This window comes from Mustelus asterias, chromosome 4, assembly GCF_964213995.1.
Source record: "Mustelus asterias chromosome 4, sMusAst1.hap1.1, whole genome shotgun sequence".
In the NCBI taxonomy this organism is placed as follows: domain Eukaryota; kingdom Metazoa; phylum Chordata; class Chondrichthyes; order Carcharhiniformes; family Triakidae; genus Mustelus; species Mustelus asterias.
Genome location: NC_135804.1, coordinates 3,902,597 through 4,021,667, shown reverse-complemented (window position 1 = coordinate 4,021,667; position 119,071 = coordinate 3,902,597). Strand labels below are relative to the sequence as shown.

General features: G+C 48.0%; 3 protein-coding genes across 3 annotated transcripts; 2 read left to right on the top strand and 1 right to left on the bottom strand.

Moving 5' to 3' along the window:
* Positions 1-4,933: 4,933 nt before the first annotated feature.
* On the top strand, positions 4,934-14,319 carry LOC144492462 (CKLF-like MARVEL transmembrane domain-containing protein 3). Its single transcript, XM_078210513.1, has 4 exons — positions 4,934-5,158; positions 7,254-7,409; positions 9,276-9,371; positions 12,938-14,319. Exons 1-4 carry the CDS (start codon positions 5,099-5,101, stop codon positions 13,031-13,033), a joined length of 408 nt encoding a protein of 135 aa, XP_078066639.1. The 5' UTR covers positions 4,934-5,098; the 3' UTR covers positions 13,034-14,319.
* An 8,916-nt stretch (positions 14,320-23,235) lies between these two features.
* LOC144492477 (CKLF-like MARVEL transmembrane domain-containing protein 3) lies at positions 23,236-33,865 on the top strand. Its single transcript, XM_078210539.1, has 5 exons — positions 23,236-23,426; positions 25,062-25,217; positions 26,942-27,034; positions 27,129-27,252; positions 32,147-33,865. Exons 1-5 carry the CDS (start codon positions 23,310-23,312, stop codon positions 32,179-32,181), a joined length of 525 nt encoding a protein of 174 aa, XP_078066665.1. The 5' UTR covers positions 23,236-23,309; the 3' UTR covers positions 32,182-33,865.
* A 6,263-nt stretch (positions 33,866-40,128) lies between these two features.
* cmtm4 (CKLF-like MARVEL transmembrane domain containing 4) lies at positions 40,129-117,556 on the bottom strand. Its single transcript, XM_078210538.1, has 4 exons — positions 117,077-117,556; positions 69,909-70,085; positions 46,425-46,523; positions 40,129-43,516 (listed from the first exon to the last, which is right to left on the bottom strand). Exons 1-4 carry the CDS (start codon positions 117,257-117,259, stop codon positions 43,340-43,342), a joined length of 636 nt encoding a protein of 211 aa, XP_078066664.1. The 5' UTR covers positions 117,260-117,556; the 3' UTR covers positions 40,129-43,339.
* Positions 117,557-119,071: the final 1,515 nt, after the last annotated feature.

The window sequence follows — 119,071 nt, the reverse complement described above, 5'->3', positions numbered from 1 at the left end:
AGGGTGGAGCATTTCAAATCAGGAATGGGCAAGAGGCCAGAATCGGAGGAGAACAAAGATCAGAAAGGGAAGAGGTTACAAAGATAAAGAGGGGTGAGAATGTGTGAGGATTTGAAATCAAAAAAGAGAAGTTTTAACTGTTTAAAATTCTGATAGGATGAGACAGGATAGAGAGAAGGAGGTGGTTTCCCGTAGTTCTGAAGCTATAGAACCTACAGCACAGGATGAGGCCATTCAGCCTATTGTGTTTATGCTAGCTCTCTGAAAGAATTATCCAATTCATCCCATTCCCTTCTTCTCCCAATGCCCTGGCCATTTTATTCCCTTTTTCAAATATTTATCCGGTTCTGTTTCAGAAGTTCCTGTCGAATTGGTTTCCATTGCCTCTTCAGGCAGTGCCTTGTATAAATCAGTATTTGTTCCTTTAGTAATAAAGTCTTTGTGTTCTGAAGCCTCATCGAGTCGTCCCAGATTTATTACACTGGCAATGAGGAAAGTCTTTTCAAGTTCCTTGGGGATCGCAGTGTGCAGCTAGTGGGGGAAGAGATTGGAACAGGAAAGATAAGAAAAAGCAAGGTATAGGCACAGTTTTAAAATGCTTTTAGTGGGGAAATTAGAACAGTTCCACCCCAAAGTAGAAAAGCAGGGCCAGTGTATTAAGAGACTACATTTTTTATATAATGAATGAAACAACTGAAGAAAAGTGGAAGGTTATTCTGTTTACAGTTTGTGATCCACAGACTTACAGTTTAATCAGTTTAACATTGACTTAACTCCAGATACCCAATCTTTTGACCAAATTTTGATTTGATTTGATTTGATTTATTATTGTCACATGTATTGGTATACAGTGAAAATTATTGTTTCTTGTGTGCTATACAGACAAAACATACCGTTCATAGAGAAGTAAATGAGAGAGTACAGAATGTAGTGTTACAGTCAGAGCTAGCGTGTCGAGAAAGATCAGCCTAATGCGAGGTAAGTCCATTCAAAAGTCTGACGGCAGCAGGGAAGAAGCTGTTCTTGAGTCGGTTGGTACGTGACCTCAGACTTTTGTATCTTTTTCCCGAAGGAAGAAGGTGGAAGAGAGAATGTCCGGGGTGCATGAGGTCCTTGATTATGCTGAGCTGAGCTGGTTAAGAATCATTTCAACCCCCGACCTTCAAATCATTATGTTGAGGTACAAATTTCACTCAGCAGTCCGGAGGGACAGTCTTCGGGGCCAGGTTGGGGGGGGCTGTTAGAGCATTGCCAATTGGCCCAGGTTTAGGAGAAATGTTGAGGGACTGTTTGGTCTGTGGCACAAACAGCCTGATTATAGAAAAGAAGTTGTTGGCAGAGACAAAAATCTCTCTGGAAAAAGCTGTGGAACTGGCCCAAAGGTGCAGAAGAGGGTGCAAGCGAATTGCAAGATGTGTCAAACGAGGTAAATGGCTTGTGTTGAGAAATAGCTGTTGCGTAGGCCAACGCGGATGCAAGGACTGAAGATTCCAATAAAGGGAATACAGCATCGAGAGCAGAAGCTTGTTATTGGTGCGGAGGAGATTACTCCCAAGAAACCTACCGATGTGTGTTTCTGATGCATTAAAAGGGTCAATTATAAGCTTGGTGCGATGTGAGACTGGCAGGACAGAATGTGCAAAAAAACCACAATGGCTAGTTTAACTCCTGTGAAAATACTGGCTGAGGGGCCCGACAAGAGTTTGCCATTTGTTTCACCCTGACCTGATTTTTTCATTCCCAGGCGGACCTGGTTTGGAGTTAGGCCGTTCTACAAGAGTTCGGAAGTCACTCAATCATTAAACTTACAAAACGTTGTCATGGTGTTTTTTCTTTGAAATTTGTTATTTATGTTAACGATATTTTTTCAGGAGTTGTGGTTGCGGGGGGGGGGGGGGGGGGAGGAGTATGGTGGCATGGCCCCTTTAAGGGGGCATTCCCCGAGGGCTACTTAGCCAAGCTCTATGGAATGTCAATGTTGAAAGCTGAGCCAATCAAGTGGGATGGCTCATATCTCGGGTCGAGAAGGATCAGCAGTTGGAGACAGGGAGGAGTAATGTACAGTCGCATAGTTATTCTGTTGGACCCTATCTTTATATATCATTATTCACTGATTTAGCAATGAAGCTTTTGTGTTCTGAAGCCTGATCGCATCGCCATTGATTTATTACAACCCCACGTTTCTTTTACAAGTTATCTTAATCCTCCTGCCAATGCAAACCATTTTTTTCTTCCTTACTCTCTCTCTACTCTTCACTATTTTGAACACCACCCCCTCTTAACCTTCTCTGCTCTAAACAGAAGAATCACAACTTAGAGTCATAGAGTCAGAGAGGTTTACAGCATGGAAACAGGCCCTTCGGCCCAACTTGTCCATGCCGCCCCTTTTTTTAAACCCCTAAGCTAATCCCAATTGCCTGCGTATGGCCCACATCCCTCTGTACCCATCTTACTCATGTAACTGTCTGAATGCTTTTTAAAAGACCACCCTCCTAACTGCTGACCACCCAACTACCCTCCACCCTCTGACCAATGGACTAAATCCCCATCCCCAACTGCCATCCACATCCCAGCCATCTGACTGAACCCCCCAACTACTCAACTATCTCCAAACCCCTGACCACCTGACTAGCCAATCCCCCCAACCCCCTGACTACAACTCAACCACCTCAAGCCCACTCGACCCCCCCCCCCCCCTCTTCCCCCCCGACACCAACACACCCTCCCAACCACCCAATTACCCACCCTTCTGGGGACTCAGGTTCCAATCCCGCCACGGCAGATGGTGAAATTTGAATTCAATAAAAAATATCTGGAATTAAGAATCTACTGATGACCATGAAACCATTGTCGATTGTCGGAAAAACCCATCTGGTTCACAAATGTCCTTTAGGGAAGGAAATCTGCCGTCCTTACCCAGTCTGGCCTACATGTGACTCCAGAGCCACAGCAATGTGGTTGACTCTCAACTGTCCTTGGGCAACTAGGGATGGATAATAAATGCTGGACAGCCAGCGACGCCCATGTCCCATGAATGAATTTTAAAAAAGAATAAAACAAAGATGAGACACAGTTTAATTCATCATCCAAAAGACAGCACCCACAACAATGCAGTGCACCCTTAGTACTACATGGAAGGGAGTTTGAGCTATAGTTTTCATGGCACAGATTTGACAATGAACAAGGGGAGTTTCCCCAGTTTCCTGGCTGATATTTACCCCTCATCCAACCTCATTAAAATAGAAACATAGAAACTAGAAGCAGGAGTAGGCCATTCGGCCCTTCAAGCCTGCTCCACCATTCATTTTGATAATGGTTGATCATTGAATTCAATATCCTGATCCTCCCCTTCCCGCCATATCCCTTGATCCCTTTAGCCCCAAGAGCTATATCTAATTTCTTCTTGAAATCAGACAATGTTTTGGTCTCAACTACATTCTGTGGTAGTGAATTCCACACATTCACCACCCTCTGGGTGAAGAAATTTCTCCTCACCTCAGTTCTAAAAGGTTTACCCCTTATCCTCAAACTATGACCCCTAGTTTTGGACTCCCCCACCATCGGGAACATTCTTTCTGAATCCACCCCATCTAACCCTGTTAGAATTTTATAAGTTTCTATGAGATCCCCTCTCACTCTTCTAAACTCCAGTCAATATAATCCTAACCGACTTAGTCTCTCTTCATATGACGGACCTGCCACCCCAGGAATCAGCCTGGTACTCCCTCTATAGCAAGGACATCGTCACTGTACTCCCTCTATAGCAAGGACATCGTTCCTCAGATAAGGACACCGCAACGGCACACAATACTCCAGATGTGGCCTCACCAATGCCCTATACAATTGCAGCAAAACATCCCTATCCCTGTACTCAATTCCTCTTGCAATGAATGCCAACATACCATTTGCCTTCTTTACTGCCTGCTGTACCTGTGCGCTTACTTTCAGCGACTGATGCACGAGGACTCCAAGGTCTCGTTGAGTACCCACTTCTCTCAATTTACACCCATTCAAGTAATAATCTGTCTTCCTATTAAATCTGTTCATTTGAATGTTTGCTGTTGTGGGATCTTGCAGTGCACAAATTGATTGTTAATTTTTCGTCAAAAAAAATTTCATTGGCCAACAAAAACGCTATTGGGGCAACCGTGATGGGCACAATGGGCGGCACGGTGGCACAGTGGTTAGCACTGCTGCCTCACAGCGCCAGGGACCCAGGTTCGATTCCCGGCTTGGGTCACTGTCTGTGCGGAGTCCGCACATTCTCCCCGTGTCTGCGTGGGTTTCTTCCGGGTGCTCCAGTTTCCTCCCACGGTCCGAAAGATGTGCAGTTTAGGTACATTGACCATGATAAATTCTCCCTCAGTGTACCCGAACCGGTGCTGGAATGTGGCGACTAGGGGATTTTCACAGTAACTTCATTGCAGTGTTAATGTAAGCCTACTTGTGACAATAATAAATAAACTTTAAACTTTAAACCATGAGGTCATAAAAGGCACGATATAAAAATATGAGTTCCTCCTTTTCTGCGGCCGGGGATAGATGTATTCAGAGATCAGAGGTATGGGGGGTTTGTGGGGTGAGGGGGTGTGGGGGGGGGGGGGGGGAGGGGCTAGGAGGGCTGATTGTAAACTCCTCAAAAATAAGGATGGGGATTCCCAGATCCCAGTGAAGTTTGTTGCTGGAATCTCAGTCACGACACGTTACCCAAAATTGCTGTCCAAAGAGGGAAGAGAGTGTGTCTTATATATGTCTGCGTGTTATAATCAGAGAAATGCGGTAATTTATCGCTCTGTTTGTTTCTGATGTATGTTTCTGGTGTGATAAATTGAATTTAACATTTAGCGAGGAGTTCTAAAATATTTTCCCAGGTTTCTCCCCATTGATTAAGCCGGTTCTGTTAGTTATCAGCAGACTCCATACTTTGGTCAGAGAGAGAGAGAGTGGTGTCCACACAGACTGCAGCAAGCCAGGCAGAATAAGGAAGTTTCATACCAGGAAGTAGCCCAGCCGTGTAGTTACCGAACAGCAGAGAGAGAGCTGCACTGGGCCGACCCAGGATACAGGAAACGTTATCTGTGCGAGAAAAAAACTAGACATGGAGATTAATTTCTTGTTCCTGAAATCCAAACGGGGCATCCTGAAGATTGCAGAGATGGTGAGTGTATCCAAACGGAGTGTTTAAAATGGGCACTGTCTTCCTGAGGACTGTGTGTGTCTGGCTGTACACTCCAGCTCTTGGCTCAATGTCAGATGGTGCAGTTACTGGATTGAAGGATGTCGGTGCCTGGGTTTGAGTGCTGATCATTCCCTGCAGATGTGCAGAGTAATTCACAATTATTCACTTGTGGGATGTGTGTGTCGTTGGCAAGGCCAACGTTTACTGCCTGTCCCTCATTAGTTTTACTTTCGAATAGCTTCACCACTGCTTCTTCTGTAACTACCTCAGCTGCCTCCACAGCTGTTTCTGACCGGGGCTCTCCATTTCCACGGGTATTTCCAGCTGTCAGACCTTTGAAGCAGTCTTTGGCTTCTCTCTTTTCATCTGTTGCTTCTATTTAATGATCCCAACCAATCCTGGCAATGACCTCAGCCACTGAACACTCTAAAACACCTAGTGAAGAGGAACCTTGTATCAGTCCCATCTCATTAATGCCATCTGAGGGTTCTCCACGGTGGCACAGTGGTTAGCACTGCTGCCTCACAGCGCCAGAGGCCCGGGTTCGATTCCCGTCTTGGGTGACTGTGTGGAGTTTGCACATTCTCCTCATGTCTGCGTGGGTTTCCTGCGGGTGCTCTGGTTTCCTCCCATTGTCCAAAGATGTGTGGGTTAGGTTGATTGGCCATGCTAAATTGACCCTAGTGTCAGGGAGATTAACAGGGGAAATGTGTGGTGTTACAGGAGTAGGGGCTGGGTGGGATTGTGGTCGGTGCAGACTTGATGGGCCAAATGGCCTCCTTTTGCATTGTAGGGATTCTATGAATATTTATGAATACTTCTGGACATTTGCTTACTCGAAGTACAGGTCTGTCTGAGTGTGCTGGCCTCCTGTGTTTGAGCCTGTGTGTGACCCTTCCTAACAGCACTGTTACCTCATGGACTGCTGCGGTACAAGAAGGTTCAGCCCCCCCTTCCTAAGGGCAATTGATTAAAAATGGGCAATAAATGCTGGCCAAGCCAGCGATGATCCACATTCTCTGAAAGAACTTCAAACATTGTCTTTGAGAAAGGGATGGTGAACCAACTTGTTCTGTAGGGACACCCACACTGCTGTGAGGGAGGGAGTTGATTTGAGTTGTTGTCTCCCCTTGAGTGTTGTTGGAGTTGCACTCATCCAGGCAAAGAGACAATTTTCCATCAAACTCCTGACTTGTGTCTTGCAGATATTGGACAGACCATAAGACATAGGAGTAGAATTAGGCCACTCGGCCCATCGAGTCTGCTCCGCCATTCAATCATGGCTGATATTTTTCTCATCCCCATTCTCCTGCCTTTTCCCCATAACCCCTGATCCCCTTATTAATCAAGAACCTATCTATCTCTGTCTTAAAGACACTCAATGACCTGGCCTCCACAGCCTTCTGCGGCAAAGAGTTCCACAGATTCACCACTCTCTGGCTGAAGAAATTCCTCCTCATCTCTGTTTTAAAAGATCGTCCCTTTAGCCTGAGGTTGTGCCTCTGGTTCTAGTTTTTCCTACTAGTGGAAACATCCTCTCCACATCCACTCTATCCAGGCCTCGCAGTATCCTGTAAGTTTCAGTAAGATCCCCCCTCATCCTTCTAAACTCCAACGAGTACAGACCCAGCGTCCTCAACAGTTCAGGCTTTGGGGGGGTCAGGAGGTGAATTAGTTGCTGTAGAATTCCTAGCCTTTGATCTGCTCTTGTAGCGACAGTATTTATGTGGCTTGTCCAGTTCAGTTTCAGGTCAATGGTAACCCCCAGGATGTTCATATCGGGGGATTCAGTGACAGTAATGCTACTGAACATCAAAAGGAGGTGATTATATTTCTCTTGGAGATGGTCATTGCCTGGCACTTGTCTGGCGTGAATGTTATTTTCCACTTGTCAGCCCAAGCCTAGACATTGTCCAGGTCTCACTGCAATTGGACTTCGACTGCTTCAGTATCTGAGGAATAATAGCTGACCTGTTCAGGAGTAAATTGAACATAAAGTACTAACAAGTTCTACAAACACAACATTGAATTCTTGATTCTGAGTGAATGAGGTCTGTTTTTTACCCATTTGCAGGTTGTGTCTTTTGTGGCTTTTGTTTCCTTTGCTGCTTCCGCCTCAGGAGTATTCATAGCTGTTCCGCTCATGGAGATACTCATCACGCTGGCCTTCTACCTCTTGTATCTGCTCAAACTCGACTCCAAAATGACCTTATTGTTCTGGCCACTGATGGTAAGTAAAATCAAGTGAATATTATGGGCTGGGACATTGAACAATTTATCACAGGGGTACCCAGTGTAATGGCAGTGAATCCCTGCAGTGCAGAAGGAGCCATTCAGCCCATCGGGTCTGCACCAACTCTCCAATAGAGCATCCCACCCAAGCCCTATCCCCACAGCCCCATGTATTTACCCCACTAATCCCCCTAACTTACACATTTTGGGACACTCAGGGGAAATTTAGCATGGCCATTCCATCTAACCTGCACATCTTTGGACTGTGGGAGGAAACCGGAGCACCCGGAGGAAACCCACGCAGACACGGGGAGAATGTGCAAAGTCCACACAGACAGTCACCCAAGCCAGGAATCGAACCGGGGTCCCTGGTGCTGTGAGACAGCAGTGTTGACCCTCTCCTCACCCACTCCTCCTCCCTTATTGTTTTGAATGTATTCACTAAGCGTTGGGGCGGCACGGTGGCACAGTGGTGAGCACTGTTGCCTTACAACGCCAGGATCCAGATGGGTTTGATTCCCAGCTTGTCTGGAGTTTGCACATTCTCCCTGTGCCTGCGTGGGTTTCCTCCGGGTACTCCGGTTTCCTCCCACGGTCCAAAAGATGTGCGGGTTAGGTTGATTGGCCATGCCAAATTGACCCTAGTATCAGGGGGATTAGCAGGGTAAATATATGGGGTTACAGGGATAGGGCCTCGATGGGATTGTGGTCAATGCAGACTCGATGGGCCGAATGGCCTTCCTCTGCACTGTAGCGATTCTATGATTCTACCAAGAGAGTGCTGCACAGTCAGAGATGCCATCTTTCAGAGGAGATGTTAAACCGAGGCCCCAAATGCACTCCTCATGGGGTAAAAGATCCCACGGACACTATTTTGAAGAGCTGCAGGGGAGTTCTTCCTGGTGTCCTGCCTTATATTTATCCCTCAGTCAACAGAGCCCTGCAAATCTTTTCTGCGAATGATCCAATCCCCTTCTGCAAGGCAAGGTTGAACTTGCCTCTACCGGCCTCCCAGGAACCGCACTCCAGATCCTAACCACTTGCTCCTAACAAGTGGGTAAAATCTTGTCACCATTGTTTCTGATATCGGTGCCCTCTGCTTCCCGATCCTTTCACCAATGGGGAGAATTTCTCCCAGTCTACCTCTTGTGGTTTATCTGAGCTGTATTTTCTCTGGAACAGTGTAGAGGGAGCTTTACTCTGTATCTAATCCCGTGCTGTACCTGTCCTGGGAGTGTTTGATGGGGGCAGTGTAGAGGGAACTTTACTCTGTATCTAACCCCGTGCTGTACCTGTCCTGGGAGTGTTTGATGGGGACAGTGTAGAGGGAGCTTTACTCTGTATCTAACCCCGTGCTGTACCTGTCCTGGGAGTGTTTGATGGGGACAGTGAAGAGGGAGCTTTACTCTGTATCTAACCCCGTGCTGTACCTATCCTGGGAGTGTTTGATGGGGGACAGTGTAGAGGGAGCTTTACTCTGTATCTAACCCCGTGCTGTACCTGTCCTGGGAGTGTTTGATGGGGACAGTGAAGAGGGAGCTTTACTCTGTATCTAACCCCGTGCTGTACCTGTCCAGGGAGTGTTTGATGGGGACAGTGTAGAGGGAGCTTTACTCTGTATCTAACCCCGTGCTGTACCTGTCCTTGGAGTGTTTGATGGGGACAGTGAAGAGGGAGCTTTACTCTGTATCTAACCCCGTGCTGTACCTGTCCAGGGAGTGTTTGATGGGGACAGTGTAGAGGGAACTTTACTCTGTATCTAACCCCATGCTGTACCTGTCCTGGAAGTGTTTGATGGGGACAGTATGGAGACAGTGTATTTTGTTGGTGAAGTAATTTTAATTGAAATGTTATTGTGTTCCAGGATGGTGTAAATTCTGTGTTTGCTGCGTTAATATTGCTGATTGTCTGCATCGCTGCTGTCGTGAGCAGGATCACTTCTGGTGTCATAACAGGATCGGTAAGTGATGGTCAGATAACCTCAGTAAATGGTGTGAGACTGGACCTGGGCCCTGCTATATGGCCCTACTGTAACCAGACCCTGCATCCACTATAACTGGAGCCGGCTGGATCCAGCTGTAACTGGACCCTTACCACAATACAGGAAGGGTGTGATTGCATTGGAAAGGGTGCAGAGGAGATTCTCTGAATCACAGAATCCCACCACCCCCATCGTCCCACCGCACCCCACCCCATCCCCTGGCAGGGAGTCTCTGTAGCGGAGTAAACCCCTGTGAATTACTCCCATTCTCATTCCCAATTGTCCTGCACACTAACATCACCTCGCTCCGGTCATCCCACTCTCGGGTATCAGATACTACTGGGCTCCAATCATTTCCCACTCTGGGATGCGAAGACCTCAGTTTCCAGTGACACTCCAGTCAATGCCCAGGGAGTGTTTATCTTTTATTCATTTTCCGGGATGTGGATGTCGCTGACTAGGCCAGCAGGTGGGCCCCTTTCTCCAGTCCATGAGGTGTAGGTACACCGACAGTGCTGTTAGGGAGGGAGTTCCAGGATTTTTGACCCTGCGACAGTGAAGGATGTTTCCTAGTCAGGGTGGTGAGTGGCTTGGAGGGGAACCTTCAGGTGGTGGTGTTCCCAGGTATCTGCTGCACTTGTCCTTCTAGATGGAAGTGGTCGTGGGTTTGGAAGGTGCTGCCTAAGCAGCCTTGATGAGTTGCTGCAGTGCATCTTGTAGATGGTACACACGGCTGCCACTGTGTGTTGGTGGTGGAGGGAGGGGATGTTTTAGGTGGTGGATAAGGTGTCAATCAAGCCAGGCTGTTCCTCTGAATTGAGGACATTGAGGCTGATTATAACAGCGAACATTCGTTCGCCCATCATAGAATCATAGAAACCATACAATCCCAACAGTGCAGAAGGAGGCCATTTGGCCCATCGAGTGCACCAACTTCAATCCCACCAGGCCCTATCTCTGTAAACCCACATATTTGCCCCACTAATCCCTCTAACCTACGCATCCCGGGACACTAAGGATCAATTTAGCACGGCCAATGCATCTAACCTGCACACCTTTGGACTGTGGGTGGAGCACCCGGAGGAAACCCACGCAGACACAGGGAGAATGTGCAAACTCCTCACAGATAGTGACCCGAGGCCGGAATCGAACCAGGGTCCCTGGCGCTGTGAAGCAGCAGTGCTAACCGCTGTGCCGCCTCTATCAATCTGTGGGCGTGCGTGTGGCCCTAATGCTGACCTCAAGCCAGGGTCAATATTCACACCAGTCAGTGAGAGTCGGAACCCAACACATGCTGGTGTACAAAATCCCTGGAGCACACTGCAACTCACCAGGTGTTTATGGGTGAGATTAGACGGGATATTCAACCATGAGAAAGCATCGCGACCCATCCTGATTCACTCAAATTCACTTCCCAGTAAGTGTAAAAACTTGCCCGACTATCCCTCTCCCTAAAGCAAAGGGATTAAGGTGAATTATAGCTGCTCTGCTGAGAGTAGGTACCCACAGCATGTGGAGCAGGTTTGGATCGCTGCTGGTGTGTGTAGCTGAATATTGCACAGGTTACCCAGTGCAATAACGCACTGAGCCATCAAGGGGGAAATGGAGGGGTCACCTGTGGATCTCCATGGGATCAGCACCCCAGGGGCAGGAAGTCCCACCAGTCGAGAGCTGCTGGCCTCAGGGAGACGGAGGCTGCTGACAGAGCAACACTAACTTGGAGGCCCCGGATCGCAGACTGGCCTAGGCCAGAGATAAGTGACAGCAGGAGGGGTTTCTCGGGGGTGGGGGAGCAGCAGCAAGGGGAGGGTGGGGTGGCTCTCCCCCCCAACTTCCTGATGCTGCTCAGGCACTGAGTGCCTTTGAACAAGGTACCCTCACCACGGGACACCACAAGCAACCTGAACCATTTGCACGGCATGTCCGTCTGGGCGGCAGACACATCGGGTGCTGGGTTAATTGCCCCGGTGGCTAGAAGACTACTTCAAAGAAGGCATTGGTTGGCCTGTAAGGTCCTCAATTGGTGGCAGGGCAGGAAGGCTGTTCATGGGTCTTTTAACCTCGAGTATGATTGGGTTGGAGGTAATGGCCGAGTGGTATTATCGCGAGACTATTAATCCAGAAACACAGCTAATGTTCTGAGGACCCGGGTTCGAATCCCGCAACGGCAGATTTGAATTCAATAAAAAAATAATTGGAATTAAGAATCTAACGATGACCATGAGACCATTGTCGGGAAAACCCATCTGGTTCACTAATGTCCTTTTGGGAAGGAAATCTGCTGTCCTTACCCAGTCTGGCCGACATGCGACTCCAGTGCCACAGCAATGTGGTTGACTCTCAACTGCCCTCCAAGGGCAACTAGGGATGGGCAATAAATGCTGGCCAGCCAGTGACATCCTTGTCCCACGAATGAATAAAAAAGATGGTGAAATTCCCATCACACCCCAACCACCCCCCCCGCCCCCACTTCCATCCTGCCCTCTCCATCTCCAAACACATCACAGGAAAGATCTCCCCACCACCTAGAAACAGACCATTCAGTCGAATCACTTCATGTTGATGTTTATCCTCTCGGGAGTAAATAATTGCAGTAAGCCACCCTGTTTCCCAGATTCCTTTCACTCATTTCCTTTCTCCACCTCTCCAGTCTAATCTCGAAAGTTGATCAGAGTTTCTGCATCACCCATTAACCCTGGAATTGATTCTCACAGTCTCTTAACTCACTGGGTGAAGCATCTTCCCCCACCCGCTCCCGTCTCATCCTCTGTCCACAGACACTTTTTTTTTGGCAGAAGGAGGCCATTCAACACATCATGTCTACACTGACTATCCGAAAGAGCATCTTACCCAGGCCCAAACCCCTCACCCTGTCCCCTTAACCCCACGCATTTATCCTGGCCAATCCACCTAACCCACACATCTTTCAGACTGTGGGAGGAAACCGGAGCACCCGGAGGAAACCCACGCAGACATGGGGAGAACGTGCAGACTCCATACAGACAGTGACCCAAGCCAGGAATTGAACCCGGATCCCTGGCGCTGTGAGGCAGCAGTGCTAACCACTGGGCCACCTTTGCTTTGACCCTTCACCTACTGGGTAATTTTTAAATTCATTCATCACGTCACCTCACAACCTGCATTCTCCCCATTAACTTCCAAGGGGTGGGCACGGTGGCACAGTGGTTAGCACTGCTTCCTCACAGCACCAGGGACCCGGGTTCGATTCCCGGCTTGGGTGACTGCCTGTGCGGAGTCTGCACATTCTTCCTGTGTCTGCGTGGGTTTCCTTCGGGTGCTCCGGTTTCCTCCCACAGTCTGAAAGACGTGCTGGTTAGGGTGCATTGGCCATGCTAAATTCTCCCTCGGTGTACCCGAACAGGTGCCGGAGTGTGGCGACTAGGGGATTTTCACAGTAACTTCATTGCAGTGTTAATGTAAGCCTACTTGTGACACTAATAAGTAAACTTAACTAAGAAAATATTTTCCCAGAGTTGAGTGTGTAATTAAGGATGGATACTAACTCTTCCCTGTCTAACCTCCAGGTCTTTGGTTTTGGAGCTGCCGCTCTTTATATCACTGATGCTTACGTCATGTGTAGTCTCATAACACTGAATCAACGCAAAGTTCCCAGCAAGTAACGCCATGGAAACCAGTCTCTGTGACTGGATTGGGCCCTCAGGATGTCAGTCTGACCCAGCCCACAATGGATTCACAGCTTCAGTTCTGGCCCTCTCGGCCTATCAGCATCTTGCACTCCTAGAGCCACTCGTGCTGTTCACTCAGACCCATCCGCACCTCACACCAAGCTGCCAGGACTCGGGGTAGCGGAGGATAGCCGTGCCGATTCAGGGATTTTACTGTAACGCTGTTCACCTTCTCACCACTCACTGGGGAAATCCCTTCCTCCTGAATTCTCTTCTACATCCATTAGTGGCTCACTTTAATTTGTGAGCACCCCTAATATTGGACTCCCCCCACCCCATCCCCCATCCGCCCCCCCCCCGACCCATAACAGGCGTGACACAGTGGTTAGCACTGCGCCAAGGATCTGGGTTCGAGTCCCGGCTTGGGTCACTGTCTGTGTGGAGGTTGCACGTTCTCCCCGTGTCTGCATGGATTTCCTCCGGGTGCTCCGGTTTCCTCCCACACTCCAAAGATGTGCTGATTAGGGTGCATTGGCCGTGCTAAATTCTGCCTCAGTGTTACCCGAACAGGCGCCGGAGTGTGGCGACTAGGGCATTTTCACAGTAACTTCATTGCAGTGTTAATGTAAGCCTACCTGTGACAATAATAAAATAAAACTTAAACTTAAAAAGACATTTTCTTCACATCGACCCAGTTTCAAGATGTTGTCTTCATGATTCTGCCAGAGATAATTAGCAGAGGAAACCCTCTGAAACATGTTAATGTCACATTGCCTCACATAGCGAATGAAAGGAATTCTTCGCCCAGCCATGTTGGTAATCGCCTTCCAGATGCTGCCAGACTTGCTGAACTTTTGCACCGCCCCCGTTCTGGTTTCAGATTCCAGCATCCGCAGTATTTTGCTTATTTTTATGCTGGTTGCGTGGATATTTGTTGAAGTTATTCAAAGTACGGTCCCTTTACAGAATGCACAGATTAAGCATCTTAATGTGATGTGGAGATGCCGGCGTTGGACTGGAGTGGGCACAGTAAGAAGTCTCACAACACCAGGTTAAAGTCCAACAGGTTTATTTGGTAGCACGAGCTTTCGGAGCACTGCCCCTTCATCAGGTGAGCGGCGAGTTTAACCTGGTGTTGTGAGACTTCTTTCTGTAATGCGCAAACTGGTTAACAATCGTTGCCGTCGCTTCCACGAGGAACTGTGATGGATTTTCTGATGTGTTTCTGAATGTTTTGGACGTCCGCCATGTTTCTCCTTTAATTAAAAAAAAGAACTTCGAAAGAAAAGCTTTTGTTATTTTATTCTGTATTTGAAGAAAGAAGGATTTGCATTTCTATAGCACCTGTCAAAGCCTCCGGTTCTCAAAGCACTTCACAATCAGTGAAATGCTTTCGCAGCATTGCCGCTGCTACATTGACGAAAACAGAGCCGCCGATTGCATGCACAGCAAGATCCCACAAATCAATGTGAAAATGAGCGGATCGGTGGGCGGGATCTTCTGTGCCCCACCCCCGTGGCGGTGGAGGAGGCCCGCCATTGGCCAGCAGTGGGATCTTCCAGTCCCGCCACTGTCAATGGGGTTTCCCATTGTTCACACCCTCTGCCACTGGGGAACCACAATGGGGGGGCGGGGGGGGTTTGCAGTCAGTGGCACCAGAAGGTCCGTCAGCGGGAATGCCCAGAAAACCCACCTGTTTGCGTGATGCTGGCTGAGGGGTGAATAGTGTCCAGAATGTGGCAGAGGCCATCCCTGCTCATCTGCAAAATAGTGACCACGGGATCCTTTCTGTCCGCCCACGGGAGTTTAACATCTCACCTGAAAGCTGCCCACTCGCACAGTTCAACATTCTCCCAGCAACACAGCGGAAGTGTTGGCCTGGATTGCGTGCCCAGGTCTCGGGAGCCGGGCACGAGACCCCCACAGCCACCTGGGTGTTACCCACTGAGGCCCGTCTGACACCTTATTAAAATATTCCCTTAATTTTTACCCTCATTTGACTGCAATCCCTCTCTATTCGCCATGGAGTGCACATGTGCAGGTCTCTGATGCTGCACATGCACATTAGCAGTAACAGGGGCCTGACAGACAAGGAGAGAGCTGTCAGGCCCCTGCTCGTGCAGGCAGCTTGAAGCAGTTCCCCCCGCAGTCACGAGGACGCATAGCCCAACATGCAGCCCCCGCTGACCTCCCCCCACCCCCCACCCCCCTCCCCCGCCGGCCAGACCAATCGCCGACCCCCTCCCTCCCCAATCGATCACAGCGCTACTGCCCTCCCCCCATGATCACTGCAGAGTGGCAGCGAGCCCCCTCTCCCTTCCCCCCCCCCCCCCCCCCCCCCCACCCACTGATCGCTGCAGAGTGGCAGCGAGCCCCCTCCCTCCATTAGCCTCATCCCCACTGGCCCCTTCCCCATTGGCCCTGCCCCCTGGCACTGCCCAGAGGGCATTGCCCAGGTGCCAGTCTGGCACTGCCCAAGGGACATCCTCCTCGCTGGGGGCCTCGGTGGCCTCCGGTTCCACCGGCGAGGCCAAGGTGATTGCTTCCCATTCATGGGGGGGCATGTCTGTTCCTTGCTGGTGAGAACCTTTCCCAGCGAGGTCATAAAGGGGGGTGAGCCCGGACAACTGAGCGCCGGGATTGATAATGACACTGAAATGCTTATATCAATAAATTTGAATAAATTAACTTGCCTCTCGCCCATTTCCAGTGAGAGGCTGACTGCGCTGGAATTCCTATCTTCATAAAATGGCGCCGGTCGCGAAACCCATCGCCAATCACGCTAATCGCTCTATGTTCTACTTTATGACCACATCGCGCCCGAAAATTGGCATCACGCGATGGCCACGGTTTGAAGATTCTGCCCTCTTTCTCATGTCATTTCACTCTTCTTAGGCAGTCTCTCAGGATTCAGGATGATTTGCCTCCGCTCTGAAATGGCCGATGTGTCCAGTGTGTGAGGTGTAGACTCTGTCACACACTGGGCAGCTACTGCTTTAAGGCTGCAGTAGATGAGGTATTTGGAGGTTCCTGCACTCCCTCCAACACCCCGACTTCTCCTCCACATATTCCCAGAGAAGTATCACTACCTTCCCGAATGAACCTTCTCCATTTGGGTTGATCGCAAGCCAGGTCCTTGGGATGTTTGACCTCTTCAGGGTTGCTTTGAGGACATCTCCAAAGTGTTTCCAGGGTCCTCCTGGGAGTCTCCTGTGTGACTGAGTTCTGAATAGAGCAGGGGAATGGCGTCAGGCAGATGAACAACATGTCCTGTCCAGTGAAGCTGGTTTTGAGTGGTTAGCGGTTCAATGCTGGGCTTGTTGGCCTGGGAGAGGACACTGTTATTGGACCGCTTTTCTTGCCATCGGATTTGGAGGCCCCACTGATGGTATTACAGTGCTTTGAAGTGTTTTGACATTCCTGCTGGAGGTTGTCCAAGTTTCCAAAACATATAGGAGAACAGTAGTCCCTGCTGCCTAGTGTACTGTGTCGGGTTTGAGATCCTGGTCTTTAAATTTCAGTAAGCGAAGGTTAACAGATCACAGAATCACAGATCACAGAATCACACATTACTTCAGTGCAGAAGAGGCCCTTCGGCCCATAGAGTCTGCACTGATGCACGAAACGCCCTGATCTGTCCACCTAATCCACTTGCCAGCACTTGGCCCATAGCCTTGAATGTTCATAGAGAAATCATAGAAACCCTACAGTGCAGAAGGAGGCCATTCAGCCCATCGAGTCTGCACCGACCACAATCCCACCCAGGCCCTACCCCCACATATTTACCCACTAATCCCTCTAACCTACGCATCTCAGGACTCTAAGGAGCAATTTTTAACCTGGCCAATCAACCTAACCCGCACATCTTTGGACTGTGGGAGGAAACCGGAGCACCCGGAGGAAACCCACGCAGACACGGGGAGAATGTGCAAACTCCACACAGACAGTGACCCGAGCCGGGAATCGAACCCGGGACCCTGGAGCTGTGAAGCAGCAGTGCTAACCACTGTGCTACCGTGCCATGCCAAGTACTCATCCAGGTACATCTTAAAGGATGTGAGGCATCCCGCCTCCACCACCCTCCCAGGCAGCGCATTCCAACTGAGTAAAAATGTTTTTCCTCAAATCCCCCCTAAATCTCCCACCCCTCACTTTTAACTTGTATCCCCTCGTAACTGATCATTAATATATTTCAGGAGAAACAAGGGTCCCAATATTGACCCCTAGGAAACACCACTACAAGCCTTCCTCCAGCCCAAAAAATATCCATTGACCTTTACTCTCTGCTTCCTATTATTCAGTTAGTTTTGTATCCATTTTGCTATCTGTATCATTTATTCTATGAGCTATAACTTTTGTCACAAGTCTGTTGTGTGGCATTGTATCAAATGCCTTCTGAAAGTCCAAGTACACCACATCAACAGCATTACCCTCATTAACCCTCTCAGTTACCTCCTCAAAAATCTCCACATTTATGCCAAAATAGAAAAATTATTGATATCATTGAAATGAGTTGTAGCGATTGGGGTTCAGCTACATTGATGGTACCAAAACCAGGTGATATGCAACGGTTATGTGAGGATTATAGAAAAGTCAATGTGGTTACAAAGGCAGATTCATATCCTATTCCTTGGTTGAAAGACAGTATTGAAAAGGTGGGACAAGGAAATTTCATTACCACATTTGACTTACTTACAGGATATCGGCAAGTACCTTTATCAGAAAGGGCAAAGGAAGTTTTGGCTATTGTGACACCAAACAGTCTGTATCAGTTTTTTGCCATTTGCAATGCAAAGTGCATCAGCAACATTCCAAAGACGAATCAACAATGTCATTTCTGGAGTAAATAATTGTGCAGTGTACCTGAAAAATCAGGTGGTTTTCAGTCAGATGTGGAAGGGATATTTGGAACATTTAAAGGGATTGCTTGTTCGATTACAGGAGCCGGGCTTGGTGGTAAACTTGGCTTCAAGTGAATTTGCGAAAGCACGAGTCACGTTCTTAGGCCACAGGACTGGACATAGACACGGAATGTGAAAGTGAAAGTTATTGGGGAGTTCCCCATACCGCCAACAAGAAGAGAAATGCTGAGATTCCTGAGCATGAGTGGTTTCTACAGGAAATTTGTGCCAAATTTTAGCAGCGTGGTTGCTCCACTGACCGAACTGCTGAAAAAGCACAGGAAATTTCAGTGAACACCAGGAGGTGTTTGACAATCTGAAAACTGTGTTAATCACCGCACCAGTTTTGGCGACACTGGATTATGCAAAGCAATTCAAGGTGGCCACTTATGCGAGTGGTGTGGACGTTGGTGCGATACTGTTACAAGAAACGATGAAAGGATAGAAAGACCAGTTGGTTATTTTTCCAGAAAACTAATTAGTCATCAAAATAAATAATCGACCATTGAGGAGGAGATATTGAGTTTGGTATTGGCATTGCAACATTTTAACATTTATCTTGCCAGCAATTTATCAGAGACAATTGTTTACACTGAGCATAATCCATTGAAGTTTCTTGTGAAGTTTTAAGATAAAAATGCAAGACTGTTCAGATGGGGCTTATTGTTACAGCCGCTTAATTTGAACATCATACATGTGGCACAAAGAGAGAACGTGACTGTAGATACTTTATCATGATTATGACATGTAAAAGGATGGAATGTTCAATGTTGGAAAAGAAAGACTGAATTGAATTAGACTACTAGTTAAATTTACATGCTTAAATGTAATACAATTTATACTTTATAGAGTACTAATAGTGTGAAAAAAAACTAGAGACTTTAGAAAAATAAAGCCATCTTTTCCCATTGTTGGTTAGTTTCTTAAGGGGGAGGTGTGATGATAGCGCTGCAATTGATATGGAAATATATATTTTCATGATTGAGGGAATTTCTGAATTCAGCTTTATGCTACAGGAATATAGGTCGGACTCTGGGAGAGCAGTAGAATTACTCATTTTAGCCTTGCAAGTGGTTATGTTAAGTAGAGCTGCTGGACTTTTGTTTACTTACGTTATCCTGTGATTTTGGACTAAAATGATTGACGGGTCATATAATGATGTGGTTAATGTGCAGGGAGTAACTGCTTTTGCAGAAGGCAGTTTAGTTTGCAGCTGAAGCCTGGTTAAAGTTAGAAGGATTTTGCAGGCTTCTCAAACTCTATATCACCCTGAGAAACTTCAAGACTGTCTACACTCATTATAGCAAGTATATTCATGGCTGCTAACTATTTTTAAGTGGCTTTTAAGTCAATAAGAGGAATGTTGCTAATTTGGAACTGAAACAGAAGTTAGAAATTAAAGTTGCTTCCTTTCATTTTTAAATATCGGTCAACTGTTAAGAGTTAAGCTGCTTCATTGGTTAGCATTATAGATAAACTGTGTTGTTAAATAAAATTAGTTTTACTATAAAAGATCCCTAATTTGTCAGTGGAATTATTCCTCATGGAAATATCCTATCCTCACATTTATGCCAAAATAGAAAAATTGTTGGTGTCTAGTCTGACGTTCTAATGTAATTTGGGGTCTGGCCCAGCACCCTAACACCACCCAGAAAAGAGATCTACTGCAAACCAAAATCTTTGGGGATACAACATGGAAATCAGCTCCATACTGTTACATCCCGGGAGAGAGCCAAACAATGTGGAATCACCACATCAAAATCAGTCAAAGGACTATCCATCGTATATCTCAATGATCATTTATTTTCTTCATGAACTGTAAAAAAACCTTTAACTCTATCCTTGTATCCTATCATCTGTACTAGTGTGTGTGTGGAAGAGAGGAGGACAGGGATTGAATGTGATATATGAATGTGGGTTACAACTCATCTAATGTTCTTAAATGGAAGTAGGGTCAATAAACCTACCTCGTAGTTTGGTTTAAGCTCAGAAACCCTGTCTGATGAATTCTTTATAATCTGAAAGTGTAAATAGTGTATTGACAAATCACATTGCCTTGAAATTCACAAAATACCCTGTTCGTGAATCACAGAATCCTACAGTGCAGAAGAGGCCATTCAGCCCATCGAGGCTGCACCGATGCATGAAAGGCCCTGACCTGCCCACCTAATCCCACTCGCCAGCACTTGGCCCATAGCCTTGAATGTTATGGTGTGCCAGGTACTCATCCAGGTACTTTTTAAAGGATGTGAGGCATCCCGCCCCCACCACCCTCCCAGGCAGCGCATTCCAGACCGTCACTACCCTCCGGGTGAAAATGTTTTTCCTCACATCACCCCTAAACTCCCACCCCTCACTTTTAACTTGTGCCTCTTTGTAACTGACCCTTCAACTAAGGGGAACAGCTGCTCCCTATCCACCCTGTCCATGCCCCTCATAATCTTGAACACCTCAATCAGGTCGCCCCTCAGTCTTCTCTGCTCCAGAGAAAACAACCCAAGCCTATCCAATCTCTCTTTATAACTTAAATGCTCCGTCCCCGGCAGCGTCCTGGTGAATTTCCTCTGCACCCCCTCCAGTGCGTTCACGTCCTTCCTATAATGTGGTGACCAGAACTGCACACAGTGCTCCAGCTGTGGCCTCACCAAAGTTCTATACAACTCCATCGTGACCTCTCTGCTTTTGTAATCGATTGATAAAGGCGAGTGTGCCAAATGTCTTTTTCACCACCCTATTTACCTGCCTTTCCGCCTTCCGAGATCAATGGACAAACACACAAAGATCCCTTTGTTCTTCGGAACTTCCCAGTATCAGACCTTCCATAGTATACTTCCCTGTCAAATTACTCCTCCCAAAGTGCATCACCTCACACTTTTCAGGGTTAAATTCCATCTGCCACTTATCCGCCCATTTGACCATCTTGTCTATATCTTCCTGTAGCCCAAGACACTCAACCTCACTGTTAACCATCAGGCCAATCCTTGTGTCATCTCTGTATCTGCTGCAGTCAGACCTGGAGTGATAAATTGGGGGAGACAATTCTTATCCCTCATCGCATGGTTGTAACAACAGATACTGGCTTATCTTAGAAGGAGAGAGTGAAGAGGTTGGGTCTATCCACATGTAGGGTTCAGAAGAATGAGAGGTGATCATACTGAAACATATACAATCGGGTGGATACTGGGAAGATATTTCACCTTGTGGGAGAGACCAGAACCAGGACACATGGTTGAAGAATAAGAAGTCTACCTTTTAAGACCGACAGGAAAAACAATTTCTCTGAGCGTGGTTAGTCTGTGGAATTCTCTTCCGCAGAAAGTACTGGACGCTGGGTCACTGGATTGATTCAAGGCAGTGTTAGATAGACCATAGAATCCTACAATGCAGAAGGAGGCCATTCGGCCCATCGAGTCTGCACCGACCACAATCCCACCTAGTCCCTATTCCCGTAACCCCACATATTTACCCTTTAATCCCCTGACATTAGGGTCAATTTAGCATGGCCAATCAACCTAACCCGCACATCTTTGGAGTGTGGGAGGAAACCGGAGCACCCGGAGGAAACCCATGCAGACACGGGGAGAATGTGCAAACTCCACACAGTGACCACTATGCCATCATGCCACCCTTTGATAGACAAGTGAGTCGAGGATTATGGGGGGCAGGCAGGAAGGCTGAAATCAGAACCGAATCAGCCATGATCTTACTAAATGATGGACTGGCTCCCAGGGCTGAATGGCCTCCTCCAACGCCATTGTCACCTATGGGTGGGGTTTCCCGGCCGTGCTCGCTCCAAGACCGGAAATTCCCACCCAAGGTCAAAGGACCTCTGCACGGTACTGTCCTGCCCACTACAATTCCCATGGCAGACGGGACAGGAAACTTTGCCCCTAATGTTTATTCCCCTTCCAAACACACTTTAAGGGGAAGCAGATTTAGGACTGAGTTGAGGAGGAATTTCTTCACCCAAAGGTTTGTGAATCTGTGGAATTCCCTGCCCAGTGAAGCAGTTGAGGCTACCCCATTGAATGTTTTTAAGGCAAGGATAGATGTACAGTAAAGGAATTAAGGGTTATGGTGAGCGGGCGGGTAAATGGAGCTGAATCCATAAAAAGGTCGGCCATGATCTTATTGATGTAGAGTTGCCGGCGTTGGACTGGGGTAAGCACAGTAAGTAGTCTCACAACACCAGGTTAAAGTCCAACAGGTTTATTTGGTAGCACGAGCTTTCGGAGCGTCGCACTCACCTGATGAAGGGGTGACACTCCGAAAGCTCACGCCACCAAATAAACCTCTTGGACTTTAACCTGGTGTTGTGAGACTACTTACCATGATCTTATTGAGGGGCCAGATGGCCTGCTCCTGCTCCTAGTTCTTATGTTCTTAAGGGCAGAAGGTTGCAAAGTCAAATTTCTCCCCAGAGACCTGAGCACACAATCCAGGTTTACAACCCCGGTGCAGTCCTAAGGGAGTGCCGCACTGGCGCAGGTGCCAACTTTCCATATCAGAAGATCTCTGGCACTGCGCCTTGTTCAATAACTCGCTCTTGTTGCAGGATCTGATAGCAGATTGTTAAAACACTGCAGCGTGTGACAGGAAACGGCAGAGTTTACAGCTCCGAGAGCAATGGGCTCGCAGCTACAGACTCGCAGCAACTCCGAGCCTAGCACCGAGAGAGAGCCTGCACTGAACTGAACCCACATTGCATCCTCCCCCCCCCCCAAATCACCAAAGTTACTGAAAAGTTTGAGTAAAGATCGAGAGTCTGCAACTCGGAACAGTTTTTTTTCAAACATAAAACACAGCTTCCCCCCCTTTTGCAGCCGATTTAAATTTGGAAATTGAACTTGGCAAAGTTCTTTTTTTTGCAGAAAGTTATTTGTAAAGTTCGTCACGAGTAACATTTTCAAAACGACTTTTGCAAAATGTTACAGGCTAGCTTCTCTCCTCTGCAATTCTCTCCAGAGATTGCTGGGGGAAAAAGTTGTTCATAACTTTTTAACTTATTTGCAAAACTCTTTGCAAAGTTGTTTTTGTGCAAAATACTTGTTTGCAAAGTTTTCGGAAGTTTTCTGCTGCATCTTTTTGGGTGCAGTTGAAATTGAGTTGTCTGAATGTTGAGAATCTCTGTGCTGCTATTATTTGATTTCCTGTCTTGTCCAGCAGAATTTTCTCTCTCTCCAATCCCCCCATTGTCTCAGATTGGAGGATTCCAAGTTTCCGCAAACTTACGATTTCCGTTTCCCGCTGAAGCTGCCCCTTTTTAAAGAAAAAGTGATTTAAATTCCCTAAAAAACAAAAAAAAAGCCCCGTTTTTTTAAATTTCCTCTGCCTCCTCCCCCAGTCCCTCCCCTCTATCTGTCGCTGCCATGGGAGAGACAGAGGTGCCCGAAGCTGCTCCCTCCTCTCCACCGGGACTGGCTGCCCTCATCCCCGACAAAACTTTCCTAACTTCTCGCAAAGGGCTGCTGTTGGCAGCGGAGTTGGTGAGTCCGCCTCTGCAATCGCTCAGATCTGCCCCATTCTCCTCACCCCCATCATCTCCTGTCGCGCTGAATTTGCACTGAAACACCAGAGGCTGGCAGGGCACTGCTTATCAGGCAGTTTATTTGCTTATTTTGGCAGGAGAGAGTGCAGAGATTCATCTGATAGCAAATGGGGGAACTGCCAGTGAAAGAGGGGCAAGTGTTGGCATTTGTCAGGGCTGGTTCCAGGGTTACTGTCCTATTTGTCCACCCCTGCAGTACCAAAAATACCCCTTGCCCCTCCTCACGCTTGAGCAGCATGGGTGGGTCGTTCTTGTCGGGCTGTTGGACCACAGAGGGCATCGCAAGATGGAGAGGCATGGGCAGAGTGGATAAGGAGCAGCTGTTCCTCTTAGTGCAGGTTTCCTCCTGCCAAAATAAGCTGTTCCTGCCAAATAAACGGGGGTTCCTCTTAGTTGAAGGGTCAGTCACGAGGAAACATAGGTTCAAGGTGAGGGGCAGGAGGTTTAGGGGGGTGTGAGGAAAAGCTTTTTTACCCAGAGGGTGGTGAGGGTCTGGAATGCGCTGCCTGGGAGGGTGGTGGAGGTGGGATGCCTCACATCCTTTAAAAAGTACCTGGATGAGTGCTTGACACGACATAACATTCAGGGCAAGTGCTGGCAGGTGGGAGTGCAGATTCGATGTGCCGAAGGGCCTGTTCTGCACTGTGTGATTCTAAGCTGTGATCCCAACCCTGATGTGGAGATGCCGGCGTTGGACTGGGGTAAGCACAGTAAGAATTCTCACAACACCAGGTTAAAGTCCAACAGGTTTATTTGGTAGCAAATACCATAAGCTTTCGGAGCGCTGCTCCTTCGTCAGATGGAGTGGATATCTGTTCTCAAACAGGGCACAGAGACACAGAAATCAAATTACAGAATACTGATTAGAATGCAATCCCAACCCTGGGCAGAAATGCACACGGATCGCTCCCTTCCACCCCCCCCCCCCCCTCACACACACACACACACACACACACCCCCCGGGAACAGAGACAATTGGCTGGCTCCCTTCCGCCCCCTCCCCACAAAAACCGCTGCCCCTCCCCCACAAAACCACTGCCCCTCAGTTCAGATCAGCCAGAGCAAGCAATACAGAGATAGCAATCACTCCATTGTACAGATCAAGAACATTTACATAGAGGGATGAGCGACTGGAGCTTTTCGTTTCACACTCATCTGGACAAACACAAGAATGCCAAATTTCGAACAATCGCAGCAATTTATACTCGGGGTGGCGGGGGGGGGGGGGTGGTGGGGGGGGGGGGGGAGGTGTCAGTGCGATCCCAGGTATACAGATCATACACCCTTGTGATTGGCCAATTGACTCAAACAGCATTTCCCTTTGGTTTTTGGTAGTACAAACCAAGGTTCTAATTGGGTGATTCTTTCAAAGAGCCAGCACAAATACAATGGGCTGAATGGACTCTTTTTATGCCGTAAACTCCTACAAATAATCAGATGGTGTGTGAGGGATGGGGAGGGGGGGGATTTTGGTTGGCAGACTGGAAGGACAGTGCTCAGTGACTGATTTTGCTCGCCTGCTAGCTATGCAGCCTCTGCTGGTTCACATTCCTCTCTCTCTCTCTCGCCTCAGGTTCTATCCTTCATCATTTTCATTTGTTATTTGACATCATCCATGGCAGCTTTCATGGCCGCTCCACTCATCGAGTTCCTGCTAGCCGTTTGCGCCTATTACGTTTACGTGACAAAGTACATCGACTATTTCCCAGGCTTTCACGGCCCCTTGATGGTAAGTAACACCTCTGTCTATCCCGAGAATGCAGCATTGCCCGGTGACAGCCTCTGCTCTGAAGCCTCTACTCTGGGACAAGTTGTTCCGGACACTTTGGCTCAGCCAGGATCACTCTCACCTCAGAGTAAGTGTAAACCCTCACTTCCCAGCACAGTAGAGGGCTAGGGGGAGGCCATTCAGCCTTTCAACCCTATTTGATTTGATTTATTATTGTCACATGTATTAACATACAGTGAAATGTATTGTTTCTCGCTCGCGATACAGACAAAGCATACCGTTCATAGAGAAGGAAACGAGAGGGTGCAGAATGTAGTGTTAGCGTCATAGCTAGGATGTAGAGAAAGATCAACTTAATGCAAGGTAAGTCCATTCAAAAGTCTGACAGCAGCAGGGAAGAAGCTATTCTTGAGTCTGTTGGTACATAACTTCAGACTTTTGTATCTTTTTCCCAACGGAAGAAGGTGGAAAAGAGCATGTCCGGGGTGCGCGGGGTCCTTGATTACGCTGGCTGCTTTGCCGAGGCAGCGGGAAGTGTAGACAGAGTGAATGGATGGGAGGCTGGTTTGCGTGATGGACTGGGCTTCATTCACAACCCTTTGTAGTTCCTTGCGGTCTTGGGCAGAGCAGGAGCCATACCAAGCTGTGATACAACCAGAAAGAATGCTTTCTATGGTGCATCTGTAGAAGTTGGTGAGAGTCGTTGCGACATGCCAAATTTCTTTAGCCTCCTGAGAAAGTAAAGTATTCTGTCAGTCAGTGAGATTGTGAATAATATGCCTCTTAACTCCATTTACCCACCTTGGTTCCATAACTCAGCTAACAGACATGTGAGTGGCTCAGATTTCAAACTTCCAATTGCGCCCCAGCCCCAATGGCTTTTTGCGGGGAGAGAGTTCCAGATTTACACTCCCCCCTTCGTGTGAGGAAGTCCTGACATTCCCCCCCGAGTGGCCTGGCTCTCATTTCAAGATTCTGCCCCTTTGTTCTGGACTCCCCTCCCCCACCAGAGGAAATATAGTTTCTCTCTACCGATCCTATCGAATCTTTGGATCATCTTAAACACCCCGGTTAATCTCTGCGAATTTTGCAAAGCTATATCTGGAACTGTTATTTTCCTTACGCTAGCTAAAACTCTTTCTGCTGCACATTGCAACAATTCCAGCAGCAACTTACTTCCCCCCAGCCCAGCCTGCTCAATGGTCTCAGTTCCAAATCCAGAGATTTGTGCACATGATTCAGACTGACACTCCCCGTGCAGTACTGAGGGAGTGCAGCACTGTTAAAGGTACTGTCCTTTGGAGAAATATGTAAACCAAAGGCCAGTTTGGAACTGCAGGGGAGTTGACTCTGGTGTCCTGGCCAATATTTATCCCTTTCCCACAGTTATAAATACATTATCTGGCCATGATCACATCGCTGTTTGTGGGAGCTTGCTGTGCACAAATTAGCTTTTGCATTTCCTACATTACGACAGGGACCACACGTCAAAAAGTACTTCATTGGCTGTGAAGTTCTCTGAAACACCCTGAGGTTGTGAAGGTACAGTTTATGATGACAGGCCCTTCATATCCACTGCATTACCTTTATGCGCACTGCCTGGGACTCCCAGTTCACTTCCTGTCACTAATCATCGCATTCGGTTCATTTGACAGATCTTGCTAACTCTGTGCAATTTCCTTTAACATGTTTCAATTATTGTGTTTTGAAAAAAAACCCTCCAGGATTTCCTGCGGTGTATAACCGCTGCCGTTATTTTCTTCGCAATCTCGATTTACGCCATTACAAAGAGCTCAGCGTCTTGGAAAACAGCCGGAGTGAGTAACTTCACACCTGGAGTTAGCTTTGAGTCAGATTCCCCGCTCTCGTTTCGAATCAGTAATTTTATTGTGTTCCTCTTTTTAAAAAAAGGTCTTTGGCTTCGTGGCAACTGTTGTGTTCGCTTTCGATTTCTACTACCTCTGCAACCACCTGATCAGCCTCATCAATCCCCAGGAACTCCCCACCCACACTGCGACCATCAAAAAATCCACAGGTACCTCCTCATCATGAGCACTCACAGTGCAACTCCGTAACCTCTATATCTAACAAACATCTCCAGCTACTTCACAGGAGTGATTATCTAACAAACATTGGAGTTTGCAGTTTGAAAGCCTGGTCTAAGAGGTGGGTTTTTAAGAAGCAGTTTAGAGGACAGAAGCCAAGTAGAGGAGTTTGAGGAAGGAGTTCCAGAGTTCAGGACTGAGCCAGCCTGTTGTGAAGCTATGAGTCCATCCGGGAAGCCAGGATTGGAGGAATATGCAACTATCTCAGAGGATTGTGGGCCTTCAAGAAGTCAGAGAGATATTGAGGGTTTGAGGCCATGGAGAGATTGGGAAGTGAGTATTTTAAAATAGAGAGAGGTCAGACCGGTAGCCGGTGTGGCACAGCACGCACAGGGGGTAATGGGTGAAGAAGACTTTATGTGAATTCAGTGCTGCCCTCCAGTAACAGTCACTACTGGACAGTTGTATGGAAGAGGCGGATGGTACATCTACACAATGAACATTCATGGCCTATTAAGACCATAAGACATAAGAGCAGAATTAGGCCATTCGGCCCATCGGGTCTGCTGCACCATTCAATCATGGCTGATATTTTTCTCATCCCCATTCTCCTGCCTTTTCCCCATAACCCCTGATCCCCTTATTAATCAAGAACCTATCTATCTCTGTCTTAAAGACACTCAATGACCTGGCCTCCACAGCCTTCTGCGGCAAAGAGTTCCACAGATTCACCACTCTCTGGCTGAAGAAATTCCTCCTCATCTCTGTTTTAAAGGATCGTCCCTTTAACCTGGGGTTGCACCCTCTGGTTCTCATTTTTCCTACTAGTGGAAACATCCTCTCCACATCCACTCTACCCAGGCCTCGCAGTATCCTGTAAGTTTCAATAAGATCCCCCCTCATCCTTCTAAATTCCAACGAGTACAGACCCAGAGTCCTCAACCCTTCCTCATTGAACAAGCTCTTCATCCCAGGGATCATTCTTTGTGAACCTCCTCTGGACCCTTTCCAAGGTCAGCACATCCTTCCTTAGATACGGGGCCCAAAATTGCTCACAGTACTCCAAATGGGGTGAACCACCGGTCTCCATCTTATCCTGATACTGTTCATGTGCACTGGTCAGTGATCACAAGAACACAAGAAACAGAAGCAGGAATAGGCCACCAGGCCCTTCCAGCCTCCCCCGCCATTCAATACCATCCTGGCTGATCTCTGCCGGCCTCAACTCCTTATCTGTGCCATTTCCTCATAGCCCTCTGTTCCTCGATCTACCAAATATTTATCCACCTCCACTTTAAATACTTCTAATGATCCAGCCTCCACCACCCTTTGGGGCAGAGAATTCCAGAGACTCACCACCCTCTGCAAGAAGAAATTTTTCCCACCTCAGTTTTAAATGACCAGCCCTTTATCTTGTAGCTGTGTCCCCTTGTTCGAGATTCTTCCACTAGTGAAAACATCTCACCATCTACCCTGTCAAACCCTCTCAGGATCTTATGTTTGAATAAGGTCACCCCTCACTCTTCTAAACTCCGAGGAATACAGAGCCAGACCATTCAGTCTCTCTTGATAGGACAATCCTCTCATCCCAGGAATTAGCCTGGTGAATCTCCTTTGGACTGTCTCCAATGTTTCTAAGGTAAGGGGATCAAAACTGTACGCAGTGTTCCAGGTGAGGCCTCACCAACACCCTGTACAATTGCAATAAACATCCCTATTTTTAAATCCAACCCTTTGCAATAAAGGCCAAAATGCCATTTGCCTTCTTTACTTGTTGGACCTGCCTGCAAGCTTTTTGCGATTCATGCACTAGAACACCCAGATCCCTCTGCACTTCACTCACCTGCAGTCTCTCCCCATTTAGATAATAATCTACCTTTTGATTCCTCTTACCAAAGTGCATGACCTCACATTTCCCCACATTAAACTCCATTTGCCTGGTTTTAGTCCAGTCATGATGTGGAGATGCCGGCGTTGGACTGGGGTAAACACAGTAAGAGTTTTAACAACACCAGGTTAAAGTCCAACAGGTTTATTTGGTAGCAAATGCCATTAGCTTTCGGAGCGCTGCTCCTTCGTCAGATGGAGTGGATATCCGTCCATCTGTCATTTTGTCCAGTCACCCATCTAATCTACCTATCCCATTACAAAATCACAATATCCTCATCACATTCTGCCCTTCCGCCTATCTTCATATCATCGGCAGATTTGGAAACACAAAACCCTTCAATGAACTTTGCTTTCCCAATAACAGGTCAAAGACATTGGCTGGTATTTTACAATCTCGCTCGGTCGAGGCTCATAAAATCCCACCCGAGGCCAAATGGAGAATTTCGTTCTGCGAGCCGCGCCCGCCCGGATTCCAGGGCAGGCGTGGCAGCAAAATTCCGGCCATTATATTGCAGTATTTTTAAACAGTTGTGGGGTCTCTATTATTGTGGTTACGTCTTTGGAGTAGGCCATTTGGCCCCTCAGATCTGCTCCACAATTCACTAAGATTATGCTGATCTCACTTTGAGCTCATCTCCATCTACCTGCCTGTTCCTCATTGTCGTTCAGTTCAAGAATGTCTCTAACTCACAGCTTGAATATATTCGGTGACTCAAAGTCCCCAGCTCCCTGAGGTGGAGAGTTCCAAAAAATTCACATCCCACTGAGAGAAGCAACTTCTCCTCATCTACAACAAAACTGTGCCCTTTAGTTCTAGATTCCCCAAGAGGAAACATCTTCTCAGTGTCTACCCAGCCAAGCCTCCTTAGAATCTCTGACAAAGGGTCATCCAGACTCGAAACGTTGGCTCTATTCTCTCTCCACAGATGTTGTCAGATCTTCCAGCATTTTCTGTTTTTGTTTCAGATTTCAGCATCTGCAGTATTTTGCATTTATCTCCTCAGAATCTTCTCTGTTTCAATATAAGGAGTTAGGCCACAAATCAGACATGATATCATTGAATGGCGGAACAGGCTCGAGGGCTGAATGGCCCACTCCTGTTTCTACCTTCCAGTGTAAGATCAACTCTCATTCTCCTAATCGCCAATGAGTAAAGGCCTATCTTACTCAGGCTTTCCTCAGAAGACAACCCCTTCACCCCAGGAATCAAATTAGTGAACCTTTTCTGAACTGCTTCGAATTCAGGTGTACCCCCCCCTAAATAAGGAGGCCAAAACTGTACACAGTTCCCCAGGTGTGGACTTACCAATGCTCTGTACAGTTGTAACAAGATTTTCCTACTTTTATCCATCTTGCAATAAAGACCAACATTCCATTTGCCTTCCTAACCATTTGCTGTACCTGCATACTAACCTTTTGTGATTCACATACATGGACACCCAGATCCCTCTGTACCACAGCGTTGTGTAGTATCTTTCCATTTAAATAATATTCTGCATTTTGATTGTTCTTTTCCAATTTAACTCATATTTTACACGTTATAATCAATCTAACAAATTTTTCTCCATTCGCTGAACCTATCGACATCCTTCGGCAGACCCTTTGTATCCTCCTCACAACTTGCTTTCCCACGTGGACTGAAGTTCAGGAAACACAAGTTCAAATCCCGCCACGGCAGTTGATGAACTGGAATTGAATAAACCTGGGAAAGCTAGAATCAGTAACCATGAAACGACTGAATTGATCACAGGTTTGGAAGGTGCTGTTGAAGAAGGTTGATGAGCTTCTGCAGAGTATTTTGTAGATGGTACACAGGGCTGCCACTGTGCGTCCGTGATAGAGGGAGTGAATGTTAAGGTAGTAACCGGGCTGCCAGTCAATTGGAGCTGCTTTGGCCTGGATGGTGTTGAGCTTCTTGAGTGTTTTTGGAACTATACTCATCCAGGAAAGTGGGGGTTGTTCCATCACACTCCTGACTTGTGTCTTGCAGATGGTGGACAGGCTCTGGAGAGTCAAATGTCCTGGCTCTGACCTGCCCTTATAGTTGCAATACTTATGTGGTTAGTCCAGTTCAATTTCTGGTCAATAGTCACACCCACAGCTACAGGGGATTCGATAAGGGAAATACTGTTTATCATCTTTGGAAGATGGTTAGATTCTGTCTTGTTTGAGTTGGTCATTAACTGGCACTCGTGTTGCACAAGTGTTACCAGCCCAAGCCTGAATGTTATCGCAGTTACGTTAGATTCCACCACAGACCTTTGTTTAAATTTAAATTCCACTCCAGAGACCCGAGTAATGTAATCCAGTGCGGTGCTGAAGGAATGCTGCACTGTCAGAGGTGCCGTTTTTCAGGATGAGACATTAAGGTCCTGACTGCCTTCCGACAAATACCAGAGATCCCACAGAACCATTTCACAAAAGAATCATAGAATCCCTACAGTGCAGAAAGAGGCCATTTGGCCCATCGAGTCTGCACCGACTCTCTGACAGAGCATCTCACCCAGACTCGTTCCCCTGCTCTATCCCCGTAACCCCACACATTTCCCATGGCTAATCCGCCTAACCTACCCATCTTTGGACACGAAGGGGCAATTTAGCATGGCCAATCCACCTAACCCGCACATCTTTGGAGCGTGGGAGGAAACCCACGCGGACACGGGGAGAACGTGCAAACTCCACCCAGACTCAAGGCTGGAATTGAATCCGGCTCCATGGCGCTGTGTTAACCACTGTGCCACCCTCAGGAGCAGGAGGGTTCTGGAAGGATAGCTGTAGCTGCATCGTTTTAACATCTGGACAAAAAGAGGGAACCCGTGGCAGTGCAGGGCTCCCTCAGCGCTGCAACAGGCTTTGTGCTCACGTCTCCAGAACAGGACTTGATGGTATGATTTTCTAACTCACCGACTGACCGTGCCGAGCTATTACAAAGTAGAATGAATGAAGTATCATCCTTAACGTTTCTGTCCATTGTTTCTCTCCCTGTCTCTCAAGGTGAGGATGAAGAGGAAGACTCGGATTCTGACTGAAACAAAGTGTGATGAAGACGAAGATTCTGCTGGTCACATCTCCCTGTGATCCCGTTCTGTGTGTTAAATGTGAAGCACTTTTGCACTGATCTGTATCATTGCTTGTGACGTAATCTGAACACTTCTTCATAAAATAAGAGACAGAAAGAGATCCCAGCCACTCTGAACTCAGGCCAGAGCTTTAACCCCAAAGGAGAAATACTGCAAATGCTAAAAACCGGAAATAAAAACCAAAAATGCTGGAAAAACTCCGCAGGTCGGACAGCATCTGTGGAACGAGAAACAGAGTTAACTTTTCGAGTCCAATGTGACTCTTCATCATATTGGATTCGAAACATCCAAGAATGGGGAGTGAGATCTGATAGAAATCTATAAAATTCTAACAGGACTAGACAGGGTAGATGCAGGGAGGATATTCCCGATGGTGGGAATGTCCAGAACCAGGGGTCACAGTCTGAGGATTCAGGGTAGACCATTTAGGACGGAGGTGAGGAGACATTTCTTCACCCAAAGAGTGGTGAGCCTGTGGAATTCATTACCACAGGAAGCAGTTGAGGACAAAACATTGAATGTATTCAAGAAGGAGTTAGTTATAGCACTTGAGGCAAAGAGGATCAAAGGATATGGGGAGGGGGAAGGTGGGATTAGGTTATTGAGTTGGATGATCAGCCATGATTGTGATGAATGGTGGAGCAGGCACGAAGGGCCGAGTGGCCTCCTGCTGGGCGGCACGGTAGCACAGTGGTTAGCACTGCTGCTTCACAGCTCCAGGGACCTGGGTTCGATTCCCGGCTTGGGTCACTGTGTGGAGTTTGCACATTCTCCTCGTGTCTGCGTGGGTTTCCTCCGGGTGCTCCGGTTTCCTCCCACAGTCCAAAGATGTGCGGGTTAGGTTGATTGGCCGTGCTAAAATTGCCCCTTAGTGTCTTGAGATGCATAGGTTAGAGGGATTAGCGGGTGGATATGGGGGTAGGGCCTGGGTGGGATTGTGGTCGGTGTAGACTCGATGGGCTGAATGGCCTCTTTCTACACTGTAGGGTTTCTGTGAAATGATCGCTTCTATGCTCCTATTTTCTCTGTTTCTCCAGGTGCTGCCAGACCTGCTGAGCATTTCCAGCTCTCTCCGTTTTAGTTCCAATCTCCAGCATCCGCAGTATTTTGCTTTCATTTTAAGGTCGGGGGGGATCACAGACGTTCCCTTGTGGGAACTTGCTCCCCCTCATCGCGTCCCCGCCTCTGCACTGACTCAAAACCTATTCCAACTCGGAAAGCTTTTCCAGTTCTAAATGGAAGGTCATTGGCCTGAAAGATTAACTCTGCCACGCCTGCTGAGTATTTCCAGCAGTATTCTTGTTCTGACCCCCAGAGATTTAATTGAGCTTCACACTGTTGGATCATTCGCTGTGGGACATTCCTACTCCATAGAATCCCGACAGTGCAAGAGGCAGCCATTTGGCCCATCGAGTCTGCACCAACCACAATCTCACCCAGGCCCTATCCCCATAACCCCATGCATTTACCCTGCTAATCCCCCTGACACTGGGGTCAATTTAACATGGCCAATCAACCTAACCCACAATCTTTGGAGTGTGGGAGGAAACAGGAGCACCCGGAGGAAACCCACGCAGACACGGGGAGAACGTGCAAACTCCACAGACAGTGACCCAAGCTGGGAATTGAACCCGGGTCCCTGGCGCTGTGAGGCAGCAGTGCTAACCCACTGTGCCACCCAATACTTCCAGCTCATGAAGTTTAATAACTGGAGCTCCACACCCAAGTGTCTTGTGTTTTAAACCTTTCCTCATGGATTCTTATTTCCGCTGCACAGACCCCCACCGCCCCCAAGGAAGCAAGTTCTGTTCCTACCTGGGAGGAGAAGATTTTCCCTGTTTTTAAACAGGAACCAGTTAAAATTCCAATCGAACATCAGTGCGAATTCCACTCCCATCTCCAGACCTGCTCTTTATCCGAATCTACGCAACTTTGAACAGATTACATCAAGAACAAAATATAATATTCACAGAAACATTCTAATACAGTGACAATGAGCCCCACAGACAGGTACGAGGTGACCACAATATTCATCAAAGAGGGGGATTTGAAGATGCATCAGAGAGGAGGGTGGAGATGCAGGGAGGGAAAGGGAGGACAATCCAGGTGAGGCATTCAAACTCTTCCTGCAACCCCCACCCGCCCCCTCCCCCCACTCCCGCACCCTTGCTGAGTCCCACTGTCCGCCCTCATTACAGGATTGGTGAAAGGAGATGCATTTATATAGCACCTTTCTCCACCTCAGGATGGTTTACGGCCAATGAAGTATTTTTTTTACTGTTGTAATGTTGGAAACACGACAGTCATTTTGTGAAGATCACACATATTGTAAAGAGATAAAATGACTAAATAAACATTTTCTTTTCAAAATTCGTGGTGGTTTGGGGAAGGATGTTGGCCAGGACACCAGGGCAAACTCCCCTGCCCTTCAAAACAGCCACTGTGGGATATTTTATATCTAACTGACAGGATCCAAATTTAGCGTCAAATCTCAAATGCAGCATCCGACACTGCGGCACTCCCTCAGCACTGACCCTCCGACACTGCGGCACTCCCTCAGTACTGACCCTCCGACACTGCGGCACTCCCTCAGTACTGACCCTCCGGCAGTGCGGCACGCCCTCAGTACTGACCCTCTGACAGTGCGGCACTCCCTCAGTACTGACCTTCTGACACTGCGGCACTCCCTCAGTACTGACTCTCCGACACTGCGGCACTCCCTCAGTACTGACCTTCTGACAGTGCGGCACTCCCTCAGCACTGATCCTCTGACAGTGCGGCACTCCCTCAGCACTGACCCTCCGGCAGTGCGGCACTCCCTCAGTACTGATGCTCTGACTGTGCGGCACTCCCTCAGTACTGACCCTCTGACAATGCGGCACTCCCTCAGTACTGACCCTCCGGCAGTGCGGCACTCCCTCAGCACTGACCCTCTGATAGTGCGGCACTCCCTCAGCACTGACCCTCTGACAGTGCGGCACTCCCTCAGCACTGACCCTCTGACAGTGCGGCACTCCCTCAGTACTGACCCTCTGATAGTGCGGCACTCCCTCAGTACTGACCCTCTGACAGGGCGGCACTCCCTCAGTACTGACCCTCTGACAGTTCAGCACTCCCTCACTCTGACCCTCTGACAGTGCGGCACTCCCTCAGTACTGACCCTCCGGCAGTGCGGCACGCCCTCAGTACTGACCCTCTGACAGTGCGGCACTCCCTCAGCACTGACCCTCTGACAGTGCGGCACTCCCTCAGCACTGACCCTCTGACAGTGCGGCACTCCCTCAGCACTGACTCTCTGACAGTGCAGCACTCCCTCAGTACTGACCCTCTGACAGTGCGGCACTCCCTCAGTACTGACCCTCTGACAGTGCGGCAGTCCTTCAGTACTGACCCTCTGACAGTGCGGCACGCCCTCAGTACTGACCCTCTGACAGTGCGGCACTCCCTCAGTACTGACCCTCTGACAGTGCGGCACTCCCTCAGTACTGACCCTGTGACAGTGCAGCACTCCCTCAGTACTGACCCTCTGACAGTGCGGCACTCCCTCAGTACTGACCCTCTGACAGTGCGGCACTCCCTCAGTACTGACCATGTGACAATGCAGCACTCCCTCAGTACTGACCCTCTGACAGTGCGGCACTCCCTCAGCACTGACCCTCTGACAGTGCGGCACTCCCTCAGTACTGACCCTCTGACAATGTAATATTCTGCGTTGAAGTGTTGGTGACTTTGCATTAACACCAGTTGACGGAGTCTGGTGAATGATGAATTAAGCCTCTGCGTTTTGCAGATTTGGAAAGCTGATGAAATAAAGCGCGGAGATCAGAGGGAATAGAAACAAAAGCAGAAGTTCCTAAAAATACCCATCGTATCAGGAAGTGATTTTAGCAGATAGCGAGGCTCCTGTGTGTTGGGGCAGAATGGGAAGCTTTGGCTGTTTCACTTTCAACATGAACATTGGAACATGAGGAACCTGGAATTCAAACCTCAGCTTGTTCCAAATTTATTTACAAATGTGAATGACGTCACGTCATGGTGAGTGTGTTTGGTGAATACAGAACTGAAGGCTGTCATTTCTGAGACTCCTTTCACACCCTTGGCTCATTGGTAGCAGCGTGACAGGTGGACAGGGAGGTGAGGAAGGCGCGGCCTTCATCAGTCAGGGCACTGAGTGTAGGAGTTGGGACGCTATGTTAAAGTTGTATATATCATTGGTGAGCCCACACTCTTGAGTATTGTGCAGAGTTTTGGTCACCCTGTTATAGGAAAGAGGTTGATAAACTGGAAAGAGTGCAAAGAAGATTGACGAGGATGTTGCCAGGACGAGTGGTCCTGAGTTATAGGGAGAAGTTGGCCAGGCTAGGATTTTATTCCTTGGAACGTAGGAGAATGAGGGGTGACCTTACTGAGGTGTATAAATTCATGAGGGGCACAGATAGCATGAACGCACAGTCTTTTTCCCAGGGAAGGGGAATTGACAATGAGAGGTTTTCAAGTACTGCCCCTCCTTAAAAGTTTTCAAAGTTTATTAGTCACAAGGAAGGCTAACATTAACACTGCAATGAAGTTGCTGTGAAACTCCCCTAACGCCACACTCCGGCGCCTGTTCAGGTCAATGCACCTAACCAGTACGCCTTTCAGACTGTGGGAGGAAACCGGAGGAAACCCACGCAGACACGGGGAGAACGTGCAAACTCCATACTGTCAGTGACCCAAGCCGAGAATCGAACCCGGGTCCCTGGTGCTGGGAGGCAGCAGTGCTAACCCACTGTGCCATGGTTACACTTGAAAAGTACTTGGAATAGTTGCAAAGCACTTTGGGATGTCCTGTAGACGTGGAAGGTGCCATCGAAATGCAAGTGTTTTCTAAACGATTCCAGGCCTTCATTGAATGAGCTGTTGTCGACTGGGTGAAGTTTTGGTTCGGATACTCCTGGGCTATGAGGAGAGTTAGCCAGTTCTCCTGGTCATTGCTTCGTGGCTGCTATGGTTAAGCTGTGTATGAGGTTTGTTTGAAGTATAGACCAGTTGGTGGGGTCATAGAATCATACAGCGCAGAAAAGGCCCTTCAGCCCATCGAGTCTGCAGCGTCAATACCACTAAAGGCGCACTAATCCCATTGTCCAGAACTTGCCCCATATCCTTGAATGTGATATTTCAAGTGTTCATCCAAATACTTTTTAAGATTGTCAGGTTTCGGCCTCAACTACCTTCCCAGGCAGAGCAGAGGGTCAGTACTGAGGGAGTGCTGCACTGTCAGAGGGTCAGTACTGAGGGAGTGCCGCACTGTTAGAGGACCAACACCGAGGGAATGTCACACTGTCAGAGGGTCAGTACCGCACTGTTGGAGGGTCAGTATCGAGGAAGTGCCGCAATGTCAGAGGGTCAGTACCGAGGGAGTGCCACACTGTCAGAGGGTCAGTACCGAGGGAGTGCCGCACTGTCAGCGGGTCAGTGCTGAGTGAGTGCTGCACTGTCAGAGGGTCAGTGCTGAGGGAGTGCTGCACTGTCAGAGGGTCAGTGCTGAGGGAGTGCCGCACTGTCAGAGGGTCAGTACTGAGGGAGTGCCACATTGTCAGAGGGTCAGTACTGAGGGAGTGCCGCACTGTCAGAGGGTCAGTACTGAGGGAGTGCCGCACTGTCAGAGGGTCAGTGTGAGGCTGTGCTGCACTGTCAGAGGGTCAGTACTGAGGGAGTGCCGCACTGTCAGAGGGTCAGTACTGAGGCTGTGCTGCACTGTCAGAGGGTCAGTACTGAGGGAGTGCCGCACTGTCAGAGGGTCAGTGTGAGGGAGTGCCGCACTGTCAGAGGGTCAGTACTGAGGGAGTGCTGCATTGTTAGAAGGTGCATTGTGTTGTCATTTGAGAGATGCGGGAGCCACATTGCACAAAGCAAGATCCCATAAACAGCAATGCAATAATGAGAGTGCAATCTTTGTTTCAGTGATGTTGGTTGATAGATATTGTTTAGGATACCTGGGGGGCGGGTGTCTCCAGTGAAAACAGATCACTTGTGAGAGGAAGGGGCAAGTACCATGGATCCAAGGGGCAAGTACCCAAGGTGTCTGGGCATTTGGAAGGTGCATTGCCAATCCCCGCAGTGACGCAAGGAGCCTCGTGGTGGTGCTGTTGAGTCACAGTGTACCTGCCCACAGTGCCATCTGGAGGCTGCTGGGTGTCCCTACAGCACAATCCAGTTTGTCAAAAATGTCAACATTTATATGGCAAGTTCAGGGAGAAAGTAACTATTTACAGCCCAGCTGAAAGGATATAGAAGCACGGGACAAAATATTACAATGGGTATCACCGGAACGGAAAGGTTATACCAAATCAGGAAACATATATATAGCTTATATTTATATAGCTTATATCTATACAACTCCTTTAACAGAATAAAACATTATGTTTCACTGGGAGAATTAGAAAACAAAATTTGACACCAAGCTACATGAGAAGATATTAAATCAGGCTTGAGATAGGTTTTAAGGGATTTTTAAAAATTCATCTGTGGGACATGGGCGTCGCTGGCTGGGCCAGCATTTATTGCCCATCCCTAGATGCCCGAGGGCAGTTAAGAGTCAACCATCGCTGTGCGTCTGGAGTCACATGTAGGCCAGACCGGGTAAGGACGGCAGATTTCCTTTCTTAAAGGGCATTAGTGAACCAGATGGGTTTTTCCAACAATCGACAATGGTTTCATGGTCATCAGTAGATTCTTAATTCCAGATATTTTTTATCAAATTCAAATTCCACCATCTGCTGTGACGGGATTTGAACCCAGGTCCCCAGAACACTGGCTGAGCTTCTGGATTAATAGTCTAGCGATAATACCACTAGGCCATTGCCTCCCCAGATGCAATTTTGGTGGCACGGTGGCACAGTGGTTAGCACTGTTGCCTCACAGCGCCAGGGACCCGGGTTCGATTCCTGGCTTGGGTCGCTGTCTGTTCTTCCCGTGTCTGCATGGGTTTTCTCTGGTTTCCTCCCACAGTCCAAAATATGTGCATAAGCTGTGCTAAATTCTCCCTCAGTGTACCCGAACAGGCGCCGGAGTGTGGCGACTAGGGGATTTTCACAGTAACTTCACTGCAGTGTTAATGTAAACTGACTTGTGACACTAATAAATAAACTTTAAAGGTGAATGAGTTAGAGAAGTCTAGGGAGGGAATTCCAGGGAAATGAAGGCACGGCTGCCGCTGGTGGAACGATTAAAATCGGTGATGCACAAGGGGCTGGAATTAGAGGAGTGCAGAGACCTCGGAGTGCTGTGGGTGCTGGAGGAGATCACAGAGACAGGGAGCGGGATGAAGCCATGGAAACATTTGTAAATGAGGATGAGAAGTTTAAAATCAGGATGTTGCTGAACTGGGAGCCAGCGTGGCTGAGCAAGCACAGGGGCGATCGGGAAAGGGCACTGGGCGCAACGTAAGGGGCAGGAAAGAGGGCCTGAGGTGAACAGAGGGCGGAATGAGGGAGAACAGCCTGGGGTGTGCTGGGATAGGTGAGGCCAGAGGTAATGAAAGCACGGATGAGAATCTCAGCAGCAGGTAATGTGAGAAAGGGGCAAAGATATGGAGGTGAAATGGGAACCCACAACTTTCTGACCATGAGATTTTGCATTGTGTTAGGGCTGATCGGGGGGTGAGGGGGAAGGAGCAAGAGAAATTTCATCCGGAACATTCCGCTGGTAAGTCTGCCTGCGCAGCTAGGATAGGATTTCACTCATTTGTCGAATGGCCTCCCTGCTCATGTTTGGAGGGCTGCTTGGAGCCATACTGTCCTTTAAAAGGAAGGAAGGAAAATGACATGGTTAGCCTCTCCCTGAATGACCCTCCTGAAAAGAGACAGGAATCCTCAGTCAAACCCGTCACACACTTCCCAATCACTCCCAACAACCTCAACAATTAAATTCAGTTTTATTTGATAACATGGGTACACAGGAAAGGTGCGAGAACCCGTACCAACCAATGACATCCACCAAACTAAAGTCTAATCACATACAAAAATACAGCTCTTAGAAGACAAAGAGAGAAGGAGCAAAGAGAGACAGAGAGAGAATCGATTCCAATAACAGACTGCCACACATTGGGACAGGACAAGGGAAACCTGACTACAATGAACACCAACCTTGCAAAGGGCCATCGGGCAGCCCCTGGCATTGTTGGGAGAGCTTTTCACCTCCGTAAGATTGCCTTCAGGATAAAGCACGCTTACCCTGCTCCCTCCCAATTCGCAGTGACCCAGCTCAGCCCCAAAGAAGACGGGGTGGGGAACATTCTTGTTCTCAGTTTCCCCCAGGGAAGCATTGTGAAGGCAGAATTCCAGAAAATTAACCCGGGGACACGGGGGGGGGGGGGGGGATGCAAAATGTGGAATAAAACCGTTGCGAATCAAAAAACTCCAAAACTGTGGGATTCTTCGCAGCCTTCATCTTAATATTCATCTTAACACAGAGTAATGTGCATCAGATATGATGTGGAGATGCCGGCGTTGGACTGGGGTGGGCACAGTAAGAAGTCTCACAACACCAGGTTAAAGTCCAACAGGTTTATTTGGTAGCACGAGCTTTTGGAGCAGCGCATTTGGTCCGTTGTTGGAAATTCCACAGAGCTTCACAATCACAAAGGGACTTTTTGAAGCTGTAATTTAGGAAGCGCAGCAGCCAATCTGTGCACAGAAAGTTCCGAATGTTTTCAAAATGATGGCAGCGCTCCGAAAGCTCGTGCTACCAAATAAACCTGTTGGACTTTAACCTGGTGTTGTGAGACTTCCATCAGAGATGAGTTTGAATCCCCAGACCCACCCAGAGAAGCAGCAATGCAAAAGGAGGCAGTGAGAATCAACAAACTCAACTCCTGAGCCTAAGCTGCAGGAAATAATGTCTATCCTGGTCCCGGGGCTCCTGTCAAAGGCACTTTCGGTGAGTTTCGAAGCAATTTACAACACAGCTTAGAAACATTGTACAAAAATCGCACTGTCTGCGTTGGAATGTTTGATTCACAGGTAAAAATGAAGCACCCAACATCAGGAATGGTGGTTGGGTGGCGTCTTGTTCACCCCGAATGGTCCAGGGCGCTCTCTCTGACCTACACTGGCCACCACCAGCCTAAAAGGGGCAATCACAGGACACTGCTGGCATCTAGTGGCAGGCAGGCAACACTACCGTGCAGCAGACCCACCTCTCATTGGCTGCAAGTTTGGGTACATAGCTGCTTTTGACAATATGAAGACACAAATATGTTTTTGGTAAGATTCTGGCGGGGGAGGGGATGTCCCGGCCACATTTGGTCCGTTGTTGGAAATTCCACAGAGCTTCACAGTCACTAAGGGACTTTTTGAAGCTGTAATTTAGGAAGCGCAGCAGCCAATCTGTGCACAGAAAGTTCCGGATGTTTTCAAAATGATGGCAGTTAAGGGACAAATATTGGCCAGGGCATTGGGATAGTTCCCCTGCTCCTCAATTAGTGTCGTGGGATTTGTTTAAAGAGCACAGACAGAACCTCAGCGAACAGGCTCAAGCGAAAGGCAGCACCTCAGCTAGCACCGCACCCCCTCAGTGCTGCACTGCCAGCGTCAAACACAGATTATGGGCTCAAGTCCTTGGAGTGGGGTTCGAATCCACAATCTTTGGACTCAGTGATGAGAGTGCTACCCACTCAACCATGGCTGACTGCTGCAGGTCACTGGGATTCAAACCTCCTGTGTGTCACTGAAGACTAAACAGGACTCAAGAGAGTTTGAACATCCAGCTGTACAGGTTACTGCCAAGTAAATGCGCTAGTGCTGATCTAACCAGTGAATATAGAAAGGTGTTCCCCTTGTATTAAAGAGCTGACTCCTGTTCCCCTCCCCCCATCCAAGGAGAGAGGACACGGAGACAGTAAGCACCACCTAGAGGAGTGGGTGTAAAGAGGACCCAGAGACAGTCACCCCTATGTCTGCAAAGGAAATTTCAGCCGATAAAGCAAAGTTTTGTTTTAAAAAGAGGTTCTGATTCGGTAACAGCTTCAAGCAAATCTAGCAATAAATACCCAGTCATTAGCACGTTACATATTCAGAATTCCTAAAGGCTTTGACAACAAGAAAGGAAATCACAAAACGCTGGGAATTCAGATCCAAGTCACCGGAACAAATGGATGATAACATTGGTCAGGAAGGAAAAGTCCCTGGGATTCGATTATAAACATTGGGGCCAAAGACTTTCCTTTCTACGCTTTGATACATCTGACATTTTGATACATGTACAAATCTGTTTGGTCACCAAAATAATCTCTTGAGCCGTGGTCACTTTTTCATCTTTTGGTCGCAAGCGAGGATCAATCTTTGGAATAATTTTTGTTTTCTTTTTTAAGAAAATGTTTGGAAGAGAAAGGAGACGGAGACCGATGAAGATTTTGTCTTCGGCAGAATCTGTGGAAGAGATCCCGCCGCAGTTGTTTGAATTGCAATCTATTGGAAAGCCTTCACTTTCGTGTTGGAGGGGTGTGAGCTATCTGCACACAGCAACTCGTTAACCAGCAAGATTCCCCACTCGACAACGCATCACTCAGATTCCATCCAAAGCTCCTTCCTGCACCGTGCACTCTTTATACAATATACATTGTGCTCTCGGTTAGACTGACACAGTGTCTCATATCAACCCTCACCCTTTCTCCCCCCACCATCCCTCCTCTCTTGGGATCTTCACTCCCACTCAAATTAAACGTTCGCAAATCACACTTCATATTCGCTTCCCACTTCCAGCGCCAATAAATAAAGCATTTTGATTTATTAATATTTCACTCGCTCCCAGCCACTGAAGTTTGAGCATCTCGGACATGGTCCACAATAGGCACTCGGCAAAGCAGGATCAGAGTGTGGACAACTTACTCTCAGCACTCAGCCCAGGGAGCACCGGCAAGAACCAGAGTGTCCCCCTCAGAATTACACACCCACTAGCTAGCACAACTCCAAATCTCGATATTCCATCGCTCCACGGTTAACCTGCCATTCCTAAAACATTGCAAGTGTCTGTTCTGTAAATGTCGGATATTCAATCCTTCAGCTGCCAACTGTTGCAGAGGTTCGATCCTCTCCCCGCTGCAGAGAGAGAGGTCAACATCTCCTCTTCATCCTTCCAGACGCTGTATCTCAGGCCGCCCCTCCACTTCTCCCCGAGATTCCGAGCGGGCACGGGTATACTCACTGGCCGGGCCCCCCGTTTGGCGGCGGACGGTCAGGATCCATATCTTGAAGGCCAGGTACGAGTTGACAATGTAGACACCTGCAGCCAGGAAGCCAAACACCTGGTGGGGTGAGGGCAGGAATTATAATTAACAGAAGAAAGAATCTCTTGAGGCAAAAAAAACGCACAGCAGGATAAGAAAAGTAAAAAGATTATTTTTATTCGTTCATGGGATGTGGTCATCGTTGGCTGGGTCAACATTTACTGCCCACCCCCAAGAGCAGTTGAGAGGCGATGGCCTAGTGGTATTATCGCAGGACTATTAATCCAGCTAATGTTCTGGGGGCCCGGGTTCAAACCCCGCCACGGCAGATGGTGGAATTTGAATTCACTAAAAAATATCTGGAATTAGGAATCTACTGATGACCATGAAACCATTGTCGATTGTCGGAAAAACCCATCTGGTTCACTAATGTCCTTTAGGGAAGGAAATCTGCCATCCTTACCTGGTCTGGCCTACATGTGACTCCAGAGCCACAGCAATGTGGTTGACTCTCAACTCCAAGGCAACTAGGGATGGGCAATAAATGCTGGCCAGCCAGTGATGCCCATGTCCCACGAATGGATTTTAAAAAGTCAACCACATTGCTGTGGGTCTGGAGTCACATGTAGGCCAGACCAGGTAAGGACGGCAGATTTCCTTCCCTAAAGGACACTAGTGAACCAGATGGGTTTTTCCGACAATGGTTTCATGGTCATCAGTGGACTTTTACTTTAATTTCAGATTTTTGTTAAATTCAAATTTCACCATCTGCCACGGTGGGATCCGAACCCGGGTCCCCAGAGCTTCACCCCTGGGTCCCTGGATAACTAGACCAGTGATAATACCACTCTGCCATTGCCTCCCACTTTAGTGCTTTTCACAACCACAGGAATTCCCAAAATCAATTCCAATCGATGAAGTTCTTCCTTTTTGAAGTGTAGACACTGTTGCAACATAGGAAATGCAGTTGTAAATTTGGGCAGAGCAAGATCCCGCAAACAGTAGTGTGATAAATGACCAGCTATGATGTATTCTGTGATGTTGATTGAGGGGTTTTGGCCATCACACCAGGGAGAACTCTATTGCTCACAAACCATTGCCATGGGATCGTTGACATCCACCTGGGAGGGAAGGTGAAGGCCTTGGGTTAAAGTCTCATCCGACAGACGGCATCCATGACAGTACAGCACTCTCCCTACTGGCAACATTGGCTTGGGTTGAAGTTCTCAGGTCAGTGGGTAGATAGAATGCATCCCCTGGACCAGAGCGGACTCTATCAGCAGCCATGCCCTGGACTTACCCTTCCCTCACAACACAACTCAGAAACCAAACCAAAATCTATCTCTAATCATTGCAGTCAGTTGGAAACTTTTGGACCAAAGATGAGAGACCTCAGTAACATGGAGAGACTGGAACTCTTCTCCTGAGAGGTCGGTCTAGCTCGAATGGTTGGATGGCTGGTTCATGATGCCAACAGCGTGGGTTCAATTCCCGTACCAGCTGAGGTTATCCATGAGGCCCCACCTTCTCAACCTTGCCCCTCCCCTGAGGTGTGCTGACCCTCAGGTTAAATCTCCAGCAGTCAGCTCTCCCCCTCAAAGGAGGAAGCAGCCTATGGTCATCTGGGATTATGGCAACTCTACCTTTATCTCTCCTGAGAACAGAAAATTAATGGAGGTATTCAGAGAGTTTTCACTGGGTAAATAAGGAGAAACTGTTTCCTGTGACAAAGGGGTCAGTAACCAGGGGTACAGATGTATGGTGATTGGCAAAAAAAACAAAAGGGGAGAATTTTGTTGTTTTTAAACAAAGCGAGTTATGACGATCTGGAACATACTGCCTGAAAGGACAATAGAATCACAGAATCCCTACAGTGCAGGAGGCCATTCGGCCCACTGAGTCTGCAACGACTCTCTGAAAGAACATCTTGCCCAGTCCCACTCCCTGCCCTAGCCCCGTAACCCTGTACATTTACCATGGCCAATCCCCCAACCTGCACATTTTTGAACACTGAGGGACAATTTAGCATGGCCAATCCACCTAACCTGCACATCTTTGGACACTAAGGGGCAATTTAGCATGGCCAATCCACCTAACCTGCACATCTTTGGACACTAAGGGGCAATTTAGCATGGCCAATCCACCTAACCTGCACATCTTTGGACACTAAGGGGCAGTTTAGCATGGTCAATCCACCTAACCTGCACATCTTTGGACACTAAGGGGCAATTTAGCATGGCCAATCCACCTAACCTGCACATCTTTGGACACTAAGGGGCAGTTTAGCATGGCCAATCCACCTAACCTGCACGTCTTTGGACACTAAGGGGCAATTTAGCATGGTCAATCCACCTAACCTGTACATCTTTGGACACTAAGGGGCAATTTAGCATGGCCAACCCACCTAACCTGCTCATCTTTAGGCACTAAGGAGCAATTTAGCATGGCCAATCCACCTAACCTGCACATCTTTGGACACTAAGGGGTTGTTTAGCATGGCCAATCTACCCAACCTGCACATCTTTAGACACAAAGGAGCAATTTAGCATGGCCAATCCACCTAACCTGCACATCTTTGCACAGTAAGGGGCAATTTAGCATGGCCAATCTTTGGACTGTGGGAGGAAACCGGAGCACAGAGAGGAAATCCACGCAGACATGGGGAGAATGGAATTGGCGTTGAGGCAGCAGTGCTAACTACTGGGCCACCCTGCAATCGTTACTTTTAAAAGGGAACTGGATAACTAGCTGACGGAGAATGTTGTAGAGGGATCTGGAGAAAGTAGCAAGGGAGTGGGATTAACTGGACAGTTTTCAGAGCGTTGGTACAAACAGCCACTGCCTGGCTGAAGGGATTCTGAGAGCAGATGGCCAATGACTCCGAGCGTCGATCATTCCCTCGAATTATGGGATTGATTCGGACTCGTTAACCCTGGGGTGTCTATGGTCTGGAGATGACCCCGGGGTTGGGGGCGGGTAAACTTACCACAGCAGCGATCTCCCCTCCCTTCTTCTGGTTCATGGCTGCCAGCACGATGGAGGCAATGAAGAAGAGAACAGCACTGACCACAGTGTTGATCAAGTCCTGAGGAACAAACAGACAGAACATTGACCCATGGAAAGAGGTTATATCCACAAACACAACTTCAATTCTGATCAAAGGGGTAGGTTTGAAAGGAGCGTTTCAGAGCAGGAAACAGAGACGGAGAGATTTAGGGAGGGAATTCTGGCATAAACACCAATCAGGAATGTGCAGGGGGCCAGAATTAGAAGATGGCAGATATCTCAGAGGGTGCTGGGACTGGAGGCGATGGCCGAGTGGTATAATCGCTAGACTATTAATCCAGAAACTCAGCCAATGTTCTGGGGACCCGGGTTCAAATCCCGCCACGGCAGACGGTGGAATTTGAATTCAATAAAAAATATCAGGAATTAGAATCTACTGATGATCATGAAACCATTGTCGATTGTCGGAAAAATCCACCTGGTTCACTAATGGCCTTTAGGGAAGGAAATCTGCCATCCTTACTCGGTCTGGCCTATATGTGACTCCAATGTGGTTGACTCAACTGTCCTCCAAGGGCAATTAGAGATGGACAATAAATGTTGGCCAGCCAGCGATGCCCATGTCCCATGAATGAATAAAAAAGAACCAGAGAGATAGGGAGGGGTGAGGCCATGGAGGGCTTTGAAAACAGAATTCAAAACCCAATGGTTGCTGGACTGGAAGCCAATGTAGGTGACCAAGCACAGGGGGCGATGGGTGGTCAGGACTTAGTGTGAGTTAGGAAATACACACAGCAGAAATCTTTCAGATTTTCCCCTCCAACACATCATAGAACATAGAACATAGAACATAGAACATTACAGCGCAGAACAGGCCCTTCGGCCCACGATGTTGCACCGACCAGTTAAAAAAAAAAACTGTGACCCTCCAACCTAAACCAATTTCTTTTCGTCCATGAACCTATCTACGGATCTCTTAAACGCCCCCAAACTAGGCGCATTTACTACTGATGCTGGCAGGGCATTCCAATCCCTCACCACCCTCTGGGTAAAGAACCTACCCCTGACATCGGTTCTATAACTACCCCCCCTCAATTTAAAGCCATGCCCCCTCGTGCTGGATTTCTCCATCAGAGGAAAAAGGCTATCACTATCCACCCTATCTAAACCTCTAATCATCTTATATGTTTCAATAAGATCCCCTCTTAGCCGCCGCCTTTCCAGCGAAAACAATCCCAAATCCCTCAGCCTCTCCTCATAGGATCTCCCCTCCATACCAGGCAACATCCTGGTAAACCTCCTCTGCACCCTCTCCAAAGCCTCCACATCCTTCCTGTAATGTGGGGACCAGAACTGCACACAGTACTCCAAGTGCGGCCGCACCAGAGTTGTGTACAGTTGCAACATAACGCTACGACTCCTAAATTCAATCCCCCTACCAATAAACGCCAAGACACCATATGCCTTCTTAACAACCTTATCTACTTGATTCCCAACTTTCAGGGATCTATGCACACATACACCTAGATCCCTCTGCTCCTCCACACTATTCAAAGTCCTCCCGTTAGCCCTATACTCAACACATCTGTTATTCCTACCAAAGTGAATTACCTCACACTTCTCCGCATTAAACTCCATCCGCCACCTCTCGGCCCAACTTTGCAACCTGTCTAAGTCTTCCTGCAAACTACGACACCCTTCCTCACTGTCTACCACACCACCGACTTTGGTGTCATCAGCAAATTTGCTAATCCACCCAACTATACCCTCATCCAGATCATTAATAAATATTACAAACAGCAGTGGCCCCAAAACAGATCCCTGAGGTACACCACTTGTAACCGCACTCCATGATGAATATTTACTATCAACCACCACCCTCTGTTTCCTATCCGCTAGCCAATTCCTGATCCAATTTCCTAGATCACCCCCAATCCCATACATCTGCATTTTCTGCAGAAGCCTACCATGGTGAACCTTATCAAACGCCTTACTAAAATCCATATATACCACGTCCACTGCCTTGCCCCCATCCACCTCCTTGGTCACTTTCTCAAAAAACTCAATAAGGTTAGTAAGGCACGACCTACCTGCCACAAAACCATGCTGACTATCACCTATCAATTCATTACTCTCCAAATAACTATAAATCCTATCCCTTATAATTTTTTCCAACATCTTGCCGACAACAGAAGTGAGACTCACCGGTCTATAATTCCCGGGGAAGTCTCTGTTCCCCTTCTTAAACAATGGGACAACATTCGCTAACCTCCAATCTTCTGGTACTATACCAGAGGCCAACGACGACCTGAAGATCAGAGCCAGAGGCTCTGCAATCACTTCTCTTGCCTCCCAGAGAATCCTTGGATAAATCCCATCCGGACCAGGGGATTTATCTATTTTCAGACCCTCCAGAATATCCTGCACATCCTCCTTATCAACTGTAATACTGTCTATTCTACTCCCTTGCAACCCAGTGTCCTCCTCAGCTATATTCATGTCCCCTTGCGTGAACACCGAAGAGAAATATTGGTTCAATGCTTCACCAATCTCCTCCGGTTCCACACATAACTTCCCTCTGCCATCTATAACTGGCCCTAAACTTGCCCTAACCAACCTTCTGTTCTTGACATACCTATAGAACGCCTTAGGATTCTCTTTAACCCTATCCGCCAAAGTCTTCTCATGTCCCCTTTTAGCCCTTCTAAGCTCGCTCTTCAACTCCCTCTTAGCCAATCTAAAGCTTTCTAGTGCACTACCCGAGTGCTCACGTCTCATCCGAACATAAGCCTCCTTTTTCTTTTTAACCAACAAAGAAACTTTTTTGGTGCACCACGGTTCCCTAGCCCTACCAATTCCTCCTTGCCTGACAGGGACATACCTATCACAGACTCGCAGTAGCTGCTCCTTGAAAAAACTCCACATGTCGGACGTTCCCAGTCCCTGTAATCTCGTAGTCCAACCTATGTTTCCTAATTCTCTCCTAATAGCCTCATAATTACCCTTCCCCCAGCTAAAACCACTGGCCCGAGGTTCATGCCTATCCCTTTCCATCACTAAGGTGAACGTAACCGAATTGTGGTCACTATCACCAAAATGCACACCAACTTCCAAGTCTAGCACCTGGTCTGGCTCATTTCCCAGCACCAGATCCAATATAGCCTCACCTCTAGTTGGCCTGTCTACATACTGAGTCAAAAAACCTTCCTGCACGCTTTGAACAAAAACTGACCCCTCTAACGAGCTAGAGCTACAACAATTCCAGTCAATATTAGTCAAGTTAAAATCCCCCATAACAATTGCCCTATTACTTTCACTCCTAAGCAGGATTGACTCCGCAATCCTTTCCTCAACCTCTCTAGAACTTTTAGGAGGTCTATAAAAGACTCCCAACAGGGTGACCTCTCCTCTCCTATTTCTAATCTCCGCCCATACTACCTCAACAGATAAGTCCTCATCAAACCTCCTCTCTGACACTGTGATACAATCTCTGACCAATAATGCTACCCCTCCCCCTCTTCTACCTCCTTCCCTACTTCGACTAAAACATTTGAACCCCGGGACCTGCAGCATCCATTCCTGCCCCTGCTCTATCCATGTCTCTGAAATAGCCACAACATCGAAGTCCCAGGTACTGATCCACGCTGCAAGTTCACCCACTTTATTGCGAATACTCCTGGCATTGAAGTATACACATTTCAAACCCTGCTCCACCCCACCTCTGCAATGCCGTGCATTGCAGTCCCCATCCATGCATCCCTCACTTTCAGCCCCACTACTCAGGATCCCTCCCCCCCCCCGAATCAGTTTAAACCTCCCTGCATGGCCTTAGCAAATTTACCCCCCAGGATATTGGTCCCCTTCTGATTAAGGTGTAGACCATCCTTCTCATAGAGGTCACACCTTCCCCAGTACGAGCCCCAATTGCTTAAGTACCTGAACCCCTCCCTCCTGCACCATCCCCTCAGCCATGAATTCAAACCTTCCCTCTCCCTATTCCTCTCTAAACTATCCCGTGGTACAGGCAAGAGTCCAGAGATAACCACTCTGTCAGTCTTGGCCTTTAGTTTCCACCCCAACTCCATAAATCCCTGCCTAATATCCCCTTCCCCTATCCTCCCTATGTCGTGTGTCCCCACATGTACAATAACTTGTGGTTTATCTCCCTCCCCCCTAAGAGTCCTGAATACCCTGTCAGACACATCCCGGACCCCAGCCCCTGGTAGGCAACACACCAACCCTGAGTCCCTACCTTTAGTTCCGACCCTCCTATCTGTCCCCTTAATTGTGGAGTCCCCAATCACAAGGCCCAGTCTTTTACAGCCCCTAACCACCTGAGCTTTCTCACTCGGCTCACCCCCAGAGATCTGCTCTCTATGCTCAGTTGATTCCTCCTCAACTGTAGCCTCCAGCACCGAAAACCTATTATGGAGGGGAACCGCCCCAGGGGATTGTCTTCCCGATTGCTTCTTACCCCTCCTCCTGGCATTGACCCAAGCCTCATTTCTAGGAGTTACTATTTCTCTATAACTCCTATCAACTTCCACCTCCGCCTCCCGAATTATGCGGAGTTCCTCTACCTCCCCCTCCAGCTCCTTTACACGCTCCTCCAGAAGCTGCAATCTAATGCACTTCTTACAACTAAAATCTCCTGAAACACTACTGGATTTCCTCACCACATACATCCCACAGGAGATGCAGCATACTGCCTGAACTGCCATCCCTGAAGCCATTACCAGCAAGAAAAAAAGAAACAAAAAACTTCCCCACACTTATAATTAGGTTAGAGGAGGATGGAAGGGTGGGATCCTCTACCAGTGTAGAGGATCGGGTATCTCCTCTGCACCAATTTATAGGGCTAGGGGCCCGAGAGAAAAAAAAAACTACTACTGAGGGGGAACCTCCCAGGTAACTGACTTTTAAAGTTAAAATAAAAACCCTTCCCAGACTCCTTTGCTGCCCACTTTTAGTTTTCACTTTAAACTTGAAAAACTGCTGTTAAAGTAAAGGCCAAAAAAATACACACACTAGCTGACTAATTAAATAAATAAACAATTCAATTAATCCAATTAATCTCTTACCAGCACTGCTGCTTTTCAATCACCCCTCTCAGCTTGCTCCAGTGGATCATAGAATCATACAGCGCAGAAGAGGCCCTTCGACCCATCAAGTCCACACTGACCCACATTAGAAACACCTGAACTCCCACCTAATCCTATCTACCAGCACCTAGAATAGAATCCTTGCAGCAGAGAAGGTGGCCATTCGGTCCATCAAGTCTGCACCGACTACTATCCCACCCAGACCCCATTCCTGTAACCCCGTGTATCCCTGCTAGTCCCTCTGACACTATGGGGAAATTTAGCGTGGCCAATCAACCTAGCCCGCACATCTTTAGACCGTGGGAGGAAACCAGAGCACCCGGAGGAAACCCACGCAGACACGGGGAGAATGTGCAAACTCTACACAGACAGTGACCCAAGCCGGGAATTGAACCTGGGTCCCTGGCGCTGTGAGGCAGCAGTGCTATCCACTGTGCCACCATGCCGCCCCTAGCCTGAATGTTATGATGCACCAAGTGCTCGTCCAGATACTTTTTAAAGCAAGTGAGGCAACCCGCCTCCACCACCCTCCCAGGCAGCGCATTCCAGACCAGTTCACTAAATCAATCTTAAATCAAGAACCGCTGCCCCAGCCACTGTGGCTCAGTGGATCAGCACACTCACCTCTGGGTCAGAAGGCCGTGGGTCTGAGACCCAATCCTGTGCTTTGAGCACAGGTTCGAGACTGTCCCCCAATCCAGCGTCTAGGGAGTGCCACACTGTCAGAGACACTTAACCATCTTTCTGGTGAGGCATGAAGTCACTCACTGTTCAGAACCTCAAATAACCCCAAGCCACATGAGGTACAGTCCGCGTTGTAATATCCGGAAATACGGTCACTGATCAATGCTCAGCAAGTTCCCCAGAGAGCAGTGAGGCACGGGCCAGATAACCTGCTGCTTCTTTAATATTGATCGAGAGACAACTGCTGTCCTGGACACCAGGCGGGGAGGACTCTCTGCTTTTCCTTACAGAATGAATCATAGAAACCCTACAGTGCAGAAAGAGGCCATTTGGCCCATCGAGTCTGCACCACCACAACCCAACCCAGGCCCTATCCACATATCCCTACATATTTACCCGCTAATCCCTCTAACCTACGCATCCCAGGACACTAAGGGGCAATTTTTAGCATGGCCAATCAACCTAACCCGCACATCTTTGGACTGTGGGAGGAAACCGGAGCACCCGGAGGAAACCCACGCAGACACGAGGAGAATGTGCAAACTCCACACAGACCGCACAATGGCCGCACAATCTTTTCCACACGCAGCTGAGTACGGAGAGGAAACCTCCATTAGCAAATCACAGCAGCTCTGACAGTGCGGCACTCCCTCAGCACTGACCCTCTGACAGTGCAGCACTCCCTCAGCACTGACCCTCTGACAGTGCAGCACTCCCTCAGCACTGACCCTCTGACAGTGCAGCACTCCCTCAGCACTGACCCTCTGACAGTGCGGCACTCCCTCAGCACTGACCCTCTGACAGTGCGGCACTCCCTCAGTACTGACCCTCTGACAGTCCGGCACTCCCTCAGTACTGACCCTCTGACAGTCCGGCACTCCCTCAGTACTGACCCTCTGACAATGCGGCACTCCCTCAGTACAGACCCTCTGACAGTGCGGCACTCCCTCAGCACTGACCCTCTGACAGTGCGGCGCTCCCTCAGTACTGACCCGCTGACAGTGCGGCACTCCCTCAGCACTGACCCTCTGACAGTGCGGCACTCCCTCAGTACTGACCCTCTGACAGTGTGGCACTCCCTCAGTTCTGACCCTCTGACAGTGCGGCACTCCCTCAGCACTGACCCTCTGACAGTGCGGCACTCCCTCAGTACTGACCCTCTGACAGTGTGGCACTCCCTCAGTACTGACCCTCTGACAGTGCGGCACTCCCTCAGCACTGACCCTCTGACAGTGCAGCACTCCCTCAGCACTGACCCTCTGACAGTGCGGCACTCCCTCAGCACTGACCCTCTGACAGTGCGGCACTCCCTCAGTACTGACCCTCTGACAGTCCGGCACTCCCTCAGTACTGACCCTCTGACAGTCCGGCACTCCCTCAGTACTGACCCTCTGACAATGCGGCACTCCCTCAGTACAGACCCTCTGACAGTGCGGCACTCCCTCAGCACTGACCCTCTGACAGTGCGGCGCTCCCTCAGTACTGACCCGCTGACAGTGCGGCACTCCCTCAGCACTGACCCTCTGACAGTGCGGCACTCCCTCAGTACTGACCCTCTGACAGTGTGGCACTCCCTCAGTTCTGACCCTCTGACAGTGCGGCACTCCCTCAGCACTGACCCTCTGACAGTGCGGCACTCCCTCAGTACTGACCCTCTGACAGTGTGGCACTCCCTCAGTACTGACCCTCTGACAGTGCGGCACTCCCTCAGCACTGACCCTCTGACAGTGTGGCACTCCCTCAGCACTGACCCTCTGACAGTGTGGCAATCCCTCAGCACTGCCTATCCCACACATCTCCATGTGAAACGGATGGGATTACAGGTCTGAATGGCATGCAAGTTGCTGGGCTGGGTGCCTCCAGGAGAAGATGGGTGGAGGGGTTGTTTAGTCTTTACGTGTGAGCTGTACGTGGGACAGACGCCAATGACAAGCTTCATTCTTTCCAGTTGAGTGTGCTCCCCGTGCCAGAACACTGGGATTGTTTGATGCTGTAATGTAGGGATTGGGAGCCTTCCTGAAAAGGCAATTACAATGGGCTGAAGGGTCTCTGTGTTCCCAATTCTGAAGCTGTTCTACAGAGATTCCGAAAATCTAAAAATAAGACGCAGAACCCCGGAGGCACCTGGTCAGCAGATGCATGGAGTTCAAACTGTGCAGCGCAACACATCTGGAATCTGCTTCTATAGAAAACACAAACCACACGGATATTAAACCTTCCAAATGGAATTGCTGACATTTTTGTGGTTCAGCTTTAGTGAGTGCGCACAGGAACATGACCTGAAACCGAGTCCAAAAACAACGCGCAAAGGAATCTGCTCTCACCTCACCTCAGCTCCCATCGCACTGGCTCCACACTTAACTTCTCCCCGCTTCTTACCCGGTCACCAGCTGTCACCACTCCATCCCTCGCTTCCCCCACCTCCACCCCTCGCACCCCCCACCTCCACCCCTCGCTCCCCCCACCCCTCGCTCCCCCCACCACCACCCCTCGCTCCCCCCACCTCCACCCCTCGCACCCCCCACCTCCATCCCTCGCACCCCCCACCTCCACCCCTCGCTCCCCCCACCCCTCGCACCCCCCACCTCCACCCCTCGCACCCCCCACCACCACCCCTCGCACCCCCCACCACCACCCCTCGCACCCCCCACCTCCACCCCTCGCACCCCCCACCTCCACCCCTCGCTCCCCCCACCTCCACCCCTCACTCCCCCCACCCCTCGCACCCCCCACCTCCACCCCTCGCTCCCCCCACCACCACACCTCGCTCCCCCCACCTCCACCCCTCGCTCCCCCCACCTCCACCCCTCGCTCCCCCCACCTCCACCCCTCGCTCCCCCCACCTCCACCCCTCACACCCCCCCACCTCCACCCCTCGCTCCCCCCACCCCTCGCTCCCCCCACCTCCACCCCTCGCTCCCCCCACCCCTCGCTCCCCCCACCTCCACCCCTCGCTCCCCCCACCCCTCGCACCCCCCGCCTCCACCCCTCGCTCCCCCCACCACCACCCCTCGCTCCCCCCACCTCCACCCCTCGCTCCCCCCACCTCCACCCCTCACACCCCCCCACCTCCACCCCTCGCTCCCCCCACCCCTCGCTCCCCCCACCTCCACCCCTCGCACCCCCGACCTCCACCCCTCGCTCCCCCCACCTCCACCCCTCGCTCCCCCCAACCTCCACCCCTCGCACCCCCCAACCTCCACCCCTCGCTCCCCCCAACCTCCACCCCTCGCTCCCCCCACCTCCACCCCTCGCTCCCCCCAACCTCCACCCCTCGCTCCCCCCACCTCCACCCTTCGCTCCCCCCAACCTCCACCCCTCGCTCCCCCCACCTCCACCCCTCGCTCCCCCCACCTCCACCCCTCGCTCCCCCCACCTCCACCCCTCGCTCCCCCCACCTCCACCCCTCGCTCCCCCCACCTCCACCCCTCGCTCCCCCCAACCTCCACCCCTCGCTCCCCCCACCTCCACCCCTCGCTCCCCCCACCCCTCGCTCCCCCCACCTCCACCCCTCGCTCCCCCCACCTCCACCCCTCGCTCCCCCCAACCTCTACCCTCCACCCCTCGCTCCCCCCACCTCCACCCCTCACTCCCCCCACCTCCGCCCCTCGCTCCCCCCAACCTCCACCCCTCGCTCCCCCCAACCTCCACCCTCCACCCCTCGCTCCCCCCACCCCTCGCTCCCCCCAACCTCCACCCCTAGCTCCCCCCAACCTCCACCCCTAGCTCCCCCCAACCTCCACCCCTAGCTCCCCCCAACCTCCACCCCTCGCTCCCCCCACCTCCACCCCTCGCTCCCCCCACCCCTCGCTCCCCCACCTCCACCCCTCGCTCCCCCCACCTCCACCCCTCGCTCCCCCCACCCCTCGCTTCCCCCCCACCTCCACCCCTCGCTCCCCCCAACCTCCACCCCTCGCTCCCCCCAACCTCCACCCCTCGCTCCCCCCACCTCCACCCCTCGCTCCCCCCACCCCTCGCTTCCCCCCCACCTCCACCCCTCGCTCCCCCCACCTCCACCCCTCGCTCCCCCCACCCCTCGCTTCCCCCCACCTCCACCCCTCGCTCCCCCCAACCTCCACCCCTCGCTCCCCCCAACCTCCACCCCTCGCTCCCCCCAACCTCCACCCCTCGCTCCCCCCAACCTCCACCCCTCGCTCCCCCCAACCTCCACCCCTCGCTTCCCCCCAACCTCCACCCCTCGCTCCCCCCAACCTCCACCCCTCGCTCCCCCCCACCTCCACCCCTCGCTCCCCCCACCCCTCGCTTCCCCCCCACCTCCACCCCTCGCTCCCCCCAACCTCCACCCCTCGCTCCCCCCACCCCTCGCTCCCCCCCACCTCCACCCCTCGCTCCCCCCACCCCTCGCTTCCCCCCCACCTCCACCCCTCGCTCCCCCCACCCCTCGCTTCCCCCCAACCTCCACCCCTCGCTCCCCCCAACCTCCACCCCTCGCTCCCCCCAACCTCCACCCCTCGCTCCCCCCCACCTCCACCCCTCGCTCCCCCCAACCTCCACCCCTCGCTCCCCCCCACCTCCACCCCTCGCTCCCCCCAACCTCCACCCCTCGCTCCCCCCACCTCCACCCCTCGCTCCCCCTCACCTCCACCCCTCGCTCCCCCCACCCCTCGCTCCCCCCCACCTCCACCCCTCGCTCCCCCCACCCCTCGCTTCCCCCCCACCTCCACCCCTCGCTCCCCCCAACCTCCACCCCTCGCTCCCCCCAACCTCCACCCCTCGCTCCCCCCAACCTCCACCCCTCGCTCCCCCCACCTCCACCCCTCGCTCCCCCTCACCTCCACCCCTCGCTCCCCCCACCCCTCGCTCCCCCTCACCTCCACCCCTCGCTCCCCCCACCCCTCGCTCCCCCCACCCCTCGAGAAACCCGTCCAACAAACTTTATGCTCATCGCCAACTACAACCGGTGCCAGAGGGGGAAACATAAAATTCTGTGTACAGAAACACGCAAACAGAAACACGCAAACAGAAACACCCATTTACACAGGAACACACACGTACACACACACACGTACACACACACACGTGCACATGCACACACACACATACATGCACACACGTACACGCACACATACACATGTACACACACGTACACACACCCACGTACACGCACACACATACACACACACACACACACGCACACACGTACACGCACACACGTACACACGTACACGCACACACATACACGCACACACATACACACGCACACATACACACGCACACACACCCATGTACACACACACACATACACATGCACACACACCCACGTACACACACACACACACACGTACACACACCCACGTACACGCACACACATACACACGCACACACACCCACGTATACACACACACATACACGCACACACGTACACGCACACATACACACACGTACACACACACACACGTACACACACACACGTACACACACACGTACACACGTACACACACACGTACACATACACACGTACACACAGACATACACGCACACATACACACGTACACACACCCACACACACGCACAAACGTAAACACACGTACACACACACACACGTACACACACCCACATACACGCACACACGTACACACACATACACACACATGTACACACACCCACGTACACGCACCCACGTACACGCACCCACGTACACGCACCCACGTACACGCACCCACGTACACGCACCCACGTACACGCACCCACGTACACGCACCCACGTACACGCACCCACGTACACGCACCCACGTACACGCACCCACGTACACGCACCCACATACACGCACCCACATACACGCACCCACGCACACGCACACACGCACACACATACACGCACACACATACACGCACACACACACACGTACACACACACACGTACACACACACGTACACACACGTACACACACACACGTACACACACACACGTACACACACACACGTACACACACACACGTACACACACACACGTACACACACACACACGTACACACACACACACGTACACACACACGTACACACACACGTACACACACACACGTACACACACACACGTACACACACACACATACACGCACACACATACACGCACACGTACACGCACACATACACACGTACACACACCCACACACACGCACAAACGTAAACACACGTACACACACACACGTACACACACCCACATACACGCACACGTACACACACATACACACACACATGTACACACACCCACGTACACGCACCCATGTACACACACACACGTACACGCACCCACGTACACACACACACGTACACGCACCCACGTACACGCACCCACGTACACGCACCCACGTACACGCACCCACGTACACGCACCCACGTACACGCACACACGCACACACGCACACACATACACGCACACACATACACGCACACGCACACACGTACACACACACACGTACACACACACGTACACACACACGTACACACACACGTACACACACGTACACACACGTACACACACGTACACACACGTACACACACACACGTACACACACGTACACACACGTACACACACACACGTACACACACGTACACACACACACACGTACACACACACACACGTACACACACACACACGTACACACACACACACACACGTACACACACACGTACACACACACACGTACACGCACACACGTACACGCACACACGTACACGCACACACGTACACGCACACACGTACACACACACGTACACACACACACGTACACACACACGTACACACACACGTACACACACACGTACACACACACGTACACACACACGTACACGCACACACGTACACGCACACACGTACACGCACACACGTACACACACACACGTACACGCACACACGTACACGCACACACGTACACGCACACACGTACACACACACACGTACACACACACACACTTTCACCAATTCTATTCCCACATTCCTTCCACCGCATTGTCACTGTTCCTTTCCAATCTTATCCTGAATGTTGACACAGTCTCTGCCTCTCCCAGGTTTTGTATGAAAAAGTTTCCCTCACTTTGTTCAAAATCTTCTCAATTCCATCTCGTCTCTGGCCCTCATCCTCGACTCTTCAACTGGAAACAAGCTGTATTTATCTGCGCTGTCACAGTATCAGCATTTTAACACTTCCTCCATAGCAGCTTGTAGCTCATCAGGAACAGAACGCTAGTCAGTCCTTCACATTGGGTCCTCCCCTTTTTATTCAGACGTGGCTGATCTTGATATCAACTTCAGATCAGCAACTCTGCTCCAACCCCTCAGTCCTAGTTTGCTTTGATCTATAAGACCCAACTTTTTAAAAACATTCATTCAAGGAATGTGGGCCAGGCCAGCAATTATTGCCCATCCCTAGTTGCCCTTGAGAAAGTGGTGGTGAGCTGCCTTCTTGAACCGCTATGGCCCACGTGGTGTAGGTACTCCCACAGTGCTGTTAGAGAGGGAGTTCTAGGATTTTGACCCAGGAATGGCGGCAATATATTTCCCAGTCAGGATGGTGAGTAACTTACAGAACAGAATACACAGTTACAGAATCCCACAGTGCAGAAGGAGGCCATTTGGCCCATCGAGCCTGCACCGACAACAAACCCACCCAGGCCCGATCCCCATGACCCCATGTATTTACCCTAGCTAGTCCCCCTGACACTAAGGGGCAATTTAGCAGTGCCAATCCACCTAACCCACACATCTTTGGAGTGTGGAAGGAAACCGGAGCACCCGGAGGAAACCCACGCAGACACGGAGAGAACGTGCAAACTTCACACAGACAGTGACCCAAGGCTGAAATTGAACCCAGGTCCCTGGCGCTGTAAGGCGGCAATGCTAATCACTGTGCCACCGTGCCATCCACTTGAAGGGGAACCTCCAGGTGGTGGTGTTCCCTTATGTCTGCTGCCCTTGTTCTTCTAGGTGGTAGAGGTTATGTGTTTGGAAGGTACTGTCGAAGGAGCCTTGGGGAGTTCCTGCAGTATCTTGTAGATGGTACACATGGCTGCCACTGTGCATCGGTGATGGAGGGGGTGAATGTTTAAGGTTTTTGATCAGGTGCTAATCACGCCTTGTCCCAAGTGACCGAGGTTCCTGGGTCTTCATGCGTGTTTTTTTATATCAGGCAGTATCCCAGTGAATCATTGGCCCAATATAACAACCAAAACTTCTTATTACCATGACATTCAGCCATTTCTTCAATAAGCTCACTCGCTGTCCTCGTCAAACATTCCAACTGTTGATAGTCTTTGTAGAGTGAAGTATTCCCTGGAATCTCTATCTTATTCTCTGCCTTCCCACCATGGTATATCAGAGCACTGCTCTCAGTCCCTGTATCTCACTAGGTATGATGTGGAGATGCCGGCGTTGGACTGGGGTAAGCACAGTAAGAAGTCTCACAACACCAGGTTAAAGTCCAACAGGTTTATTTGGTAGCAAATACCATAAGCTTTTGGAGCACAGCTCCTTCGTCAGATGGAGTGGATATCTGTTCTCAAACAGTGCAAACAGACACAGAAATCAAGTTACAGAATACTGATTAGAATGCACGAGGTATCTGATACCTTGGATTCTGCAGCAACTTGGCATTGTTACTATTCAGGCAATTCTCTTACTCATAATGTAGAACAGTTCACTTAAACCTCTATAGCCTAACCCAGGTGGTTCAGGGTGTTTATGATCTGCATCAGCCTCCTCCCACTCTTCTCCAACTCACCCAGATCTTTCTATTCTTTTTTCCCTCCTATATATCATGCGTGCCCTCCAATGCATCCATCCTATTGCCACAACTACTCCACGTGGCAGAGAGCTCCTCCTTCTGCCCACTTTCTGGGTCAAGGAGTTTCTTGATGTGGAGATGCCGGTGTTGGACTGGGGTGGGGCACAGTAAGAAGTCTCACAACACCAGGTTAAAGTCCAACAGGTTTATTTGGAATCACGAGCTTTCGGAGCGCTGCTCCGTCATTAGGTGAGTGGAGAGGTAAGTTTCACAAACAGGGCATATATAAACAAAGACACAATTGCAAGATAATGGTTGGAATGCGAGTCTTTACAGGTAATCAAGTCTTTACAGGTACAGACAATGCGAGTGGAGAGAGGGATAATCACAGGTTAAAGAGGTGTGAAGTTTCTTATTAGTTACCTTCTTACATTTATGGCACTAAGTTCTCAACTCCCAATAAACAGAAAGGTCTTCTCCATTTCTATCTTGTCAAACCTCATTATAATTTTAAAAGCCTCTAATAGAATACTTGCTCTGTTCTGCTAATAGTCAGTTACTTGAGTCAAGAGGGAGAGTCCATGGCCTTCGTACATTGAAATATTTTCATTGCAAGGCCATCAGCAGTGAACAAAGGGTTTTCTCATTATCTTCTCCATGGTATCAGTCTGTGGATAAATATTTTAGACTACCCATTCTTCCGAATAGCTGTGTTCACATTCATAGAGTTATCTGACAACTAGCATGTTAATCAACCATAGTGTTCATCTCCATTCACAACTCCTCAGGTACTGAAGCAGTCCATACCCACAAACAACAAAACCTAGAATCATAGAATCCCTACAGTGCAGAAGGAGGCCATTTGGCCCATTGAGTCTGCACCAACCACAATCCCATCCAGGCCCCATCCCCACAACCCCATACATTTACCTTAGCTAGTCCCCCAGACACCAAGGCACAATTTAGCATGGTCAATCCACCTAACCCGCACATCTTTGAACTGTGGGAAGAAACTGGAGCATCCGGAGAAAACCCCCGCAGACATGGGGAGAATGCACAGACTCCACACAGACAGTGACCCAAGCCGGGAATCGAACCTGGGTCCTGGCATTGTGAAGGCAGCAGTGCTAACCACTGCGCCACCGTGCTGCCCTGTACAATATTCAGGCTTGTGCTGATAATGGCAAGTAACATTCACATCTCACAGGCATAGTTAACTAAAGTTGAAGCTCCTGGAATTGAAAGTAAATTATTGAACTGCTTCATGAGTGGTGGGAGACAGAGAGTAGGGATAACGGACAGATATTCTAATTGGCTGGATGTGACCAATGGTGTCCCACAAGAACTATTTTGGGGCTATCCATCCTAATTATTAATGACTTAGATGACAGGATAGAAAGCACATATCCAAATTTGCCAATGTCACAAAGATAGGATGCATCAGTGCAGATGGAAGGGTAATATTACAAAGGTATTGGTAGATTAAATGAAAGAGCAATTCTGGCCTTTCAATGTAGGCAAGGTGAGGTTGTCCACTTTGGACCGAACATGGAATTGGAACAGGAACTTTCAAAATGGTGACAAGCTAAAAGCAATGAAGAAACAAAGAGACGAGGGAGAACTGGTGTCCAGGTACATAGATCATTAAAGAGTCAGGAACAGGTATAGAAAATAATCAGAAAGGGTAGTGATTTTTTTTCTTATTCATTCGTGGGCGTTGCTGGCTGGCCAGCATTCATTGCCCATCCCTAGCTGCCCTTGAGAAGGTGGTGGTGAGCTGCCTTCTTGAATCGCTGTGGGTTGACCCACAATGTTGTTAGGGAGGGAATATATTTAGAGAGCCTTTATATTTAGAGACTAGAATACAAAATGGGTAGAAGCCATGCTTCAGTTATACACTCTGAGGATACAGGGTAGATCGTTTAGGAAAGAGAGGAGAAATATTTTCAGCCAGAAGATAGTCGGCTGTGGAATTTGCTACCACAGAGAATAGTTGAGGCTAAAACATTGAATATTTTCAAGAAGCAGTTAGATATAGCTCGTGGGGCAAAGGGGATCAAAGGTTATGGGGGGGAAGGTGGGATCAGGATATTGTGTTGGATGATCAGCCATGATCACAACGAATGATGGAGCAGGCTCGAAGGGCCAAATGGCCTCTTCCTGCTTGTATTTTCTACGTTTCTACCCCTTCCCTAAACCTCTCCATCATTCGACCTTTGTCTCACTCTTTTAAAATGTCTCTTTAAGCCTACTTCATTGAGCAAGCTGTCAGCCATCTTCCCCAATGTGGATTGATGCCAATTCTGGTTTTATAACATTCCTGCAAAGCACCTTGGGCCATTTCCCGATGCTAAAAATGCTATTATAAATACAACCTCTGTTGCTTAGAGTCTCTCTCAGGATCGTACAGAAATAGATTCCACCATCAGAACCTCCCCTCCAGACCAAGCAGTTAATTTTATGGATAACATTTAAGATAATTCTGTTAAGTATTTCCAAAATGATACAATAGAACAGGCAAAGATAATAATGACGATAAAGGCTCCTGTGAATCTCGATGAGACGGTGGCCTGGACTTCAGATAAGGTTATTTTATTAACATAAACTATCAGAGTTAAAATACCATCAAGCGCAAAAACCTAAGCTGGTTAAACACAAACCTGCACATCAGATAAATTGTTCAGTTTTGATTTGCATTGAATAGCAGAGTGCGTAAACAGACCAATCATCCCAATGGTGTCAGTGTTAATACTCCACATGTGCCTCCTCAATCAACATATCTTTCTATTCCTTTCTCCCTTATGTGTTTATCCAATTTCCAATTAACTGTCCGTGTGGAGTCTGCATGTTCTCTCCGTGTTTGCGTGAGTTTCCTCCGGGGCTCTGGTTTCCTCCCACAGTCCAAAGATGTGCAGGTTAGGTAGATTGGCCATGCTAAATTGCCCCTTAGTGTCCAAAGATGTATAGGTTAGATGGATTAGCCATGGGAAATGTGTGGGGTTACGGGAATAGGGTGGGGGAGGGGTCCTGTGTAAGATACAAACTCGATGGGCTGAATGGCCTCTTCTGCACTGTAGGGATTCTATGATCTGGATCTACACTATTCACTTCAACTACTCCCTGTGGGAACGAATTCCACATTCTCGCCACTCTCTGGATAAAGACATTTCTCCTCAATTCCCAAATAAGAACAGACAATGCTGGAAAAACTCAGCAGGTCTGGCAGTTTCTGTGGAGAGAGAAACAGAGTTAATGTTTCATTTCCCCATGACCCGATTCCTTGTTGGATTTGGTAGTGGTTATATTTCGACAGAAAGTGCCGAATATATTCACGTCAGGCAATTTCTGTGGAGAGAGAGGAACCGAATTAATGTTTCAGGTCAACGACCTTTCGTCAGAATCTGTTCCTTCGTCAATTCTGACAAAGGCTCGCTACCTGAAACATTCAGCTCAGCTTCTCTCTCTGCACCAATGTTGCCAAACCCGCCAGGTACTTTGCAAGATTTTCAGCGCTGCTGGTAATACTCACACCCCAGGGACTGCAGCGATTCAAGAAGGCAGCTCACCATCACCTCCTCAAAGGCAACTAGGGATGGGCAATAAATGCTGGCCCAGCCAGCGATGCCCCCATCTACAGTATTTTGCTTTTATGGTGTGACTGGTAGTTTTGGTCTCCCCCACAAGTGGACATTTTTTGTTTCTACATTTATCAAACCCCTTCATGAAATAAGACTTTGATCAGATCACAACTATCTCGCTTTCTGTTTTCCACAGACAAGAACCGCAGTCTGTTCATTCCTTCCTAATAGTTGTCACCTCTCAGTTCTGACTGCACATCATCTTTTACACCTTCTCCATTCTTATAGGATAGAGATTAGAACTATGCATCCTCCTCCAGCTGGATTTATATCAGTGTCAAAAATTAAATAAACAAGGAACAAAGAAAATTACAGCACAGGAACAGGCCCTTCGGCCCTCCAAGCCTGCACCGACCATGCTGCCCGACTTAACTAAAACCCCCTACCCTTCCGGGGACCATATCCCTCTATTCCCATCCTATTCATGTACTTGTCAAGACGCTCCTTAAAACTCACTACTGTATCCGCTTCCACTACCTCCCCCGGCAATAAGTTCCAGGCACCCACCACCCTCTGTGTAAAATATCTGCCTTGTACATCTCCTTTAAACCTTGCCCCTCGCAACTTAAACCTGTCCCCCCAGTAATTGACTCTTCCACCCTGGGAAAAAGCTTCTGATTATCCACTCTGTCCATGCCTCTCATAATCTTGTAGACTTCTATCAGGTCACCCCCAAACCTCCGTCGTTCCAGTGAGAACAAACCAAGTTTCTCCAACCTCTCCTCATAGCCAATGCCCTCCACACCAGGCAACATCCTGGTAAATCTTTTCTGTACCCTCTCCAAAGCCTCCACATTCTTCTGGTAGTGTGGCAACCAGAATTGAACACTATATTCCAAGTGCAGCCTAAATAAGGTTCTATAAAAATTCAACATGACTTGCCAATTTTTAAACTCAATGCCCCAGCCGATGAAGGCAAGCATGCCGTATGCCTTCTTGACTACCTTCTCCACCTGCATTGCCACTTTCAGTGACCTGTGTACCTGTACACCCAGATCCCTTTGCCTATCAATACTCCCAAGGGTTCTGCCATTTGCTGTATATTTCCTGTCTGTATTAGATCTTCCAAAATGCATTACCTCACATTTGTAAAATAAGAAAAGTAAAGTTAAATAAGACAGCACGGTGGGACAATGGTTAGCACTGTTGCCTCACAGCGCCAGGTTCCATTCCTGGCTTGGGTCACTGTCTGTGTGGAGCCTGCACGTTCTCCCCGTGTCTGCTTGGGTTTCCTCCGGGTGCTCCGGTCTCCTCCCACAGTCCAAAGATGTGCGGGTTCGGTTAATTGGCCATGATAAATTGACCCTTAGTGTCAGGGGGATACGCAGGGTAAATATGTGGGGTTGTGGGGATAGGGCCTGGGTGGGATTGTGGTCGGTGCAGACTTGATGGGCCGAATGCCTCCTTCTGCACTGTAGGATTCTATGGTTCTATGAAATATAGCCTTTCAACTTTTACCAGCCAACTCTTTGATTTTAAATGTAGGCATTTGTGTACAAGTATAGCTCTTGTCCATTTTGTGTCAGAGTGCGGCTAATATTGAGCCCGTCATGCCACAGAACTCCCACAAACCCAAGAGTCATTTTGAAATGTTATCTTCTTGAAGTAAATCTCAGACTGTTAAAACTATTCCGGTGAAAATAATTATTATAAATTTCGCACACAATTTTCTCAAGATGGCGTCGGAGGGAGGCGACTTCTTGCAAGCTGTGCCCAGCATACCCTCCAATTCTATGCTTCTAAAACTCTATTCTCCCTCTTTTAAACTCTGTAGCAATGACCTACCTCACACTAAGTTGATCTTTCTCTACACCCTAGCTATGGCTGTAACACTACATTCTGCCTGTCTCCTTTCCTTCTCTATGAACGGTATGCTTTGTCTGTATAGTGGGCAGGAAACAATACTTTTCACTGTATACTAATACATGTGACAATAAAATCAAATCAAAGGCCTTCCTGTCCTGTAATATTAATGTTGTAGAGTCCATAGCACCGAAACAGGCCATTTGGCCCAACTGCTCAGTGCTGGTGTTTATGTTCCACATGAGCCTCCTCTCACCCTATCAGATTATTCACCTCTGTCCTTCTCCCTCACACACTTACCCAGCTTCCCCTCAAACACATTTACATCATTTGCCTTACCCACTCCCTGTTCCCAGTTCCCATCGCTCTCTGGGTGAAGAAATTATTCCTGAATTCCCTCTTGGATTTATTAATTATCTTACAGTATTGCTGAAAAAATTAACATGTTGTCGAAGCTTTTCGCCTTGCACTCATCAGGACAATTCGCAAGAATACCAAACCTAAAGGGGACAACAGTCTATACTTCAAGAGAAGACTGCACTGATTGGTTAGTAAGTGGACTCTGATTGGTAGAGAATGCACCAAGTATTCTTGCGAATTGTCCTGATGAGTACAAACCAAATAGTTTCAACATGTCTTTTTTCAGCAACACTCAAATTCTGTACCACTAAGCATCTAATTATTTTACATTGATGGCTGCTAATTATAGTCTCCTGAACAAGTGGAAATGTTTTTTTCCTTGTCCACCCTATCAAACCCTTTCTTTAAGACCTTTACTACATCATCCTCGAAGACCTCTTCACCCCAGCCTGTCCATTCTTTCCTGATAGCTCTGCTATCATCCTTGTGCATCCCCTCTGCTCTCTCTCAAAGGTATCACAGTTATTTTTATAATGGAGACCAGAACTGTACATAGTACATAGTGGGAGTGTGGAATGAGCTGCCGGATAAAGTGGTAAATGCGGGGTCACTTTTAACATTTAAGAAAAACTTGGACGGGTTCATGGATGAGAGGGGTGTGGAGGGATATGGTCCAAGTGCAGGTCAGTGGGACTAGGCATAAAATGGTTCGGCACAGACAAGAAGGGCCAAAAGGCCTGTTTCTGAGCTGTAATTTTCTATGGTTCTATGGTTCTACTCCAAGTGTGATCTCATATTTTTAACATAATTTTGATTTGATTTATTGTCACATGTACTAATATACAGTGAAAAGTATTGTTTCTTGCGCGCTACACAGGCAAAGCATACTGTTCATAGAGAAGGAAACGAGAGAGTACAGAATGTAGTGTTACAGTCATAGCTAGGGCGTAGAGAAAGATCAATTTAATGCGAGGTAGGTCCATTCAAAAGTCTGACAGCAGCAGGGGAGAAGCGGTTGGTATGTGACCTCAGACTTTTGTATCTTTTTCCCGATGGAAAAAGGTGGAAGAGAGAATGTCCGGGGTGCGTGGGGTCCTTAATTATGCCGAGGCAGCGGGAAGTGTAGACAGGGTCAATGGATGGGAGGCTGGTTTAAAACTCTGATTTTCACTTTTACTCTCCTAGAAATGAACATCATTGCTTGGTTTGCATTTTTATGGCCTTGTTAAATTGTATTATCACTACTTTAAATAATTAGTAAATTGATTATTGGATTCCTCTGCTGTGAAATGTTAATGTTGACATTTTGTTGTAATAGAATACATACTTTAAATTGGTAATTAAGCACAACTGTCCCCAGCGGGGGGAAGGAGTAGGGGATGTTAGAGTATATAAACCAGTTCTACTGTGTGTGTCTGGGAGGAACTGGGTGAGTCTGGGAGGGACTGGGTGAGTCTGGGAGGGACTGGGTGAATCTATGACCTAGTTGTCTTGGAAATAAACTTGGTTTATGATACAGGCTCGCTTCAGACTCATTCTTCCTCAATACAAAATTATTGGAATTAACACTCTACCTCATTCAGACTCATGCTTTCCAAGGATGACGTGACTTCGTTAGTCTCCTTACCAAAATATACCACCTCACACTTAATATTGAATTTTATCTGCCACTAATAGCACAATTTTGCGAGCTCTTTAATGGTTTGTTGTAATTTAGCGTAATCCTGCTCACGATGAACTACTGCCTCCAGCTCCCCCAATCAATCTTGTGTCATCTGCAACTTGGAAACTGCTCCGATTGCCGAAGCCACATCATTTATTCGGATGGTGCACATTGAACCCAGCGAAAGTCCCCATGGAACATCTCCTTCAGCTAAAGTTTACTGATCTGCCCACCTGGCTGGAGGGCAACACAACTCAGGAGCCGGAAAAACTGGGATCTGACTGATCTCGTTATAAAGATCTGTGCCTTCAACTCCACAGAGGTCATAGAATCACAGAATCCTACAGTGCAGAAGGAGGCCATTCAGCCCATCGAGTCTGCACTGACCACAATCCCACCCAGGCCCTATCCCCATAACCTCATGCATTTACCCAGCTAGTCCCCCCTGACACTAACGGGCAATTTAGCACGGCCAATCCACCTAACCCACACATTTTTGGACTGTGGGAGGAAACCCACGCAGACACGGGGAGAACATTCAAACTCCACACAGGCAGTGATCCAAGTCGTGAATGAAACCCGGGTCCCTGGTGCTGTGAGGCAGCAGTGATAACTACTGTGCCGCCCCATAGCCGCTGACTATGCGTTGTGCATCTCAACCCCATTCCCTTTGTATCTGGTTTGTGAAATAATCTCGTGTTTTCTAGAGGTCAGAGATTTGAGAATTCAGTTTGCCCACAATCTGAGATGTTGTGTTGACCTGAAAAACAACAGGGTTATCAATGGCCATTGTTGATCAATCCCAGGGCAGGGGCTGATTGAAGATGTGATGTGGCGATGCCGGCATTGGACTGGGATGAACACAGTAAGAGTTTTAACAACACCAGGTTAAAGTCCAACAGGTTTATTTGGTAGCAAATACCATTAGCTTTCGGAGTGCTGCTTCTTCCTCAGATGGAGTGGATATCTGCTCCATCTGAGGAAGGAGCAGCGCTCCAAAAGCTAATGGCATTTGCTACCAAATAAACCTGTTGGGACTTTAACCTGGTGTTGTTAAAACTCTTACTGCTGATTGAAGACACATGACTCTTGCAGTTTATGTTGTTACTGACTTTCCATCAGTCAGTTCATAGTCATCTTTCAATCTAACTGCTAATACTCTGCAGTGGCTAACTGTTGTCTATAATAATGGGTGTGATGATGGTTTAATTGGGTCATTTTTATCTCTATTTTTGGCAGATGATACTGGATATAATTACATTGGACACAAGGTTAGTTTAGCCACATGCCTTTGACAACAAGAATGAGGGGCTCTGACTGATGAACTAATAGAGGCTGTTTCAAATTATGAATGGGTTTAATAAGGTAGACACTTCCCTGTTTAATGGGGGCCAGCACAGAAATGCCAGGCTGATTGGCCTCCTTCTGTGTTCTAACCATTCTACAGTGATACGATGATTCGGCCAAACTCACCGTCAGGTTCCAGTTGATCTGCGGTACTTTTGTGTGAAGATTCAGACTGAACATCAATAACAGAACTCCAGTGACCACGAACGCTGTGCAGCTAACAAACTCGAAGAAATAAAGACCTCCGCACGGCAAACACTCCTTCACTGTCTCAATGCAGATGAAAGCAATCAGCGCCAAAACCTGAAAGGAAAAGACAATCTTTCAAATCAAACATGTTTTGTTCCTGGTTACAGTCCTCAGCACCACTCGTTATCTCTCTTCATTGTCCCCTCTCAGTCCTAGTCGCCACACTCCGGCGCCTGTTCGGGTACACTAAGGGGCAATATAGCATGGCCAACGTACCTAACCAGCACACACACACACACACAAAAAAGCACAATACAACTCAGCTAATAGAATCTAAAACTAATGGACTGTTCATCTCATTCCTGTTTGCAGAGCCCACAATGGCTGCTGCCCTTCCCTCCACCTTTTTAACAATTAACTTTTATGATGCGGTTATTACAGGTACATATTACTCCACGCCCATGTTCAAGTTCTCGAGTGGAGCCTGAGCTCTCAGCCCCCTGACTCCGAGGCGAGTGTGTGCTCCCAACTCAGTCACACTGACAATTTCATCAGATCCCTGATCAAGCTGTGAAGTGAATCCATCCAGGGAATGGTGAGAACGCAGGAGGTGCGACCACATACTGTAGCTGTGAGCAGCACAAATATATTTAAGGGGAATGAAGAGATATATATGAGTGAGAGAGAGAGAGGAATAGAAGGATATATTAACGGACATAGAATCCCTACAGCGCAGAAGGAGGCCAGTCGGCCCATCGAGTCTACACTGACTCTCTGACAGAGCACTCGATCTAGGCCCACTCCCCCACCCTATCCCCGTAGCAACACACAGTTACCATGGCGGCATGTTGGCACAGTGGTTAGCGCTGGATAAAAGCAAATTACTGCGGATGCTGGAATCTGAAACCAAAAGAGAAAGCGCTGGGAAATCTCAGCAGGTCTGGCAGCATCTGTAAGGAGAGAAAAGAGCTGACGTTTCGAGTCTGGATGACTTTATGTCAAAGCCAGTGGTTAGCGCTGCTGTCTCACAACGCCAGGACCCAGGTTCAATTCCGGCCTCGGTTCACTGTCTGTGTGGAGTTTGCACGTTCTCCCAATGTCTGTGTGGGTTTCCTCCAGGTGCTCCAGTTTCTTCCCACAGTCCAAAGATGTGCAGGTTAGGTTGATTGGCCATGCTAAATTAACCCATAGTGTCAGGGGGACTAGCAGGGTAAATGTGTGGGGTTATGGGGATAGTGCCTAGGTGTGATTGTTGATGGTGCAGGTTCGATGGGCTGAATGGTCTCCTCCTGCACTGTAGGGATTCTATGATTCTACGGCTAATCCCCTCAAACCTACACATTCTGGGACACCAAGGGTGGGTTTTTTTCTCTGCGCTCACCCAGAAACCAGAAAATCCTGCCAGAGGTCAACAGACCTTTCCGTGGTCCGCCCTTCGCCCGCTACGATTCCCGTGGCAGGCTGAATGGAAAAATTCATCCCCAAGAGTCAACATAGCATGGCCAATCCACCCAACCTGCGCATCTGTGGGAGCAAACCGGTGCACCCGGAGGAAACCCACACAGACATGGGGAGAATGTGGAAACTCCACACAGACAGGCTGGAATTGAACCCAGTCAGGTTGCTACCCCTAAAGGACGTCAGTGAACACGTTGGTTTTTAAATGACAGTTTCATGTTCATTTAAAAAAAATAATGATCACTTAGTTTCATTCAGTAAAGCCCAGGCTCCGCTGGGATGTTTTAGACACAATAAGGAGCTCGATGAATGTAGCTCATTGTGTGCACAGAGTGAGGTGAGAAACAACATCTAGCAGATCAGGTCACTCAAAATTTTGTCCTTCATTCGTGACGCTGATCCTTGCCGCTGCAATGAACAGATGGAGACGTATCTCGAGAATACAGATCGAGGTGTGTCTCAAGAGTACAGAGGTTAACGATGGATTCCGGTCTGTAATTGGTGTAGGGGGCTAATTAGGCTAATAAACACATAACCATAGATTTAGGAAGACTAACACAATACTAACTTTAGAATGAATGATCTTGGACTATGGGAACGTAAGTCAGCCAGAGCTCTTGCCATAGATGATATCTCTGCATAATTAACAAATATTTCTCATTTAAAACATGTATTTTGAATTTACAAGATGGATGTGTTTTGCTTTTGGTTACATTTTGCGAAACGTCAGCCAGTGACAAAATACAGCAGGCCCTGGTAGAAGAGGGAAGGAACAATAGTTCCACTGAAATGCTAACAGCAGTGGTCGGGAACAAGGTGGCTACCAGTGCTAGCCTTATGAATAGGGACATACAACTCCGAGAGATAACGCAGAGCAGACATGAAGAATTTCTCAGGGTTGGACGAGAGTCACGTGGGTTCAATTCAGTGGGAATCATTCTTCCATTTCACTGTCCAGCGTCCCATATTGGTGGGCAACAGAAGGGAGGTAACGTCCATAATTAATGACAAATGAAATCCCATGAGGTCAGGACATGTATTTTTATTGGCTGGAGTTAATGACAGGATGGTTATTGACTGATCTGTATTAATGTTTACTGAATAATGTCCACCGGAAAGATGGGCAACATGATTTTGGAAATGTATAATTGCCTTCACAGGGGGCATTGTTCTTCAGACCGATATCCGGATGCCCGCATTCTATACCTTGAGTGCTGGGCTTCCTCATATCATTCTCCCATTCAATCGTTTGATTAAATAAAGTCACGTCTTAAAAATCAGTACACTGCATTTTGAGTCTTTGTATTAGCGTTAGTAGCTGTACATAGCCTCAAGAGGAAACCCCCGTCTATAGTAATTAACCCATCTTAATTCTCCACTCCATTCTAACCTTCTCCCACTGCAAGGTTCTTTAAAAAAGCTCAATATAAATTCAGGGACAGCACTCCATACCTCAGTGAGGCACTTTACAGCTTCCTCGACTCAATACCCAGTTCAACAATTTCGGATCATAACCTTTGCTCTCATTTTATTCAGTAAGAAGTTTAACAACATCAGGTTAAAGTCCAACAGGTTTATTTGGTAGCAAAAGCCACACAAGCTTTCGGAGCTGCAAGTCCACCTCATTTTATTGAACAGTGGCTGCTAATGTTTCCTCATTGACATCCCCATCCCCCCGCCCCCAGACCCCATGTCGTGTTCCTTTTCTTGTCCCTTTCCCATTTTCCCTGGCTCGAGCTCACCTTTGCTCTTTTAATCTTTCCTGCATTCCACCCTCTCCCTTTTGTTCTTTCCACCCCTCCCCCTCTGTCCCAGTCTCTCCCTCTCACTCTTTCCAGTTCATTGAACTCAGCACCTGAAACTTTAACTCTATTCCTCTCGCTGCAGGCGCCACATCATCTGCTGGGAATTTCCAGCATTTTCCGTTTTATTAACGCACTCGTCTTGGCTAAAACACTCCGTCAAGGTGCAAGCTCCACACTGAACCCAAAATTTGATTTGATTTCATTTATTATTGTCACATGTATTAAACACAGTAAGGAGTCTAATAACACTAGGTTAAAGTCCAACAGGTTTATTTGGTAGCAAACGCCACTAGCTTTCGGAGCACTGCTCCTTCGTCAGATGGAGCGGATATCTGCTCTCAAACAGTGCACAGAGACACAAAATCAAGTTACAGAATACTGATTAGAATGCAAATTTCTACAGCCAACCAGGTCTTAAAGATACAGACAATGTGAGTGGAGGGAGCATTAAGCACAGGTTAAAGGGATGTGTATTGTCTCCAGACAGGACAGCCAGTGAGATTCTGCAAGTCCAGGAGGCAAGCTGTGGGGGTTACTGATAGTGTGACATAAACCCAACATCCCGGTTTAGGCCATCCTCATGTGTGCGGAACTTGGCTATCAGTTTCTGCTCAGCCACACATCATGACATGTATTAACATATAGAGCGAAAAGTATTGTTTCTTGCGCACTATACAGACAAAACATACCGTTCATAGAGAAGGAAACGAGAGAGTGCAGAATGTAGTATTACAGTTATAGCTAGGGTGTAGAGAAAGATCAACTTAATGCAAGGTAGGTCCATTCAAAAGTCTGACAGCAGCAGGGAAGAAGCTGTTCTTGAGTCGGTTCGTACATGACCTCAGACTTCTGTATCTTTTTCCCCGACAGAAGAAGGTGGAAGAGAGAATGTCTGCGGTGCGTGGGGTCCTTAATTATGCTGGCTTTTTTGTCAAGGCAGCGGGAAGTGTAGATAGAGTCAATGGATGGGAGGCTGGTTTGCGTGATGGATTGGGCTACATTCACGACCTTTTGTAGTTCCTTGCGGTCTTGGGCAGAGCAGGAGCCATACCAAGCTGTGATACAACCAGAAAGAATGCTTTCTATGGTGCATCTGTAAAAGTTGGAGAGAGTCGTAGCTGACATGCCAAATTTCCTTAGTCTTAAAAGGCTTAAATAATAATGATAGTTGATGGGTTTTTACGATAATGGTTTCACGATCAGGATTAGATTTTAATTTCAGAAGGAAAGGTTCATCAAGATTGTGATTTAGAGTATCCTTTTGTGCGAGGCTGACTCATGGATCTTGAGAAAAGTGGGCATCCAATGACTAGAAAGCTGTTTCTGGAGAAGGATGGAGCGGGTCATTTGGAGACGATCCGAGAGCAATGAGGAAATTCCCGGGATGGTAGCTGAGTGAAGATTGTTAGTGAATTCCATCTAAAAAAGGTAACAAGGTTGGATTGGCTACATTCCATGGCTAAAGGTAGCGATGAAAAAAAGATTTGAGGGATGTTGACCGAGAGGGACAAAGAAAACAACAATGTCAGAGAATCCAAAATCAAAAATTGGAGGCTCTCGCAACTGAAGAGGAAAGTGAAGAAGGCATAGACAGGAGTTAGCACTGCTGCCTCGCAGCACCAGGGACCCAGGTTCAATTCCAGCGTGGGGGCACTGTGTGGAGTTTGCATGTTCTCCCCGTGTCTGTGGGGGTTTCCTTTGGGTGCTCCAGTTTCTTCCCACACTCCAAAGATGTGTAGGTTATGTGGACTGGCCATGCTAAATTGCCCCTTGGTTTCCCAAAACATGTAGGTTAGGTGCGTTAGCCATAGTAAATGTGTGGGGTTACAGGGACAGAGTGGTGTGATGGTAAGATGCTCTTTTGAAGAGTCGGTGCAGACTCAATGGGCCGAATAGCCTCCTTCTGCACTGGAGAGATTCTATGGAGCTATAGAGAGCAAAGGACCCGACCTGAGACAGATCACTTTACATTATATTATTCTGTTTGGAAGCCAATTCTCAAAACATTTCCACTTCACATCCGATAATGTAAAACCTGCAAATATTTGCAGAAAAATAAAGTTTAATCCCTCTTTCCATTGTTCTTCACTCCATCCCTGCAATTGTCTGCACTTCTCCCAAAGTGGCCATCCTTGCACAGACGGGAGTATCATGGGTACTATCTAACCCCAATTAACAAGCATTCCCAGTTCCCCATCACCACCCTCACTATACCCCAGGTACAACAAGCTACTCTGAAATACATTGACTGTGAAGTTGGCAAAGGCAGCATCCCAGTCACAACAAGAATCCATAAAGTAACAATGAGACAGGAGAACCAATTCATAGTGTGATTGCAACGTTTCAGAGGAGACATTAAACTGAGACCTCATCTGTCCTCTCAACTGGATTTTGATTTGTCACATGTATTAGCATACAGCAAAAAGTATTTTTTCTTGTACGCTATACTTTGATTTGATTTATTATTGTCACATGTATTAATAGTGTGAAAAGTATTGTTTCTTGCGCGCTGTACAGACAAAGCATACTGTTCATAGAGAAGGAAACGAGAGAGTGCAGAATGTAGTGTTACAGTCATAGCTAGGGTGTAGAGAAAGATCAACTTAATGCAAGATAAGTCCATTCAAAAGTCTGACAGCAGCAGGGAAGAAGCTGTTCTTGAGTCGGTTGGTATGTGACCTCAGACTTTTGTATTTTTTTCCCCAAAGGAAGAAGGTGGAAGAGAGAATGTCCAGGGTGCGTGGGGTCCTTAATTACACTGGCTGCTTTGCCGAGGCAGCGAGAAGTGTAGACAGAGTCAATGGATGGGAGGCTGGTTTGCGTGATGGATTGGGCTACATTCATGACCTTTTGTAGTTTCTTGCGGTCCTGGGCAGAACAGGAGCCATACCAAGCTGTGATACAACCAGAAAGAATACTTTCTATGGTGCAGCTGTAAAAATTGGTGAGAGTCGTAGCTTACATGACAAACTTACTCAGTCTTCTGATAAAGTAGAGGCATTGGTGGGCTTTCTTAACTATGGTGTCGGCATGGGGGAACCAGGACAGGTTGTTGGTGATCTGGACACCTAAAAACTTGAAGCTCTCGACCATTTCTACTTCATCCCCATTGATGTAGACAGGTGCATGTTCTCCTTTACGCTTCCTGAAGTCGATGACAATCTCCTTTGTTTTGTTGACATTGAGGGAGAGATTATTGTTGCCGCACCAGTTCACCAGATTCTCTATCTCATTCCTGTACTCTGTCTCGTCATAGTTTGAATGTTTTTCACACAGCGAGTGGTAATGAACTGAAACTCACTGCCCATCAGGGTGATGGAAGCAGAAAGGAGAAACAACTTCAAAAGGCATTTGATGGACTGAAAGTTCCAGGGATTGAGCAGCGGAGTGCGCCTGTCCAGGCTGCTCCAAGAGAACCAGCAGTGACTCGATGGCCTGAATGGCCTGTGTCTGATTTCTCCAGAGGACAGGATATCAGGGAGAAGTTAAAATCCACGCCACACTCTGATGGGAAAATAAGAAAACTTACACAATTCTCTCTGCTCTCCCTCACCACAATCCCTCATCTCAAAAACCAGCAAAAACTCCAGAGCAATTCAGAGAACGATTGCAGCGTTTCAGAGACATTAAACTGAGACCTCAAGCCCGATTCTCCCATCATGACCTGCAACCTTTCGGCGGGTCCGGTCGGGGGAATCACATCGTCGGCCTTTTTCCAGGATTTGCGCATGCGCTAGGAATGCATGCCGTCTCCCAAAGCCGGAGAACAGTCTGAGTCCAGACCATGCTGGAAACCAACGGGAAGACAGGGAAGTGATTTGAATCTTTTTTAAAATGTAGTTTAAATATGTTTTGCATGTGATTATTGGGCCAGGCAGGTTCCGTGCCGGGCCCGATAGAATCTCCCACCCCGCCAGGGGTACTTCATTCTGGCGGGATTTAGAGTAGCTCCCCACGTTCATGGAACTAGCGAGAGACCCCGCTGGAAAGAACGGGGGTCAGTCCGGGGCCCCCCGGGCATGGGCACTCTGGCAGGGCCAGCCTGTGCTCAAGGGGCAAAGTGCCCATACCCAGGGAGCATCTTGGCACTGCCCAGCAGGCATGGGATAGTGCCAAGGGGGTGAGACCTATTGTGGTTGGGTCCAAAGGGCAATCGGTGGGGGGTCCCGCTGCCACTTTGCATTGGGATTGGTCTGGGCTGGAAGGAGGCCAGCGATCGGAGTGCGTGGTGGTGGGCTGCACACCGGGGCACCTGGGGGGAGGGGGTAGGGCTGGCCTGCGAATTGTTGTAGGGGCTGGAGGGGCAGCACTGTGGGAGTTTTGGGTTGGTCAGCAAACGGGGAGACTGACAGATCAGGACCACTGCGCATGCACAGAGTTCCGGAGCTGTCAGACTCCAGCACGAATAGGCCCCGCCACCCTGGGTTTTTAATGAGATTCCCGATTGTGATCTCTGCAGTGCACAGAGTGCAGAGATTCAGGTCTGAAGCTGCACTGAGAAAACAGTCGGGATCTAGAACAGTTTTCCCACCAATTCAGCACTTTTGGGAGAATCCCCGCCCCCCCCCAACTTCAGATTCTATCTGTCCTCTCAACTGGATTTGATTTGATTTGATTTATTGTTACATGTATTAACATACAGTGAAAAGTATTGTTTCTTGCGCGCTATACAGACAAAACATACCGTTCATAGAGAAGGAAACGAGAGAGTGCAGAATGTAGTGTTACAGTCATAGCTAGGGTGTAGAGAAAGATCAACTTTTGGGAGGTAGGTCCATTCAAAAGTCTGACAGCAGCAGGGAAGAAGCTGTTCTTGAGTCGGTTGGTATGTGACCTCAGACTTTTGTATTTTTTTCCCCAAAGGAAGAAGGTGGAAGAGAGAATGTCCGGGGTGCGTGGGGTCCTTAATTACGCTGGCTGCTTTGCCGAGGCAGCGAGAAGTGTAGACAGAGTCAATGGATGGGAGGCTGGTTTGCGTGATGGATTGGGCTACATTCATGACCTTTTGTAGTTTCTTGCGGTCCTGGGCAGAACAGGAGCCCAGACCAAGCTGTGATACAACCGGATAGGATGCTTTCTGTGGTCCATCTGTAAAAATTGGTGAGAGTCATAGCAGACATTCCAAATTTCCTTCGTCTCTTGAGAAAGTAGAGGCGTTGGATGTAAAAGATCCCCCAGCCACTATTTAAGAGCAGGGGAGATACGTCTGGTGTCTTGGGCATTATGTACCTTCAATCAACATCACAAAAATAGATTGTGTGTTCATTACTGTTTGTGGATTTTGCGGTGTGGAAGTTGGCTGCCATTCTCCCTACGCTACAACAGCAACTATACTTTGAAAGAAAAAGTGCTTCATTGGTTGGAAAACACTTTGGATCACCCCCAAAACTACAGAAATAAACTGTTTCTTATCTTTCTCCCCAATGTTGGAGAATTTGAGTCTGAGTGGCAGTTTGTGAAAAGTGATGTTTGCTGCATTTTGTGTTATTAATATATACCCGACTCCCACAGGCCACCCACAGGACACCCACAGGCCCTCATGCGCATCACACAATGCAAATTCCCAACAGCATTCGTTGAACATTTGAATGTGGGTTTAATAAACTAAGCAAATACAAAGTTAATATCAGTTAAACTGACGATGAAACTGTTGAATTGCCTGAAAAATAAACAACTGATGTCCTTTAGAGAAGGAAATCTGCTATCCTTACCTGGTCTGACCTACACGTGACTCCAGAGCCACAGTAACCTGGTCGCTCTTAACCATCCTCTGAAATGGCCGAGCTCAGTTCAGGAGCAATTAAGAATGGACAATAAATTCTGACCTTGGCAGCAATCACCACAACCATGGAAGAATTTTTTAAAATTACTTCATATTCCAAATTTGTTAACTGAGTTTACATTCTATGGGATCACACAGCCTGTGCTCCCAGTGTATTCGACTAGGCTGCTGGATTACTTCTTCAGACTGAGAAAGAGAACAACCAAGAGTGTAGAACCGCGAGAGAGGGAGAGCAAGAGACACAGAGCGACAGACCGAGAGAGAGCGAGAGACATAGAGCAACAGACCGAGAGAGAGAGACACAGAGAGCAACAGACCGAGAGAAAGCAAGTGAGAGATATAGAGCGACAGACCAAGAGAGAGAGACCGACAGACCGAGCAAGCGACAGAGAGAGAGACACACACACAGACAGAGGATAGAGAGAGAGAGAGAGAGTGCGCGACAGGGAGAGAGAGAGAGAGCAAGAGCAAGCATTTCAATTGCAAACCCAGTGAGAGATTTGAAGGGAAATGCTTGTTCTCTGCACAGGTCTCTTGGAACTGTTGCAAATTTCTGGAATTTTCCTGATTTTGTCTCAAACAAACCCCAGGCTGTGTCTAAAAATCATAATTCCAACTCAAAGGTGTCAAAGGTTGAGCTCCCCTGTTTGTGATGTTTATATACTGAATAAATGTGGTTCAGATATTGGTGTCAGTGATTTTAAAGACATTCTCTTTCTACCAAGCTGTACATAATTACAGAATCCTGCCACAGCATAAACCCAATTTTGCCTCGGTTTTCACAGAGGAGAAGGACCTGGGTGGATGTACTGCGGGCGTGTGGTGGACTGAAAGGATTGAGTATGTGGACTTTAAGAAAGAGGTTGTGCTGGAATCTTTGAATGGCATCAAGATAGATAAGTCGCCGGGTCCGGATGGGATGTACCCTAGGTTACTGTGGGAGGCGAGGAAAGAGATTGCAGAGCCTCTGGCGATGATCTTTGCATCGTCGATGGAGATGGGAGAGGTGCCGGAGGATTGGAGGATTGCGGATGTGGTTCCTATTTTCAAGAAGGGGAATAGGGATAGCCCAGGTAATTACCGACCGGTGAGTCTAACCTCAGTGGTTGGTAAACTGATGGAGAAGATCCTGAGGGACAGGATATATGAGCATTTAGAGAGGTTTAGTATGTTCAAGAATACTCAGCATGGCTTTGTCAAGGGCAGATCGTGCCTTACGAGCCTGGTGGAGTTCTTCGAAAATGTGACTAAACACATTGACGAAGGGAAGGCGGTAGATGTGGTTTATATGGATTTTAGCAAGGCGTTCGATAAGGTCCCCCATGCAAGGCTTCTGGAAAAAGTGAGAGGGCATGGGATCCAAGGGGCTGCTGCCCGGTGGATCCAGAACTGGCTTGCCCAAAGGAGGCAGAGAGTGGGTAAAGATGGGTCTTTTTCTAAATGGAGGTCGGTCACCAGTGGTGTGCCCCAGGGATCTGTTCTGGGACCCTTGCTGTTTGTCATTTTCATAAATGACCTGGATGAGGAAGTGGAGGGATGGGTCGGTAAGTTTGCCGACGACATGAAGGTTGGTGGGGTTGTGGATAGTCTGGAGGGATGTCAGAAGTTACAGAGGGACATAGATAGGATGCAAGGCTGGGCAGAGAAGTGGCAGATGGACTTCAACCCAGATAAATGCGTTGTGGTCCATTCTGGTAGGTCAAATGGGATGAAGGAGTACAATATAAAGGGAAAGACTCTCAGTACTGTAGAGGATCAGAAGGACCTTGGGGTCCGGGTCCATAGGACTCTGAAATCAGCCCCGCAGGTGGAGGAGGTGGTTAAGAAGGCGTATGGTGTGCTGGCCTTTATCAATCGAGGGATTGAGTTTAGGAGTCCGGGGATAATGATGCAGCTATATAAGACCCTCGTCAGACCCCACTTGGAGTACTGTGCTCAGTTCTGGTCGCCTCATTACAGGAAGGATGTGGAAAAGATTGAAAGGGTGCAGAGGAGATTTACAAGGATGTTGCCTGGATTGAGTGGCATGGCTTATGAGGATAGGCTGAGGGAGCTCGGTCTTTTCTCCTTGGAGAGACGAAGGATGAGAGGAGACCTAATAGAGGTGTATAAGATGTTGAGAGGCATAGATCGGGTGGACTCTCAGAGGCTTTTTCCCAGGGTGGAAATGTCTGCTACGAGAGGACACAGGTTTAAGGTGCTGGGGGGTAGGTACAGGGGAGATGTTAGGGGTAAGTTTTTCACACAGAGGGTGGTGGGCGAGTGGAATCGGCTGCCGTCAGTGGTGGTGGAGGCGAACTCAATAGGGTCTTTTAAGAGACGCCTGGATGAGTACATGGAGCTTAATAGGATGGAGGGTTATAGGTAGGTCTAGAAGGTAGGGATGTGTTCGGCACAACTTGTGGGCTGAAGGGCCTGTTTGTGCTGTAGTTTTTCTATGTTCTACATTGGCCAGGTTTATCATTGGCTTGCGTATTATGGGGATTAAACCCACTTCCTTCAAAGAACAAAGAAAATTACAGCACAGGAACAGGCCATTCGGCCCTCCAAGCCTGCACTGACCATGCTGCCCGACTTAACTAAAACCCCTTACCCTTCCGGGGACCATATCCCTCTATTCCCATCCTATTCATGTATTTGTCAAGACATCCCTTAAAGGTCACTATTGTATCTGCTTCCACTACCTCCCCCGGCAACGAGTTCCAGGCACTCACCACCCTCTGTGTAAAAAACTTGCCTCGTACATCTCCTTTAAACCTTGTCCCTTGCATCTTAAACCTATGCCCCCTAGTAATTGACTCTTCCACCCTGGGAAAAAGTTTCTGACCATCCACTCGGTCCATGCCCCTGATAATCTTGTAGACTTCTATCAGGTTGCCCCTCAACCTTCGTCGTTTCAGTGTGAACAAATCAAGTTTCTCCAATCTCTCCTTATAGCTATTGCCCTCCATACCAGGCAACATCCTGGTAAATCTTTTCTGTACCCTCTCCAAAGCCTCCATATCCTTCTGGTAGTGTGGCGACCAGAATTGAACACTATATTCCAAGTGCGGCCTAAGGTTTTATAAAGCTGCAACATGACTTGCCAATTTTTAAACTCAATGCCCCAGCCGATGAAGGCAAGCATACCGAATGCCTTCTTGACTACCTTCTCCACCTGCATTGCCACTTTCAGTGACCTGTGTACCTGTACACCCAGATCCCTCTGCCTATCTTAAGAGTACAGCCAGTAAGTTGCGGGGGGGTGGCGGAAATCAAAGATTCAGCAGAAAACTGGATCTACAATTCCACACCAGGGATGAGGGAACCAGAGTAGGCCATTCAGCCCCTCGAGCTAGTTCCGCCATTCACACTGGATCAACAACAACCTGCATTTGTATGGCAACGTTAATGCAGATAAACACTCCTGGGCATGGGCTCCATTTACCCACCCCTTGGACAGCCTTATTCAAACATCAATCTGTCTTAGTCTTGAAACATTTATTTGCCCCCAACAATCACGTGCTACACAGCCCAAAATAGCAGTGGGATTAATAAGAAGTCACACTGACACGACACCGAGAACTGTCTTTTAGGAAACAGTGGGTAGCACCGGGCAGCCAAGTGTTGAACATTAATCACACAACAAGCAACTCGCTGGCAGAGGGGCCCCGACAAACAAACATAGCCCATGGTCACCCGCTGCCGGGGGAAACCATTCACTAACACTCGGAAACCTCTCACTGCCTCTGACAATGAATGTTCAGTCATCTTAATCTCCCACCCATAGTGCAGTTCAGTAACACTGTGTGGAATGGAACTAATAATCCGGAGATAAAAGCAAAACACTGCGGATGCTGGAATCTGAAACAAAAACAGAAAATGCTGGAAAATCTCAGCAGTCCTGACAGCCTCTGTGGGGAGAGAGAATAGAGCCAACGCTTCGAGTCTGGATGACCCTTCGTCAGAGCAGAATCATAGAATCCTGACAGCGCGGAGGAGGCCATCTGCACCAACTCTCCAAAACAGCATCTTACCCGTAACCCCATGCATTTAGCACGGCCAATCCACCTAACCCGCACATCTTTGGAGTGTGGGAGGAAACCGGAGCACCCGGGGGAAACCCACGCAGACACGGGGAGAACGTGCAGACTCCACACAGACAGTGACCCAAGGCCGGGAATCGAACCTGTGTCCCCGGCCCCGTGAGGCGACAGTGCTAACCACTGCGCCACCGCGCCGCCCCACAATAATAATCCAGAGACTTTGACTAATCATAGAATCGCACTGCACCCGCTGTTTGAAGCAACTATAGTTTCACCCCCACCCCAATTCTCCCTCAGTGTACCCGAACAGGCGCCGGAGTGTGGTGACCAGGGGATTTTCACAGTAACTTCATTGCAGTGTTAATGTAAGCCTACATGTGACACGAATAAATAAACTTTAAACAAATTTATCTCCTTCAACCCACTTGCCCTTTCAAATCTGCAGCCAGCACCTTTTCAGGCGGTGTATTCCAGATCATTACTTGCTGTGTTGTATGTTCACTGACCTACATTAACTCCCAGCCAGGCAATGCCTCAATTTCAAATTCACTGCCTGGTGACCCATTCCCCCCCTTGCTTCGCCCCTCCCTATCTCTGCAATCTCCACAACCTTCCGCTATCTCAGCACTCTGCTAATTCTGGTCTCTTGCACATTCCTGATTTTAATCTCTCTCCCCATTAGCAGCCCTGCCTGTTGCTGGCTGCGCACCAATCACTGGAATTCCAAACACTGGAACTCCCTCTCTGAACCTCAGCATCTTTGACCTTCTTTAAGACATTCCTTAAAACCTACCCCTTTGAATTATAGAATCATAGAATGCCTACAGTGCAGAAGGAAACCATTCGGCCCATCGAGTCTGCACCGACTCTCAGAGTACCCAGAGATACTCTTAGAGATACAGAGCATCTTACCCAGGCCCACTCCCCCACCCTATCCCTGGAACCCTGCACATTTCCCATGACCAATCCACCTAACCTATACATCTTTGGCCAGCAAGTGGCAATTTAGCACGGCCAATCCACCTAACCCGTACATCTTTGGAGTGTGGGAGGAAACCGGAGCACCCGGAGGAAACCCACGCAGACACGGGGAGAACATGCAAACTCCACACAGACAGTGACCCAAGACTGGAATTGAACCCAGGTCCCCGGCGCTGTGAGGCAGCAGTGCTCACCACTGTTTCACCGTGCCGCCCCAACCACTGTGCCACAGTGCTGCCCTAGCTTTGACTATCTGCTTTAAGAGCTCCCTCTGTAACTCAGTGTCTAATTTTGCTTTATGAGTCAGTGAAGCAACTGGTGATGCTTTATCCCAAGGCGCTATGTAAATAAGTTAAGAAAAATTCTTACCCCCCCCCCCCCCCTGGATTTGCCAAATTCCCCTAAATTGTCATCCTCTGGTACTCGCCCCCCTGCCTCAATTACTCTCTCAAAACTCTTCATAATTTCAAACTTCTCAATCTGCTCTTAACCATTGCTGCTCTGATGAGGAAGAACCCAGTCTCTCAGCATAAAGTCAAAGAACAAGGTTAAACACAAGTAACTCACCTCCTGAACCCTCAGTCCACCATCTATGAGGCACAAGTCAGGATACTCTCTGTTGCCTGGATAAGTGCAGCTCCAACAACACTCAAGAAGCTGAATGCCATCCAGGGCAAAGCAGCCCTGCTCGACTGGCATCCCATCCACCACCTTCCAACATTTACTCCCTCCATCACTGGTATCTTGAAGTTGGTACACGCAATTACATTGCAGGACCTCACCAAGACTCCATCAACCACAGTGTCAAAACCCCTGACCTCTACCATCTCGAAGGACAAGGGCAGCAGACACATTAGAACACCACCTAGTTCCAGTTAGGTCCTGACTTGGAAATATATCGCCGGTCTTTCGCTGTCACTGGGTCAAAATCCTCGAACTCCCTCCCTAACAGCACTGTGGGTGTACCTATACCATGTGGACTGCAATGATTCAATTAGGCAGCTCACCACCACCTTGTCAAGGGACAATTGAGCGGCACAGTGGTTGGCACTGCAGCCTCACAGTGCCAGAGACCCGGGTTCAATTGTGGCCTCGGTCACTGTGTGTGGAGTCTGCACAGTCTCGCCATGTCTGCATGGGTTTCCTCCGGGTGCTCCGGTTTCCTCCCACAGTCCAAAGATGTGCAGGTTAGGTTGATTGGCCATGCTAAATTGACCCTAGTGTCAGGTGGATTAGCAGGGTAAATATGTGCTGTTACGGGAATAGGGCCTGGGTGGGATTGTGGTCGGTACAGACTCGATGGGCTGAATGGTCCCCTCCTGTACTGTAGGGATTCTATGAATTAGGGATGGGTATTGTATTGTGGCATTGCCAATGAAGCGTACATCCTGAGAAGAGAATTGAAAATAAATTTGAGAAAGCAAATTCAGTGTGTTAAAAAATGCAAAGCTGGTATCAGTAAAAGTGACTGTGAAGCGATGGAATTATCCTAAAGGCTCCCGAGCCCTGAACTCCAATACTTGTGGTCAACAATGACAGACACAGCAAGGCTATAAAAATGAAGAATAATTTAAAGGTATGTTCCGGCTTGGATCAATGGGTCTCCTTGTCTCCAAGTCAGAAAGTCGTGGGTTCGAGTCTCACTTCGGGCTGACCATAAGACCATAAGACCATAAGACATAGGAGCGGAAGTAAGGCCATTCGGCCCATCGAGTCCACTCCACCATTCAATCATGGTTGATTTCAACTCCATTTACCCGCTCTCTCCCCATAGCCCTTAATTCCTCGAGAAATCAAGAATTTATCAATTTCTGTCTTGAAGACGCTCAACGTCTCGGCCTCCACAGCCCTCTGTGGCAATGAATTCCACAGACCCACCACTCTCTGGCTGAAGAAATTTCTCCTCATCTCTGTTCTAAAGTGACTCCCTTTTATTCTAAGGCTGTGCCCCCGCGTCCTAGTCTCCCCTGTTAATGGAAACAACTTCCCTACGTCCATCCTATCTAAGCCGTTCATTACCTTGTAAGTTTCTATCAGATCTCCCCTCAACCTCCTAAACTCCAATGAATATAATCCCACGATCCTCAGACGTTCATCGTATGTCAGGCCTACCATTCCTGGGATCATCCGTGTGAATCTCCGCTGGACCCGCTCCAGTGCCAGTATGTCCTTCCTGAGGTGTGGGGCCCAAAATTGCTCACAGTACTCCAAATGGGGCCTAACCAGTGCTTTATAAAGCCTCAGAAGTACATCCCTGCTTTTGTATTCCAAGCCTCTTGAGATAAATGACAACATTACATTTGCTTTCTTAATTACGGACTCAACCTGCAAGTTTACCTTTAGAGAATCCTGGACTAGGACTCCCAAGTCCCTTTGCACTTTAGCATTATGAATTTTGTCACCGTTTAGAAAATAGTCCATGCCTCTATTCTTTTTTCCAAAGTGTACGACCTCGCACTTGCCCACGTTGAATTTCATCAGCCACTTCTTGGACCACTCTCCTAAACTGTCTAAATCTTTCTGCAGCCTCCCCACCTCCTCAATACTACCTGCCCCTCCACCTATCTTTGGATCATCGGCAAACTTGGCCAGAATGCTCCCAGTCCCGTCATCTAGATCGTTAATATATAAAGAGAACAGCTGTGGCCCCAACACTGAACCCAGTACTGCAGTGCAGTACTGAGGGAGCACTGCATTGTCAGAGCTGCTGTCCACTTGGTTAGGTGGGCAGAAAGGATCCCGCGCCATTATTTGAAGAGTTCTCCTGGTTCCCTGGCCAGCATCCTCCCTCAAAAATAACTCCACAAAATATGTCAAAGTCGCCTATTGGTTGTGAAATGCTGGTATTTCTCACTAGATAAATGTCTTTAATTTCCTTCCAGCTTTTCCATCACTTATGCCCATTCTGGCATTCCTCAGCACCTCAAACAAATGCCCTCTGCCCAGAATGCCACGGGACAGCCAGTTCAAACATTCAACCCATTAGATGAGGTTACGAGGAGACAGGCGAGCCTTTATGCAGCACCTTCTCCCCTATGTACTCTATGAACGGTATGCTTTGTCTGTATAGCATGCAAGAAACAATACTTTTCACTGTATACTAATGCATGTGACAATAATAAATCAAATCACCTTTCCCAACCTCAGGACATCTTTACCACTTTACAGGCAATGATGTATTTATAAACAGTCGCTGGGTGATACGGAACACAGACATTGCTGAGAAGAGAGACGTGATGGTGAAGTTTTTCATCTTGTGCTCATCAGGACAAACACAAGAATGTCAAATTTCACCCAGCAGCCACACAAATCTATACTATAGGGGAAAGGGTGCTGATTGGCTGGTGAGTTGACTCCAATTGGCTGAGTAGACTCCAATTGGCTGAGTAGTTGCCATGGAGTAAATAATGGGGAACAATAGGCTCCCCAAGCTCTGGTACAATTCAAAAAAGTTGCAAGGCTTGAACATAGTCCTTTTGTTTGCAGATAATGGTTCCCTGTTACAAATGTACATCCCTTCTCGCAAGCGTAACTGAGCCACATTACATGCTCAGAGTATTATCTTAAATTGGTTCGTGTAGTTATTAGTGCCCTTTCCTCCAGGAGTATAAATTGTTGTAGTTGTTTGAAATTTGGCATTCTTGTGTTTGTCCTGAGGGGTCAAGAGGAACATGTCAGGACAGATACAAGAATGCCAAATTTCAAAGGAAGCAACAATTTATACTCCATGAAAAAAGGGAAAAGGGCTGGTTAGCTTTGATTGGTCGAGGCACTACCCGCCTCTTCTAGAAAATAGGGCTGGACCATCTAAAGTAAAGTAAAAGTAACGTTTATTTATTAGTCACATGTAAGGCTTACATTAACACTGCAATGAAGTTACTGTGAAAATCCCCTAGTTGCCATACTCTGGTGCCTGTTCGGGCCAACGCACCTAACCAGCATGTCTTTCGGGACTGTGGGAGGAAACCGGAGCACCCGGAGGAAACCCACGCAGACACGGGGAGAATGTGCAAACTCCACACAGACAGTGACCTAAACCAGGAATCGAACCCGGGTCCCTGGTGCTGTGAGGCAGCAGTGCCAACCACTGTGCCACCGTGTCGCCCATCTCGGGCAGATGGGGACTGTTGCGGGATCTGAAACATTTCCCCGCACAGATGCAGCCAAACCTGCCGAGTGTTTCCAGCATGTTCCATTTGTCTGAATGGTCCACAGGCACAGACAATCAGACACCAGGTGCCCACAAGCATTCAACATCCTGGTGAAACCTGGAGGTGTGCCAGACTTATCCAGCCTGACAATCAATTAAACTGTCTCCGCAGGGGGAGGGGTGGGGAACCTTTAGAAAGGGTGTTGCAAGTTGTAATGCACTGTTTAAAATGGGAGACTACTCCAAGTTATATTTAGAGCAAACAATAAAAATCCATTTGGAATATTTAATTATGCATTATCCCTGCATTTTTAACAAACTCAGCATCTACATTCCGCTCTGAAAACAAAGGTTAGAGTTGGCTCTGGCAGACTGAAGGAGGGGGCACGGGGGTGGAGGAGGGGGCATGGGGGGGGGATGAATGTGCTAGGTGCGAATCTCACTTCAGCTGAAGACTGATCTCACTCTATTTAAAAGAATAAAAATAAAAGTCACTCCAATCACTGCCAAAAGAAGCCCCACTGGCTTGCATCTCCACATCATTGCTGCTGATCCCACAGGGACAAAGGCGACACGCTGATCGCCAGGTAGCTATGGTAACGGGATCGAGGAAGAGGCAGGACTGATGAATTACTGCAGCGAAGCCGGCAGAGAGACTGGTTTTCCCTCACAATACAGGAGCTTCAAGACATCTCACCACCAAAGAAGACAGACACTGTTCCAATGTGTAGCCAAACTGTACACAGCAAGATCCCACTAACAGCAATGTGATAATGACCAGAGAATCCGTGTTTGTGATGTTGTTTGAGGGGCAATTATTGACCTGGGCACAGGAGGGGGGAAATCTTTCTCCCCCCCCGCGCCCTGCCTCAGTTTCAAATAATGCCATGGGATCTTTTACACCCAGCTGTGAGGGCAGGAAGAGCCTGGTGTTAAATGTCTCAGCTAAAGAACAGTGTGCAGCTCCACTCTCCACACTGACTGATTTATTATTGTCACTTGTATTGCGATACAGTGAAAAGTATTGTTTCTTGCGCGCTATACAGACAAAGCATACCGCTCATAGAGTACATAGGGGAGAAGGAGAGGATGCAGAATGTAGTGTTACAGTCACAGCTAGGGTGTCGAGAAAGATCAGCTTAACACAAGGTAGGTCCATGGGGTGGCACAGTGGTTAGCGCTGCTGCCTCACAGCGCCAGGGACCCGGGTTTGATTCCTGGCTTGGGTCATTGTCTGTGTGGAGTTTGCACATTCTCCCCGTGTCTGCATGGGTTTCCTCCGGGTGCTCCGGTTTCCTCCCACAATCCAAAGATGTGCAGGTTAGGTTGATTGGCCATGCTAAATTGCTCCTTTGTGTCAGGGGGTTAGTAGGGTAAATATGTGGGGTTATGTGGATAGGGCCTGGGGTGGGATTGTGGTCAGTGCAGGATCGATGGGCCGAATGGCCTCCTTCTGCACTGTAGGGATTCTATGATATAAAATGATGCAGGAGGCACCTCAATTCTCTATTTGGCACAAAATTGATTGTCAAATTCAACACCCCATTAACAGGAAAAGACAGGATAGATAAAGATAAACTATCTCCACTGGTTAGAGATTCCAGAACTAGGGTGAATAGTCTAAAAATTAGGGCCAGACCGATCTGGAGAGATGATATTTGATTTGATTTATCATTGTCACACGTATTAGCATACAGTGAAAAGTATTGTTTCTTGCGTGCTATACAGACAAAGCATACCGTTCATAGAGAAGGAAAGGAGAGAGTACAGAATGTAGTGTTACAGTCATAGCTAGGGTGTAGAGAAAGATCAACTTAATGCAAGGTAAGTCCATTCAAAAGTCTGACAGCAGCAGGGAAGAAGCTGTTCTTGAGTCGGTTGGTACGTGACCTCAGACTTTTGTATCTTTTTCCCGACGGAAGAAGGTGGAAGAGAGAATGTCCGGGATGTCTGGGGTCCTTAATTATGTTGGCTGCTTTTCCTGAGGCAGCGGGAAGTTTAGACAGAGTCAATGGATGGGAGGCTGGTTTGCATGATGGATTGGGCTACATTCACGACCTTTTGTAGGTCCTTGCGGTCTTGAGCAGAGCAGGAGCCCAGACCAAGCTGTGATACAACCAGAAAGAATGCTTTCTATGGTGCGTCTGTAAAAGTTGGTGAGAGTCTTGGCTGACATGCCAAATTTAGGAAGCATTTCTACACAAAGGGTGGTAGAGGTTTGGAACTCTCCTCCACAACCGGCAGTTGATGCAAGATCAGTTGCTATCTGTAAATCCGAGATAAATAATTTTTTGTGAAGCAAAGCTATTAAGGGATTTGGGCCAAAGGCAGGTAAACGGAGTTGGCCGCAGGTCAGTCCTGATCTCACTGAGTGGCGGAACAGGCTCGATGGGCTGAATGGCCTACTCCTGTTCCTATAAATGAGCAGTAGTAATATTTTAAAAACCTCAAGCAGATCACCCTTGACCACAAAACTCCAAGGAATTGAAGCTTGCGCAACTTGTCCTGAAAGTTCCAAGTTAAAAATTAAAAGAAAACGCAGAGTAAGGGGTGAAGTCAGATGGAATATTTTTCACCAAGAAGTTTAGAAAGTTGTAGAATAACTTGCAATGGAAAAACACTAGATTAGACAGCACGCAGGGAGTCAGAGGCTACAGGGAGCATCCTGTCCCGGCAGAACCCCCACTCAGTTACAATTCTAAAAGCACGTGACTCCCGCAGTGAAACTGGAAATGCAGCAGCAGAATAAATAGCTACAAGGTGACTCTGAGCACCTATGAGGTTGCCAATCCTCCAAGATTGTTCTAGAATCAAAGGTCAGCAAAATCCAGTAGAAAAATCATAGGGGCATTTAAAAACATGATTTTATTTTCATTTCCCTCGAATAGTTTCATTTGTTAATTAAAGCACTATTCTTTTTTATTGACCGTTAAAAACCCCACCCTTAAAGCGTCACCCACACCTGCCCCGTCGTTTTTCAGCCAAAACAAGTTGCACTGATACAGCACATTTAACACAATGAAACAATTACAATGCTACACAGAAACACTGGAGCAAAGTTAAAGACTGAGCTATATACCGAGACATTAGGTTAGACGACCAAAAAGCATGGTCGAAGAGGGAGGGCTTAAGGGGTTTCTTGATGGAGCAAAGTGAGGTTGAAAGACTCAGAGGTGGCTGGGGGGACAGAGTTGGCAGGGGAGAGGGGGCAGGGGGGCAGAATCGGCGGGAGGTCCAGAGGCGCTGGGGGTGGTGGCACAGGGGCCCAAAGGTAGCAGGAGCAGGGGAGGCCCAGAGGCAGAGGGGGGATGGAGGGGAACAGAGATGGGGGCCCACAGTCGGCGGGAGGTCGAGAGGCGGAGGAGCTGTCGAGACTCATAGGGAGGGAATTCCATAATTTGGGGTCCAGGTAACTGAAGGTGCATCCCCAGTGGTGGAGCGATTCAGATCAGGGGTGTTCAAGAGGCCAGAACTAGAGGAACACGTGTCTCAGAATTTGTGGGGTTTGAGGAGATTACAGAGTGCGAGGCCACGAAGGGACTTTAATGCAAGGATGATGAGTTTAAAATGATAGCGTTGCTTGTCTAGGGGCCAAGGTAGCTCAGTGAGCACAGGGGTGGTAGGTGAGTCGGATCTGGTGTGAGTAAAGATGCAGGCAGAGTGAGAGAGCAGGCAGGAGAGGGTTGGAATAGTCGAGTCTGGGGTTAGTGAAAGGGTGAAGATTTCAGTAGGATGAGCCGAGACAGAGACAGTCAGGCAATGCAACAAAGGGGGAAATAGCTGGTGTTACTGACAACATGGGCACATGGCTGGAAGCGCATCTCAGGGTCAAATGTAACACCAAGGCTGTGACGGACTGGTTTAATCTCAGAGTATCGCCAGGGAGAGGAATGGAGTCAGGAGCAAAGGAACGGAGTTTGCGGCAGGGAATATTCAGTCTTCCCAATATTTCTGCTCACATTGGATGGGGAGCAGTTCTAGCCCAGGGGAAGCAGCGATCGCCCTGCCACATCTCAGGACCAGGATCGCAACAGAGCCATTCACCTCAGTGCTGTGTGTGGGATCGTGCTGTGCATAAAGTAACCGGCTCCCTAACCTCCCTCCAGCACTCAGGAGCCATTGCACCTCAACACTTTGAAACGTTCATGAGATCTTAAATAAAGCACTAAATACATCCAAGTCTCTTATAAAACCTTGACCCAGTTACCTTGCAGGTGATGTGTGTGTCTGGATAAGGGGCTATTTGAGCTTTTGTTTATACAGGTTTCATTTAGATATCGATCTCCACACACCACTGTTACTAAGTAACTATGCTAAATATATATCTACATATACACAGATTAGCAAATGAACAGACTACTTATTATAATCTATTATATATATTGTTATCTTACTGGATATATCAACATAATCTATCTATACACTGACCAATCTGTTTGATTACTATATATAAATTCTGTGTATGAATTAAACTAATCTACAGTAATGGGTGTATCGCTGTATAATGGGACGGGGCCCTGAGTGATAACCTTTGTTTCAGTCTTACTGGGTGCCTGAACCTAACCAAGGCTGGCAGCATTTCACCAGAATGACCCAAGTGGAACAGCTCAACTCCCACCTGGGATCATTCCCAGCGCTATGGGAACAGCAGCCTCTATTAGCCGACAGCAGTGAATTCAGAGAGACAGCTCGAGCCTGTTCCTAACATGGTACAGAGAGGCCTCCATGGATCATAGGGTCTGGGGATGCAGGCCATTTGGCCCCTCGTGCCCGTGCCGGCTCTTTGGAAGAGCTATCTAATTAATCTCGCTCCCCTGTTCCTTCCCCACAGCCTCCAAACGTTTACACAATTCCCTTTGGAAAATTACTGTCGCATCTGTTCCACTGCCCTTTCCAGCCAAACTGAATCCTCATTTCCTCTCCTGAATCACCTCAGGAATGCCTCAAGAGTCAGACCACTAAACAGGAACACCCAATATAATCACCAAATCCTTCAGCATACACAGCATTCCTCTTAATCCTCCTACGTAATCTGAAGCATGTTAGATTTTCTTAAAGAATGTCTCCATAAGAAAAGCTACCATTTCCTCAGTATCCAGCCACTCGCCCTTCACTCTCGTACATTTACACCATTTGAATTTTTATTCACAGAGGGCGGGGATATCGCTGGTGAGGCCACCATTCATCTTTTGAATAGAACTAACTGAGTGTCTCCTGAGGCCATTTCAGAGGACAGCACTGCGGCACAGTGGTTAGCACTACTGCCTCACAGCACCAGGGACACAGGTTCGATTCCGGCCTCGGGTCACTGTCTGTGTGGAGTTTACACATTCTCCCTGTGTCTGCATGGGTTTCCTCCGGGTGCTCCAGTTTCCTCCCACAGTCCAAAGGTGTGCGGGTTAGGTTGATTGGCTAAGACCATAAGATATAGGAGCAGAATTAGGCCACTCAGCCACTCAGAATTAGGCCACCCTGCTCCCATATCCAAACTCACATCCAATGTCATGTACCTTACACTGCCTCCAAATGCCCCAAAAACTTCCAATTTAAGATTCCATTTACATCTTCAAATGCCATCAAAGCCCTTGTCCCTCAGTATCGCGGTGACTACACAATCCTCCCCAACGTTCCTCCTCCAAATTGCGCCCCCCACCCCCGGCCTTCTCTCCTTTCAGTCCATCACTCACTGCGGGAAGGACCCACCCTCCACAATTAACACCCTAAATCTATCACCTCTCACTCCTTTTGCACAATGTTTCATCAAATCCTGCTTTGACCAAGTGTTTATTCATTCCCCCCTTTCATATCCTTTACATGGACATTCATTCCTGTCCAAATAAACCTCTAAGATACACATTCCGATGTTTTCTGTATCTAACCCCGTGCTGTTCCTGTCCTGGGAGTGTTTGATGGGGACAGTGCAGAGGGAGCTTTACTCTGTATCTAACCCCGTGCTGTACCTGTCCTGGGAGTGTTTGATGGGGGACAGTGTAGAGGGAGCTTTACTCTGTATCTAACCCCGTGCTGTACCTGTCCTGGGAGTGTTTGATGGGGACAGTTCAGAGGGAGCTTTACTCTGTATCTAACCCCGTGCTGTACCTGTCCTGGGAGTGTTTGATGGGGGACAGTGTAGTGGGAGCTTTACTCTGTATCTAACTCCGTGCTGTACCTGTCCTGGGAGTGTTTGATGGGGACAGTGCAGAGGGAGCTTTACTCTGTATCTAACCCCGTGCTGTACCTGTCCTGGGAGTGTTTGATGGGGGACAGTGTAGTGGGAGCTTTACTCTGTATCTAACTCCGTGCTGTACCTGTCCTGGGAGTGTTTGATGGGGACAGTGCAGAGGGAGCTTTACTCTGTATCTAACCCCGTGCTGTACCTGTCCTGGGAGTGTTTGATGCTACTTAATGCATGAAATTATTTATTTCCATTCCCCAATACTGACAGCCCTAATTTTGTTGAGGGAAAGAAAATTAACCAAAAATGAAATATTTTAAAGTAGATTAAAGCGAACGAACACTCCGAAGCTTTAGTTATGGAATCAGAGTGCCAAAGAGACCCTTCGGCCCATTGAGTCTGCACCAATACACAAGAAACAACTGAACTCCCACCTAATCCCATTTACCAGCACTTGGCCCAAATCCTTGAATGTCTCATCCAGGTACTTTAAAGGATGTGAGGCAACCTGCCTCCCCCACCCCCCCAGGCAGCGCATTCCAGACCATCACCACCCTCTGGGTAAAAATGCTTCTCCTCACATGCCCCCTAAAGCTCCTGCCCCTCACCTTGAACCTATGTCCCCTCGTGACTGACCCTTCAACTAAGAGGAACAGCTTACTTTGGCAGGAGAGAACCCGCACTAACAGGAACAGCTGCTCCTTATCCACTCTGTCCATGCCTCGCATAATCTTATACACCTCGATCAAGTCACCCCTCAGTCTTCTCCGCCCCAACAAAAACAACCCAAACCTACCCAACCTCTCTTCATAACGTAAATGTTCCATCCCAGGCAGCATCCTGGTGAATTTCCTCTCCACCCCCTCCAGTGCGTTCACATCATGGTTATGATGTAGGAAACCTGACAGCCAATTTACACACAGCAAGCTCCCACAAAACAGCAGCATGATAACGACCAGATAATTTATTGTAGATATTGTTTCAGGGATAAATATTGTGCCAGGACATCCAGGTATAACTCCCCGGCTCTTTGTCAGAGTAGAATCATGAAATCTTTGAGAACCACCCAAGCAGCATGGTCTTGGTTTGATGTCTCATCAGAAAGACAGCACCTCTGACTGTGCTGCACTCCCTCGGTTCTATCCTGGGAGCGTCAGCCTGGATATTTGCTCAAGCCTTTTGAGTTGGGGTTGTGACTGTGATATTCTGACTTCAGGTGGGAGCGTTACACACAGATCCTGTGCTGACGCCATATGTTACTCTTGGCTGAACTGAAGATTTAAGCAGCATCAGTAGAGGACGGCAAGTGGACAAACATACCGAGGAACTTTGTCAAGTTAAAACTGAACATTGGCCAGACCACTAAGAATTTCAGATGGAAGTGGCCAGTTTACCAAATCTCTCGCTGTTTGATATCTGTAACTTTTCCAAAAAACACAAACGAACAAAAGAGAGAAATTCAGACATTCCCTAACGCAGTCGCCCTGGTGATATCTGGCAGTTCACAGTCTCCAACTCCAACTAATTGGGAAATATTTTATTCCTGGGTTAGGAATGCTATGGAATGGGACCGAGTGGGAAGCGATTCGGACCATTGGAATTCTAGACTTGGAACAGGCAGGCGACACATCTGTGTTCAGGCAGCAGGAGGAGAGCTGTTTGTCCCAGCTGGGGGGGCTGACTGCCGACAATGCTAAACCAGGAGGGAGAAGGAACTGCAGGAGAGGAAAGGGAATGGGAAAAAAAAAGAGGGAAGGACAGACAGGGAGAGGTTTTAGAAGGAATGCCAAGAGAGAGAGAGTGGGAAGGGAGTTGACAAATGGAGTGAATGAGGGGCAAGTGGAGATGGGGAAAACGGGGAGAGAAGAGACATGTGGAGGCCATTCAGCCCCTTTAGCCTGTTTCACTATTCATGTAGGTCATGGCAGATCTAACCACACCATATCCGATCTGTAGGTTATTGTAACAAGACAGTTTGTGGCTTTGCTGAATCGGTTTCCTACATTACAACAATAACATCTACACTTCAAAGATATACTTCCCGAAGGCTGATAAACATTCTGGGAACTCCAACATCACAAGAGTTGCTAAATAAATACAACTCCTCCAGTTCACCTTCCAGTTTGGGTGTGAAGCAACATAACTGATCTGATTAAAACCCCTCTAAGTTGTGCTGTTTATGAACCAAGGTCCAGCTGCATGAATCAGCATGAGAGGCGGAGACTGGAAATTGCAGAGCTGCCAGTCCTCGAGGGAAGTCAGGACGAAGGATTTGGAAACGCACAGAAACTCTTCACAGCAGCGAGTCACAAGGAGAGGGCGAGGATAATCTACTCGCCCATGTGACGAGATCAAAGGGCAGACAGTGTGACAGCACTCAAGATATGTGCACAAAATAGTTCTCACCCACCCCCACCACAGCCCAGCAATCCCCACTTCCCTCAAACTCAGCCTTTCAAAGAATCTGGAGGAAATGTCATCTTGAAGCAGACACATTGACTCAAAGTAAAGGACTCAAATTTATTATTGCCCCTTTATCTTAGCAACATCCCAAAGCAATTCACTGCCAATGAGGTACTGTGTTTTTATAAAAAGTGTAGTAGAATGATAATGAAAGATAGAATTAGAGGGTATGCTGGAGCCAGCTCGCAGGTAAGGCAGGAAAGGAGGCAGCCAATTTGCAGGCACAGTAAGATCCCACAAAGAGCAATGTGCTAATGACTGCTTTGGGTTAAATATTGTTCAGGGCAATGGGGAGAGCTCTCCCGCTGTACTTCAGAATAATGCCATTGGATCGGTTACACCTTCCCAAGAGGACAAAGGTTCTCCCTAACACACCAAGCTGCTCCCAATCCATTTCCTGGTCAGTTGCTGAGCAACCGTTCACGTTACCCACCATCTCCAGACAGTGGAATGACACTGGGGGATAGTTCAGTCATTGTGCCAAGAGCCAAAATCAGTGTAAAGGCGTTTTATTAAACTCATGCTGCCGAAACCCTCACACTTGCCTTTCTAACCCCCAGACCTAAACTCACCTGAACTGACCTGGCGCCCGTATTGGAACTCACACCGTCTCCCCTTCACCCACCGCCCCTGTGCTTGCTGACCTTCCGCTCCCCAAAAGCCACTTCCTTAATTTTTTCACCTTAGTTTCCGAATTCCTCCAGATCCTCACCTCTTCCTATCGCTGTAACCTACTACAACACCACAATCCTCAGGAGATATCCGTGCTCCTCTCATTCTGGTCTCTTGCAAATCTACAATTTCATTGCTCCACCATTGGTGGCCGTGCCTTCAGCTGGCTGGGAATTACCTCCCAAAACCTCTCCGCCTCTTTACCACTCTATCCTTCTTTAAGATGCAGCTGATTTGATTTGATTTATTATTGTCACGTATTAACATACAGTGAAAAGTATTGTTTTCTATGCACTATACAGACAAAGCATACCATTCATAGAGAAGGAAATGAGAGAGTGCAGAAAGTAGTGTTACAGTCATAGCTAGGGTGTAGAGAAAGATCAACTTAATGCAAGGTAAGGCCATTCAAAAGTCTGATGGCAGCAGGGAAGAAGCTGTTCTTGAGTCAGTTGGTATGTGACCTCAGACTTTTGTATCTTTTTCCCAACAGAAGAAGGTGGAAGAGAGAATGTCCAGGGTGCGTGGGGTCCTTAATTATGCTGGCTGCGTTTCCAAAAGCTTGGTCAAAGACGTGGATCACCTGTCCCAATGCATGTGGCTCACTGTCAAAACTCATTTGATCATATTCCCTTGCAGCTCCCTGGGATTGTTCACTGTGTTCAAGCTGCTACGTAAATGCAAACTCCTTATGTCTAAAGACCCAAGTCTCTCCGCTTCCTGAGACTTGGGTCTTTAGGTAGAATGATCCCCATGCTGGGTGGTTGGTATTGAAGGTGATGGTGAGCTGCCTTCTTGAACCCGCTGCAGTACGTGTGGAGTAGGTACACCCACAGTGCTGTTAGGGAGGGAAATCCAGGATTTTGACCCAGCGACAGCGAAGGAACGGTGATATATTTCCAAGTCAGGATGATGAATGACTTGGATGGGAACTTGCAGATGGTGGTGGCAGTGATGAAGTGACGCTGTCCAGGAGTCCAGCGCAGTTGAATAAAGCAACGATATTTCACCTCAGAGTGGCTGATGGGATTGTGGAGGTCAGTGCTGCTCATATACAACTACCATTCACACTGGGAACATGTCAACCATGTAATCGCAGCAGGTTCAGTGCGTTAGTCCATGAAGCTCTGACATTTACAGAACTTTAACCTGCGCTGTGACGCACATGCTTATCTGGTTATCTATCACATCATGGTATGTGGAAGCATGCGGAGCACAAACTGCCTGCTGTGTTTGCAATATTACCACAGGATCTGCACTTCATAACAAAGCTTCTACGGTTAAACAGAGTCATAGAGGTTTACAGCATGGAAACAGGCTCTTCGGACCAACTTGTCAATGCCACCCTTTAAAACCCCTAAGCTAATCCCAATTGCCCGCATTTGGCCCATATCCCTCTATACCCATCTTACCCATGTAACTGTCCAAATGCTTTTTAAAAGACAAAATTGTACCCGCCTCTACTACTACCTCTGGCAGCTCACCACCCTCTGTGAAAAAATTGTCCCTCTGAACCCTTTTGCATTTCTCCCCTTAAACCTATGCCCTCTAGATTTAGACTCCCCTACCTTTGGGAAAAGATATTGACTATCTAGCTGATCTGTGCCCCTCATTATTTTATAGACCTCGATAAGATCACCCCTCAGCCTCCTACGCTCCAGAGGAAAAAGTCCCAGTCTATTCAGCCTCTCCTGATAACTCAATCCATCAAGTCCCGGTAGCATCCTGGTAAATTTCTTCTGCACTCTTTCCAGTTTAATAATATCTTTTCTATAACAGGATGACCAGAACTGTACACAGTATTCCAAGTGTGGCCTCACCAATGTCATGTACAACTTCAACAAGATGTCCCAACTCCTGTATTCAATGTTCTGACCAATGAAACCAAGCATGCTGAATGCCTTCTTCACCACTCTGTCCACGTGTGACTCCACTTTCAAGGAGCTATGAACCTGTACCCCTAGATCTCTTTGTTCTGTAACTCTCCCCAACGCCCTACCATTAACTGAGTAAGTCCTGCCCTGGTTCAATCTACCAAAATGCATCACCTCGCATTTGTCTAAATTAAACTCCATCTGCCATTCGTCAGCCCACTGGCGCAATTGATCAAGATCCCGTTGCAATCTGTGATAACCTTCTTCACTGTCCACTATGCCACCAATCTTGGTGTCATCTGCAACCTTACTAACCATGCCTCCTATATTCTCATCCAAATCATTAATATAAATGACAAATAACAGTGGACTCAGCACCGATCCCTGAGGCACACCGCTGGTCACAGGCCTCCAGTTTGAAAAACAACTCTCTACAACCACTCTCTGGCTTCTGTCATCAAGCCAATTTTGTATCCATTTAGCTACCTCACCCTGGATCCCGTGAGATTTAACCTTATGCAACAACCTATCATGTGGTACCTTGTCAAAGGCCTTGCTAAACTCCATGTAGATGACATCATCTACCTTCTTGGTTACCCCTTCAAAAAAACTCAATCAAATTTGTGAAACACGATTTTCCACTCAAAGCCATGCTGACTGTCCCTAATAAGTCCTTGCGTCTCTAAATGCCTGTAGATCCTGTCTCTCAAAATACCTTCCAACAACTTACCCACCACAGATGGGAGGCTCACCGCCCTGTAGTTCCCAGGCTTGGGAAAACACTTGGGAATGTCCCGAGGTCCTAAGCTGGGGGGATTTACAAAGGCTGGGGGCGAGGGGAAGGCTTATATCTCTGAGAATGCAGAGAAATTCACCATCTACAAGGCACAAGTCAGGAGTGTGACAGAATACTCTCCACTTGCCTGGGTGGGTGCAGCTCCAACTTGAGAAGCTCAATACCATCCAGGACAAAGCATTCCACTTGACTCATTCCCCCCCCCGCCCCCTATTCACCACCATAAACACGCATTCCCTCCAACACCGACACACAGTGGCAGCAGTGTGTACCATCTACAAGATGCACCACAGCAACTCACCAAGTCTCCTTAAACAGAACCTTCCAAATTCATGACTTCTACCACCTAGAAGGATAAGGGCAGTAAGTATCTGGGAACACCACGACCTGTAAGTTCCCCCCCTCCCCCCCAAGTCACTCACCATCTTAACTTGGAAACATATCACTGTTCCTTCACTGTCACTGGGTCAAAATCCTGGAACTCCCTCCCTAACGGCACCTACACCACAGGGACTTCTGTGGTTTAAGGCGGCAGCTCACCACCACTTTCTCAAGGGGCAATTAGGGATGGGCACTAAATGCCAGCGACACCCTCATCGCAGAAACAATTTTTTAAAAATACACTCTGGCGGGAATAAGACTGCGAAGGGTCTTTACCAAACGTAGGGATGTGGCAACAGAGCATTGGTGGGCAGTGATGTTGCGATCACTCTCTCACACATTCTCACATTGCGGTTTTAGTTTAAAGTTTATTATTAGTCACAAGTAATGCTTAATACTTAACACTGCAATGAAGTCACTGTGAAATTTCTCTAGTCGCGACACTCCGGCGCCTGTTCGGGTCAATGCACCTAACCAGCACGTCTTTCAGACTGTGGGAGGAAACCAGAGCACCCGGAGGAAACCAACGCAGACACGGGGAGAACGTGCAGACTCCACACAGACAGTGACCCAAGCTGGGAATCGAACCCGGTCCCTGGTGCTGTGAGGCAGCAGCGCTAACCTCTGTGCCGCCGTGCCGCCCCAAGAAAGCACATGTGTTGAAGTCGCTCAACATCTTCATGGGGCTAATGGAGAAATTTGGAATTCCAACGGACTCAGTCAGCAACTCCAGAATTGCAAGCGGTCCCAGTGGAGATCCAGCTCTGATACATCAAAGAACTCTTCACCACAACTGCTCTCCAGTTTGGGCAATTGCTTCTTTCACCAAGTATGACTGGAATGGGCAGAAGGTGTGGCTTAGAGCGTCACAGCAGCTCAGATATTAAACTTCCCATGGAACTACTGCAAGCATCAAATACACAGCTTGTCATGTATATGCTGGCTAAATTAAAAGAGCTGTTCGAGTTGTCCCACTCCCGTACCCCCCACTCTCATCATTGGCCCAAAGCTTAGTACATTTTCCTTCAAGTATTTATCCAATTCCCTTTTGAAAGTTACTAGACAGACAGACAGACACACACGGAATTTGTTTAATATAGTCACAGTCTTCTCAAGATTGCATTTTCATCAATGCTCGACTCTCTCTCTCACCAACATAGAAAGTTTCAGAGTTTATCCAATCGAGCTGCAGCATGTGCCACAGAGAATGACGTTAATAACAGTGGATCAGAACATAGAAACATAGAAGATAGGAGCAGGAGGAGGCCATTCGGCCCTTCGAGCCTGCTCCGCCATTCATCACGATCATGGCTGATCGTCCAACTCAATAACCTAATCCTGCTTTCTCCCCATAACCTTTGACCCCATTCGCCCCAAGAGCAAGTGAGAGTTGACAAACACTGAAGTGTTTTTACTCAGCAACGATAATCCACTGATGAACAAGTGTCTCTTGCAGCATAGCAACGCTGGAATTGGGAATATGAGTGATGACGGACAGTTAGACATTCCGCTCCAACTCACAAAACTGCAAAGCTTCACACACAATAGACACATTCTCCTCCCCAGAGCCATGTGATGTTCTGGGAGAGGCAAAATAGAGCAAAACCCGAGGCCAAATTGAAGGAAAAACAAAAAAGATAGAAAATTGCTCGAGCAGGAATGAGAAGGATTCTGAAAATCAGAGTTAAACAGTCAGAAGCTTTTCTTCTGTAGCATTGATGCAAGAGAATGGGTATCACATGGCAGACTAGAATAGAAAGTCATCGGTGTATGTGTGCGTGTAGGGAGGGGATGAGGTGATATGTACTCCGCATTTCAGAAAGTAATTTGACTGGCCGGTTTTCACCAGGATTTTGACCCAGTGACAGTGAAGGAACGGCGATATTTTTCCAAGTCAGGATGTGTGTGACTTGGTGTTGGAGGGAATGCGTGTTTATGGTGGTGAATAGGTGGTCAAGTGGAATGCTTTGTCCTGGATGGTACTGAGCTTCTCAAGTGTTGTTGGAGCTGCACTCACCCAGGCAAGTGGAGAGTATTCTGTCACACCCCTGACTTGTGCCTTGTAGATGGTGAATTTCTCTGTATTCTTGGAGATATACGCCTTCCCCTTGCCCCCAGCCTTATACCATGTGAGAGAATACTCTCCACTTGCCTGGGTGAGTGCAGCTCCAACAACACTTGAGGAGCTCAATACCATCCAGGACAAAGCATTCCACTTGACTCATCCCCCCGCTATTCGCCACCATAAACGCGCATTCCCTCCAACACCAACACACAATGGCAGCCTTTGTAAATCCCCCCAGCTTAGGACCTCGGAACATTCCCAAGTGTTTTCCCTAGCCTGGGAACTACAGGGCGGTGAGTTTAGCAAGGGGTAGTTTAGCATGGCCAATCTACCTAACCTGCACATCTTTGGACTGTGGGAGGAAATCAGAGCACCCGGAGGAAACCCACGCAGACACGGGGAGAATGTGCAAACGCCACACAGACTGACAGTCACCCAAGGCCAGAATTGAACCCGGGTCCCTCGTGCTGTGATGCAACAGTGCTAACCACTGTGCCACCCCAATTAAATCTCCTATATTCAAGGGAGCAGGAGCCTGGTAGTTGTATCAGTGTTATTTTGATGAATCAGCAACCGTGACCATATATCCACCTTGAGGGTCAGTGCCAGGATGGAATGCAGTTTCTCTGAATGGTGTCTAATGATTGTACAGAAGTTTGGTTAAACTCTAACCAGGCTCTGCACAGTCATGACAGAATTTCTACCTCTTTGTTGTCTTGTGATAAAGGCCAACATTCCATATCGGAACGGCACTATTTAAATGCAGCTTTCATAGTGGAGGTGGTGGCCACTGTGATTTTAGACTCAAGTCCACTCTATTTTGTTTAGAGCTCTTGATCAATCCACGTGGGTGTGATACAAATATTTCCCCTGGCCTGCCCTTCACTCCAATCCAAATAAAAACCCAACCAAACTGGGAAGGCAGGATGAACAGGTTCAGCCTCAGCACTGGGTCCAGACAGCCAGAGGCGGTACCTTCAGGAGATAGAGGAGCCAGCCAGCCTCTCAGAAAGACAAAGCACTAAAAACTGTCGCAGCTTTGGTTTTCGAAGCAGCAACGTTCCAGCGGAATAGGCTCACTGCCCCGATTGAATTCCCCAAAATTCCCAGCGATAGGAATGGGAATCCTGAAGTGGTGACACCCAGTTTAAAGCTTCAAATGGTTTGGCAATCAATTCATAAAGCAGACTTTTCTGAAAAGTGTCCATCTCTGTTGCAGGAATCAGAGGGACAAATCACAGAGGGTGGCAAAAGAAAATCAAATCGGGCATTTTCTCCCCAAATTTGCTTCCATTGAATCGACATTCTCTCTTCCGCCTTCTTCCGTCGGGAAAAAGATACTAAAGTCTGAGGTCACGCACCAACCGACTCAAGAACAGCTTCTTCCCTGCTGCTGTCAGACTTTTGAATGGACCTACCTTGCCCTAAGCTGATCTTTCTCTACACTCTAGCTATGTCTATAACACTACATTCTGCACTCTCTCCTTTCCTTCTCTATGGGGTGGCACGGTGGCACAGTGGTTAGCACTGCTGCCTCACAGCGCCAGGGACCCAGTTCAATTCCAGCCTCCAGTGACTGTTTGTGTGGAGTCTGCACGTTCTCCCCGTGTCTGCGTGCATTTCCTCCGGGTGCTCCGGTTTCCTCCCACAGTCCAAAGATGTGCGGGTTAGGTGGATTGGCCATGCTAAATTGACCCTAGTGTCAGGGGGATTAGCACGGTAAATATATGGGGATAGGGCCTGGGTGGTATTGTTGTAGGTGCAGACTCGATGGACCGAATGGTCTCCTTCTGTACTGTAGGGATTCTATGAACGGTATGCTTTGTCTGTACAGCACGCAAGAAACAATACTTTTCACTGTATGTTGACATTAGTAAATCAAATCAAATTAAAATCGGATAATTTGATCCAGTGGGAGACAACTTGTTGAAATCTCCTGGAGGATGTGGAACCAGCAATCCATTTCTTTAACGTCCATTCATATGTAGAAAAGCAAAATAATGCAGATGCTGAATATCCAGAATAAGTCAGAACAAGTCAGGCAGCATCAGTGCAGAGAGAAACAGCTGACATATCAGGTTAGGATGACCTTTGAAACTTTCTAGTGAAAGGTCACCTCAACCTGAAACTTTAACTGCCTCTCCCCGTCTACAGATGATGTGGAGATGCCGGCGTTGGACTGGGTAGGCACAGTAAGAAGTCTCACAACACCAGGTTAAAGTCCAACCCGTTTGGACCTGATGTTGTGAGATTTCTTATTCTCTCTCTCTCTCTCTAGAAGCTGCCTGACCTGCTGAGTTTTTCCAGCATTCTCTGATCTTATTCTGGGATGTATCTTTCCTTTCTTTTCCTGTCCCATTACCATCTTCTTCTACTTGATTTTTGATTTGATTTTTTATTGTCACATGTATTAGTATACAGTGAAAAGTATTGTTTCTTGCACGCTATACAGACAAGGCATACCGTTCATAGAGAAGGAAAGGAGAGAGTGCAGAATGTAGTGTTACAGTCATAGCTAGGGTGTAGAGACCACCATCCCTTTTGTCTTTTCATCTCCCTTCCCCTCACCCCATCACTATCTCCTTCGCAACCCCTTTCCATCACTCTGCACTTATTTCAATCAGTGTTTGTGATCAGAGTTACCTGTAGTTGGGGTGTAGAGGAAATACCAAACTGAGATTGAACAAACTCGAGCAACAAGCATGTTGCGCTGTAATTGAAAACACACACATTCTTTTACCAGCTAATCTTGCACCTACAATTACAAAGATTGTTGCACAATCCCAGTTCATTATAACCACACCACGCACTCACACAATCTCCCTCCTTGTTTACACTGTCCTTTCAAACTCAAGATCCTACGTGGATTTAAACAGTATTTACAGCACAGAAACAGGCCATTCAGCCCAACTGGTCTACGCTGGTGTTTGTACTGCATATGAACCTCCTCCCACCTTATCAACATATCCTTCTATTCCTTTCTCCCTCATTTGTTTATCCAGCTTCCCCTTAAATGACACTTTTCACCTCAACCACTCCCTGTGGCAGCGGCTTCCACATCCTCACCAGTCTCTGGGTTAAGAAATCCTGACTGGATCGATTAGCCAATTGTTAACCCCAAGACAGAAAATGCTGGAAAATCTCAGCAGGTCTGGCAGCATCTGTAAGGAGAGAAAAGAGCTGACGTTTCGAGTCCAGATGATCCTTTCTCAAAGCTCTGACAAACGGTCATCTGGACTCGAAACGTCAGCTCTTTTCTCTCCTTACAGATGCTGCCAGACCTGCTGAGATTTTCCAGCATTTTCTCTTTTGGTTTCAGATTCCAGCATCCGCAGTAGTTTGCTTTTGTTTTAGTCAATTGCTAAACTGGCCCTAGTTCAGTCTGCCTCATACACAATGTGTCGCTCCGATATGCAGCCAGCCCACTCCCAGGAATACTTTATCCCAGGATAAAGCATTACAAACACTGATATGTTACAGGATCATAGAATCCATACAGTGCAGAAAGAGGCCATTCAGCCCATCGAGCCTGCACCGACAGCAATCCTGCCAGGGCAGATGGTGGAATTTGAATTCAATGAAAACTATCTGGAATTAAGAATCTACTGATGACCATGAAACCATTGTCAATTGTTGGAAAAACCCATCTGGTTGACTAATGTCTTTTAGGGAAGAAAATCTGCTGTTCTTACCTGGTCTGGCCTACATGTGACTCCAGAGCCACAGCAATGTGGTTGGCTCTCAACTGCCCTCCAAGGGCAACTAGGGATGGGCAATAAATGCTGATGTGGAGATGCCGGCGTTGGACTGGGGTAAACACAATCACCAGGCAAGAGTGTTCTCTTCCTGTTGGGGAACACTTCAGCGGTCACGGGCATTCGGTCTCTGATCTTCGGGTAAGCGTTCTCCAAAGCGGCCTTCACAACACACGACAGCACAGAGTCGCTGAGCAGAGACTGATAGCCAAGTTCCGCACACATGAGGATGGCCTCAACCGGGATCTTGGGTTCATGTCACACAATCTGTAACCCCCACGACTTGCCTGGACTTGCAAAATCTCACTAACTGTCCTGGCTGGAGACAATACACATCTCTTTAAACTGTGCTTAACCCTCTCTCCACTCACATTGTCTGTACCTTTAAGACTTGATTACCTGTAAAGACCAACCATTATTTTGTAAATTGAGTTTGTGTCTTTGTGCCCTGTTTGTGAACAGAACTCCCATTCACCTGATGAAGGGGCAGCGCTCCGAAAGCTAGTGGCTTTTGCTACCAAATAAACCTGTTGGACTTTAACCTGGTGTTGTGAGACTTCTTACAATAAATGCTGGCCAGCCAGCGACGCCCATGTCCCACGAATGAATTTAAAAATCCCCTAGGCCCTATCCCCATAACCCCATGTATTTACTCTGCTAATCCCCCTGACACCAAGGGTCAATTTAGCATGGCCAATCCACCTAACCCGCACATCTTTGGAGCGTGGGAGGAAACCGCAGCACCCGGAGGAAACCCATGCAGTCACAGGGAGATATTCAGGTGTCAAACAGCCCCACTCATACATCAACACAGAAGCATTGAAGACGTGACTTTTGATTTCCAGTTTAGTGATTAATCTGGTCAGGGTGAGTCCAGCCCCAAAGGATAGAATCATGGAATCCCTACAGTGCAGAATGCATTCGGCCCATCCAGTCTATACTGACTCTCCTACAGAGAATCCCATCCATGCCCTATCCCAATAACACAGTAAGAAGTTTAACAACACCAGGTTAAAGTCCAACAGGTTTATTTGGTAGCATTTGCGGCCAAATAAACCTGTTGGACTTTAACCTGGTATTGTTAAACTTCTTACTATGTTCACCCCAGTCCAACGCCGGCATCTCCACATCATGACTATCCCCATAATCTCATGTATTTACCCCACTAATCCCCCTAACCTACACATCCTGGAACTTGATGTCCATTTAAACCCAGGCAGGCAGTCACCTCTTCACTATGGTACAGTGGCTGAATCAGATTTCTGATTCGTGGACAGGTATTCGCTCTCCTGCATTTCTTTTGTGCCTTTTACAGTCTCAAAACACCCCAAAAATGCTTCACAATCAGTGAAAGATTTCAGAGTGCAGTCACTGTTATCATGCAGGAAACCTGGTGGCCAGAATGCACACAGCAAGATCCCACAAAAAGAATTGAGATAAACCAGGTTAAGTGAGAGATTGGAGAATAAATCCTAGAATCCTACAGTGCAGAAGGAGGCCATTTGGCCCATCGGGTTTGCACCAATCCCACCCAAGCCCTATCCCCATAAGGCATAGATAGGGTGAACGATGGGAAGCTTTTCCCAGGTCGGTGGTGACGTTCACGAGGGGTCATAGGTTCAAGGTGAGGGGGTGGAGGGGGGAGGGGGGGGGGGGGGGAGGTTTAACACGGATATCAGAAGGACGTATTTTACACAGAGGGTGGTGGGGGCCTGGAATGCGCTGCCGGGCAAGGTGGTGGAGGCGGACACACTGGGAACGTTTAAGACTTATCTAGATAGCCACATGAACAGAGTGGGAATGAAGGGATACAAAAGAATGGTCTAGTTTGGACCAGGGAGCGGCGTGGGCTTGGAGGGCCGAAGGGCCTGTTCCTGTGCTGTATTGTTCTTTGTTCTTTATGGAGGTACAAAGACTTGCGGGATGCAAGGAGCAAGTAGGTCAAAAGAAAGGACTTGCATTTCTATAGCACCTTTCACAGCCTTAGGACGTCCCATAGCTCGCTAGCATTTTTTGAAGAGTTGTCACTATGGTGATCTAAAAAAATGCAGCAGCCAAATGTGCACAGCAAGCTCCCACAAACATGACAATAAAACAATGCCACTGCATTTTTACATCCATCTGAGGGGACACATGGGATTGTAAGTTTAACGCCTCATCTGAAAGATGGCACATCCGACAGTGCAGCATTCCTTCAGTACTGCACGGCGGCTATTACAGACTCAGTGTAAGCAAAAGAGAAAACGCTGGAAAATCTCAGCAGGTCTGGCAGCATCTGTAAGGAGAGAAAAGAGCGGATGTTTCGAGTCCAGATGACCCTTTGTCAAAGCTCGCTATTGACATCTGGATTCGAAACGTCAGCTCTTTTCTCTCCTTACAGATGCTGCCAGACCTGCTGAGATTTTCCAGCGTTTTCTCTTTTGGTTTCAGATTCCAGCATCCGCAGTAATTTTCTTTTATCTCAGAGTGTAAGCTTGGGTTGTGTGCTCAGGTCCCCGGAGTGGGATTTGAACCCACAACCTCATGACTAAGAGGCAAAATTGCTACCCACATTGCCAAGGCCCCAGGAAGTGATGCAATGTGCTTCAATCTCACAAAACAGTGCCATCAAACAGAGAAGGAAGAGGGAGGCCAGAGTTTTCAGGCACATCGTTCTCTAGGCTGAGAGTCAGACTGACCTTAGGACACAAAAGAGATTCTCAACAACCTCACCAGCTCCTCCCATTTAAGTGGAATGGCCAGTCTTGTGTTAGCAGGTGGCTTGCGCTCCTGTTGGCATGGTACCACCAGCTTTACACACAAACCATTGTGCCACATTTGAAATTAGACCCAATCTGAATACAATCCGAAAACTTGAGACCCAAACAGTTCCAGAGTCGCCTGAATGGATTCCAATGGTTCAAAGGCCTGTTCGCATTCCCTCAACCTTTGCTTCTTTCTACAACTTAACTGGCTTTTTCAAATCAAGTTGAGGTTGTACTTAAAGATTTCCAGAAGGTATTTGAGAAGGTGTCACACCAAAGGTTATTGTGGAAAATAAAAGCTCATGGTGTAGGGGTTAACATATTGGCATTGGGAGGAGATTGGCTGGCTAACAGCAAACAGAAAGTAGGCATAAATAAGTAATTTTCAGATTGGCAGAATGTAACAAGCGGTGTGCCACAGGGATCAGTGCTGGGACTTCAACTGTTTATAGTTTATATAAATATCTTGGATAAAGGGATTGAAGGGTTGGTTGTCAAATTTGCCTGATGGCACAAAAATAGATACAAAATTAACTTATGAAGAGGACATAAGGAGGTTACAAAGAGAGAGAGAAAGGTGAAGTGAATGGGCAAAGATCTGGCAAATGAGAGTATAATGTTTTTTAAAATTCATTCATGGGACATGGGCGTCACTGGCTGGTCAGTGTTTATTGCCCATCCCTAGTTGCCTGAGGGCAGTTGAGAGTCAGCCACATTGCTGTGGCTCTGGAGTCACATAAAGGCCAGACCGGGTAAGGATGGCAGATTTCCTTCCCTCAAGGACATTAGTGACCCAGGTAGGTTTTTCCGACAATCGGCAATGGTTTCATGGTCATCAGTAGATTCTTAATTCCAGATATTTTTTATTGAATTCAAATTCCACCATCTGCCTTGGAGGGATTCGAACCCGGGTCCCCAGAACATTAGCTGAGTTTCTGGATTAATATTCTAGCCATATTACCATTAGGCCATCGCCTCCAATGTGGGCAAATGTGAAATTGTCTGCTTTGGCAGAAAGAATAAAAAATAAGCTTATTATCCAAGTGTTGAGAGATTGCAGAGCTCTGAGCTGCAGAGGGATCCGGGTGTCCCAGTTCATGAATCACAAAAGGCCGGTATAGAGGTCCAGCAAGTAATTCGGAAAGCTAATAGAATGTTATCATTTATTGTGAGGGGAATTGAATACAAAAATAAGGAGGTAATGTTTCAGTTATACAGGACAGGTGTGAGATGACATTTGGAGTACTGTGTACAGTATTGGACACCTTATTTAGGGAAATTTGTAAGTGTTTTGGAAGTCGTTCAAAGAAAGCTGACCAGATGAACACCTGGAATGAGTGGGGTTTCATTTGAGGGACGGTGAGGCAGGCGAGGCTCGTACCTGCTGGAGTTTAGAAGAGTAAGAGGCAACTTGAAACATACAAGATCCTGTGGGGTATTGACAGGGTGGATGTGGAGACGATGTTTCCTCGTAGAATCTAGAACTGGGGGGGTCACTGTTCAGAAATAACGGGTCACCCATTTAAAATGTAAATGAGGTGATTTTGTTTCCCTCAAATGGTTGTGAATCTTTAGAACTCTCTTCCTCAAAAGGTGGTGGAAGCAGAGTCTTTGAATATTTTTAAAGCAGAGGTGGACAGATGCTTGGTGAGCAAGGGGGTGAAAGATTATCAGGATTAGGCAGGATACAGAGTGGAGGTTACTATCAGATCGGCCATCATCTTATTGAATGGTGGAGGAGGATTGAGGGGCTGAATGGCCTATTCCTGCTCTTTGTTCGTATGTTTTAAAGTTTATTTATTTGTCACAAGTAAGGCTTACATTAACATTGCAATGAAGTTTCTGTGAAACTTCCCCCAGTTGCCGCACTCTGGCGCCTGTTCGGGTCAATGCACCTAAGCAGCACATCTTTCAGACTGTGGGAGGAAACCGGAGCACCCGGAGGAAACCCACGCAGACACGGGGAGAATGTGCAAACTCCGCACCGACAGTGAGCCAAGCCGGGAATCGAACCCGGGTCCCTGGCGCTGTGAGGCAGCCGTGCTAACCACTGTGCCACCGTGCAAGCTTGTTGTCACCTAACCATGATGACTGGAATTCGCTGTTCCCATTAACCGTGACATGTTTCGGAATGCCGTGTGTTGGCTCAGACGCAGATTCGTCAACAATAATGAAATTCAACTAAATGCTTGCGGGCCACAATTTCTTTTAAATATTCTCAACTCATGACAGGATTTAGCTGTGTTGGGTAGAGCACAAATTACAATCTTTAAACTGAGAGGTTAGATCAGTAAACAATCAGGCGGGCATGTTTACGGTCTTGACAGATAACACTTTACACATTACCCTAGGACTGGCTGAACCCAAGTCAGAAAGGTGCCAAAACTCAGTTAAAAAATCATGGGTGCTGGCCAATATTTATCCTACAACCAACATTACAAAAAATGAGCTGTTTGTAAATTGGCTGCTGTGTTACCAGCACTTGATGTGGAGATGCCGGCGTTGGACTGGGGTAAGCACAGTAAGAAGTCTCACAACACCAGGTTAAAGCCCAACAGGTTTAATTGGTAGCAAATACCATAAGCTTTCGGAGCGTGCTGCTCCTTCGTCAGATGGAGTGGTCTCTGTTCTCCAACAGTGCACAGAGACACAGAAATCAAGTTACAGAATACTAATTAGAATGCATTCTAATTGGAAAGGGTGAAAGGATCTGAAGGTGTAGCCCAATCGAAGATTTCTCAAGCAGATCCGTCAGAGGATGAGCAACAAGACAAAATGTCTTTCAAGAGAAATTTTCCAAGGCTGGATGCGGTGACAAAATATACAAGAGCAGAAAGATACAGAAGCCACAGAAAACTGCCCAAACCACTATGCCACCGTGCTGCTGCCTCACAGCGCCAGGGATCCAGGTTTGATTCCCGGCTTGGGTCACTGCCTGTGCAGAGTCTGCACATCCCCCCCATGTCTGCGTGGGTTTCTTCCGGGTGCTCCGGTTTCCTCCCACAGTCCAAATAATGTGCAGGTTAGGTGCACTGGCCGTGCTAAATTCTCCCTCAGTGTACCCAAACAGGTGGCAGAGTGTGGCGAGTAGGGGATTTTCACAGTAACTTCATTGCAGTGTTAATGTAAGCGTACTTGTGACACGAATAAATAAATTTTAAAAAAACAGCAAACAGGAATTCAAGTAAGAACATAAACTATTTTTAAGTCTTATCTACAGCTCCCAATGCACTGAGTGACATCAGTAACTTTAACCATGAGCCTGTGGGAATTCCAGATAAATGGGAAACAAACAAACAGACTGGAGGAAAGGATTAGACAGACCAGCATCAATGCCAATTCCCAGCCTGCAACACAAACTGGCTGCCAACCCTTCAAGGAATTCACCGTTAAACATCACGGCTCAGCTCGGGTCCCTCAGTGCTGAAGATACCTCCAGAAATAGTTCCTGAATATCCAAGGCTTGTGTTGGGTTGCCCTGACTTCAGCAAGAGAAAAATCCCATTCCGATCAATCTCAGCACCGGTAAGTAATTGGGGAAGAGGTAGAAAGCTGAAAGAACAAACTGCATTTCTGTAGCACCTTTCACAGCCTCAGGACATCCCAAAGCACGTTACATACATTTTCTGAAATCTAATTAGTCGGTGAAGGATAAGATCAAAGCAAATCTTTACTCAGTAACGCACAGTCGTTAGCGCTGCTGCCTCACAGAGCCAGGGACCCGGGTTTGATTCCCGGCTTGGGTCACTGTCTGTGTGGAGTTTGCACGTTCTCCCCGTGTCGACATGGGTTTCCTCCGGGTGCTCCGGTTTCCTCTCACAGTCCGAAAGACGTTCTGGTTAGAGGTGCATTGGCCGTGCTAAATTCTCCCTCAGTGTACCCGAACAGGCACTGGAGTTGGCAACAAGGGGAATTTCACAGTAACTTCACTGCAGTGTTATGTGAGCCTACTTGTGACTAATAAATAAAACATTAAAAACTTTAAATCGATGCCCTCCACCTGTAGTTAATCACAATTGATACACAATTTACAACAGACATTGTAATGCAGGAAGTAATCTATTTGTGCACAGCAAGCTCCCACAAACTACAGTGAGATAAATGACAATAATATACTGATCTGGACACGAGAGGAGCATCCTTACTCTTTAAAAAAGTGTCATGGGGTAAACAGGACTTTGGTCTCATCTGAAAAACGGCACCTCTGACTGTGCAGCACCCCCACAGTATTGCACTGGGACGGGGGGGTGGGGGGTGGGGCGGTCAGACTAGGTCAGTGACGGGCACCCTAGGCTAGCACATGAGTGGCCACAAGACTGAAATCGGGCTTGTTCACTAACCCTGACCCCATGAATAAGATTAAATACGTTTAATGCATGCCAAATATTTCATAAGTTATAGAAAATGTTTTCTTACCTATATATTAATAGAGCTATAATCAACTTAAGATGGTAAAAACAAAAGGCATATTGACACTTTGGACACAGAGGGAGCTCACGGCTCTCATAATCCGCGAGCAATCCGCACGCACCTCGCTTCACTCGCGAATCACTTCAGTCACACCGGCAGGAAAAAAAACTGCACAGATGGGAATCATTGGAATGCGGTAACCGTGCGCACGGATAACAGTCAACAAAATGTCTCATTGGCCACACTCAGGACCCAGAAGGGCCGCATGTGGCCCCTGGGCTATTGGTTGTCCATCTCTGCTCTAGACTCTGTGCGCAAAGTTCCTACACAGTGAGAATTTGAACTCACAACCATCTGTCCCAGGACCAGGTTCACCGCTCACCGAGACCGGGGCTCACGCTTCAACAAAAAGCTGGAAATCTTAAACAAAATGAGAAAATACAGGGAACGCGCGGAGGATCAGGTAGAGTCTGCAGAGGGAAACAGTAACAGCCGATTCGGAACAGACCCAACGTCTCGAAACTGAGAACCCGCGAGGGTCACCTGATTCCACCACAATCTGTAACCGGTTTTAAACGCTGCGCCATGTTCTGATCAACCTGAACCATCAACTCTTTCTCCTTCCACAGATAAGACCATAAGATATAGGAGCAGAAACAGGCCATTCGGCCCATTGAGATGCTGCTCGACCTGCTGATTATTTTTAGCATTTCCTTTTTTCTATTTTAGGTCCACGAGAGATTGTTTTTAACATGTGCGTGGTTCCTTCGGTAATACTCTCGCCCGAGTCACGTGGTTCCAATCCTACTCCAGGACTCAAGCACCAAAGTCAAGGCTGCAGTACTGAGCGAGTGCCGCACTGTCAGAGGACTCAGTAACTGAGGCTCCAGCTGCCTGCTCTTGTGGATGTACAACACTCCACGGCGCAGTTTCGAAGACGGGACAGGGGATGGTCCCGGCCAATATTTATCCCTCAACACCACACAAACAACAAAAGATCTGGTCACGGTCACATTGCAGTTTGTGGGAGTTTGCAGGGTGTAAAGTGGCTGTTGTATTTCCTACATTACAGTGACTGCACTTGAAAAAAATTACTTCATTGTCTGTGAAGCTCTTTGTGGTGTCTGGTGGTCACGCAAAGCACTAAATAAAGGAGATTTTCTTCTCTCGTAGCTGTAATTAACTCCCCAGCAGTAACGAGGTGTGTGTGTTCGTTTGATGGGGGGAGGGGGTTTGTTTTGTGTGTGGGAAGGAGTGTAGGGATTGTGTGTGTGTTTGGGGGGTGGTGGAAGGTGTAGGAAGTGTTGTATGTGATTTTATATTGAGAGAGAGAGACATGTGGGGGGTATGTATGAGGGTGTTTTGTCTGCGTACACACAAACAAGGAACAGAAGTAGGCCATTCAGCCCCTCCAGCTTGCTCCATCATTTAATAACCTATGGCTCCCCGTGCCCCCACCCCCTCCCTCCCCACCCTACCAAGAATCTGTCCACCTCTGCTTTAAAAATATTCAAAGACTCTGCTTCCAGCACCTCCTCAGGAAGAGAGATCCAAAGACTCATGACCCTCTCAGGATTCAGCTCGTCATCTTAAATGTTCAACTCCTTATTTTTAAACGGCGATCCCTTAGTTCCAGATTCTTCCACAAGAGGAAACATCTTTCAAACACAACGTGTAAATGTGTGCACACATAAGGGTTTGTATGCTTGTGTGTATGTGGGCTTTGTGTGTGCATGTGTATACATGTGAGGGTGTATGTATGTATGTGAGGGTAGTGTGTGTAAATGAAAGTTTACTAGAGGTGTGTGTGTATATATGAGGGTGTTTTAAGTGTGTATAGAAGTAGTGTATGTTTACACAGGAGGATGTTTGAGTGTGTACAGAGATGTGTGTGTATGTATGAGGTATTTGTGTAGAGGTGAGTGTATATGGGGGTGTACAGAGCTGTGTGTGTATATATGAGTGTGTGTGTGTTGACTGTGTACACAGCTGTGTATATATGGGGGTGTTTAGTGTGTACACAGCTGTGTATATATAGGGGTGTTTAGTGTGTACACGGCTGTGTATATGAGGGTGTTTGTGTACAGAATGTGTGTACATGAGGGTGTTTTAAGTGTACAGAGTTGTGTGTGTGTGTCTATGAGGGAGTTTAGTGTGTACAGAGCTGTGTGTGTGTGTCTATGAGGGGGTTTAGTGTGTACAGAGCTGTGTGTATACAGAGCTGTGTGTGTGTGTCTATGAGGGGGTTTAGTGTGTACAGAGCTGTGTGTATATATATATATATATATATATATATATATATATATATATATATATATATATATATATATATATATATATATATATATATGTATATATATACACACACACACACGAGCTGTGTGTATGTGTGTGTATATAGGAAGAAGTCTCACAACACCAGGTTAAAGTCCAACAGGATTATTTGGTAGCAAAAGCCACTCCACACACACAGCAGTGTGTGTGTGTGTACATACACACAGAGTTGTGTGTGTGTGTATACACACAGAGTTGTGTGTGTGTGTATACACACAGAGTTGTGTGTGTGTGTATACACACAGAGCTGTGTGTGTGTGTATACACACAGAGCTGTGTGTGTGTATACACACAGAGCTGTGTGTGTGTATATACACAGAGCTGTGTGTGTGTATATACACCGAGCTGTGTGTGTGTGTGTGTGTATACACCGAGCTGTGTGTGTGTATACACCGAGCTGTGTGTGTGTGTGTATACACAGAGCTGTGTGTGTGTGTGTGTGTGTGTATACACCGAGCTGTGTGTGTGTGTATACACCGAGCTGTGTGTGTGTGTGTATACACTGAGCTGTGTGTGTGTGTGTATACACTGAGCTGTGTGTGTGTGTGTATACACTGAGCTGTGTGTGTGTGTGTGTGTATACACAGAGCTGTGTGTGTGTGTATACACACAGAGCTGTGTGTGTGTATACACACAGAGCTGTGTGTGTGTATACACACAGAGCTGTGTGTGTGTATACACACAGAGCTGTGTGTGTGTATACACACAGAGCTGTGTGTGTGCATACACACAGAGCTGTGTGTGTGTATATACACAGAGCTGTGTGTGTGTATATACACAGAGCTGTGTGTGTATATACACCGAGCTGTGTGTGTGTGTGTATACACCGAGCTGTGTGTGTGTGTGTATACACCGAGCTGTGTGTGTGTGTGTGTGTACACAGAGCTGTGTGTGTATACACAGAGCTGTGTGTGTGTGTGTATACACAGAGCTGTGTGTGTGTGTGTATACACAGAGCTGTGTGTGTGTGTGTATACACAGAGCTGTGTGTGTGTGTGTATACACAGAGCTGTGTGTGTGTGTGTATACACAGAGCTGTGTGTGTGTGTGTATACACAGAGCTGTGTGTGTGTGTGTATACACAGAGCTGTGTGTGTGTGTGTATACACAGAGCTGTGTGTGTGTGTGTATACACAGAGCTGTGTGTGAGGGGTGTATATAGAGCTGTGTATATGAGGATGTGTATACAGATCTATGTGTATATGTGGTTACGCTGCCAGTGAAATCACACTCACCACCTCCAGGATCTTGAGGCTGCCGAACCTGGAGCGCAGGTAGTCGGTGTCGCAGCTGATGCGGAGGGGGTGCGGAGCCAGAGCCGGCTCTGTGGTGGGCTGGTACGGGCTGCTGGCCCCGGACATCATGGAGGTGCTGGAGGCTTCTCCCCCGAAGCCATCCCCATCGCCGGCATCGCTCATCCTGCCCCGGGGAGAGTAAGCAGCGCCGCCCGGGACAGAGGCACACAGCGCGGCCGCACACAGCAAACTTTCCCCGGGAGTTTGGAGCGGCTCCGGGGCGGGAAGCGGATTTAATTCCCAGGGAAAGGCAACAGGGCGAGGGTTCGCTCACACAAAGCCCCGAGCATGGTGCCGGGCCCCCGGACACACCGCCTCTGCTGCCGCCTCTCCGTCTCCGATCCCCGGGCAGGGTGAGGACAGTGAGCCGCTGCTGGTGCTGCCGCCCCGGCTGCCTGTCTCTCTCTGGCTCCCTCTCCCTGCCGCCTCCCTCTCTCTCTAATCCCACCTTCACTCCGCCTCTCCCTCTTTAATCTGTCATCTCCTCACTATTTATATTCGCAGCTCGCGATCCAGTATAATCCCCAATCTTATCAACCCCTAAACTGCCAGCCTCTCCCAGTCTGTCTGTTCCCAGTCTCTTTGTCTCTGTCTATTCCCAGTCTGTCTATTCCCAGTCTCTGTCCATTCCCATTCTGTCTATTCCCAGTCTCTCTGTCTATTCCCATTCCCAGTCTGTCTATTCCCAGTCTGTCTATTCCCATTCCCAGTCTGTCTATTCCCAGTCTCTCTGTCTATTCCCAGTCTCTCTGTCTATTCCCAGTCTCTGTCTGTTCCCATTCCCAGTCTGTCTATTCCCAGTCTCTGTCTGTTCCCATTCCCAGTCTGTCTATTCCCAGTCTCTCTGCCTATTCCCATTCTGTCTTTTCCAATCTCTCTGTCTATTCCCATTCCCAGTCTGTCTATTTTTTGATTTGATTTATTATTGTCACATGTTTTAACATAGTGGAAAGTATTGTTTCTTGCGCGCTATACAGACAAAGCATACCGTTCATAGAGAAGGAAATGAGAGAGTACAGAATGTAGTGTTACGGTCATAGCTAGGGTGTCGAGAAAGATCAACTTAATGCAAGGCAAGTCCATTCAAAAGTCTGACAGCAGCAGGGAAGAAGCTGTTCTTGAGTCGGTTGGGACGTGACCTCAGACTTTTGTATCTTTTTCCCGATGGAAGAAGGTGGAAGAGAGAATGTCCGGGGTGCGTGGGGTCCTTAATTATGCTGGCTGCTTTTCCGAGGCAGCGGGAAGTGTAGTCAGTGTCAATGGATTCCCATTCTCTCTGTCTATTCCACTGTATCCTGCTCTCCATGTTCTTATTTTAGCTCTTTATCAGTCTCTGAATCAATGGCCAGTCCACTCACTGAGTCGCAAGGTTTTGGGTTCCAGTTCCATTCTGTATAAACAAATCTAAGCCAACACTCCAAGGAGCGCAGAGAGAGTGCTGCACTGGCAGAGGTGCCATCTTGCATATGGGATCTTAAACCAAGGCCCTATCTGCCCTCTCAAATGGATGTAAGAGATCACGGAATCACAGAATTGTTAGGACACAGAAGGAGGCCATTCGGCCCATTGTGTCAATGCTGGCTTTCTGAGTGCCACTTGGTGCCATTCCCCCACCTCCTCCCGTAACCCTGCGCATTGTCTCACTTCAGGTGACAGTCCAATTCCGTTTTCAATGCTTTCATCAAACCTGCCACCACCACACTCTCAGGCAGAACATTCCGGATCTTAACCACTTGCTGCGTGAAAGTTATATTCCTCATATCACTTTGACTTGTTTTGCCAATTACTTTCAATCTGTGCCCTCTTGTTCTCAATCCTTTGACGAGGATGTTGTTGCCGGGACGGCCAGAAACTTCAGTTGATTCAGTAATTTGTTTTCATGGGTCATGAACAGCAGCCTGAGCAGCGAATCGTTCTGTACGCAGAATCTCCCTC

What these genes read in the sequence shown, in the direction of transcription:
- LOC144492462 (XM_078210513.1), top strand. Translation starts at nt 5,099, where the DNA reads ATGGAGATTAATTTCTTGTTCCTGAAATCCAAACGGGGCATCCTGAAG. An exon ending in TATTGTTCTGGCCACTGATG is followed by an intron (nt 7,410 to 9,275) that starts GTAAGTAAAATC and finishes ATTGTGTTCCAG; the next exon opens with GATGGTGTAAATTCTGTGTT. An exon ending in CTGGTGTCATAACAGGATCG is followed by an intron (nt 9,372 to 12,937) that starts GTAAGTGATGGT and finishes TCTAACCTCCAG; the next exon opens with GTCTTTGGTTTTGGAGCTGC.
- LOC144492477 (XM_078210539.1), top strand. Translation starts at nt 23,310, where the DNA reads ATGGGAGAGACAGAGGTGCCCGAAGCTGCTCCCTCCTCTCCACCGGGA. An exon ending in TGCTGTTGGCAGCGGAGTTG is followed by an intron (nt 23,427 to 25,061) that starts GTGAGTCCGCCT and finishes CTCTCGCCTCAG; the next exon opens with GTTCTATCCTTCATCATTTT. An exon ending in GCTTTCACGGCCCCTTGATG is followed by an intron (nt 25,218 to 26,941) that starts GTAAGTAACACC and finishes AAAACCCTCCAG; the next exon opens with GATTTCCTGCGGTGTATAAC.
- cmtm4 (XM_078210538.1), bottom strand. Translation starts at nt 117,259, where the DNA reads ATGAGCGATGCCGGCGATGGGGATGGCTTCGGGGGAGAAGCCTCCAGC. An exon ending in AGATCAACTGGAACCTGACG is followed by an intron (nt 46,524 to 69,908) that starts GTGAGTTTGGCC and finishes TTTGTTCCTCAG; the next exon opens with GACTTGATCAACACTGTGGT. An exon ending in GAGGGGAGATCGCTGCTGTG is followed by an intron (nt 43,517 to 46,424) that starts GTAAGTTTACCC and finishes TCACCCCACCAG; the next exon opens with GTGTTTGGCTTCCTGGCTGC.